At 36.9% G+C, this 144,179-nt stretch overlaps 1 protein-coding gene and 3 long non-coding RNA genes across 9 annotated transcripts in view; 3 read left to right on the top strand and 1 right to left on the bottom strand.

The window, feature by feature from the left end:
* Positions 1-5,852: 5,852 nt before the first annotated feature.
* LOC129895912 (uncharacterized) lies at positions 5,853-7,773 on the top strand. Its single transcript, XR_008767879.1, has 3 exons — positions 5,853-5,942; positions 6,728-6,778; positions 7,748-7,773. It is a non-coding gene; the product is annotated as an uncharacterized LOC129895912 (long non-coding RNA).
* A 1,984-nt stretch (positions 7,774-9,757) lies between these two features.
* LOC129894704 (uncharacterized) lies at positions 9,758-13,302 on the top strand. The gene is made up of 7 exons (XM_055970364.1): positions 9,758-9,881; positions 9,996-10,253; positions 11,068-11,492; positions 11,602-11,940; positions 12,139-12,468; positions 12,640-12,732; positions 12,790-13,302. The coding sequence occupies exons 1-7, from the start codon at positions 9,758-9,760 to the stop codon at positions 13,300-13,302; spliced, it is 2,082 nt and encodes a 693-aa protein (XP_055826339.1).
* An 11,928-nt stretch (positions 13,303-25,230) lies between these two features.
* On the bottom strand, positions 25,231-71,451 carry LOC129895939 (uncharacterized). 6 transcript variants are annotated; one of them, XR_008767883.1, is made up of 3 exons: positions 71,209-71,451; positions 70,792-70,876; positions 25,231-25,264 (listed from the first exon to the last, which is right to left on the bottom strand). It is a non-coding gene; the product is annotated as an uncharacterized LOC129895939 (long non-coding RNA). The 6 variants fall into 6 exon arrangements; XR_008767888.1 differs by lacking the exon at positions 25,231-25,264 and adding an exon at positions 26,748-26,760; XR_008767887.1 differs by lacking the exon at positions 25,231-25,264 and adding an exon at positions 31,595-31,780.
* Positions 71,452-138,856: 67,405 nt separating this feature from the next.
* LOC129895857 (uncharacterized) overlaps positions 138,857-144,179 on the top strand; it is a 12,324-nt gene continuing 7,001 nt past the window's right edge. Inside the window, exons 1-2 of the long non-coding RNA XR_008767868.1 lie at positions 138,857-139,027; positions 142,728-142,789. This is a non-coding gene — a long non-coding RNA (uncharacterized LOC129895857). The remainder of the gene's footprint in view (positions 139,028-142,727; positions 142,790-144,179) is intronic.

Here is a 144,179-nt window from a genome sequence, read left to right on the forward strand (position 1 = left end):
TGGTTCGAGTCTTGGTGAAAATATTTTTTGGAGTGTTACAACTTCTTCACATAGATGCAATTTTATTTATTGATCAAGGTGAAAGTAACTAAAATCACGTCCTTATGAAATCTCAGGTACCATTGCCTTGAAGACTGCTGATCTTTTCAATTTACAGGGGTTTTTTTCTTGGCCTTTAATAATGAAACCTACCGGTTTCTCCATGTAAATTTCTTCATTCAGTTCTCCACTGAGAAAATGGATCTTCATGTTCATTGGCTATGATTCTGGATTCTAATGTGCAACAATATCCAAAATTAATCGTATAGACGTAAACTTCATAACTACTGAAAAAGTTTTTTCATAATCTATTCCAGTATCTTGAGTAGAACATTTGGCACCCAATTGTGCTTTGTGTCCTTCTATTGCTCATGTGATTTGCATTTAACTTGAAGAATATATTTGTCCCCAATAGCTTTATATCCCTGAGGAAGGTCAACTAGATTTCAAGCTTTATTGATTTTCATGGACTCTAATTCTTCTTTCATGGCTTTTATCCATTCATCTTTTTCAGAATTAGATAAATCCTCAATCATAGAATTACGTTCATCCAATTCTTTGAAAGATATCAAGAAAAGATATTTTTCAATCTCATAAGATCGTTTAGGTACATCTATTCTGATACTCATGTAATTTAAGTTTAGATTCCTCCATAGATTTTTGGGATTCAAAACTTTCACTTGGATGAGGGATCATTTCTGGATCTATTGGATTATCAAGTATGTCTGACGATATTATCTAATCATTTAAATTCAATATTTCATAAAGAAGTTCACTATCCTTTATTTCACAATTTTTTGAAAATATTATTTTCCATAAACGTGATGCCGTGTGATTCAATTACAATAGTATTTTCATTCTCTAATTCACCAACAAGCACATATCCTTTGTAGTATTTTGAGTATCTTATAAAAATATATTCATTTCTTTTGGACTTAGTTCACCAAACTCATCAAAATGATCTTTAATATATGCAGCACAACCTCAAGGTCGTTGATTATTAAGATTTGATTAGTAACCCCATAATTCAAAAGAAGTAGAAGATATTGATTTAGAAGGCACTTGAAATCGTCAATAAATATAATGAAGTATAAAGCACAAGACGTTTCCCTCATATTTATCAGACTACAAATATCAAAATGGAGTAATTATCGTGGAAACTTGCCTCGTTTAGCTTTTCAAATCATTAACGTATAATCCAGTGTATTTTGTCAAAATATATCATGTCTTTCCACCTTAGCAGTCCTATGTATATGAACGTCCAGGAAGTTGCAAAGAGATTTTTGAACAACCCTGCTTACAGAACGTCAGGGCGGAAAGGTGAAAAGCACAAAATCTTTCTTCTTGGTTGGTGTACTAGGGCTAGGAGAATCTCAACCCTTTCATTAGCAAACTTAGCTTTCCCTCTTTTCAATCTATATTAGATCCTCCATAACTTCTTCGTCAATACCTTTTAGCTTTCCTTTAGATGCTACTTTTTGCTAGTCCACGCCCAATCAGAGTAGTTAGTGTGCTTGCTCCGTCCTTCTTTGACTAAATGAATGTTGTAGGAGATGTTGGGAAGGAGGGACTTCGCTAAAGATGGTTTGTCTATACGCGAGAAAGCCCTTTTTCCTTTCTCCTTCCATTGCTTGACTAGGTTTGCTTTTAAAGAAAGGGAAGGCATCCGTGCAAGTAGAAAAATATGGAGGTCAAGCTATGGGCAAAATGAGGTAAGGTATAGTAAGTTAGTTCCTTTTGGCACAACAAAACAAGGTAGTAATACGGGAGAAGGTGGTCCAGTAATCTTCTCCAGCAGGGTGTCCATAGTGAAAGAGAGTGGTGAAACTGGGTTTTGATTAAAAACAGAGCTAGCAAGGAAGGCAAAAGCTATGACAATGTAATCCGATTCAAAGTAAGCCCCAATACACTAAATTGGAGAATTTCACAACACATATCAAAGAGTGCTCCAATGATAGTGGGGGCATAATTGAGAGAATTTCGATGATTAGAAAAAGAAAGAAGAAATTTAGTGTTCAATGAGCTCGATGTCCTAGGATGGTATAAAAGATGAATAATGAAATATGAGGAAGAGTATATTCTGTAGTGAGATAGCAGTTCTCCTAATCGACTACTTATTATGTTAATGAATATTCTACTTAAAAATGAAAAAATGACTTTCCAGGCGGTTAACTTTTTTTCATATTTATATTTATATCCTCCGCAATAATTGTTGGGAAGGGATTTTTGGAAAATGAAAAAACCATTTATCGGATTGGAAGCGATGACTTAAACCTCTTTCTTCTTCTTATAGTGCATTTAAAGAGCGTGACTCTTTAGTTTAATGAAGTTTCAATTTGGAAAATGAAAAGGCCCCCTTTGATTCAATTCATGAATTCGCCCACTTTGAGTCTACTATAGTTTTTTCATAATAATTATAAATAATTAGAGTATAATAATAATAAAGTATATCATTCGTCTCTCTCTTACAACACAGCTAAACTAAATGGTTCGAATCTAAATTGATTTTAGTCTATACACCTAATTTTCTTGGGATTGTAGTTCAATCGGTCAGAGCACCACCCTGTCAAGGCGGAAGCTGCGGGTTTGAGCCCCATCAGTCCCGATGGATTCATAAATATATCAATTTATCTCTTTATTTTCTGTGAAAGGGGGACAGGGAGCATAATTTCATTTCCAACGAGGGATCATTTTTTTTCTTTCTTCTTTTGCATTTCTCATCAAAGCAGTTGAAAGCCACTTGACTGTAAGGAAAAGAGATTTTTTTCATTACTTCAACTAGTACCGATTGATGGGAGAGATACATGTGGATTATTACAATTTATTATTTACTGGCATTTTAGAATTCTAAGAGAGACTGGGTCTGGTTTTTCAACCCGATTCATCTATGTAATGGAATAGAGTACCTTATTTCTTTTTATCGAGAGAAAATACACATGTAATTCCTTTGTTGTACGATACAAAATGAATTTAGCTTAATTACATTACCCTTAGAGAATACTTTTCCAAATTCCACTTTTTCCTTTCCTGGTTTTGATTTTTTGTAACCTCAATTATGAATATTTTGAATTAGAAAAAAGAAAGATATATTTCATTCAAATTTCACATTGAGCTTTTGATATATTCATCCCTATACTAATCAAAGAAAGGAGGATATTCAAAAAAAGAAAATGGGAATGCAAAATTTGCGATTTTTCTAGTTAGAATGGATTGGTTGTACCCATCCAATCATTAATTATTTATGACTTACTCGCTTTTCACTCTGTTTTTGGGTCATAATCATTATGTAGGAGATATGGCCGAGTGGTTTAAGGCTTAGCATTGGAGTTTCTATGTAGGCTTTTGTTTATCCACGATTCGAATCCCTCTCTTTCCGCACTTTCACCTAATTCACTAATGTTAATGACCGAAATATATAAAATAGCAATAGAAAAAATGATTCCAATAGCTAGACCTTTCTTTGATATATATTCTCTATTCCTAATTATTATTTTTTGGAATATACTGGAATGAGTGGACAAGGAATTCGAATATCCCTGCCGATGTATTTTGACATCCCACAACTTCAGCAGATCGCTTAGCCCCGTTCATCTTTGGCGCAAGAGTGCTCGATCAGAAGCTATTACACACTCTTTCAAGAGTGGATGCTTCTAGGAAAACCTCCTGACTGTCTCTGCACCCCTACCTCCTTTATCACTGAGCGGTCATTTAGGGGCCTTAACTTGTGATCCGGGCTATTTTCCTCTCGATGATGAAGCTTATCCTCCATCATCTCACTAGCCGACCTTGCCTTCTGTTATTTTGAGGTCATATCTAGTATTCAGAGTTTGTCTCAATTTGGTACCGCTCTCGCGTCCCATATCAAAACCATGCTTTACCCCTAGATGTTCAGTCAACTACTGCGCTTGAAAGAATTTCGGGGAGAACCAACTTGCTCTGGTGCGAGTGGCATTTTACACCTCTAACCAAAATTCACCCGCTGATTCTTCAACATCAGTCGGTTGGACCTCCACTTAGTTTCACCTAAGCTTCATCCTAGTCATAGATTGATCACCCAGGTTCGGGTCCATAAGTAGTGACAATTGCCCTATAAAGACTCGCTTTCGTTATGGCTCCAGTGGGTTCCCTTAACCAAACCAGTGCCTATGAGTTGCAGCTCATTCTTCAATAGGTACGTGGTTAGATACCTGGATCCTCCCATTTCTTGGGAGCTTACTCTTTCATGTTATTTCACTCTCGGGGGTTCTTTACCCTCACAGTACTACTTCACTATCGGTCACTAAGGAGTATTTAGCCTTGTAAGTTGGTCTTTGCTGATTCACACGGAATTCCATGTGCCCTATGTTACTCGGGTCAGAGCCTGGTTCTAAACCCTCCCACTGGATAAAGAAATAAAATTTCAAGTACAAGTAGTCGCTACCCTTAAAATCTTTCTTGTCTTCACTGATCAACATTTAATTTTTCCTAAGATTTTCTAATTCCGACTCATCACTTACCTTTCGTCATCTTGGATCCATAACCATTTTACTATATATTTATGTAGTTAATATCTTGATCACTAGCATAATCACTCATCCTTTGAGGATGCAGCTTCTATAGATTGAGGTTATTCCCCGCTAGAATGGGCCAGGAGGGATGGGGGAGCGGTCGAGCGTGCTAAGGCGCAAGTCGAGCAACGTATCTGAACTAAAATGTAAGAAAGCATGGAAAAGAAAAGGTCGACTTTTCTTTTTCTTTTATACCTTCATTTGACGAAACTACATGAAAGTCTGACGATACTCCATGGAATCTAAGTAGCTAAACCTATCAAGTCTTCGGCCCCTCCCAGCCGGAGTTTGATCTGGAGCCTTGACAGAACTATACCTAAAAGAACAGTGCTAAGGAGGAACTCCACCCTGCCCTAACCTAATATTTAGAATTCAACCTTTTAGCAATGTAGATAAACTAAAAGTAGTTATAGATGCAAACGATAAGTTATCATCTTATTTCATTTTATTTAAAGACCTTGTAGGGGTGGAAATAAAAATTTAGATAAGCTATGACTCCAGCATAAAAAAGAGCACATTAATCCCGGAGGTTTGGATGATTAAGACAGCTAGCTCTAAGATCTTTTTCATAGTTTTTGAGAAGTGATTGGGAGAAGGATAGTGCATTATCCATCAATCCAATCATACTATATTTGTCTATCCCATCTTGCCAAGTAAGAAGGTAGCCTTCATTCAATAGAATACCATCCGCTTAGCCTGGTTCCTGTAGGTCGTGGTCAATGAGAACTTATAATCGGGGAACAACAAACTAAAAAAATAGCTATTGTTATCGATACAATATTAAACCAAAAGCAACTGAACTTCCTTTGTTACATCTCGCACCTTTGCGCATTCGGAAAGAGGAAAAAAAATATTTTTGGCTTGCAAAGAATGAGGTTGTGAATTATTTTATTTATTTCAATTATTAACGGTATGATGTTCATGAAAAAAAATGATGTGGAAATACGGAAGAAGACCGAGGGCAAAAAAAATTGGAAATTTTGGAAACTAATTTTGTGAATTACTTGTAAGACTTATAGTTGGGCTTTAAAAAAAAAGGAATAAGAGAAATTAGGGCCCAATACATGATATGGCCCAAACCTTGAAAATTTAGTTCATTAATTATATTGTCTCATCATCTATTTAGTATATGTGTCTCTAGAAGTTTCAAGACTTCCAAAGAGAGCTAAGTCATCTTCCAAAGAGAAGAACAGACCGATGCTAGAGGAAGAAAAGGGGAAAAATTCCAAGTTTTTCAACTTTGATCCAAAAACCTTATCTTCTTGAATTCTTGTCAAGTTCGAGGCCCTCTTCAACGTGGTATAATTAATTGAGCGAGAAAGTTTCATTTGTGGCAAGTCAAAAATTGAAGAAAAGGTAAGAATTCTATCTTTTTATGTTATGGAAGAAGTCTATGTGTTGTAGCTAGTGGAATTAAGTGGAAATTATGTAATTATGATGTATGTGGGTGTGTGACCATGTGGGTGTGCAAGTGGGTGGGTGTGGTCATGTGGTGTGATGGTTGGGAGAAGAGGAATTGAACTTTATTTAGCTTGTTAGTGGTGTCGTTATGGCGATTATGGTGTAACTACAAGTTTAATGATTCGAGACGGCATTGAAATTGGTTCTAAGTTGTTATAGAGAATTATGTGATTTTAGTATAGTTTTTGTGTAATTATGGAAATAGAATTCTAGTATATGGATTATTGTTATTCTTAATGAATTTGGAAGGAGACAATGCAATTTGGTAGTTTCGTTACATTCGTAGAAGTTTTGGGTGGATTATGGTTTTGGTGGAATTCTTACATATTGTATGGCATAATGTTAACTTCTTTAGAATTATGATTACGTGGTCTTGAGCTAGTAAATGAATATGAAATGTTGATATTAGTTTGAAGGTGAGGTGGAATAGAACTTGTGGCCTTATGTGACAAAAGAGAAGAAGAAGAAAGATTTTTAGTGTAAATTGTGCTTTGTAGTAATTGTTGATATTCTTGGTATGCTTGTGGGTGTTGTTGTTGATATTCTAGACGAGTTAAATTCTCGGGGATGTTGAATTTATAGGGGAGGTGCTGCCCAAATTTTTGTAGGCAAGTAAAGGAAAAAAAAATTGAACTCTTAAAGGCTTATAATTTATAATTGGTAATTGTGACCATTTGTAGATTTTGGAAGAAACGGGATTTGAATTTGAGTGAGCGTAAGAAGCGGATAAGGTATGTAAAGCTCCTCTTTTTCTTGTTTTGGCATATCCTAAGTGTAGTAGGTTGTAATTTGAGACTCGGGAAAAACTCTACTCATGAGAATCCAAGCTTAAATTTCCTAGAAATCCATTCAGTGAAATTGAATTAAAAATTCATGTATATTGAAAAGAAACATGCAAATATCCGTAACTTCTACTTATATGACCGCATCATCCTACAACCTTGATAGATGACTCCGTAGGGCCAAATGTTTGAAATTTATGTACGCCACCTCGGCTTGGCCAAAGGTGGGCCCACTAGCTCCGAAATTCACCTAGTTGTCGTATCTAGTTTATTCTGATAAAACATAAAGGGATAACTTTTGCCCATGAGTTTTCCTACAAAAACTAAGAATAAAATAATAATATCCTGATCGTCCCCTTATGTTCTAATACCCGTTTTGGGACTGTAAACATAATTTCAGAAATGTTTGATATATATATGTGCTGCATTAGTTTCTCACTACTCCGCTCGTGCATATTACTATGATATCGTTCGCCGGAACCTGGGCCGGCTTTGTAATCGTGCGCCCTATAATATACTCGGTAGTATGATGTGTTACGGGTCTCGAGACCTCGCCATAGGTCCGGGTACCGTCTATGGTGACATGATGTGATATGGCATATGATATGTTCTGATGATATGACATGCTGTGATGATACGATATGTTTGGGGTTGGTACGGAGATTTGAAACCTTCTGGAGTATGATGTGTTGTGGCACCAGCGTCAGGGTGGTGACCACGTTCTTATGCCTTATGCATGATTTTACTTGCATTATGTACATATGTTTTCAGTACAGATTTTGATGTTCTGGTTTGGTATGTGCTCCGTGTACCCTCCCTTTCAGTTACGATTTATATTCCTTACACGTGTACTTTACATATTCAGTACATATTTCGTACTGACCCCCTTTATTCGGGGGCTGCGTTACATGCCCGCAGGTATAGATGTTCTGGATCCATCAGCGTAGGTTGCATACCTTCTTCTACTACAGAGTGCTCTATTGACTCGGAGCCGCATTTTGGTATATGCCTTTCTGATGTACACACTCTTATGTATTTGAATATTTGGGTATGACGGGGCCCTGTCCCGTCATATGTTTTCGTTATGCTTTGGTAGAGGCCTGTAGACATAGGTGTGGGTCATGGGTCGTGTACGTTCGTTCGCATATGATTTGTATCTTAATGTGGCCCCTTTTGTTATAACGGCCAAAACGGCCCATATGTTTGTATATATGTACGTATCCAGTGACGCGCCCTCCGTTTCCCCTTTTTGGTTTGATAAATTATTTTTCTGCATATGCGGCTACTGAAATTAAGGATAGCCTGCTATTCTGATTGAGACTAATATTAAATTAGAATTATTTTGTAATATGATGATTTGGTATGTAAGTTCGTTTAGGTGTCCTAATAGGGCACTAGTCGCGGCCTACGGAGCTGGGTCGTGACAAAAGTGGTATCAGAGCGGTTTGTCCTCGGAGTGTCTACAACCCGTGTCTCGTAGAGTCCTTGTTTTCGGTGTGTTGTGCACCACATCTATAAACAGAAGGCTGCAGGACATTTAGGGTGTTACTTTTCTTTGAATCTTAGATCGTGCGCGAGAGCTGTGCTATTAGGATGAATTCCTTTTCTAATCGGCTATTGTATTTTTCAGTGATGCCTCCAAAGAAGGCGATGGCGGCCCAGAAGGGCAAAGCAGTGGTCGGATGGACTAGTCGAAGGCCGAGAGCTACCCGAGCTCGTGCTCAGACTATGCCAGATGTTATGCCCCAATCAGAAGGGTCTGCTACACCACCACTGGAGGAGCCTGGAGCAGCTCCCCCATTAGCTCCAGAGGCTCTAGCGCCCGAGCCTCCAGCTCCTCAGCCTGGGGCAGAGGATAGGGTGCTGAAGGAGGCTGTGCAGTTGCTGACGACGATAGTAGCGGGTCAGGCTCGCGGATGTGGGCAGAGAGGTGATGATGATGACAGATGTGATAGTTTGAGGGTCCGCGATTTCCTGACATGTAATCCTTCAGAGTTTTTTGGGTCTAAGCCCGAGGAGGACCCCCAGGATTTTATTCGGCAGATGCAGCGCTCATTGAGACTAGTCAGGGCTTCTGAGACCGAGTCTGTTGAATTAGCTTCACACAGGTTACGGCATGTTGCGATTAACTGGTATGAGTCCTGGGAGCTGTCCAGGGGCGAGGGTGCTCCCCCAGCGGTATGGGATGAGTTTGCAGCTGCCTTCCTCAGCCACTTCTTACCCCCAGAGCTGCGGCGGGCGAGAGTTGATAGATTTTTACAGCTGAAGCAACGAGGCAGGAGTGTTCGAGAGTACAGCTTGGAGTTTGATTCTCTGGCCCGATATGCACCTACTATTGTAGCTGATATGGAGGACAGGATACATCGGTACGTGATAGGGTTAGATCGTTATTTGGTTGACAGCTGTATGATGATGGCATCTCAGGTCGGCATGGATATTGGCCGACTGCAGGCCTATGCGTAGGGAATGGAGGACCGGCATAGGGGAGATTATTCTGGTATAGATCGTGACAGGAGGCCGCCCAAGAGGTCTAGATTAGAGGGGTATTCTGGAGATTTCCGAGGCGGGCAGCCTCAGCAGCAGTCTGATAGATATCTTCCTCTGTTAAGCCGGAGTACGCAGTCCGCCGTCAGACGACTTGATAGTGCAGGACCATCTGGGGCCGGTCAAAGTTCCAGAGCATCAGGTCCACAGACGAGCAGAGGTTCTGGTCAGTCCAGGCCCCCTATGCCTCGGTATTCTTATTATGGGAGATCACATCCCGAGAAGTGCTACCGAGCTACAGGAGCTTGCTTTTCTTGCGGCCGTCAAGGCCATATCATGCGAGATTGTCCGTTGGCGAGTGGTGCAGCTGGCGCAGTTCAGCCGACAGGATTAGTTGCTGGTTCATCGTCTACTCCTCTAGGTGCACGTTCTGCGGGATGAGGTATGCCATCACTGGCGGGCAGTGGTCGAAGTCGTGGCGGGGTTTCTGATTCTAGCGGTCCTTCGAACTGCATATATGCATTGGCTAGCCGCCAGGATCAGGAGGCGTCGCCAAATGTTGTCACAGGTACAGTATTGGTTTTCTCTCGATCTGTATATGCATTGATTGATCCCGGATCTACTTTATAATATATTTCTCCGCTCGTTTCTAGTAAAATCGGAATAACTCCCAAACCTATAGAGCCATTTGAGGTAGCTACACCAGTTGGGGATTTTATTATAGCTAGGCAGACATATAAGGATTGTTCTGTGATTATATGTGATCGTTGTACTAAAGCTGATTTGGTGGAATTAGATATGATCGAATTTGATGTTATTATGGGGATGGACTGGTTAGCTTCCTGTTATGCTAATGTCGACTGCCGGAAAAAGGTAGTTCGGTTTCAATTTCCAGGAGAACCAGTGGTAGAATGGGCAGGAAGTACAGCATCGCCGAGGGGTAAGTTTATTTCATACCTCAAGGCTAAAAAGATGATTCAAAAAGGCTATATTTATCATTTGGTTCGGGTATATGATACTAAGGCCGAGACACATATTCTCCTATCAGTTTCGGTAGTTAATGAATTCCCAGATGTATTTCCGGAAGAGCTTCCAGGCCTTCCTCCTGAACGGGAGGTAGAGTTCACGATAGATTTGTTGTCGGATACTCAACCTATATCCATCCCTCCGTATAGAATGGCGCCGAGGGAATTAAAAGAATTGAAAGAGCAACTGAAAGACTTATTAGACAAAGGCTTCATTAGGCCCAGCACATCGCCCTGGGGAGCGCCGGTATTATTTGTAAGGAAGAAAGATGGGTCACTGCGGATGTGTATTGACTACAGACAATTAAATAAGGTGACCATAAAAAATAAATACCCCCTCCCCCGGATTGACGATTTATTTGATCAGTTGCAGGGTTCCAAATATTTTTTCAAAGATTAATTTACGTTCGGGCTACCATCAGGTACGGGTACGAGAGGCAGATATTCCAAAGACTGCTTTCAGGACCCGATACGGGCATTATGAATTCAGGGTGATGTCTTTTGGGCTAACTAATGCTCCAGCGGTGTTTATGGACTTGATGAATCGGGTATTTCCTCCGTACCTTAATATGTTCGTGATTGTATTTATTGATGATATTTTAGTTTACTCACGATCAGCAGAAGCACATTTTGATCATCTGAGAACAGTACTCAGCATACTTCGACAACAAAAATTATATGCTAAATTCTCTAAATGTAAATTCTGGTTAACCTCCGTGGCATTCCTAGGGCATATTGTTGGAGCAGATGACATTCGGGTCGATACACAAAAGATTGAGGCTATACAAAATTGGCCCAGGCCTACCACACCGACAGAGGTACGCAGCTTTCTGGGGTTAGCTGGGTATTACAAAAGATTTGTAGAAAATTTTGCTTCTATTGCGACACCCTTAACAAAGCTAACTCAGAAGGCAGCAAAATTTCATTGGACTGATGCTTGTGAATGCAGTTTTCGATTGCTGAAGGAAAGGTTGATTACAGCTCCAGTTTTAGCTCTTCTAGAGGGGTTAGAGGGGTATGTCATTTATTGTGATGCTTCGGGTATTGGGATAGGTTGTGTGTTAATGCAGCATGGTCGAGTCATAGCTTATGCTTCCCGACAGCTTAGACCGCACGAGAGCAATTATCCCACTCATGATTTAGAATTAGCCGCGGTGATTCATGCCTTGAAGATGTGGCAGCATTATTTATAACGTTGATATTTATACGGACCACAAGAGCCTCCAATATATTTTTAAGCAAAAAGAGCTAAATTTGCGGCAGAGAAGATGGCTTGAATTATTGAAAGATTATGATGTCGATATTTTGTATCATCCGGGGAAAGCCAATATAGTAGTTGATGCACTTAGCCGCAAGTCCATGAGCAGTTTAACCGACGTGCCACCAGAAAAGAAAGAATTGGTTCATGAGATTCATCAGTTAGCCAGCCTTGGAGTTCGTTTGGCCAATTCTGAAGATACCGGGATTTCTATCCGAGATGTTGCTGAATCATCACTTATGGAAGAGGTAAAACGGCGGCAGTTCGAGGATCCCAATTTGTTACAGTACAAAAATGTGGCTTTTAACAAAGAAAGGACTCAGTTTAAAATTTTGTCTGATGGGGTATTATTATGTGAAGGCAGGATATGTGTACCTGACATTGCAGGGCTGCGGCAACAAATTATGGGCGAGGCACATAATGCCCGATATTCTATTCATCTTGGATCCACAAAAATGTATCATGATCTCAAATGTTTATATTGGTGGGACGGGATGAAAAGAGACATTGCAGAGTTTGTTGGTTAGTGTTCTAACTGTCAGCAAGTCAAGATCGAGCATCAAAAGCCCGCTGGATTACTACAGCAAATGGAAATTCCTGCTTGGAAGTGGGAAAGAATTAATATGGATTTTGTTACAGGATTACCATGCACTCTACGCAGGTATGATTCTATTTGGGTTATTGTTGACAGATTAACAAAATCAGCCCATTTTCTTCCTGTCAGGACTACGTATTCGGCTGGGGATTATGCTAGATTATATATTAAGGAGATAGTAAGGCTCCATGGAGTTCCTGTATCTATTATAACCGACAGAGGTGCCCAATTTACGGCTAACTTCTGGAGATCCTTCCAGGAAGGATTAGGGACTCAGGTGAGTCTTAGCACCGCATTTCATCCTCAATCCGATGGACAGGCCGAGTGCACTATTCAGACGCTGGAAGATATGTTGCGGGCCTGTGTAATTGATTTCAAAGGTAGCTGGGACGATCATTTGCCACTTATTGAATTTGCTTATAATAATAACTACCATTCCAGCATTCAGATGGCGCCGTATGAAGCCCTATATGGTAGGAAGTGCAGATCCCCGATTGGTTGGTTTGATGTGGGCGAGACTAAATTAATTGGGCCAGATGTGGTACAGTAAGCAGTTGATAAAGTAAAGCTTATTCGGGAGCGATTATTGGCTACCCAGAGTCGACAAAAATCATATGCAGATAAGCGATGTCGACCACTAGAGTTTCAGATTGGCGATTGGGTATTTCTGAAGGTGTCGCCCATGAAAGGTGTGATGAGGTTTGGCAAAAAGGGTAAGCTTAGTCCGCGGTATATCGGACCTTATCAGATTACCCGGAGGATAGGCGAAGTCGCCTATGAGCTAGACTTACCGTCCGATCTGGAGGCAGTGCACCCGGTATTTCATGTATCTATGCTTCGTAAATGTGTTGGTGATCCTTCCAGAATATTTCCTATAGAAGATGTACAGATAACGGATGAGCTATCTTACGAAGAACATCCCGTAGCCATTTTAGATCGGCAGGTGCGAAGATTGCGCACCAAGGATGTACCCTCTGTCAAGGTTCTGTGGCGGAAAAATAACCGAGAGGAAATGACCTGGGAGGCTGAAAGCGAGATGAAGAAGAAATATCCGTACCTGTTTCCTATGCCGTCAGGTAACTTAAATTTCTTAATTAATTACATTAATTAGTAATTAATTATGTGTGCCGCCCATATAAAGAATCCAACCCATAAGGCTAATTTAACATTCGGGGACGAATGTTCTAAAGGAGGGGAGGATGTTACATCTCGCACCTTTGCGCATTCGGAAAGAGGAAAAAAAATATTTTTGGCTTGCAAAGAATGAGGTTGTGAATTATTTTATTTATTTCAATTATTACCGGTATGATGTTCATGAAAAAAAATGGTGTGGAAATACGGAAGAAGACCGAGGGCAAAAAAAATTGGAAATTTTGGAAACTAATTTTGTGAATTACTTGTAAGACTTATAGTTGGGCTTTAAAAAAAAGGAATAAGAGAAATTAGGGCCCAATACATGATATGGCCCAAGCCTTGAAAATTTAGTTCATTAATTATATTGGCCCATCATCTATTTAGTATATGTGTCTCTAGAAGTTTCAAGACTTCCAAAGAGAGCTAAGTCATCTTCCAAAGAGAAGAAGAGACCGATACTAGAGGAAGAAAAGGGGGAAAATTCCAAGTTTTTCAACTTTGATCCAAAAACCTTGTCTTCTTGAATTCTTGTCAAGTTCGAGGCCCTCTTCAACGTGGTATAATTAATTGAGCGAGAAAGTTTCATTTGTGGCAAGTCAAAAATTGAAGAAAAGGTAAGAATTCTATCTTTTTTATGTTATGGAAGAAGTCTATGTGTTGTAGCTAGTGGAATTAAGTGGAAATTATGTAATTATGATGTATGTGGGTGTGTGACCATGTGGGTGTGCAAGTGGGTGGGTGTGGTCATGTGGTGTGATGGTTGGGAGAAGAGGAATTGAACTTTATTTAGCTTGTTAGTGGTGTCGTTATGGCGATTATGGTGTAACTACAAGTTTAATGATTCGAGACGGCATTGAAATTGGTTCTAAGTTGTTATAGAGAATTATGTGATTTTAGTATAGTTTTTGTGTAATTATGGAAATAGAATTCTAGTATATGGATTATTGTTATTCTTAATGAATTTGGAAGGAGACAATGCAATTTGGTAGTTTCGTTACATTCGTAGAAGGTTTGGGTGGATTATGGTTTCGGTGGAATTCTTACATATTGTATGGCATAATGTTAACTTCTTTAGAATTATGATTACGTGGTCTTGAGCTAGTAAATGAATATGAAATGTTGATATTAGTTTGAAGGTGAGGTGGAATAGAACTTGTGGCCTTATGTGGCAAAAGAGAAGAAGAAGAAAGATTTTTAGTGTAAATTGTGCTTTGTAGTAATTGTTGATATTCTTGGTATGCTTGTGGGTGTTGTTGTTGATATTCTAGCCGAGTTAAATTCTCGGGGATGTTGAATTTATAGGGGAGGTGCTGCCCAAATTTTTGTAGGCAAGTAAAGGAAAAAAAAATTGAACTCTTAAAGGCTTATAATTTACAATTGGTAATTGTGACCATTTGTAGATTTTGGAAGAAACGGGATTTGAATTTGAGTGAGCGTAAGAAGCGGATAAGGTATGTAAAGCTCCTCTTTTTCTTGTTTTGGCATATCCTAAGTGTAGTAGGTTGTAATTTGAGACTCGGGAAAAACTCTACTCATGAGAATCCAAGCTTAAATTTCCTAGAAATCCATTCAGTGAAATTGAATTAAAAATTCATGTATGTTGAAAAGAAACATGCAAATATCCGTAACTTCTACTTATATGACCGCATCATCCTACAACCTTGATAGATGACTCCGTAGGGCCAAATGTTTGAAATTTATGTACGCCACCTCGGCTTGGCCAAAGGTGGGCCCACTAGCTCCGAAATTCACCTAGTTGTCGTATCTAGTTTATTCTGATAAAACATAAAGGGATAACTTTTGCCCATGAGTTTTCCTACAAAAACTAAGAATAAAATAATAATATCCTGATCGTCCCCTTATGTTCTAATACCCATTTTGGGACTGTAAACATAATTTCAGAAATGTTTGATATATATATGTGCTGCATTAGTTTCTCACTACTCCGCTCGTGCATATTACTATGATATCGTTCGCCGGAACCCGGACCGACTTTGTAATCGTGCGCCCTATAATATACTCGGTAGTATGATGTGTTACGGGTCCCGAGACCTCGCCATAGGTCCGGGTACCGTCTATGGTGACATGATGTGATATGGCATATGATATGTTCTGATGATATGACATGCTGTGATGATACGATATGTTTGGGGTTGGTACGGAGATTTGAAACCTTCTGGAGTATGATGTGTTGTGGCACCAGCGTCAGGGTGGTGACCACGTTCTTATGCCTTATGCATGATTTTACTTGCATTATGTACATATGTTTTCAGTACAGATTTTGATGTTCTGGTTTGGTATGTGCTCCGTGTACCCTCACTTTCAGTTACGATTTATATTCCTTACACGTGTGCTTTACATATTCAATACATATTTCGTACTGACCCCCTTTCTTCGGGGGCTGCGTTACATGCCCGCAGGTATAGACATTCTGGATCCATCGGCGTAGGTTGCATACCTTCTTCTACTACAGAGTGCTCTATTGACTCGGAGCCACATTTTGGTATATGCCTTTCTGATGTACACACTCTTATGTATTTGAATATTTGGGTATGGCGGGGCTCTGTCCCGTCATATGTTTTCGTTATGCTTTGGTAGAGGCCTGTAGACATAGGTGTGGGTCATGGGTCGTGTATGTTCGTTCGCGTATGATTTGTATCTTAATGTGGCCCCTTTTGTTATAACGGCCAAAATGGCCCATATGTTTGTATATATGTACGTATCCGATGACGCGCCCTCCGTTGCCCCTTTTTGGTTTGATAAATTATTTTTCTGCATACGCGGCTACTGAAATTAAGGATAGCCTGCTATTCTGATTGAGACTAATATTAAATTGGAATTATTTTGTAATATGATGATTTGGTATGTAAGTTCGTTTAGGTGTCCTAATAGGGCACTAGTCGCGGCCCACGGGGCTGGGTCGTGACATCCTTGGATGGATCATAACTTATACAAAGGATAGTGTATATAAGAAGTACCAAAGTGCACTGAAAGAACCTACTAATTCTTGCCAGTCATAACTACTAGAACAAAACTGAACCAAGAATTTTCTTTCTTCATCCTCAATTGAATTACTGTTCGCGATGCAAGATACTATTTTATCATCAATCAAATACGGCAAGTTGTTGTGTGGAGCATGAATAAGGTAGATTTTTCCATGGGTCCTCGCCATTTGAATCAACTCTGAACTAAGACAACACTTTATGGGAATTGAGGAGTAGTAAGGAATGATAAAGAGTGAAACTCAGTCACCCTCTCTGCTTTCTTTTCTTGAGAAAAATTCTCTAGTCTGGCATAAATGCCACTGAGTCATTTATATCAATCCTTCGATAAAGCACTCAAAACAATGAGTAAAGAAAAAGAGGCCTTGAGTTGATATTTAAAAGAAGGAGTTTGTCCTGGTGTACTGCTTCTATTCTAGTAGTAGTAGTTTGCGTGAGTGACTATTCTTTCTATCGCTTGCCCTCGCCTTTCACTCTTATTAAGGTTCAACGGAATTCGAACTGCCAAGGCACGAAGACCTTTGGGACATGAAACAGTAGCATATCAATTTTGGAGAAAAAATCTAAATATCCTTTCTTTGTTAATCTATTCATTTGGTCATGCCCAATGTGACTTAACCTCACATGTCATGTAATAACATTAAAATCATTATTACTAGAATAATATGTCATTATACAACAGTCAATATAATAGTCATAAATTGAAGGATTATAATCTAAAACAATAATTGAGCTATCATGATTTCAAATTTGGGAAGAGATCGGATCACTGTCAGCACTTTTAATTGAGCTATCATGTTTGACATAACCCTAAGGTGTTGTTTGATATTTTGATCATGACAATGCTTATAAGTGTCAAACTTGATAGTCAACTATTTAAGGTGGCTCACACATATGCCCCTATATGTTTTGTGCAAGTGCGCCCATAGAACATGAGCCGTAGGAAATTCCACAGAACTTATTGTGATTCCACATGCAGCAAAATCTGTCTTCTCAGAACTTCTTAAGCTTCAAGATCTCTTCTGTGTCATGCAGTGTTACCTTCTTATGGTTGAGCCAACACATGGCTTATGCCTTCAAGAGCGCTTTGCTCTTCTAGGACATATCATATTTTATGACTCTAAATATCGTAATTGTAACCATTCAATTTTTTTTACATTTGTTTGAGTCGGAAATTATATTTTTTGATGCCATAATGTCTCTTAATAGGAGACAATTTAAGTAAGTTTTACTCATCAATATTAACTTTAATCATTTAAGCATGGAACACTCATATAATTCACTCAAGTAAATCAATTTTCATAATGACTTTCATATATAGTGTAGAATTGAAATGGTTAGTTAATTTCCAATCATCATCTATAGGATAAATATTTAACCAAAATGAAAATAATTCTTAGGGAGTATTTAATAACTTTCTATTAAGTCTCAGTCCATTTACATAAAATAAATTGAATTAAAATAAAGAGAGACAAACAACACAATTGATATATTAAAAAATAAATTAACAATTATATATCACAAGTCAATCAAAGAAAAGAACCCCCCACGTGGCTTCAAGAAGACGTATGCATACATCAAAAGGTTGACTAGATCAAATCTAGTTGTGAATATTTATTAACCTTTTACCCAAAGATTTTTAAAAATAGTCTACTAAAATAACCAAAGCTTCTCAATCCGAGACTTTAACATAGTTTTTCGGTTCAACACGTTTCAATTAAAAAAGATGAATAAACTCAACAACTGAATTATTAGGGACATCTTAAAAGATTTGAACTTTCTAACTTTCTTCTCTCTCTCTCTTCGTATAGCATTTTAATTCCTCAATAGATTTTGCGTCGTCCTTGGGATATCATCTTTTATGACGTCCTCAAAAATATATCCTTGACGACGTGCTCTTGTACATGTCTCTTTACTCGATTTTCAGAACTCCCACTTGGAGTCAGTGGCGGACTCAGGAATTTTATGAAGGGGGTTCAAAAAAAATTAAACACGCTAATCAGAAAAAAAAGTGCTTATTCGGATTCAAACCCGCAAACTGAGACAAGCTAAGGCAAAATATTGAACCCCATTTGCCACTGAGCTAGTCCTTTAACTTATGCTCAGAGGGTTCAATGTTAAATATATACACATAAATTAAAAATTTTATCTTATATATGCAATATAATTTTTTAACGAAGAGTGAACCCCCTCAACTACACATGGGTCCACCCCTACTTGAGTTATTCAAGTTTGCCCATGTTTGGCCATGTCTGAAATGGGAAAAAGGAAACAATCAAATGGATATATTATTCAATGTGACATATTATGCTACAATATCTTGTAGAAGACGTAAATATGTTTAAGTAAACATACGAACCAAATTAATTTACCAAAATAATTATTTATAAAACTTCAAAAAATCATATCTTACTCATTTTTACTCCATTTTGCATTCATAATATACCAAAAAAAAGTCCTAAATGAGTAAATTATGAAAAAAAAAATAGATTTCATAATTATCAGATTTCATGTTACAACAACAGTTTTTTTTTTTTAAAAAATGAAACTGTCAAAACAAAAAATTAAGCATCAGCTTTAAAAAAATTGATATCTCACTCAATTATAATGGATAATATATCAGCGGAAGCTATAAATGTGTAGATTATGAAAATATAAGTTTCATATCAAAATTTTGAATGAGTAATTCTTAGAATTCGAAATACAGAACACAAATTTTTATAAAATTGTTTAAAAATTTCAGCCTAACTTTAAAAAATTATATCACAATCATTTTTAATTCTATTTTTGTTCATAATATATCTATGGAAATCCCTAAATAAGTAGATTATAAAAAATTGAGTTTCAAGTCATAAATTAAAATATATAATATTCAAAAAATAATATACCAAATGGTAGTTTTTAAAAATAAATTGGAACAATAATTTTCAGTACCCTTTGTTGTTGTTTAAAAAATGTTTTTTTATAATAACATTAGCAACAAAAATAAATTATTGATCGTATCAGAACCATTAAATAAATTAGAGCTTTAAATTCTTATACATGACAGAGATCATTCATTTCCCAAAATTTCAACAGAGTGATACGCAATATTAACACAACAACAACGTATAAATTAAGTTTTGTTTCTTTGTTCACTACTATATGTATATCATCTGCATAATAATGAAGTATATACTTTTCAAGAGGAGGAGTGTTTTATACTTTTGTTGTATCTTTTTTGTTTTCAAATCTTTGAGGGCAGAAAGACATTCACTTTAGAGAAGATGAAAGAATAGTTACGAACAAAGATCAATTTATTTTGACATTTGAAAAAAGATTGCAACAAATAATAATTTGAGACAACTTCTTCCAACAGAGTTTATTAATCTTCTCAAAATAATTTTCATGCAGAATTCAATATAAAGAACAAATAACGCAGGCTCTGATATTATTATTGATTAAATAAAGGAGCAAGAACAGCAGATTGTGTACGTTGTAGTTGCAGAGAAAATTGTTGATCTTACTATCAAAAGAATCGGCCCAAAGTCTCTTCGAATCACTAAAAAATAAAATTTTAATTCACAAATTAGATGCCTTTCTATTTTTCACAGTGTAGGGAGAAATCTTTTTCATGCGTATTCTTTCTTTGTTGAAAGATTGATTTTATATGCGAAAAATAGCAAAGAAGAAAAAACTTTCATTCCTTAACTGATGCACTTTTCCATCACGTGTGGTAATTTTGAATAGGTTTTATTATTTCTCTAGAAAACCTCATCCTAACTTATCTCATCAAATGGGTCAGGTCAGTCCACATGAACGGCCCACGATTCAAATACATAATCTAATGTAGAGTAACACCTTCATCAAAGAAGATGGCTGATTTTTCGAAAGCATATATTTTCTAATAAGAAAAATCTAAAAGGTCATCAAGCTTTGAATGATTTGGGAAGAGAGCAACTTTCTGTCAGTTTTTGTACACAAGAATTATACTTGAATTTCTCCTGTAGTTCAGTGTTATAGATAAAGGCATTGGTCCTGATGTTGAACACACTTTTATTATTGATAGTTTTATTCTTTGAACTTGTTTCCTAAAATTGCATGTTCGTATGGTTATGTAAAATTCTATTTATTTAAATAATGATAAATTTGAAGAAAAACATAATATTTTTTTATTTTGTGAAGTATCACTTAACTTGAATCAAAATGAAAAAATAAAATTACCACTTATAAAATAGAGGGAGTACCAAGTATTTTAAACTAATTAGAAAAGCTTATTTATCTAACTTGTTGCTTTTTAATTTGCCAAAAGAGAAAGATAATGAATATTATTTTTATATTAATAATCTAATGACTATTGACGAAGAAGAATATGCTTTTTTGGATTATTGGAGATATATGATGGATGAGCAATGTTTTAATGAAGAATAGTGATGGAACCTATCAGATTCTCATAACCTAGTCACCTATTCGGTTGTGATGAATGAAAGGTTAGTCTCAAGATGGACTTAGGTAAAAGCACACATCTTACCAAGCCATGATGTTGATCAAAATTGGTACTTAAAAGAAAGGTTGTACCTAAGTGCATTTGTGATTATGATAGTGTCATGATCCAAATTAGGTCCTAGAAGTGATATGACGCTTAGGATCCCGAGAGCCTCCAAATTAGCCTCTTAACATAGCATACATAAAGTAGGTAAGAAATATTGAAAAAAAATCATAAATGCGAAAGATAAGTCTTAACATAGCAATCTCGATAGAAGGAAAAACTCAAAACATAACATCCGAATAGACGAAACTACATGATCATAATCTAACAATGCTTCTACTGCTACAACGGGGGTGGGGGGTGGGGTGCGAAAGATAAGTCTTAACATAGCAATCTCGATAGAAGGAAAAAATCAAAACATAACATTCGAATAGACAAAACTACATGACCTTAATCTAACAATGCTTCTACTGCTACAACAGGGGGGGGGTAGGACAAGTCCTGGCTCATCCACACATAGAAACTAAAAGTCATGAAAGGAAATCATAAAAGTCATAAGGGTTGTGTCCTCGAAACATGAGGATTCACCAACAATGTACTCAAGAGTAATCCGAAACTAGCCATTAGGCCGAGTATCTCTCCATGTGGTGCTCTGTCTCTCTTTGAAAGAAAGAAAAATGGTTCTCTCCATATATGTATTGACTATTGGTAATTGAACAAAGCCAATCAAGAATAAGTATCCCATTTCAAGGATTGATGACTTGTTCGATCAACTTCAAGGAGCAATTTACTTTTCAAAGTTTGATCTTCGATCGGGTTACTATCAACTTTGATTAATAGAATGTGACATTCCAAAGAGGGCATTTAGAACACGGTATGATCACTTCGATTTTTTAGTTATGTCTTTTGGACTAACAAATGCTCCTGCAGCTTTTATGGATGATGAGCAATACTTACATATGTTCGTTATTATGTTCATTAATGATTTATTGATCTATTATCGAAGTGAGGATAATTATGTCGCTCATTTGAGAATTGTTTTGCAAATTCTCAAGGATAGTCAATTATTTGCTATGTTTAGCAAGTGTGAGTTTTTGTTTAGGCCAGTTTCTTTCCTTGGCCATAGTGCGTCCGATGAAGGTATTATGGTGGAACTAAAGAAAACCAAAGCAGTTAAGAATTGTCCTAGACCTTTGTCTTCTTTTGATATTCAAAGTTTCTTAGGCTTAGGCGGTTATTATAGATGGTTTATGGAAGGATTATCTTCTATTGCATTGCCCTTGACTTCTTTAACTAAAAATATGGTTAAATTTCAATGGTTACAAGCATGTGAGAAGATCTTTCAAGAGTTGAAAGATAGTCTTATTACCGCTTTGATGTTGACCTTACCGAAGGGTACGATGGGTTTTGTTGCAAATTGTGATGCTTCAATGGTTGGTCTTGGTTGTGTTTTGATGCAAAATGTCAAGGACATAGCCTATGATTCTACGCAACTTAAGGTGCACAAAAAGAACTATCTAACTCATGACTTCAAGTTAGCAGCATTTGTGTTTACTTTGAAGATTTGGAGGTACTATCTTTCTGGTGTCCATGTTGGGGTATTCACCAACTATAAGAGTTTGCAATATGTGTTCAACCAAAAGGAATTGAATCTTCGATAAAGGAGATGACTTGAATTGTTGAAGGATTATGATATGAGTTTGTTGTACCAATCGGGTAAAGCAAATATGGTTTTCGATGCTCTTATAGATTCTCCATGAATAGTGTTGTCCATATTGAAGAACAAAATATGCAGTTAGTTCTTGATGTTCATAGACTAGCTCATTTGGGTGTTCGCTTGGTTGATTTGGAGGATTGTGGTATTGTTGTTCAAAATAGTTCCGAATCATCTCTTGCGATGGATGTGAAGGAAATCCAAGATAATGATCCTACATTGGTTGAGTTGAAGAAAGTGGTTGCTGAAAAAGCCATTGAGGCTTTCTTTCAAGAGGGAGATGGTGTGCATAGATATCAAGGTCCGTTGTATGTTCTCGATGTTGATGGCTTGAGGGAAATGATATTGACTGAAGCTCCTAGTTCACGATATTCCAATCATCCAACTTCCACAAAAATATATCAAGATTTGAGGGAAGTGTATTGGTAGAATGGCATAAAGAGGGATATTGTGGAGTTTGTGGCCAAATGTCCTAAATGTCAATAAGTGAAGGTTGAACATAAAAAAACAGAGATGTCTAGCTCAAGATATTGATATTCTTACTTGGAAGTGGGAAGACTTAAATATGGAATTTATTACTAGTTTGTCCCATACCCGTAGGCAACATGGTTTGATTTGGGTTATTGTTGACCGAATAACTAAGTCGACACATGTTCTTCCTGTTAAGACTTCCTATTCAGTTGAGGAATATGCTAGAATTTACATTCAAGAGTTGGTTAAACTTTATAGTGTTGAGTTATCTATCATTTTGGATGGAGGTACTCAATTCATATCTCAATTTTGGAGCTCATTCCAGAAGGGTCATGGTACTCAAGTTAAGCTTAGAACAACTATTCACCCTTAGATCGATGGTCAATCCTGGCATACGATTCAGACCTTGGAGGACATATTGAGATCTTGACTTCAGAGTTAGTGATCGAGTTTGCCTATAACAATAGCTACCATTCGAGCATTCAAATTGCTCCGTTTGAGGCTATATATTATAGGAGATGTAGGTCTCCTATTGGTTGGTTTTAAGTTGGTGAAATTGCCTTGATAGGACCCATGAGTCTATGGAAAAAATTTAGACTCATTCGAGAAAGATTAAAGCCAGTCCAAAGTCCACAAAAGTCCTATTCGGATGTGAGGAGAAGGGAACTTGAATTCGTGGTGGATGATTGGGTTTACTTGAAAATATCACTCATGAAAGGTGTGATGCATTTTTGCAAAAAAGAGAATCTTAGTCCCCGTTATATAGACCCATATCAGATTTTAAGGCATTATAGAAAGGTGGCATATGAGTTGGATTTGCCTTCAGAATTGGCATCGATGCATACGGTGTTCTATGTTTTATTATTGAAGAAGTGTGTTGACGATCCTAGCTCCATTATTCCTTTGGACAATGTTGCTATAAAGGAGAGTTTATCCTATAAGGAGATTATGGTTGAAATTCTAGACCAGCAAGTTAGAAGGTTGAGGAAGAAGGAAGTGGCATCTGTTAAGGTGTTATGGAGGAACCAAGAGGCTGAAGCTTCTGAATGGGAGGCCGAGGCCTATATGATGATACGATATCCTCCTCTCTTTCCTTCCATTCTAACTTTAGGTATTAAGTTCCTTCATGATCACTCCTTTGAATTCATGTGTGTCGGTCATTCTCATGTTTTTCTATGTGTTCATGAAGTGAGTTTCTAAGTCATGTTTTGCTTGGGATTGAATATTCCTTGGTTTTATGCATTTTGATGTATTTTGCATTCATGTTGGGTTGCTATGTCTCTCTTCCTACTCCTTTCATGCTAGATTGAGTCTCATTCAAGAACGAATGTTCCCAAGGGGGAATATTGTAAGACCCCAGAAGTTGGAAAGCCAAGGCAAGAAGAAAATTGCAGAAATTAGACTGGTGTAGACTTCTACGAGCCGACCTACGGTCCATACGAAGTCATAGGATCCTAGTATATAGTCATAAAAGGCCCAGACACTTGGAAAACAATTGGGTTCTAAGACGAGCAAAGTTAATGGATCATAGAAAGTTTGACGAGCCATAACGAAGGCTTGTAGGGAGGTTCGTAAGAAGTGACAATTCCACGAAGTTGAACTCTCTCTACAAAGGGTTCCTACGAACCGTAGGATGAGTTCAGAAACTAAGTATTTGGGTTTTGGAAAAAGTTGGTAGGATGAGAGGGTACGAGACCCATAGAAACTCTAAGGGACCGTAAATAATGTTCGTAAGGTGGATCCTGAGGTTTGGAGATTTAGGTAAGTGTTGAGGTATTTTACAAACCATTTCTACGACTTGTAAAGCCATCGACGACCCATACTGTCATGACCTAACCCCAGAGGCCGCGATTGGGGTCCGACCTGGACCCTCGTATATGTAACTGTCAAATATAGCCAAATTGAACTATGCGTAATGTGATACTACACCCAAAAACCCCAATGTGTCAAAACTTTTTCATGTACATGTATCCTCTTTCATTCGTACCATATCATGAAAGGGCACACAATCCAACAAGGTTGCCATAACATAAAAACATTTACAACACATCGTATAGGCATAATTGAGACAACTTACCTTTAATCCATATACACGTGACTATAGACCTCTAAGAATAGTAACAGCAACATATGGAAGGACAGGGCCCCCGCCGTACCCCTGAATAAACAAACATATACATCGTAGGTTCAGTACTCCCAAACTCAGCTCCGATATAATGGAGCTTCTTCCAAACTGGCTGAGCGTAATCCTAAGCTGGCAGATCTCCGAAATATGCGTCCATACCTGCAGGCATGAAATGCATCCCCCCAAAGAAAGGGGGGTCAGTACGATAAATGTACTGAGTATGTAAAGTACAAAACATCATAACTGAGACAAAAAGCTAAAATAGGGATGCAAGGGGCAAGTATAACATTTAGCCATCTATCGTACCTGCATCTTATAAAATAAAGGCATACAGACTATCATCACGTACTGTATCCATCCCGTTCAGGGACTCAGTGTAACAACTATATTATTTTGTCATCATAAGCACATATGTACCATTAGCGATGTGGAACGTACATCCCGATCCATGTATATAGCAAGTACACGCCGAGGAACGATGGCCCAATCCACATATCATATAATAATGCTGAAGAACGATGGCCTGATCTATATATCATATAATAATGCTGAGGTATGATGGCCCGATCCTTATATCATATATTAATGCCGAGGAACAATGGACCGATCCGTATATCATATAATAATGCCAAGAAATGATGGCCCAATCCGTATATCATATAAAAATGCCGAGGAACAATGGCCCGATCCGTATACATATAATACGCCAAGGGACATTCAGCCCGATCCTTATATAATATAATGCATATACGTGCACATAAAAATTGACAACATATCAAACATCTCTCAATATATTATCATAAAGTATGTACAAGAGCTTCTACGTATAGGAGCTTACACATCCAATCATTATTCAGTATGTAGAAGGCTCGAGGGTAGTAGCTTAACTACTTTAAGACTTCTAGCATTCAAGAGTGAACACGAGTCATGAGTTATGTCCGAAACTTATGAATGGAACTTTCTCCAAACTCGTATCATATATCAATACTTATATTTAAGACATTCCAAAATAAAAGAGAGGTAGGCTTTACATATATTACTTTTCATCAGATAGAAGCCTCACAATGTACTAACTCAGTTATCGCAGGAGTTCTAACATCGAGAAGTGAATAAGAATTATAAACCATACTCGGGGTTCTATGAATGGAATTATCCCCACATTACATATACCATCCACTTATGGCTAAGACATGCCAAGAGAAAAGAAGAGTTAAGCCTTACATACCCTCTACTTTTCATCATCTAGGAGACAGTGAGAGACACTAACTCAATTAGCATAGGAGATCTCACTTCCAGAAGTAGGTAGGAGTTGTGAATCATATTTGGAGCTTCATGAGTAGATTTTTACCCATATTTCATATGCACATCATACTTAATACTAAGACATGCCAAGAAAAAGGAAGGATAGCTTTACATACTCCTCACTTCCTAGGGTATGAAAGGCTTGAGGAGCCCTAGTTCTGTTACTGTAAGAGTGCTTTCATTAAGAAGTAAATGAGGACCATAAATTGCACTTGGAATTTATGATTAGATTTACCCTCAATATCATATCATTCATTACTTAACTTGAAGACATGCCAAAAGTAAGGAGAGACAGGCTTTACATACCTCTTACAGGTTACTCGTAACCACATTTGCGTCATCGTCCTATGAACCTATTTAACACAAAAATAATACTTATATTAATAACCTTTAACTTTACAGCTTCTAAATCCACAACCAAGCACCCATAGGCATCAATTCCTTATTTGCCTTTCTCGACTAGTCTTAACTAGTCTATTAGTTAGCTAAGAAGTTAATGGAATTAGGGCAACATCTCCTCTAAAACTCACCCTATCCGAACTTCCAATTACATCTTCAATTAGTAAAGCCAACCATAACAATAATCAGCAGCCAATACGCAATTATACCACTTCAACATTACATAAAACAAGTCCCAAATAGCCCGTTCAAAACTACAACTCCAAAATACGGTTTTCAATTTTTATTTCGTAAAATCTTCACCACATGAAATGGGGTGTCATGTGGATGCAACCAGCAACACTTATACCCATATTTAGACATGTTTCCATCCCTGAAACACTACAAAAAAAATTCCCAATACGATACTACAATAACAACGATACTAGTTATATTTTAAGCCACTAGAATACGTCAAAACAGTCCCTATACGACCTGCACCTTCCTTCAGCCGTAACGTCCATATTTTTACATCTCCAACTCACTTTTACACACCCATAACATTCTTAAACCTTTACCAAAATGTGGGAGAAGGAAATCAAGCCATACCTTAACAAATGGCTTCCCAAACTTGTTGAAAATTAACTTCGGAAAATCCTTGACGCGGCTGAACTTTGGTTGCTGTTTGCAGCCCTACCTTGCTGCCCAAACTATCAATTTCCGTTGTTAAACCCCCCACTTAGTTGAGGAATACCTTATATAATTAATTTACAAAGAAAAATTGGAGGGCTTACCTTAAAGTAGCCATGGCCGACGCCCCTCTTTCTTGCTCCCTAGGTTTTCTCTTTTTTTTTTGTTCAATTTTGCTGAAGTTTAAGGTGTATACAGAATGTAACACCTATATATATGCATACTTAGGAGGTTCCATGTGGAAGCCCCCTAGGAGTGACACGTGGCAGCCCCCTAGGGCACCACCTCAATCATGCCTCCAATCCTTGGCTGCCACATGGTAGTGTGGGGTCCACCCAAGCTACTGCATCACCTACTTGACCCTAAGTGGTGCATCACCTACTTGTACAAGTAGGTGCATCACCTACTTGCTTCGAGTAGGCGCATCGTCTCCTTATTTCTCTTCCGTGGGTTCGTAATCTTGTCTCACTCTAAGAGCCTATGTATTCTTTGCTACTTAAGATCGATGTGTACTAAAGTAGATTAGTTATGTAAGAAATCCAAGTAGGTATCTTACGCAAGCAAGTCGAGTCCTATGACCTATTATTTGGCCTCCAACTCCTTCTGGATTCTTATAACCCTATTTCCAATCTTTCCTATTATGGGGTATCTCATTCTCCTTTCCTTAGAGTTATTTGATACGTGGTGGATAATCTAGATCACACGGAACTCTTCAAGAGACTTAAGACAGTGTCCCAAGGTGCGAAAGTATGGGGCATAACATCCTTCCCCCTTTTAGAACATTCGTCCTCGAATGTTAACTCTCATAAGGTCTAAAAGGATTTCCGGAAATTTTTGTAATAGTTGTCATATACAAGCCTTTATTACCCAAGTTAGGAGCTAAGATTACCTACAGACATGGGGACCAAGTACGGATATTTATTCTTCATCTTCTCCACAGCTTCCCAAGTCACCTCTTCTCTATTCTTATTTCACCACAACACCTTGATGGAGGCCACGTATTTGGTGTGCAACCTTCTGACTTGGCAATCAAGGATGGCTATAGGGTGTTCCTCATATGAGAGTTCCTCTGTCTTATATAATCGATGTGGGGACCCCGTAAAGTCTTATCATTTCCTTGATATACAACCTCGCATAGTCCTCAGTTGAGTATGTCATCCTGACCGAAAAGAAATGGGCTGATTTGATCAGTCTACTCATGATAACCCATATGGAATCAGTCTTCCGTAGAGTGCAAAGTAAGCCTATAATATAATCCATATTAATTTCTTCCCATTTCTAAGTTGGGATTTCCATCTCCCGTAATAGTCACTAGGGTTCTGATGCAGGATCTTGTTTAAGTTATTTCACAGGTTTTCTTATCCCAACTTGTAATACTCTAGGCATATTCTACTGTGCCTTTACTCAGATTTTCTTTCTAGTTCTCTTACCTCACATCATATTGAAATTACTAACTTCTTATTATTTTTTTCAAGCAGTCACTTGATCTCATCCTTAGCATACTAATATTCGTAGGTTGCATAACTCTTCTTGTACACTTTTGTACAAAGTGAGTTCAATTCTATTCATAGCCTTTTCTTATCTTGACTTATTCTGCTCCACATATTTCATTGTACTGACATGCAGTTGCAGTCTATTTTGTCATATTTGTTTCACTTTCTTTACTTACTCTTAAGTTCTCTTATATTCTACTTTATGAGAGACTTCATATCCTTCCTTTTGTGCTACTTATATGTCGCAATATCAGTAGTCAATAACTCTGTTGCCAACATCTTGAACTTTAGTCAGGTATAGCCTTGCTATCCTTTAAATTACCTTTAAGTTACTCAGTGTTATTCTTTTGTCGTATTCATCTATTTGGATACACCCATTCTATGATGTCATACTGTGCGAGGTCTTTACTAGTAATTTCCCCGCACTGTCTCAGATATCATCTTGTCTTCTATCCATTTATTGTTGGCTTTTAGATCTCGTTGGGTCATGCCAGTATGGGGTCTCACTTGAAGTTTAAGTATTCATATTAACATCCTGTAATGTCAATTGATTTCATCTGAAGCTTGTATTTCTCATATCCATTTCCCTTCTTTAGGGTGTATCTATGACATTGCCTATTTATTTTCAACTTTTCAAATACATATGCTTCTTTTACAACATATTTGGTATACTGTACCATATCCATATCTTCCTTTGGATCATCTACACTTATTGTGTACCCAACACAAGCTTCCAATTTGTTCAACAACATACCAAGTCTGCCTTAATAATGGTTTTACCTCACCATCCTGTTGTCATACTACGCCTTTAAGTTTATACCCATATATTCTCCTTTCGTTCCACTGTCGTATTCAATTAGTTATGTATATCTTGGGTGCTTCTGGTAAAATCTCCTTATCATCTCTCTCATCTGTCTCTATCTTATGTTCTATACACGGGGGATCTTATACTACTTTTGTATTATTTGGAGCATATTATTTTCGCATAAGCCTTTTTCTCATTTCCACAGTGTATTGTGTTCATCCATCTTTATTTGTGTTATACCAGTCCTCTCCTAGAACCCATTCTACTTCCTTGCTCAGCTTTCTACCGCTTGGTCTTCCATAGTTCCATCACTTTTAGCATTCATATCCTCATCTCCACATGTCATGTCTTATTGCTCCACTGTTTTCTCACTTTCTTTTTGTTTACTCCTTTCAGTCATTCTCTCTTTCCTTGTGCTCGTCATCATCTCCGTTATTATATAACCTTGCTTAAAACTTTCCTTTAGCACTTGATAAGTCTCTCTTATGGGTCCTATAGTTCGCTTTGCCATCATATCTTTGGCCACTTTTCCACTTTACTTATTTTCATAAATATCCTCATTATCTTCCACTGTATATCCTATTTGTATTCTACCTCACCGTACAATATTTCTTAACCTCTTTCACGATTCTTACTATGGGTTAATTACACTCTGTGAAATAAGCGCGGTTACCTTTTTTTCCTTCTTAGTCAATTTTATCCTTCATATCTGACAAGCTGTCTTATTGAGACTTCATATCCATCATAATTCTCCTCCCGTTGTACTCTTGTCTTACTCACACCGTTACTTTTTTTAACCATAACTCATCACAATTTATCCTTGTGTATTAATTCAGCAATTAACTTATTTCTTGAGGTCAGCCATACTCGTAGGTTAGTCTAATCTTATCGTTACGATGGACACGACCTTTCAAGATATATTATAACCCTGTAGCTCATTCTCTTTTTATTTCTCAAAAAATTTTGGGCAGAGTTTCCTCTGTATTTTTTACTATATCAAAACCTGCACGCAGAAAATACCAATAATACCTCACAGGACAAACATATATATTCATATCACATCATATCACAGCCACACAGGGCGCCCAATATCAATAGTAGTATGAAATGATGTACTTACCTTGTATGTCCACTCGAACTGCACCTGTTAAACTTTCCTGTTTACCTTTCCTTTTACTTTTTAGCTTTATATGTCAATTGTCTTTCAACACCTTACCTGACATATGTCATTAGTGCCTTTGCTTACCTGCGTGCTTTGTAACTTCCAATATCGTAAATCCATTTCTTCCATAAGTGTCATTTTTCTGCTGCAGTTAGAGGTTAGTATAAGGAATCTCATTGCCTATAACTTGGCTCTACTGCATGATCTTAGATATGAAAGAAAGTAACATCCTAAATGTACTATAGCCTCCTGTGTATAGATGTGGTGCACAATATACCGATAAACAAGACTCTACTAGACACGGTCTGTAGACAAGATTCTACTAGACACGGTCTGTAGACAAGATTCTACTAGACACTCTAAGGATGAACTGCTTTGATACCACTTTTGTCACGACCCAACTCCGTAGGCCGCGACTGGGGTCTAACCTGGACCCTCGTATATGTAACTGTCAAATATAGCCAAATTGAACTATGCGTAATGTGATACTACACCCAAAAACCCCAATGGGTCAAAACAATTTCATGTACATATAACCTCTTTCATTCGTACCATATCATGAAAGGGCACACACGAGCCAACAAGGCTGCTATAACATAAAAACATTTACAACACATCATATAGGAATAATTAAGACAACTTAACCCACATACACATGACTACAGACCTCTAAGAATAGTAACAACAACATAAGGCGGGACAGGGCCCCCGCCGTACCCAAGAATAAACAAACATATACATCATAGGTTCAGTACTCCCAAACTTAGCTCTGATATAATGGAGCTTCTTCCAAACTGGCTGAGTGGAATTCTAAGCTAGCAGATCTCCAAAATGTGCGTCTATACCTGCAGGCATGAAATGTAGCCCCCCGAAGAAAAGGGGGTCAGTACGGTATATGTACTGAGTATGTAAAGTACAAAACATCATAACTAAGACAAAATCTAAAATAGGTATGCAAGGGGCAAGTATAAAATTTAGCCATCTACCGTACCTCCATCTTATAAAATAAAGTCATACAGACTATCATCACGTACTGAATTTAGTCCGTTCGAGGACTCAGTGTAACAACTACATCATTTTGTCATTATAAGCACATATGTACCATTGGCACTGTGGAACGTATAACCCAATCCAAGTATATAGTAAGTACACGGCGAGGAATGATGGCTCGATCTGTATATCATATAGTAATGCTGAGGTACGATGACTCAATCCATATATCGTATAATAATGCCGAGGAACAATGACCCGATCCGAATATCATATAATAATGTAGAGGAATGACGGCCCGATCCGTATATCATATAATAATACCGAGGAACAATGGCCCGATCCATATACATATAATACGCCGAGAGACGTTCAGCCTGATCCTTATATAATATAATGCATATATGTGCACATAAAACTTGACAACATATCAAACATCTCTCAAAATATTATCATAAAGTATGTTCAAGAGCCTCTAGGTATAGGAGCTTACACATCCAATCATTATTCAGTATGTAGAAGGCTCGAGGGTAGTAACATAACTACTTTAAGACTTCTAGCATTCAGGAGTGAACACGAGTCATGAGTTATGTCCGACACTTGTGAATGGAATTGCCTCCAAACTCGTATCATATATTAATACTTATATTTCATTCCAAAAGAAAGGAGAGTTAGGCTTTACGTATATTACTTTTCATCAGATAGGAGCCTCACAAGGTACTAACTCAGTTATTGCAGGAGTTCTAACATCGGGAAGTGAATAAGATTTATGAACCATACTCGGGGTTCTATGAATGGAATTATCCCCATATTACATATACCATCCACTTATGGCTAATACATGCCAAGAGAAATGAAGAGTTAAGCCTTACATACCCTCTACTTTTCATCATCTAGGAGACAGTGAGAGACATAACTCAATTAGCATAGGAGCTTTCACTTCCAGATGTAGGTAGGAGTTGTGAATAATATTTGGAGCTTCATGAGTATATTTGTCCCCACATTTCATATGCACATCATACTTAATACTAAGACATGCCAAGAGAAAGGAAGGATAACTTTACATACTCATAACTTTCTAGCGTGTGTAAGGCTTGAGGAGCCCTAGTTCACTTACTGTAAAAGTTCTTTTATTAAGAAGTATATGAGGACCGTAAATTACGCTTGTCATTTATGATTAGATTTACCCTCAAGCTCATATCATTCATTACTTAACTTGAAGACATGCCAAAAGAAAGGAGAGATAGGCTTTACATACCTCTTACGGGTTACTCATAACCACGTTCGCGTCGTCATCCTATGAACCTATTTAACACAAAAATAATACTTATATTAATAACCTTTAACTTTCCATCTTCTAAATCCACAACCAAGCATCCGTAGGCATCAATTTGTTATTTGCCTTTCTCAACTAGTCTATTAGTTAGTTAAGAAGTTAATGGAATTCGGGCAGCATCTCCTCTATAACTCGCCCGATCCAAACTAAAAATTACATCTTCAATTATTAAATCCAACCAACAACAATAATCATCCTCCAATACGCAATTATACCACTTCAACATTACACAAAATAAGTACCAAACAGCCCGTTTAAAACTACGACTCCAAATTATAGTTTTCAATCTTTATTTCGTAAATTCTTTACCACACGAAATGGGGTTTCATGTGGGTGAAACCAGCAGCAATTATACTCATATTTAGACATGTTTCCATCCCTGCAACACTACAAAACAATTCTCAATACGACACTACAATAACAACGACACTAGTTATATTTTAAGCCACTAGAATATGTCAAAACAGTCCCTATACAACCTGCACCTTCATTCAGCCATAATGTCCATATTTTCATGTCTCCAACTCATGTTTAGACACCCATAACATTATTAAACCTTTACCAAAACATGGGAGAAGGGAATCAAGCCACACCTTAACAAATGGCTTCCCAAACTTGCTGAAAATTAACTTCGAAAACTCCTTGATGCGGCTTAACTTTGGTTGCTGTTTGAAGCCCTACCTTGCTTCCCCAAATATCAATTTCCATTGTTAAACACCCCCACTTAGTTGAGGAATACCTTATATAATTAATTAACAGAGAAAAATCGGAGGGCTTACTGTTACACCCCACACTCTTGAGCTCAAAATGTCTCTTAAGCTTGTTAGAAGTTACTATGTGAGCCGGATAGTCTACAATGCTATTAAAAAACTCCAAGGAAGGGAGAATGTGATACCTCATAGTAGGGAAGATTGGAAATAGGGTTATGAGAAGTTGGAAGGAGTTGGAGGCCAAGTAAGGAGTCATAGGACTCGACTTACCTACGTAAGCTACTAACTTAGAAGTCCTACATACTTAAGTTACTTGAGTACATGTCGAGCTTAAGTAGCAAGGAGTGCATAGGCTCTTGAAGTAAGACGAGATTATGAGCTTACGAAAGAGAAATAACAAAATGGTGCGCCTACTCGAAGCAAGTAGGTGATGCACCTACTTGGACAAGAAGGTGATGCACCTACTTAGGGTCAAGTAGGTGATGTAGCATCTTGGGGTGGACCCACTGCCACATGGCCGCATGTGATTGGCCGAATAAGTTGTGGTGTCACCCTAGGAGGCTGCCACGTGTCACCCTAGGGTGCTGCCACGTGGAACCTTCTAAAGAGGTGTATATATGTGTATTTGGATGACTACTAAGTCATTCTTATTCTATTTGGAGCTGAAACTCCAGCAAACAAAAGAAGAGGGAAAACGTGAGGAACAAAGAACAAGGCAGCCATGGTTTTTAAGAATTAAAGGTAGCTTAAATTTTCTTTGTGAATTAATTATCTACGGTGTTCCTTAACCAAATGGAGATTTATATATGTATCTTACGATGTCTACAGAATTATTTCTTCATCTTTACACCTAGAAGGGTGTGAAAGAAGAAGAGGAAAATGCTAGGGGTACAAGCTAGAGGGGCTACGGGTTGGGGCTGCCAAGGTAAGCCTTCGAGTTTCATTCCGTAAATTAATTATTTGAGGTGTACCACAGTTATATAATAGTGTTTGATAACCAAAAATTCTAATTTGGGGCAGCGGAGAAGGGACATAAACAGCCCGCTCAATTTCAGCACATTTGGAGAAGTTCCGAGTTGCAATTTGGTGGTTTTGGCCAATTTCGGGTAAGGTAAGGTTTCTCCTTTTAATTTGGAATTTATGGTGATGTTATGGAGTGTATTATACGCCTTTTTATGGCTGTAAACATAAAAATGGTATAGGAATGCTTGACGTTGGACACAATCCAAATTGTAGTCGCTAGAGTTGAATTGTCGTCGAAATAAAGTGTTGTGCTTGTGGTGAGCTGCTGCAGGTGTGTGGAGGTGTTTTGGAGGGACTAAATGTATTATAAAAGGGGTTTGGGTTCTGTTGGTTTCAGACACACAACCCATCGTTTCGTATAATTAAAGGTGCTACAAAATAAAGGCTAGACACCCTATTTTGATATCGTAATTTTGAGCGAGTCGTTTGAAGTTTATGTTGTATATTGTTGTGTGAATTGCTTAAAAATATGTTGCAGGTTGTTTTTGTTGGTTGGATGTAGTGTTTAGGGATCTAATTGGAAATTTAGATAGGGCACGTTATAGGGGAGGTGCTGCCCAATTTTCGTTAACGCCTTAACTAATTAAAGAACTAGTCGAGGAGACGAACAAGGAAATAGATTCCATGAATACTAAGGTGCAATCTAAGATGCTGAAAAGTTAAGAGTGGTTGATATTCATATTAATTTAATGTTGAATAGGTTCAAAGGACGACGAGGCGAACGGGATAAAGAGTAACTCATAAGAGGTATGTGAAGCTCTCTCTTGGCATGTTTTTGATATAGGTATGTAAAGCCTATTCTTTCTCTTCCTTTTGGCATGTCTTAGATGTAGGCTATGGATGATGAAAGATTCGGGGAAACTTCACTCTTAGGTTCTGAATATGACTTCAGGACTCTTGATCAATTCTGGATGTTAAGACTTTTAAAGTAGTTAAACTCCTACTCCTCGAGTATTCTATATGACTGTATAACAATTGATTCGACTAAGCTCTTTTTTGTAAAAAAAGAAAGGCTCTGAGATAACCAACGCTTGGACTGCTATAAGATATTTCATACTGGTATATGTATAAGATTTCCAAAACTCCTTTTTACATAGTCCTTAGTGATATTTAGAGGGTATACGTCAGATACTTTCTGCCCTAATCTCTAGGGATGATTCACCTGATGACTTTATTGAGTCTCCGTTAATGATTTAAACTATGTTTTGTTTCTCACTACTCTACTCGTGTATACTATAATACTTCTTTCATCGCGCTCGGGCCAGGAATAGTAATCGTGCATAATTAACTGCATTTTTCACTGCTCCCTCACTAGAGGGCCGGGTACATATGTATATATATGATGATGTGTTGTAATAAGGTGGTGATGGCACTGGGGCCATGATAGTTTTACAGATATGATTCACCGGACCCTTGAAAGGGCCGGCTATATGGTATGATATGAGCATGCATGCTTTTGTAATTCACAGAGTACAAGTACAAGCTTCTAATTTGATAATTTATTCCCCTGCTTCTTTATTTCGGATATACCTCCAGTTGTATTATGTTACATTTTACATACTCAGTACATATGTCGTACTGACCCCCTTTTCTTAGGGGGCTGCATTTCATGCCGCAGGTACATATACAGGTTTTGGGAGTCCGTCAGCTTAGAATTCAGCTCAGCTGGAAGAAGCTCTATTGTATCAGAGCCTAGTTGTTGGCACTGGCCATTGATGTGTAGTATTGTTTTGTTATTCAGGGGTACGACGGGGGCCCTGTCCCACTATATGTTGTCATTAATATTGTTAGAGGTCTGCAGACATGTATATGTGGGTTGTATATGTCAGTTTGGTTCAGTTGGGTCTATATGATATATTGTATGTGTTGTTATGTTATGGCAGCTTGGTCGGCTTGCGTTTCCTTTCATGGGATGATACAATTAAAAGAGGCTACAGATATACAGAAGGTTATGACCTATGGGGGTTATCATGTATGTATCATGTTGTTGTAGTCCGGTTTGACTATACTTGATTTATATGCATTGCATGTTTATAATTCTATGTGACCACAGCTGATAGATATATATACAGGGGGTCTAGGTCACACCCCAGTCGTGGCCTATGGGGTTGGGTCGTGACACTTACCTTAAAGTAGCCATGGCCGATGCCCCTCTTTCTTTCTCCCTAGGTTTTCTTTTTTTTTGTTCAATTTTGCTGAAGTTTAAGGTGTATACAGAATGTAACACCTATATATATGGATCCTTAGGAGGTTCCACATGGCATCCCCCTAGGAGTGACACGTGGAAGCCCCTAGGGCGCCACCTCAATCATGCCTCCAATCCTTGGATTCCACATGGAAGTGTGGGGTCCATCCAAGCTGCTGTATCACCTACTTGACCCTAAGTAGGTGCATCACCTACTTACTTCGAGTAGGCGCGTCGTCTCCTTATTTCTCTTTCTTGGATTCGTAATCTCATCTCACTACAAGAGCCTATGTATTCCTTGCTACTTTAGCTCGACGTGTACTCAAGTAGCTTAGTTATGTAAGACGTCCAAGTAGGTAGCTTACACAAGCAAGTCGAGTCCTACGACCCATTACTTGGCCTCCAACTCCTTCCAGATTCTTATAACCCTATTTCCAATCTTTCCTATTATGGGGTATCGCATTCTCCTTTCCTTAGAGTTATTTGATATGTGGTGGATAATCTAGATCACACGGCACTTTTCAAGAGACTTAAGACTGTGTCCCAAGGTGCGAAAGTATGAGGCATAACACATACACTCGAGTCAATGAGTGAATATGCAATTTCTAGTAGCTCCAGTTTTGGTGCACTAGTTCTACGTGTCATCCATATGTCCCATCGGAGGACCTACGATCCGTAGGTACCTATCAGAGGTCCCATCTTGCAGTTTTTAATGAGGGTTATTTTTGGTATTCTCTATCACGTATACACCAAAGCTCTGTTATTTTGGGATATTAAACTAAGTCTATAACTAACCAATTTCTTTAAAATCACCCCACTTCCTCTGAAATTGCTTCATGCAATAATTCTCTCGCTAGAACTCTCTCCTAAGGATCCATCTTCTTAACCGAGCTAGGGTTTCAAGATCAAGTCTATTATCCATCACTTAGGGTTCGCTTTTTGGCTTTAATTATCAAGGTATGCTGGAATTTCATCTATGGAGTTCCAAAGATTTCTCCCTTTTTTTATCAATTTCAATTCAATGGTTCTAGGGTTTTGATCAATTTTCATTGAGTTGATTCAATTATGCTTTTACTTAATTCCAATAGCCTATTGATGCATGATTTAATTTCAATTAGATGTTTTCAATAAGATTTTCAATGACCCATGCATTTATGTTATGAATTTTAAGTTTAAACTATGAATTTATGATCAAGAATTGATGAATGCTTTATGAAAGTTATAAACTATGATTCAAGTATGTTTTCAAGCAAGAAATCATAAATTTTGAAAGATTTTCTCACAATATGCAAGAATCTATGATTTAGATGCCTAGAAAGGTAAGTATCTAAATGTTATATTACGATCATGGTTTTCACTAAGCTATTCCTATTATGTTATTTTATGAATGTGGATTGGTATTTAATTGTCCTTCCTAATAATTTTATTTTTCATGTATTCCTTTGGAATTGACTTATCACCAAGCAAAATTTGTGGTGGGGAATCCACGAGAGAACCCTAGTAGCAACCCTTAGTTCCAAAACTACATGCCATTGTAGGTGCCTTTATGACTTAGCTAGTGGATCCACTTATAACTTATGTTCATGTTATACAGAGTCTACCTTGTCAAGTAGCCTCACTTTTCTCGATGTGGGAGTTACATCGGATTTCATGCTATAGGTCACATGGTCTTAAATCATGGTTAAGGATGATATCCTGCATATGTATATGTTATACCTATAAAGCTCTTTAATGGTGTTTTATGATGCATTGACCTTATTAAATATTTTCAAGTGTTTTAAGTTTTATTTCATGTTTTTATTTATTTGGACATGCATCAGATGTTCATATTGATTATGTTAGATTATTCTTGTTCATTCATGTTTCTCATATACTTAGTACATTTTATGTACCAACTCATACTTTTGGCTATATTGAATCATAATGTAGGGTCCAACGATCATCACTACCATCCCACTCGTGGCTAGATATTGAGTTGCTACTTTGTTAGTGAGTCCTTATGTTTCGAGGACGCACGACTTATGATTTCTTTTATGCTTTATGACTTTCATTCCTTATGTTGTTGAGCTAGGAAATTATCCAACGCCCCATTAGGCTTACTTACGTCTGCCTTCCTATGGCCCGAGGTGCTCCTATGGATCATAGATTTACTCATACAAGCCTGCATCAAATCAGTTTTCTGCATCATTTTCCTCAAAATGTTTTTTCAATTTTCGGGGTCTTATAAGTAATTTTACTATAAATTTATTATCATCAAAAACGAGAACTTGTTGAGCTAGGAGCTAGGATACATACACATGATTAATGCCACAAATGGTCTTCTCTTTGCCTTTTCAGCCCCTTTTGGAGAAGGCACAAACAACCAATCTAAGATACTAGCAGCCATCTTTGGTTTGACTTGGTGTCTCCAATTAGGATATACAAGAGTGATCCTAGAAGTAGACTCTAACCTCCTAATCAAATGGATAAAACACTTAGCCCAACCACCATGGAATGTCAAGGCACAGCTTCAACAACTGTAGGAAATCAGCCATCCGTTCCAGGTTTTCAAATACAGCCACACCTATAGAGAAACCAATTTTGTAGCTGATGTCTTGTCCAAACATAGTCACAAATACACTGCCCCACAACTATATCTCACTAAGCATGAGCTTCCTAAAAAGGCAAGAGCATACCTTGAACTTGACAAGCTGGAAATGGCCAACTTCAGAAGAAGAAGGCTTAAGAGAATCAAGAAACCTCCATGACCTTTCCAGCCTTGTTAGTCCAGCTTAATCTTCAATTTGGCTTTTACTATGCATAGATATAGTTATTTTGAAGGTTTTACAGTTAGGACCACTATAAAAGGGAACATCTCCCTTGATCCTTGCATTCATAGAATAACCATACTAACTCTACAGGTTAGGAGTAGATTAGAACTTTTCTTCCTTTTCTTGTTCTTTTTTGATTGTGTAGGCACCTATAGACATGCACCATGTCATCCAACTAGTGGAGGGCTAGTCAAGTTTAATTCCTGGTTCAGCAATGGTAAGATGCAACAGTTTATAACTTGGACTAAGCTTGGGATAGATAAGTATGATGCTGAGCTAAAACAATGGAACCAACCTACTGATATGCAGACTGAGGAGGAGCATACACAAAAGCTGATTCAATTTAGCAATGACAAGTTCCACCTTGTAGATTGGACCACCAAGAGACCTTCACAATTGCAACATGACCTGCAATATGGAAAGAAAAACATGCACAACCTTGCTTGTGTTTGGTACAACAAATGCAATATGCAACATTTGACACCTAGGAGTTTGGTTGGAGATGCAAGACTATTGCAAAGACTTTTTTTAGCCTGCAAGATACAAATCCCCCCACCAACATTTTCCAACACACTCTTGGAGAACCTATAATGCTTCATCATCAATAAGAACAAGAGGAATTACAGTCACAACAATTGGTCCAATACACAGCAAATCTTCATTAGCCATAGCAACCTGGGAAGTCCTTTTCTGTTTGTATTTGTTTGTGTTTGGTTTTGTTAGATTGTCCTTATGAATTTGCAGGTACCTAGAGTTATAATACAACATACACCATTTGTGAGCTTGGGAAGAATCAGCAGCAGCCAACACCACAGCTGCTTTAGTTAAATTTCCAAATAAACACAACCAATAACACACATCTCTATATAACTTCAACCTCTTCTAGTGGAAGTACAACAGTTGAACTTGTAGCTTTCCAGTTATACATCAACAACTTCAACAACAATTGGATATGGAAACTCATGAATCAGGAACTATCAACAACATTAAGAACTACTCCATTGCTTTTCTTGTGTGTTTCCTTATTTGTTTGTGCAGGTTTCCAGAGATGTAGGCCTCAACAAAGCAACAAGTGGAGCTATAGCCCTCATCAGAAACAACACACAACTACAACAAAAACTACCAGCAACCACAACAAACAAAATAGAATTGAAGCTTGGAGAAGGCAGGCTGTTTGGAAGCCAACAACAAGTAACAACCAACAACAATAACTCCAGATGTTTTGGAAGCCATCAACAAGCAACAACTCCAGATTCCTTGGTTTATGCAGCAAATGTGGAACTACCCTCTGCCAAACAGTGGAATTCTTCCATGCAACCAAACCATTTACTAGGGAGGGCAAGAGTACAAACTCAAAGCCACAACAGCCTAGAAGCTATAATTTCCAATAACATCATCCTCCAATAATAACCTCAGCAGCCTGCAACACACACAAAACTACAAGTTTTTGCTTGTTTGTTTGGTTGTTTGGTTGTGCAGATACATGATATGGCAGGAGCCTTTTTTTTGTTTGCTTGCTTGATATATAGGCTTGCAATAACTCCACCACTACCATCTGTGCTTGTTCTTCTTTACATGTGCAGCTGCAAGTTGATGGCCCATCCAACAGCAGCTGAATTCATAACACCTTGGCACACATTGAGAAGACAAAAAGATGCAACTCCAACAACTCCAGAAATTTTAGAAATTCAGGAGGCTTGTTTGGATGTTTGTTTTGTTGTTTCTTGTTACGTTAGTCCTGCAGATTTCAGGGAGCTACAAAGACATATACAGCATCTGTGGAGAGCCATAAATACTAAGCAGCTGCAACAACAATTTGCAACAGCTTCAAGAGAGAACATACAGGGCTGCAGTAGCACATCCAGGAGCAGTTCACAACCTCAACATCTTTCAATAACATTCAACAACATGAACCATACCATACCAAAATGGCTCTTGGGGTTACAGGATTACAGTAACTCACAAAATAACAGAGCTCAAGAAGTTACAGCGCGAACGGATGATCAGAGACCTTAGTCGAGCGACCGTGAAAAAGCCAGTCTTTTCAATAAGGTACTCTTCTACATTCCCAAACTAGCAGCAGCACAATGTAACCCTTTTGATTGTCGCAGTCGCATCATATGGACAAATTCATTACGATAAGCCTAAGAAGGACAATGATGACAAGATCGATCTCAATCCATGGAAATTGGAAGGTTCATATACTTGACCTACTTTGATTTAGCTATGTTTTCTAATATAACTTATTTGAATAGGACTAGTGTAAGTTTCTTTCTTATATTTACATGGAAGGGGAGAGTCTCCCTCATTTATATTTTTTCTTAGTCGCGTTGTATCGAGAGGAGTCCTCTTATAGGTTTATCGCTTTCAATCTATTATTGGGGATGAGTTGGCCGACCTTAGTAGGTTAGCCGACTTATGAACCAACTTAAGGTCGGAGGTAAGGTTTATTTCTCCCTTCGTGTATTTTTATAATTTTATTTATGTTAAGGCTTGGGGGTGCAGCTCAACCCCTGACTGTGCACGAGAGGTGGGAGCCTCGTGTAGGGTCTGTTCCCGGAAAAAAAAGATTAACAAACACAACAAATATGTGTAAGAATAAAAAATTAAACATATCTCAAATAAGGTCTAATAGTATTTATGATTAAAAAAACTTACTGAAGAATTAATTCCTTAATATCTCTACTGAGCTGACTATAAAAGTACACCGCAAAAAATGACAGAACAAAGACCCGTTCACAAATAGATAATTAAAGACTGTTTAATTAGGTGCAAGGTGAATTCTATTGCATGAATAATTTCTTGAGGAATTGGAATTACGACGGCTAATCATATGGATTAAGCAACGAAAAAACATTAAGATGAATATTTTACCATATTTACACACATAAAAGAGATTTGAAAATAGGAAAAGACAAGCAAAAATTACCAAATTACAAACCTTATATTCCTATATTTTTAATTATTCTCTACCATTTGTAAAAAAATTTAAAATACCTCTTTTGATACATAGAAATGATGCTGATACATCGTGATTTGATACATAAGTCATTTTTATGATACATCGCTAGTTGATACAAACCAAACAAAAAATATATCAGTAAAACATAAGTTTTACTGCTATTTTTGTTGTGTTCATGATATATTAGGTGTTATAAGCTGATTCATAAATTTTATTGATATTACAATGTTTGGTTTGTATAAACTAGCGATGTATCATGAAAAATACTTATGTATTAAATCGCGATGTATCAGTGTCATTCGTATGTATTAGAAATCTAAAAAAAGAGAGAATTCGGGTAATTACCAAAAAAGTCAGGATAAATTATATTTGGGCGTTTTCACTATGAGATTTAAGTAAAATACCCAAAAAACAAAGGAGACAGATACATGAAATGTAAACCAAGTCAAATTTTAATTAGGTTCTTCAACTAATTCTTTCTTGACTTGGAGACGAAGAAGTGTTTATTCTTAGTCATATATAAAAGATATAAGCAAGTAATTCAAAAAGCGAAAGATAAGTCTCAACATTATCTAATATAGCATAATAAGAAAAATAAAATACAAATCAACATACACGAAATCATCTAATGTCTGAAAGTCTTTATCATAGACATGATGCTAGAACATGTCTCTAGCTATCTCTGACATAAGGAAAATTGAATAAAAGTTTGAATAGAGTCTAATATTAATATCCTCGGAACATGAGGATTCACCAATACTATAAAAGCTAATAGGATTTGTACTAACTACGGGCCTAATGAGAAGCGTTATGACCTATATTATAAAATAGTACAAGTAAAAGTATGCGGTCAGTGCTTGAAATATACTAAGTATGAGGAAAAATGCATGAACATGAGAAACATAGCATCATGAATCTTAAAATATGATAATTCAATGACCAAGCTAAAACATGACATAATCTGATGAATCTGAGTTCAAAGTATAATACATAGTCAATGCAATAACCATAAGAGAAATCATAAGTCTTTGTGATAGATACCGTTAAGCGACAAAAATTATGTGAGGTATAACATGAAGTCCAGTGTCGTTCTACCCCGAAAAGAGATTGTCTAACTTGCCAGGTAAGGATCATGAACATGAGCTATTTGTGGATCCACTAACTTAAGTTGATTGTCCAACTGGGCATCTTATGGGAGTACGTAGTTGTAGGACAAGGAGATCGCTTCTAAAGAACTCCACATCTACTAATGAGTGAGCCTTCTTCCCAAAGTTCTCTCGATGCTAATTAGTAAACTCTCAACGGTACATCATACATAAATATATCATAGTATTTGAAAATAATAAGAATCTAATAATATCAACTTCATCATAACATACCTGAATCATAAGAATAGATCATTTAATATCAACATATCATGATTTCATAATATATTCTTAAAAGCCACTTTCCAAAAGCATATAGATCATGATAAGCTTTTTATAGAAAATCACACTTCAATTGGAAGTAGCTAAATTATGGAAATATTTCATAAGGAGAATATTTCAATTCAAAGTAACCTTGTTTTCCTAAAAACGTATTTGATTTTTATCTAAAAGCATCCTTAAATTATGGTTTCTTTAATTCATGATGCATGCTTAAAGTCTCAAAACTTGATTTAAAAATCAACATATGCATGTAGAATGGGTTCATCTAAAAATCCTTAAAAATATCAAATAATGCATAATGAGATCAAATAAATTGAATTTAGTCATAAACAATTTAAACCATAAGAAACTTGCAAAACCCTAGAAAATTTAGATTGAAAATCATGGAAGAAGTAGATAAATCTTTGGGACTCAATGGACAAATTGGATCCATTGATGAATTCGCACATACCTTGACTTAAAGCCCTAAGATAGCTCTTCAATGGAGATTGGGACATTGAGGAACCCTAGCTTGGTTTGGAAGAGAACATTAGAGAAGAATAAATTGGGTTTAGAGTGAATGAGTGTGAATAAGGAGGGTTTGGTGTCTTAGAAACGGTTATAGGACTTAGGAATTAAAATGGCATAGTTTAAGAATTAAGAGGGTAGAAAAAAAATCCAAATAGCCCAAAAAATAACTATATGAGGGACTTTGCAGATAGATCTACGGATCGTAGGTCCTCCTATGGACCGTCCTGGTCCTATGTAGATTACTTACTCAGACCCAAATTTCCAAGCCAAACCATGAACCCACTTTGCGTTTGTAGACCTCTCTACGGGCCATATACCCTCTTGTCCTATTGAACACTGAAAACCCAACTCTCTGAATCTCTTCTACAACCTCTACTATAGGCCGTATAACTCATCTACAGACTCCCTTCTATGGGATCAAGGAACCTTGTATGATCCATAGGTAGGCTCGTACAAAACCCTCAGACGCTCAACATTTTTCCAATTTCCAACCGTCATCCTACAACTTGTTCCTACAGCTCGTAAAACTTTTTAAGGTTCGTACATGGTCTCGTAGAATCAGTGTACCAGAAGATTTTTTGAACTTTTCCTTTCCAAATCAACTTTTCAACTTTCGGGATGTTATAATTTTTCTTTTATTTATTATTTTTAAAACATTTATTTTTCTTATTCTTTTTCATTTTTTTGTTTTTCATTTTTTCAACTTTTTTTTTCATTTTTCTCTCTTTATTTTTCTTTCATTTTTTTTCTTTTCTCTATTTTTTTTAAAAATTATTCTCTTTTTTTTCTTTTTGCCCGTGGGACTTAACTTGTTGTTTGGAAGTCCTTGGTCTAATAAATCTTACTTCAAAAGAAAAAATTATAAAGTATCTCATAAATTAAGACCTCTCCGCCATGGGATGTATGACCCCGAAAGTAGAAAAGTTGAAATGAAAGAAAATTTCAAGAAAAGGGACTGTCCTAGAGTTTATGACTTGTCCTACAAGTTGTAGGGACTCCTATGGGTCATAGGAGGGGCTTGTAGAATGACATTGACATTGGAAAATCGGCTAAGTTTGGAACTGAGTTTACGAGTCAAGTTGATGACTCGTGAGAATGGTGACGACTCGTAGAGTGAGTCATAGACTTGATCTCTAATTTTGTTAAATTGACAAGCCTCAGTACTTTCGAAACAAATCAACAAGATGAGTCATAAGATGAGTTACAAGTCGTAGAATTGACAAGTAGGATTGGATCTTGATTTCTGATTTTTGACTAAATGAAGGGGAAAATTGATGAGTCATTTGTTTGACTCATAAGGATGAGTTGTACGAACCAAGTTTTATTCCATTAGCCTATGATTTTGGAGCACTACTTTGATGACTCATATTGGCGACCCATAGAGTAAATGACGAGTAGTAGAAGCAATTCGTAGTATCGTAAAGTGTGATTCTTAATTGTACATGGATGTTAAGGTCAATTCTTAAGTGTGAGATAGATTTGGAGATGTTTTAAGGTCACAAGAATTCTCTAGCACAAAATCGAATTGAAAGCTTCCTTACCAATTGAGTTTCAGTGAAAGATTTTACTTGGGTCAATTTCAAACGATCATATCTCTTAGGATATAAATAATTTGGTAGACCACTATCAAATTAAAGGTATTTGAGTTCTCTTTCCAATGCCACCAAATTTTTCTTGTTGGGAGTTTGGAGTAAAAGGTTATGACTATTTTACTAGAGGCTGTCAGATCATAAAAAGATTACGACTTAACTCTACGACCCATAGAGTCTTCTACGAGTCGTAGTAGTCAAATTCTCAGAAAAATCCTACACGAATTCTAGGGCTAATTTGGTCCTTTCCAAAGACTTTTTACCCTATCCTGTCATTTTTGGGTGTTTTGAAGGAATATATCATTCCTCTAACTAGTTTTGCCCTCATAATATCCTCTCAAGACTCTCCTCTTCTCCTACAAGACTCCATTGAAGGATCAACTAGGGTTTGCAATTCTTCCATAAAATTTCAAGCTTCAATCAAAGAATCCACCCAAGGTATGTGGGATTGATCCATGATTTTCTTTCACCCATGGAATCCCAAGATGTTCCTCAAAATCTCCTTAGATTTCATTGCTTTCTAACCCTAGTTTTGATAAATTGTATTGGACTGTCTCAATTACATTTTTAATTATTATCAATGATCATTATAATCATGATTCTATATTTATTAAATGATTTCAAGTTGGATTATTAATAACATGCATAATGCTATTTTCAAATGGAGATTTTCATGAATTATAATTAGTTTCAAAGTGTTTTTCAATATAGGCTTTATAAATAATGTTTGAGACTTATGGAATATTGTTGAAGAGTATAAATCATGATTTCAATAATTTTCTATAAATTTCATACATGGATATTTAGGGTTATGTTATGGATTATTGGTACATCCAATTATGTTTCAAATTAATGTCATCTTTATGAAATATATGTCTGGATTGGTATGATGTATATGGTCATGTGTGTTTCCAATCAAACTCCATTATTTTCAAGCTAATTGATCATGCTTGCATGTTACCCATATTTACAAGTATAAGTTATGATCTTGAATGTCAAGTTATATCTAACAAAAGCTCACCGTAGGATAAAGGATCACCCGTAGAAGAGGCTTGATTCCTTTGAGGGTCACCTATAGTTGAGGCTCGATACTTAGTGTAGCTTAGTGGATCAACTTAGTCTTGATGTAGTCTAACTTGGCAAGTAGTCTCCTCCTTTCTTCCATTGTAGGGATAACATCGGGACTCCATGTTATAGCTCACATGGTTTATGTCAGTTAGCTGTCACTCTCACAAAGGTTCAAGGTCCCTCTCTTAATATTTAAGGTATTTCTTACTATAGCTAATATATCTCTCATAAATTAAAGGATGTTTTCTCACCCATGGTTTTATGACTTTCAATATGATTTAAGGTCCTTACTACTACTTATAAACTTGCAAGCTCTTTTATGATTGCTTATTATAACTCAAGACTATCCATGCATTATATGAGTTCTCTTCATAAGGTTGCGTTATGGTTTAAAATGACATTAGACTTACTCATGATTCACTATTATGTGTAAATGGTCTACTTATTATATTTTCTAGCCTTGATCATACGTCATTGCTTTTATTTCATGTATTGCATTTCTCACATACTTGGTACATTCAAAGCACTAACGCATACTTCTATTTGCCTATTGTGTTATAATATAGGGCTTGACGATCACCCTATACACTCTCGTGGCTAGGTAGATGACTTATTCACTTGATTTGGTAAGTCGTCATGCTTCGGGGACTACCTATCAAGCTTTTATATTCTTGTTTCCTTCTAGACTATGTTGTTATTTTGAGGCATTTCCTTTTGGAGGGGGGGGGGGGGGCGTGTGGCTTATTTTATGCCCCTACCTATGTTAGTATGATAGAGACATGTTTATACATAGAGTTGATGTAGTCCGTTTGGACATCTGAATTGAGACTTCGTTTCATCTCTAGATTTCCATCATTGAAATTATTCTTTCGCTTGTTTTTATTATATTTTCCCTTACCTTATGAATGCGATGTATGCTAAGAGGCCTGGTTGGGATCCTTTGAGTTCCCGATTACCGTGTCACGGCTAGGCCCTAGTTTGGGTTATGACATCGGATGTATCCTATTCTTTGAAAGTCATTTGACTAAGTCTTGCCTATAAGACATGAGTTATAGAGAATCTGAAAATTAAGTTACAAGGTGGTGGTGTCAAGTATTTCCCGGGGGTGTGACTTATTCTTTGGAAGACTAGATCTGTCTTGCCTCTAAGGCAAGAGCAATAGAGCATCTGATAAATTGAGATATATAGTAGTGTCAAGTCTTTTCCATGGAGCGTAACTTATTTTTTTGAAGTTATTTCTCTAAGTAATGCATCTAAGGTAAGAGTTATAGAGTATCTCATAAGTTAAACATAGTGAAATGGTGCAAATTGTTGCCCATGAGACAAACATTTTTTTAAAACCCGTGAGTAATGTTTTGCTTCTAATACAAAAGTTATTGTGTTCTCCAAAAGTTTACTTAGTGAAAATGGTATAAATTGTTTCCCATGATGTGCAACTTGTTCTTTGAAACTCCTTGGGCTAAGTCTTGTCTCTAAAACAAGAGTTATAGAGCATTTCATAAATCAAGACACAATTTGGTAGTGTCAAGCTTTTTCCATAGGGAATAATTTGTTATTTTGAAGTTCATGGTCTAATTCTTGTCTCTAAGGCAGGAGTTGTAGACCATCTCATAAGTTAGACATAGTGAAATAGTGTAAACTATTATCCATGAGGAATATGCTATTTTTTTAATCCTTGAGCTATGATTTGCCTCTAAGGCAAAAGTTATCGCGATATATATATTACATTGATACATTTGAAGTTGACCACACAAAAAGAATAAAGAAATTAATGAGAGAACTACTTAGAGTGTCTTCATGTGAGTTTTTGTGCGAGAAAGATCCAACTATCAACGTAAAGACAAATGTAGTTCTATATATCTAGATTTATTATTATAGTTTATATTGTTAGGCTTGATTCTTTGAGCTTAAATTGCAACCTTTTATATTCATAGAAAATTTGTATTAGGAATTGTAAGAGCTCTTTTAATTGGGTAAAGTCTAGAAAGAAATAGCTACAATAAGAGAGAATTGTAGGGAAAAAAGTACTATGAAGTAGTCTTTGGGTTAGAGAATTGTAACAAATAAGTTGCTCAAATTTAATGAAAATTTGAGAAAAAAGCTTACAACGATAAGTCAATTTTTTTGAGTAGTTTTAAGAGTGAAAAGCTTTACATGTAAGAATTCTTATGTTTATTTGTTATTCTGTAATTACTTCTTGATTAGTTACTGAAGAACCTGATTTTTTATTACATAGGTTACAACGTGAACTAAAATAATATGATAGGATGATGTTCTCCTAGCTTTTCATGAAAAATTACTCCTAACATAATATGATAGGATGATGCTCTCCTTCAGGTCATTTCCTCCAGGTAAGAAAAAATGCTCTTGTGCCAATTTAGATAGACACATCTACAGTCCATAAAGGGGAGTCATACGAAAGGCTCTTAGTTGGGAAATTTTACAAGTCTCAGAAGTTATTGGACGAGCCCCACTACGATTCGTACAAGGATCTACAGACCATATAAAGCAATTGTAGGAGAGGTTAGAGACACTGTATGTCGTGGTATGCAGGTCGATTGGTTCCCACATACCGTATGAAGAGCTATGGGCCGTAGGAGGACCTGTAGTTAAAGAATTAAAAAGTTGGATTTTGGGTTGTGTAGAACGAACAAGGTCTACGGACCGTTGAATCACCTACGACCCGTAGGGTGGAGTCATAGGGTGAACTCTAGAAATATGGATTTTGACCCTGATTTAATGATTCCATTTGATAACTGTAGAGTGACCTATAACTCATAGGTAGGGGCCCTAGGCCACCTCTGGCAGATTAATTCCAGGGATGTTTTGGACATTTTCCATTCTTTTAATATCAAATCCATTCATTTTGGGATTTTTTTCATGAATTATAAATACCCAAACCCTTGAAGTTTCTCCCATTACTTCTCATTCACTTAAAAATATCTAAGGCTCTCAAGGAACTTGTCACAACCCAACCCCATAGGCCACGACTGGAGTTCGACCTGGACCTCCTTATGCATATCTATCAGCTATACTCAAGTTGAATCGTGTGTAAGGTGATACTATACAAAAAACCCCAATGGGTCAAAACTTTTTCATTTATACTTAAGACCTTCCGAAAAGAAGAAGCAACAATTTTACATATACTATTGTGAAATCTTACTATTTCCTTGCTATGTCATCTCGTGTAACCCTTAACTAAATATGTCTTCCTAACTGGAAAAAAATGAGTTGATTCTGTCAGCCTATCTACCATAACCCATATAAACTCATATTTCCGTAGAATGCGAGGTTAGTCTATACTATACCCCACATCAACTGCTTTCCATTTCCGAGTCAGGATTTCCATCTCCTGCAATAGGCTATCAAGATTTTGATGCTCAATTTTGTTTAAGCAATTTTACCACTCCTCTTAATCCAACTTGTAACACTTTAGGCATGCTATCCTGTGCTTTTACTTAGATCTTCTCTTCATTTCTCTTACCACACATCATATTTTAATCCTTACACCAATATGTGTAGGTACTTAAAGCAGTCTAGAAAATGCCTTAGCATCGCTATACTAGTGTCCTACCTCAAACCATCTCACACTTTTATTTAATAGATTCTAAATATGGCAGTCACATTGCTATTATCGACTTCTTTTTATCGAGTAACCACTTGATCTTACTCTTAGTATGTCAATGTTCATAAGCTGCACAACTATTCTTGTGCCATTTGCACAAAGTGCATTCAATTTTTGTCACAACCTTTCCTGCTCTTGGCTTACTCTACTCTACATGTGTCATTGTACTAACACTTACAGTCTCTTTTGTCATACTTGTTTTGCTTCCTTCATTTACTCTTAAGTTTTCTAATATTCCCATATAGGAGAGATTTCTTATCCTTTTTCTTTTTCTACTTATATATCACAATGCCAATAGCCAATAACTCTGTTACCAACATCCTAACCTTTAGTCTAGTGTAGCCTGGCTATGCCTTATAATATCTTTAAGTTCTCATTGTGATTCTCTTGTCGTATTCATCCCCTTTGTATGCACCCATTCTTTGATGTCATATTATTCCAGGTCCTTACTAATAATTCTCAATACTATCTCCGATATCATGGCTTCTATCCATTTATTGCTGGCTTTTAGAACTTGTTAACTCTACTAGTACGGAATCTCACTTGAAGCCACTTCCCCCCCCTTAGGGTGTACTCATGTCACTATCTGTTGGTGTTCTACCTTACGCCCTTATTTCAAATTTTCGAATGCGTATGATTCTTCTCCAACAAATTTGGTATACTTCACCATATCTACGCCTTTCTTTATATCATCCATACATTTGGTTGCCCATGTACGGCATCTTAACATAATTGTGAGGTGCTGATCCAATATAAATGTTGGTACTCGAGTCACTTATACATAATACTTCTTTATGCTTTATGAGATTTCATCCTTGTCATGCACCCGATGCTCAATTGCTTAATAACATATCGAGCTTTCCCCAATAAGAGGTGTACCTTAACACCATGTTGTTGTACTACCCCTTTAACTCATAACTATACATTCTCCTCTCGGTCCGTCCTCGTATTCAGTTACACATGTCTATCTTGGGTCCCTCTATTAGAACTTCCTTATTATTCCTCCACCTCATGTCCATTTTTGGTTGCGCTCAAGGAATTCCATATTACTCTTTATTTCCTTGCACTAGCTATCATTTTCATCGTCATATAACCTTTATTTGAAACTTTCCTTTTAGAACTTGATAAGTCTTCCTTATTTGTTCCATAGCTTCCTTTTTCCGTTTCGCACCTATCTTTATATTCCAATCACATGGACCACGTCATACCTTTTAGTTACTTCCTTACTAAGCTTTCCTTATTCTCATAAAGATCTTCGTTCTATTTACATGGTATCCTATGTGCAGTCAATCCCATAGTATACAGTACTTAACCTTCTTCACGATTCTTACTATGGGTTACTTACCCTTCTTAGTTAATCTTATCCTTAATATCTCACAAGCTGTGTTATTAACACTTCATATCTGTCATAATTCTTTTTCCCTTGTACTCTTGTCTTAATCATCCTGTTACTTCTTTTAACTATAACTCGTCATAGTCTATCCCTGTGTATCAATTCAGTCGGTGTCTTAATATATCATTCTATCCATATCTATCAGTCTTCTCTAAATCATCTTTTTTGGATTATAAGTCTTTTCCAACTTTGTTTTACCATACCAGTATCGACCTTCTAGTTTCTATTACCATCAATTCAATAATTAACTCATTTCTCAAGGTCAGCCACACTCGTAATTTAATTAGATCCCATCATTGTTATGGGCACACCCTTTCAAGACATACTACAGCCCTGTATCTCATTCTCTTCTTATTTCTAGGAAAATTTGGGCAGAGTTTCCTTTGTATTTCTTACTATCTCAATACCTGTACGCAGAAAATGCCAACAGTGCCTCATAGGGTACACATGTATATATTCAGATCATATCATATAGCAGCCACACAGGGCGCCCACAATTAACAGTATGAAAATGGACTTACCTCGTACGTCCACTCGAATTGTACCTTTTGTACTTTCCTGTATATTTTTTCTTTCACTTTTCAACTTTATATGTTAATCGTATTTCAACACCCTACCTGACATATCACCTTTGTTCCTTTCCATATCTACGTGCATCATAACTTCCAATATCGTCAGTTTCTTTCTTCTATCGATGTTTCCCTTCTGCTGAAAGCACAGGTTAGTATGAGGAATTTCACTCCCTATGACTCGACTTTATCACACGATCTTAGATCTGAAAGAAAGTAACATCCTAAATGTCTTGTAGCCTCTTATTTATAAATGTGGTGCACAACACACCGATAGATAAGACTCTACTAGACACAGTCTGTAGACATTCCAAGGACGAACTGCTCTAATACCACTTCTGTCATGACTTAACCCCGTAGGCCACGACTGGGGTCCGACCTGGACCCCCTTATGCGTATCTATCAGCTATACTCAAGTTGAACCGTGTGTGAGGTGATACTATACACAAAACTCCAATGGGTCAAAACCTTTTTCATTTATACTTAAAACCTTCCGAAAAGAAGAAGCAACAGGCTTTACATATACTACTGTTCATGATCTAAGAGCCTTAACATGCAATGTTTCAACTACTACAGGAGTCTAAAAATCACAAAGTGAATAAAGTCTATGAATTACACTTGGAATTTCATGAGTGGAATTATCCCCACATTTTATATACAAATCATTCATAACTTATACCTAAGACATGCCAAAAGAAATGAAGAATACCTCTACATACCTCTTATGGGTTACTCTTTATCCCATTCGCCTCGTCGTTCTTTAAACCTAGGTAACATGAAAGCAATACAAGTATCAACAACCCTAGACTTTTTAGCGTCTTAGATTACCTAGGAGTATTAACAAAACTTATTTCCTCACTCACCTTCTCAACTAGTTCCCTAGTTAGTTAAGGGGTTAATTGAAATCGGGCAGCACCTCCCCTATAACATGCCTATCCGAATTTCCAATTACATCCCTAATCACTACATCCAACTAATAATAACAACATGCAGCTCATATACAAATAAAACATGGTAACATTACACAATACAAACTCCAAACAACTCTTTTAAACTATGATACCAAAACAGGGTCTTTAATCTTTATTTCGTAAAACCTTTAACTATACGAAACGGAGGGTCGTGTGGCTGCAAAAAGCAGCACCCACGCCCCATTTAGAACATGTTCCATCCCTTCAACACACCATCCCACACCTGCATCTGCAAACCAGAAGCACAAAAAGCAGCACCCATGCCCTATTTAGAACATGTTCCATCCCTTCAACACACCACCCCACACCGGCAGCCGCACACCACAAGCACAACACCTTGCTTCGACTATAATTTAACTATAGCGACTCCAATTTAACTTGTTTCGAATGTCAAGCATCCCTATGAAATATTTATACTTCCAGCCACATAAAAGGCATATAATACACCCCATAACCTCAAAATTTAAAGGAAGACCTTACCTCACCCGAAATTGGCCAAAGCTTGCCAAAATTCACCTCGGAAGTTCTCTAGTTGCGACAGAAATATTGTGTCTGTTTGCTATCCATTTGGTTCTGCTAAAAACCATAAATTTACTTCATTAATACACTCATAACATGTCCAAACTCTTACCAAAACGTGGGAGAAGAGAACCAAGCCATACCTTGCTAAAATTTACTAAAACTTATCTCGAAAGTTCTCTTAATATGCTAAACATTTGCGGACTATTTGTAACTCTTCCTTGCTTACCCAAAATGAAATTTTACGTTATTAAACAAATCTATATCACCATAGGATACCTTAAATAGTTAATTCACAAAACTAAAGTCGGGACTTACCTTTTTTCTAGCCAAACCTGTGGCTTCTCTCTTTTGCTCCTTAGCTTTTTTCTCTTAGTTCTCTCTCACTTTCTAACTTGGAAAATTTTAATATGATGACTTAGTCATCAAATGGAATAGATGTACTTTCCCTTAGGAGGTTACACGTGTCATCCCCTAAGGGTGATACATGTCAAGCCCACATTGGGCCACCTCAATCATGCAACCACCCCTAGGCTGCCACATAGCAGTGGGGTCCCCCCCAAGTAGGTAGGTGGGTCACCTCCTTGCTTCAGATAATACCACATGGAACTTCCTCCTTCTGCCATATGGCACCCTCTTCTTGCTTCCATGTGTTATCCTCTTCTTTCCCTCATGGATTCGTAATCTCATCTTACTTTAAGAACCTGTGTAATCCCTGCTATGCAAGCTTGGTATAGCTCAAGTGTGTAAAACTTTTAAGGTGGTAGATTATGTAGGTAAGTCGAGTCCTATGACTCATTACTTGGCCTCCAACTCCTTCCGACTTCTCATGACCCTATTTCCAACCTTCCCTACTATGGGGTATCACATTCTCCCTTCCTTCAAGTTGTTTGATAGTGTCGTAGGTTATCCGGCTCACACGATGACTTCTAAGAAGCTTAAGAGACATTCTGAGCTCAAGAGTGTGGGGTGTAATAGAACTCTCCCAAGGTCCTTTTCTAAAAGTAAAGCTAGGGTTTAAGAATTCAAGTCTTTTCTTCAAGGTATAAAGCTAGGGCTTGTCCTGTGCACCATCTTTGTCATTATATGTTATGTCAGACTAGTATGGTTTATTTCTACTTTTCAAGAGTTATTCCTAGATCCTTTTATCTTCAGTTTTCTATGAGATTTTAAGACTTGTCTTCTATATTTTATTCTTATGTTGATTTTCATGTTATCCTAAGTCATTCTTAATTCGTTGTGCCATATCTAGGAGCTTGGGTCATGAAAAACTTTGTATCAGAGCATCATGTTCAAGTGTCCTTGGGTGTATGACAAATTCATGTTGAGTAGAGTCTTGTTCATTAATGTAAAGCGCGCCACATCTATGAATAAATTGATACAGGGCATTTAAGAAATTTCACTTCTTTCATCACTCTTAATTTGTATGACAGAGTTGAACTTTATAAGGTTTCCTTCTAACTTATGTTCTATGTGTTTCAAAATCATACCTCCAAAAAAATCTCCATTGAGAAGGAACGTGGATAAAGATGAGGAGCGACAAGCACCTTAAGATCTGGTTGATCCAGTGACTGAGCAAGTCTCTCATGCTAATTTTAGGACTGCATGTGCTTGTCCAAGCCATGATGGTGCAAGCCAATTATGAGGTTATAGGCCTTGTGAACTCAATGATGGTACGATGGCAAGAAAGGTTTGAGACTTCACAAAAATAAATCCTCTGAAATTATATAGTTCTAAGGCAGAAAAAGATCCATAAGAGTTTATTGAGAGGATCCAAAAGATTGTTGATATCATGTTTGTGATTCCAGCGGAGAAGCTGGGTTTGGCCTCTTATCAATTGAAGGGAGTTGCTTAATTTTTGTTGAACTATTGGAAGGAGGAAAGGGTTATTAATGTGGGTCCTTTGGATTGGGAAAGGTTTAAGGGTGTTTTCCTTGATCTCTTCTTTCCCCTAGAGTTGAGAGAGGCTAAGGTTCAACATTTCATTAAATTGAAGGAAGGAAACATGAGTGTGAGGGAATATGTTTTGAAGTTCACTCAATTGTCTAAATATACTCTGACTATGGTTGTCGACTCTAGAGCCCATATGAGCAAGTTTATTTTTGGTTTTTTGGACATGATGATCAAAGAATGTAGAACTGCAATTTTTATAAGAAAATGGATATCTCGAGTTTGATGACCAATGCCATTCAAATTAAGGAGGAAAATCTTAAGGAGAATGCCAGAGAGTCCAGGATGGCAAGAACTGATAGTGGTGACTTTTCACATTTGAGGTCCAATAATGGTGGTCGTTCTCAGTTTCAACAAAAGTACTTTGGTCATAATTCATCTAGTACTCCAGTTCAAAAGTCCTACAAAGATAGGGTGTCTAACCCTAATACTCAAGGAGAAACTTTTAGTGGTCAAACCATCCCCGCATATCAGAGGTATGGGAAGAACCATCAAGGAGATTGCTTAGCTGATTCTGCTGCATGTTATGGTTGTGTTAAGACAATTCATAAGGTGAGAGATTTCCCTTCGCTTGCTAATAAAGGTAGAGATGGTCTTCCTTAGACTCAGACTGCTTCTTCAGGTCGTTCGTCTTAGTAGGGTGCTTCAATTGGTTCTGGTGGTCAGCATCAGAACAAATTTTATTCTCTTCAAACTCGATAGGATTTGGAGGATTTTCTTGATGTGGTCACTAGTATGTTACAATTCTTTTAGTTTGATGTTTATGTTTTTCTAAATCATGGAGAAAATCCTTTTTTCCTTACTCCTTAGGTTGATACAAAGTTTGATGTTGGTCCTAAAATCTTGTTAGGACCCTTATAAATAATACTCCTATCAGTAACTAAATTTTAGCTAAGTGGGTTTATAGAAATTGCTTAGTCTCAATTTCACAGAAAATCATCTCAGGTGATCATGTAAAGCTACATATGACTGAATTTGATGTTATTTTTAGTATAGATTGGCTTCATTCTTATTATGCCTTTATTGACTATAGAATCCAAGTGGTTAAGTTTCGATTCCCTAATGAACCATTCATAGAGTGGAAGGATAGTAATTCGGCATTTAAGGGTCAATTTATCTCGTCTTAAATCTCGAAACATAATTTCTAAGGGTAACGTCTATTATCTAGTATGGGTCATGGGTACAAATTCTGAAACCCCTACTCTTGAGTCAGTTCCTTTTGAGGATGAGTTTCAGAATTGTTTCCCGATGATCTTTCTAGTATTCCTCCAAAAAGGGAAATTGACATTGGAATTGACCTTTTCCCATATACCCAGTCTATCTATATTCCTCCGTATAGAATGGCTCTAGCAGAACTGGAGGAGTTAAGGGACTTTTTGGATAAAGATTTTATTAGACCGAGTATTTCTCCATGGGGTGCTTAGTTCTCTTTATTTGAAAGAAGGATAGTTCTCTCTATATATGCATTTATTATTGACATTTGAACAAAATCACCATCAGGAATAAGTATCATATCCCAATGATTGATGACTTATTTGATCAGTTTCAAGGTGCTAGCTAATTTTTAAAGATTTATCTATGATTAGGCTATCATCAGCTTAGAGTGAGAAAATATGACATTCCGAAGACGGCCTTCATAAATTCGTATGGCCACTATGAATTTTAGGTTATGTCTTTTGGACTAACTAATGCTCGGGCAGGTTTTTTATGGATTTGATAAATAGGGTGTTTAATCAATATTTTGATATGTTTTTCATTGTGTTTATTGATAATATTTTGATATATTCTCGGAGTGAGGATGAGCATACCGAGCATTTGAGAATTATCTTGCAAGTTCACAAAGATCGTTAATTATTTGCTAAGTTTAGCAAGTATGAGTTTTGGTTGAGGTCAATTGCATTCCTTGGCCATATTGTTTCTGGTGATGGTATTTGAGTTGATCATAAAAAGACCGAGGCGGTTAAGAATTTGCCTAGATCTCTTTCTGCCCTAGATATTTAGAGTTTTTTTGGTTTAGCCGATTACTACAGATGGTTTGTGGAAGTATTTTTCTCTATTGCTTCGCCTTTGACTACTTTGACTCAAAAGAAGGTAAAGTTTCAATGGTCCGATGCATGTGAGAAGAATTTTCAGGAGTTGAAAGATCGACTTACTTCCGCCCATTTTTCTCTCTGTGGAAAGGATCTGATGGTTTTGTTATTTATTGTGATGTCTCAAGAATTGGTCTTTTTTGTTTTTTGATGCAAAATGGCAAAGTGATAGCTTGTGCTTATAGGCAACTTAAAGCTCATGAGAATAATTACCCAACACAATATTTGGAGTTAGTGGCGATGGTGTTTGCTTTGAAGATATAGAGAAACTATTTATATGGTGTTCATGTGGATGTGTTCACCTATTATAAGACTTTGCAATATGTATTTAAGGAAAAGGATTTGGATATTCGCCAAAGAAGGTGGCTCGAATTATTGGAAGACTATGACATGAGTGTTCTCTATCATTTGCTAAAGGCAAATATGGTTGTCGATGCTCTGAGTAGATTGTCCATGAATAGCGTTTCTCACATTGAGGATGAGAAAAAAAAGTTGATTTATTATGTGCATAGACTAGCTCGTTTGGGTGTTCATTTGGATGATTTCGAGAATGGTGGTGTTATTATACAAAATGGATCAAAATCATTTCCTATGTCGAATATCAAGGCAAAATAAGATAGTGATCCAACTTTTATCGAATTAAAATAAGCAGTTTCTAAAAAAGTCATTGAAGCTTTCTACTAAGGGGGGGATGTTGTGCTTCATTACTAAGATCACTTATGTGTTTCTGGTTTTAATGGTTTGACGGAAATGATATTGTTCTAGGCTCATAATATTTGGTAGTCTATTCACTTAGGATCTAGTAAGATGTATCGTGATTTGAAGGAGGTTTATTGGTGGAATGGCAAAAATAAGGATATTGTGGAGTTTGTGGCTAAGAGTCTGAATAGCCGATAAGTGAAAGTTGAGTATCAAAAATTGAGAGGTTTAGCTCAAGATATTGATATTCCTACTTGGAAGTGGGAGTATTTGAATATGGACTTTATTATGGTTTTACCTTGTACGCATCATCAATATGACTAGATTTGGGTTGTTATACACCGAATGACTAAGTCAACGCATTTTCTTCCAGTTAAGACTTATTATTCAACCATGAATTATTCTAGGCTTTACTTTCGAGAGATGGTTAGGTTGAATGGTGTTTTCGAACTGAGGACTTCTTTGGTTTGGAGATCATTTCAGAAGTGTTTTGGTACTCAAGTTAAGCTTAGTACAACTTTTCACCCTCGGGCCGATGGTCAAGACGAGTGGACTATTTAGACTTTAGAGGATATGTTGAAAGCCTTGTGATTGACTTTAAAGGTAATTGGAATGACCATTTTCCTTTGATTGAGTTTGCATATAATAATAGCTATCATTTGAGTATTCAAATGGCTCCATTTGAAGCTCTCTATGGTAGGAGGTGTAGATCTCTTTTTGGATGACTTGAGGTTGGCATGGTCTCTTTGATAGGGTCCAAATATGATCATGAAGCTATGGAGAAGGGGATAAGAATCGGGTTGCTTGAATAAATAAGAAAATAATGTGGAAGCAAAATTACATAGATTAAAGACAGAAATTGAAAGATATGTGAAATTCAAAAATAAAATCCCCAAATTTCAAGAAAAGTGCTAAGAAACCTAATTGATCTTAGTTTTCAAACTTATTATGGTACCAATAGAGTCAATTCAAGAACTTAGATCAAAAGTGATCTAGACCACTATTTCAAAGAAATTAGAGATAACAATTAGTATAAGAGTAATCACCTTCTTTAATCTATGAATAAGAACCAAATATATCAAGTTAAGAATTAATCTTACCTCTTAAAGAATCATTCTTATAAGGTCTTAAAATAAATCCATAGTCACCACACACAAATGTGTAAAGAAGAGAAACCTCTCAAATAATATTAATCTTCATGTTTTTTAAAAATAATAAAACCTACCCCTATACATAGGGAAAACCAATCCCAAATAGAATGGGATTGAAATCCTACTTTATGGAAATAATAACTAGGAACTTTAAATTAAATTAGGAAACTTTCAAACTATAAAACTTTAAAATAGAAAAGCATATAAAAATAATACCAAAAAATCTTCCCTAAGGAAATAAGGAAGAGTTTCCAACTTGACCAAAATATGTGGATTCTTCCCAAGTTACTTGCACGTGACTTTTTCCTCCTTTTTGGGTGAGGATTTTAAGCTTCTTTTTTGGGTAGAAATTCATCCCCATGTGGTCCCTAATCTTCTTCCATTTGGGGTTGTTGTCCATTCTTCACCATAATGCTTGGACTCGTTCTTGGGGTTTTCTTCCAAGATAAGTATCTTCTTGAGTTCCTAGTGAATCCCAACAATATTAATTAATGTAGGACAACACGGATGATATTAGAAAGTTAGACTCATTAGATATAGGTTGAAGACTGCCCAAAGCTGACAAAAATCCTATTCGGATGTGAGAAGAAGAGACCTTGAATTTGAAGTTAATGATTGTGTTTACCTGAAAATCTCACCTATGAAGGGTGTGATGCCTTTTAGTAAGAAATGGAAGTTTAGTCCTTGTTATATAGGCCTATATCAGTTTTGAGGCATTTCGATAAGGTGGCTTATAAGTTGGATTTGCCTTCGGAGTTGGCATCGGTGCACCTGGTGTTTCATGTTTCCTTGTTAAAGAAGTGTATTTGTGATCCTACTTCAATCGCGTGAAAGAAAGCCTATCCTATGAAGAAGTTCTAGTTGAGATTCTTGATTTTCAAGTTCGAAAATTGAGAAATAAAGAAGTTGCTTCCACTAAAGTTGGAGGAATCAATTAGTTGAGGGTTCTACTTGGGAGGCCAAAGCTGATGTGATATCTCATTATCCTCATATTTTTCCTTCACTTCAATTTAGCTTGAGGTATCAGTCCCTCATGTTTACTCTTTCGGATTCATGTGTCTCTGTTATTTTCATGTTTCCATACGCATGCATGTTCATAAAGAGGGTTTTAAAAGTAATGTTTTAGCTTGGGGTTTATTAGTCCATGTTTTTATGCATTTAGATATGTTTTGCATTCATGTTGGTTTGTTAGATCTCTTTTCCTAATTTATTCATGCTAGCTTGAGTCCCATACAAGGACAAATTTTCCCAAAGGGGAGATATTGTAATACCCCAGAAGTTGGAAAGGAAGATTAAAAAAAAGGTTACAAAAAAATGCTTTTGGTGCCTGTGCAAATAGACCCATCTACAAACCGTAAAAGGTCCGACGGTCCATAGAAGGGTATCGTAGGAAGGACTCTGAGTTGGGAAATTTTACAAGTCTTAGAAGTGTTTGGACAAGCCCCCACTCACAATCCATACAAGGACCTACAGACCGTAGGATGCACTCATAAGAGAGTTTCAAAGACACTATATGTTGAGGTATGCAGGACGAGGGATTCCTACTGACCATAGGAAGAGCTATGGGCTGTAGGAGGACCTGTAGTTAGAGAATCAGATAGTTGTAGTTTAGGTTGTGAAGGACGAACGAAGTCTTCAGACTATAGACCTACCTACGACCTATAGGGTGGATTCTTAGGGTGAACTTCAAAAACATGGATTTTGACCGTGATTCCATGAGCCCATTCGACAACTCGTAGAGTCACCTACAACCTATAGGTAGGGCCCGTAGGTCACCACTAGCATATTTATTCTAGGGATATTTTGGACATTTTTCATTCTTTTAATATCAAAGTCATATTGTTTTGGGATTTTTCCCACAAACAATAAATATCCAAATCCTCCAAATATTCCCCATTCCCTCTCATTCATCTAAAAATGTCTAAGGCTCTTAACGAACTCTCCCAAAGTCTTCTTGTACAAGTCAACCTAGGTTTCAAGGATTCAAGTCTTCTCTTCAAGGTTTAAGGCTAGGAATCTTTGAGGTATGTGTGAATTTCATCCATGGAGTCCCAAAGTATTTTCAAATTCCTCTTATGATTTCTTCCTAAACATTATATTTTGATGATCTTACATTGGATTAAATAAATTATGATCGATTTTACTTTAACTGATCTTATTATGCATAAATTAATCTTAATTAAACATTTTTGATGATTTCTACATGAGCCCATGCATTAAGCCTATTTTGTTATTATGATCTATGTTTGAAAAATTATGCACGCCTCATGAATTTATGAACTATGATTTTAATGATTCTTTAGATGAAGTATCAACATGAACTTTAGGAAACCAAGGTTTGATTCAAAAGGGAAGTAATCTCATTATGATGGTTTTCATGATTTAGCTACTTTGATTTAAGTGTGATTTCCTATGAAAAGCTTATAATGATGTAGATGCTTTTGATTAAGTATCTCTTATGACTTTTATTGGGTTGAGGTTCATGATATGTTTTAAGGAGCTATTCTTATGGTTTTATATATTTTATGAAGAACTTGGTAATATTAGATTCTTATTTTTCTTCTCAAAGACTATGATTTTTTATTTATGATATTTGTGTTGAGAGTTTACCTAACACCAAGTGGGCTAGGAGAAATAACCTTGGTCCCATAATTATGAGCCTCGATATGATGTCCCAACTTGAACAATCAAAGCTTAATCTAGTAGATCCATAAATAGCTCATGTAAATGGTTCTTACCTTGGCAAGTAGTACAATCTCTTTTTGGTGTGGGAGGTATGACACCGAACTCCATATCTTAGCTAACATGACTTATGTCGATTAATTATTTCTCTCACTATGCTACGTTTTGATTATATTTCCTTATGGATTTTGCATTGACCATGTTTATATTTCTAAAGACGTTTTAGATGATGATATCATGTTTTAGGTTAGTCATTGCAATATCATATTTTATGTCATGCATTGCACATTCTTCATACTCAGTACATTCATAGTAATGACTGACAAGTGCTCTCCGAACCAAGATAGATAGTCTCCTATCACTAGGCTCACCAACCAACCTGGACTTACTGCATACTTCTTATGCCTATATTATTTTATAATATAGGTCACAATGCTCCCACTCAAGCTCATGGTTAGTACAGACTCCGCTTAGCTTTAAAGTTTGATGAGTCCTCATGTTCCGTGGATGTTTATGTGATACTTTCATTTAAGCAATATTTCTTTTAGATTGTTAGAGAGCTAGGGCTTGTCCTATGCCCCATCTATGTCATTAGTGGCTATGTCAGACTAGTATGGTTTATTTTTGCTTAATGTTATTCTTTGATCATTTTATATTGAGTTTTCTATGAGAAGATTGTTTTTATGACTTATTTTCCTCTTTTAACTCTTATGTTGATTTTTATGTTATCTTAAAAGCTTTTGGATCCTATTTGATGTATCATATCTAGGGTTTAACTTGGATCATGATACTTTATTTTTTATCTTCTCAGAATTTAGAGCATTCTAGTAGCGACCCCGAGTTATTTATGATTAGCTGGGACATAAAGTTTAGTCACTGAGTCATTCATATGAGATTTGTGCAAGTTTTAGTGTTTTGCAGCTTTTGGAGTTTCTATGGCCAATTTCAATCAAAACTCTAGAAAGACAGCCTCAGAATACAATTTTGATCGTTTTAATAGCTCCAGAATATCAAGTTTGGTCTACAAAGACCTTTCATGTAGAACTCAAGGCTTTCGGGTTCATTCCGAGCTACCTTATGGATTTTGGCAAAATATGGAGCTTAGGTGTAGGAATCACTTTCCGTCAAGATGAGATCGATTGGAAGTTTTGACATCTCCTTTGATCCCGTAATGCTAAATTTAGTGGGTGTTATACCCTATTTTAACTCGAGGTCAAACGGTGTACAATATATTAGTGATTCCTAATTAATTATTTTAAGAAGTCGTCACCTAATTATTTTAAAGGTAAATTAGGATACCTAAATAATTAACTAATGTAATGTTAGAGTTAACTTCAAATGATGGTCTACTTAACTTATATGATTTTAGGTAAGGATTCTAGTTATCCTAAAGGGAAGAGTTTAAGCATCCTTTAAGATTCGTTAAAAACAATTACAGGCCAAACTTAGATTAATTAATTAAAGCTACAAATGTTAAGGAATTTAAAAGAGTCAAAGAGATAAGTAGGGAATACATTAATTGATGGTACACTTAAAACTTGAAAACAAAAAAGCATTTGTTGTAGCTAAAGTTAGACTTGCTTTGAAAAATATGATATAAGTATAAATATAATTGGAAAGACGTATTATAAATATTTTAAGGATTTGTTTAACACAAGATTTGCTACCCACACAACCCAAAGGTCGTTGTGAACATCACCTTGGAAACCAGGTTCATTTCAACTAGAGTTGGTACCTCCGGTTCCCATATCTTCCCCTATTTATTCCTTAATCATACAATTATAGTTATATTTTGCTGACTTTAAACCTTTGAATAATTTATTAGTTTATACACGTTTTCATGGCTTTTGATAGTGATGGTAGACTAGGGTCATGTACTCACTCGAGGACGGGGATGGGGACGGGGACGAAGGTTAGGAGGAGTAAGTGGGTTAAAGGAGCGTCTAGAATGAGAGTAGATTCTTGGAACATTGGAACGTTAATGGAAAAACTCATAGAGCTAGTTAAGATTCTAAAGAAGAGGAAGATTAATATAGCTTTGTGTACAAGAGACCAAATGGGTAGGTTTTAAACCTAAGGAGGTAGACGGGTATAAGCTTTGCTTCTCTGGTAGATCGAAGAATAGGAATGGGGTAGGCATTTTAGTAGACAATAACTTAAGGGATTAGGTGGTGGAGGTTAGGAGAGTCACTGATAGGATGATGTCGATTAAGGTGGTCGTTGAAGAGACCACGTTGAACATTATTAGTGCTTATGCGCTGCAAGCAGGTTTAAATGAGGAGGATAAGAGGCGGTTTTGGGAGGATTTGGACAAGTTAGTGGAAGGCATACCATCTACTGAGAAGCTTTTCATGGGAGGGGATTTCAATAGGCACATCGGATCTATTTTGGGAGGGTATGATGATGTGCATGGAGGCTTCGACTTCGGGGTCAGAAATCGAGGAGGAGTCTCACTATTGGATTTTGCAACAGCTTTTGGGTTGGTGATAGCCAATTTGAGTTTTCCAAAAAAGGAGGACCACTTGGGAACCTTTCGGAGTATGGTGGCTAAGACCCAAATAGATTTTTTACTCCTTAGGAAGGATGATAAAGGTCTGTGCAAAGACTATAAGGTCATTCCGATCGACAACCTTACAACCCGACACAAGCTCTTGGTGATGGATTTAGGGATCAAGATGACGAGAAAGAAGAGGGTCGGGGATGACCGACCTAGGATCAGATAGGGGAGTTTGACCACGACTAGCGCCCTGGAGATGGGAGAGAAATTGAAGGATATGGAGGCCTGGGATAGTAGTGGGGATGTGAATACTATGTAAGATAGGACGGCTAGTTGTATTAGAGTTGTAGCAAGGGAAGTGTTGGGAGTATCAACAGGTAGCCGTGGCCGGTACCGAGGGGATTGGTGGTGGAATGAAGAAGTGCAAGGAAAGGTGAAAGCAAAGAAGATAGCGTATGCGAAGCTGATAGAAAGCAAGGATGAGGTGGAAAAGTGGATGAATAGGGAACTTTATAAGATACCGAGGAAGGAGGTGAAGTCGACAGTTTTGACGGCAAAAACGGTAGCTTTTGAATGCCTTTACGCTGAACTAGAATAGAAAGGCAGGGATAGGAAATTATTCAAGATAGCTAGGGTACGGGAGCGAAGGGCACGCGATGTGGATAAAGTGAAGTGCATGAAGGACGAGCATGGAAAAGTATTGGTAGAAGAGACCCTCATTAAATAGAGATGGCAGTCGTACTTCCATAAACTCTTGAACGAAGAAGGAGACAAAGAGATTGTGTTGGGAGATTTGGAATATACATGGAGGCTTCACGATGGTGAGTGTTGCAGGATTATTTCGGTCAAAGAGGTTAAGGATGTTGTGCATAGGATGCACTGGGGAAGAGCGACCGAACCTGACGAGATTCCTGGTGAGTTTTGGAAGAGCACGAGCCCGGTAGGTTTGGAGTGGCTGACTAGGTATTTAATGTCATCTTTAGAAAAGCAACGATGACCGAAGAATGGAGGTCGAGCGTAATGATCCCTCTATACAAAAACAAGGGGGATATCCAGAGTTGCAACAACTATAGAGGTATCAAGCTTCTAAGCCATACTATGAAAATGTAGGAAAGAGTGGTGGAGATGAGGGTTAGGAGAGACGTGTCTATTTCAGAGAACCAATTCGAATTTATGCCGGGACGCTCAACTACTGAAGCCATCCATCTTATGAGGAGACTGGTGGAGTAGTATAGGGAGAGAAAGAGGGACTTGCATATGGTATTCATCGATCTAGAAAAGGCTTACGATAAAGTTCCATGAGAAATGCTATAGAGATGTTTGAATGCTAAAGGTGTACCGGGGGCGTATATTAGAGTGGTCAAGGATATGTATGAAGATGCCAAAACCAGGGTAAGGACAGTAGGAGGAGACTCAGAGCACTTCCCAATTGTGATCTGGTTACATCAAGGATCAGTCCTTAGTCCGTTTTTTATTTTCCTTGGTGATGGATGGATTGACGCAACAAATTCAAGGTGAGGTGTCATGGTGTATACTTTTTGCGGACGATATAGTCCTGATCGATAAGACTCGTAGCGGAGTTAACGCTAAGCTAGAGGATTGGAGACACACCTTGGAGTCTAAAGGTTTAAGCTGAGTAGAATCAAGACAGAGTACTTAGAGTGCAAGTTTAGTGAGATACCTCAGGAGGTTGGCGCGGGAGTTAGGCTTGGTGGCCAGGCCATCCAAAAGAAAAGTAGTTTCAAGTACCTTAGGTATATCATGCAAGGTAGTGGGGAGATTGACGACGGTGTCACACATCGTATTGGGGCAGGGTGGATAAAATAGAGGCTCGCTTCCGATGTGCTATGTAACAAGAAGGTGCCACTACAACTTAAGGGCAAGTTTTACAAAATGGTGGTTAGACCGGCTATGTTATATGGGGCGGAGTATTGGCAAGTTAAGGTCTCTCATTTTTAAAAGATGAAAGTTGTTTAGATGAGAATGTTGAGATGGATGCGTGGGCGTACCACGAGCAACAGGATTAGAAATGAGGCTATTCAGGATAAGGTAGGAGTGGCCTCGGTGGAAGACAAGATGCGGGAAATGCGACTGAAATGGTTTGGGCATGTGAAGAAGAGAGACATAGATGCCCCAGTGCGAAGGTGTGAGAGTTTGACCATGGATGGTTTCAGAAGAAGTAGGGGTAGGACGAAGAAATATTGAGGAGAGGTGATTAGACAGAACATGGCGCAGTTACAGCTTACCGAGGACATGAACTTAGATAGGAGGGTGTGGATGACCCATATTAGGGTAGAAGGCTAGTACATACTCTCATTATTCTTCCGTATTAGTAGGTGCATTAGCGCACTATAATTTCCTTTGTGGAGGACTCAAATTAGGATAAAAGGCTAGGTGATTCATCTTTTGCACCATAGCAATTGTAGTTCTGCTCATTGTTTATTGTCATTTGATTTATGCATTATATTGTTGTTTATAGTTGTGTCTCCGTTGCACTTTGACTATCTTATTTATCTTATCTTATCTTATTTATTTATAGTAGTTAATGCATCTTTCTTTCCGTACCACTCTACCATGACTTTCTCATTTTTTTGCTATTCCTTGTTTTTATCTTGTTTTCGATATGCTTGTCCTTATCTGACTTTTTATCTTGCTTTCCTCTCTTAAAGCCGATGGTCTTCCGAAAACAGCCGCCCCACCTTTCAAGGTGGGGGTTAGGTCTGCATACATTCTACCCTCCTCAGACCCCACATTGTGGGATTATACTGGGTTTGTTGTTGTTGTTACCATATAGTAAAGTGATTTAAGCTTCACGAAGTAGATAAATAATATATATAATAATACTTGTAATGTAAATTAATGAAAGAAGAAATTTGGACCTTCAATTGTAAAATAAAATGGTTTTTCATAAGTTTGGAAAATATAAAGCCTTATGTTAAACCCATTTAGCATTGAACTAAAACCAATTCAAGTCATTTCTTTTGAAGTACCAAAACATAGATTTAAAAGGTGTCTTTTGTGCATCCTAACCAAAATACAATATATTTAAATTAGATATAATAACGTACTTAACCAAGTACCTCCATGATTAGATCAAAAATAATTTAGATTTGCCTAAAATAGGAATATTTAAATATAGGAGTAAATAATAAGTTCCTTTTTTTAAAAAGAAAATAAACTCTCAAGATTAAGAAAATGTATGAGAAATCAAATTTAGGTTTCTAACTCATATATTTAGCTAAACGAGATGTTCTATGATCAACTAATATTTTATTATTAGCTCTAAATCACTAGCGGGTATAACCTTGAATATGATATATACATCTATAAAAATTAAAAAATAACAAAAAAAAGGGTAAGTGAAATATTTGACGAAGAAAGTAACATGATTAACCAACTTAACATTAATAAGAAAATGTAAAATTTCAAAGCAAAACAATAGATGAGTCAAACTTAAAAGAATGGATTAAAAGAAAGTTCGCAAATTTAAGACGTTGATTCCATTTTATTTGAAAACTAAAGGAAAATCTAGTTGCTCATATTTTGAAGACTAGTTAAAAATGTCAAATAATCTCAATTTTTAGTAAAAGGAAATAAAACCTCAGTTGGTTTTAGAATTCTCTGAGAATCATGAAAACCTAAGTTGGAAGATATATACATGAACTAGGTTAGTGTTTATGGAAAAATTAGTTCGTTGGAATTCCCTCAAAAAAATATTCAATAGTCTCCCTGTAAGTGATAAGGTATTCTGAAGTAGTTAAACTAAAATCACATACAAACAGTCACACATAAGATGCAAAATAACCGAAGAAGCATAAGATATTTCAATAATGCAATAATCATTCAAATCTTCTTCCCTCCCCTTTCTTTTTTTTGGGGGCGATATTTTGGAGTGGGGAAGGGTGAAGTAAAAAATTGCTATAAGACTCCAGCTATTCTTTTGTTCTAACTTCCGTTTTCGTTCGGAAGCGTTATAAGGGAACAATATAAATAAATGAGTGATAAGGAAGAGGATGCCATCCACTGATGTAGTGGCATCTAGGTCGAGTCTCAAAATGAGACTCCTTGTTGCTCCATGTGCCATGAAAAGAAAGAAAGAAAATTACAGAGGATTAGAAAAAGGAAGGAATCTAATAGGCGAGAAATAACAAAGATAATATAGATTCCTTAGCATGACATATAATGGGTTCAACTAGTTGCAAAGAGAAAACACAAAATGAAAAACTTGATTTAACTAACAAATTGAAATCTATAAAGAGTTAAACGAATCATTGTACAACTAATTCTTTAGGAACTTGATTCTTAAAATAACTCATAATTTTTAAAGTATTGCTTAGAAGTAGAACCATATGCCATGATTTTAGCCAAGGCAAAATGACACCTTCATACAGTATTAGCTTTCTGTATAGAGTCAACACACATTTCAGAGCATGCTGTCTGCATTACATATTTAGACTTAATAAAACGATATCCAAATTGACGAAGAAAATTCATGAACATGAAACGCAGCTAAATGTTTGTATCTTTGGAAAGTTCCTGAGGATATAGTTTGCCAAGTATTTTTTTTTTAAAAAAAATGTATTCAACAGACAAAACAGAGGCTAAAAAAAATACTTAACAAGCCAATATTGAAAGTGCTTGATGCACTATATCGTAGATTCTTAGTTTCCATTAGAAAGAAAGGAATAGGTGATGCAAAACAGATATTTAAAGGGCAATTAACGTGCAAAATAGCCAGAGTTTAATAGTAGAAAACACGCAGCCCACATGTGATTCTTGGTTAAATTAATTTGGACAGGAGCATAACTTTATAGGACAAAACATATTTTTAAAGCACTATTTATCAAGTAGCTTAAACAACTAACAGGATACCATTTCTAAGTTACATTCACAAACAAACTATAACACTTGTTACCAAAACGATGTTTGGACACATGATTATGGTCTTAGGAGACAGAATATGAATAGCGACTCAAAGCAAAATCAAAAGATTCATTAGCCGTGAATAACAAAAAATCAGCATATTACCAAAGATGGGCTAAATCATTCAATCCAATAACTGAAAAACTAAAAATAAGATAAAAGCAAAATATTACTGACCTATTTACGAGCAATGAACTAGAGCCTTGAAGGTTTCAGATCTACTTTCAAACGTCAGCAACTATGGATTCGATCGCCTTTAAATCTACAATCTCGGAAGAAAGATGATAACAAATTTTGGCCGGTTAAGATTAGAATATGGCTGCTATGATGGTTCGAAAATAGTAGCTTTAATGTGAGGTTTTTGACTAAAAAAGAATAGATTCCAGAACGTCCAAAACGAATGCAAAATGATGGTATTTGTAGGGACTAAGTTGAGGTTATGAGATCTCTTTTAGGCGGGATTTGAGTCCCATTTTGAATTCAAAATGACTCACTGGACTCCAACAGAGACAACTCGAAAAAGAAACAGAGAGAGACAGGGATCTCGGTCCCAAAAATGGCTAGAAGAACGAAAGAAACAAGTAAACTTTTTACCTTGCTCTGTCGGATTGCGAAAAAAGAGAGAATAAAATTCAAAATCTTTGGTCAAAACCTTGGGATTTCTCAACCATTCTCCATAAATGTTTACTCTAAATGACCTTACAAGACCATGCTCGCAAAAATGGTGATCGAAGCGATCCTCAAAATGGAGAAAAGGAAAAAACTCGTCCTCTGCCATTGCAGAGCAAAAGGGAGAGAAAATATTTTGGGGGAAAACAAAAGCAACCTTCTTTTGTTGGTTGATGAAAAACCTACAAAACTTTAGGGCTTTCAAGGGTATTTGGGACAATTTGGATAGATTAAATGAGGATAAAATAAGTAGTACAAGGTATTTGGAAACTTAGGGTTTTTAATTTAGTTTGACCAACCAATAGGCCAATGACAAGTGGATGGGCGTGTGTTGGTCATGAGAGAATATGTTACGGTGTGTGATAGGCGTGTTTTTTATAACGTTGGCACCTTATGTGGCACTGACAAGTATGCTCGTTTCGCGCTGATGTGGACGAATGGGTGCTATGGATTGGGCTTCTTCTTGGGCCAATATTGGATGAATCAAAAGACCAACTACAAAAAATTCGGCCAGCAAAACTTTTTTTCTTAAATTTCTTTTTGGCTTTCGAAATGAATAAATATAACTTTAATAAAATTTATATTAATACATACTTAAGTAAATGAATATTATGTTAAAAGGTAATTATCAATACTCAAAAAAGTTACATAACATCATAAAAATTAAGTGATAATACTTATAAAAATACTTTTTTAGATACAACAACTATGATATCTTTTTTCTTTTTCTTTTCCAAAATTATAATAAATTGAATAAAAGATAGTGATATAACATATAATAAACATGTTTATAATTTGTTTAATAAAAATTAAGGACAAGTATAATAGCTACTATGCTCTTAAGTTCTTAAAATCATTAGACCTGTAAAGAAAATAGTTTGGAAGAAAGTTGGGACAAACTTGGGTATCAACAATGGGATAGCATATTCTGTTTGCAAGCAAAACGTTCTAAATGAATCTCGATCCCTCATCGGTGCATTTTGCATATTCCCTACTTGGGCCGGTGCAACACTTTTACTCTTCGTGTTTGCGCCCTAGGCACTGGTTTGAAAAAGCTTAAGATCATGGCCTTTGTATTCACGAGTTTGGCGCCGCGTTCAAAGAGACCATGCTCCTTGCTTATCGCAATCGTGGACCAAGATCCCCAGTTTGAAGGGTTGTGGCTCTGACTCTCTGCATTTATAGAGGTCCTGCATTCGCGAAGAAGGCTTGATTGGTCTTTTAAGATCAGTTGCGAATTAAGTTCAGTCCTCCAACTTCTAAATTCAATATCTCGAGCTAGGAAGCTCCAATTAAGGAAATTTCAGTTATGTTGGTTTATGCTTTGGCGTGGCTACGAATAAAAGATTGGGAAGTTTGGAAGTTGTTGTGTTTAGGTAATTTCCATCCCAAAGGGGGTCTTTCTTTGCTTGATTGTAAGCTTTAATGGTGAATTTTCTTGCATGTTGTCGTTTGGACTGTTTGGGCATAGAATTGTGTACCATTTTGGGACACAAGCTAGGTAAGTTATTAGGACTTTTTGACAGAGTCAATCTCGGAATTCTCAGTGTGGGTCCCACATTTTCATTTTTATTCTATTTTTTGGTCTGTCTCCAATTATTGTAATTTTGGTGTCTAAATATCCATATTGATGTTGTGATCAATATTTTATTAGCATGGTGATGATTAGAGTTGTTTTGAGAAGGAGGAGATTTTCTGTAATGCATTTGGAGTACGCGTAATTGTCTTTGAGGCAGGCTACAATCTAGTTTCTTGATTGAGCTTTATTAGATAGTGATTAATATGAATTGCATGTGATATAGGATTGTACATTTCAAGTTTTAGATTTCCTTCCATTCTATTCTATTTTCTTGATTGAGCCTTAGATGAATTTAGTCGTGAAATTCTTAGTTTAGGCTTGTGACCTTGTTTATATTATATTTAGTGTGAATATCCTTCTTAGGAGCGATACTTGAGACCTTAGGCTAAGATTGAGTCGTAGATGACTTAGAGTGTGTTATATAACCCTTATAGATGTGCGTTTCTCCCTGTAGGGCTTGTTTCAGATTACATTTCTCCTATTGGTGATTGAGATCTTAGTGGAACGTCGTAGCCATAGGTTGTCTTTAGTTGTACTCGGTCGTAAGCTACATAATATGCTTTGGTTAAGGTATCGATCCTTGAGTATCTCTCCCCTATTGATTATAGAACTCTTCTTGATTCCTTCGCTTTCGAATAACGTTTAGCACTTTTGACTAGTATTGATCAGGCTAATATATTGTTGGGACTAAGGCCATGGTTGAGAAAAAATTGGAATCTAGGTTAGTTCTCTTTGTCTTAGCTTTGTGGTAGTATTGGTAGCGTATTTCTAGTTGTGTAGGCTCTTGTTTAGATGTTGCTGATGGTATGCATTGCATTAGCTATTCATTCTCAAGTTTTCTGTGTAGTGCAATCCCAGTTCATGCATTGATTCACTATTACTATTTTGAGAAAGTCTGTTTGACAATATTACTATTTTAAACTAGTTTTAAAGGGAGTCGTACTACTTGGATCACTTGATAAACTGATTTTTGAGATAAACAAGGTGTAGAGGAAGTGCTTCGTTTCTAATTTGAAAGATTAGAGGCATCTGGGATGTGCTTAATTTTTACTTGACTAGTCGGCATGTCGTTTCCATTTTATACAATGGTTTGACTATGTAACTCTAGTGCCTAGATGAAGCAGATCCATGATGATTGATATAAGTCATGTTTCTAGCACAGTCAAGCTATACAGACTTCTCGTATCTCCTATGGGTCCCTCCAATCGTGTGACACACTTAACCAAATGAGGGAGTTGCATAGGGTCCTACCTTGTGAGTTAAGGGCTGAGGTTGGGCAATATATTTTGTTATATTTGAAACTTGTTATAGATGATACTGTGGAGTTTATGCATATCTTTCATTCATATACATCACCCATTATTAGTATAATTGGTTGCTACTTGCACCTGCCAGTTTTATGGAGAACTATTGGGTTACGTTTGTTGCTTTGTACCTTTCGAGATTATGGGGGTTTGTCTAGGTTATTGTTTGACTATATTTGTACATTCTTGTGTTGATTTAATATTTGCGCATATGTATATGTGGGCCTCAGACTTGTCTTGTAGTTGGCATCCCCTGATTTGGTAGATTTGGTTTGGTCCTAAGTCTATAATGGTAAATAATGGTGGTTACCATCAGTATACTTATGATTAGTTGACCTCTGTAGTAGGGTCCTGTAATATCTCAAAAATTTCTATGCCAAGACTCGAACCATTCTTTTTAGGCATATATAATTGAACTCAGAGACTTTTAGTTGTATATATAAGTTAGGATCAATTCCTAAGTATTTTAAGAGTATTAAATGTGTTTTAGGGTCATAAGGGATCTCTAACACCAAGCCGATTCCAAATAAGTTTTATCGGCTAAGTTTCCGAATGAATTTATATAAGGGTCAACTTCAAATGACCATATCTCCTAGAATATATTGAATTTGGTGGACCATAATCTATCAAATTAAAGGTCTTTGAGTCTTCTTTCTAACGCTACCAATATTGAGTTTTTCTGAGTTTGGAGTCAAAAGTTATGCTTGGTTGACCAGAGAGGTCCGCGACAAGTCCACGTCGCGGACCTGCAGCGAACTTTGACAATTTTTCCAGATTTCATTTTTTGTCGAACAGAAAGGTGCGTGACACGTCCGCATAGAGAAACTGTCACAGACTTGTCCAGTTTTCTAGATTTTGTAGAGGCATTTTGGTAAAATTACCTAATATCCATATATACGAACTTGGACGCATTTTGGGTCATTTATTTTCAGTCTTTCACCTCCAAAAAACCCTAATATTCATCCTCTTCTCTCTCAAATCATCCTCTCCAATTTTTCTATCAAACTCAAAGAATTCAAGTCTCCTCATTGAATACCAAGAATCAAGTTTTTTTAAAGTTTCACTCTAAGGTATGTGGGTTTTCATCCATGGGTTCTTCCACCCATGGAGCCCAAATATTTTTTCAACTTGATGTTTCAAATTCTAAATGGTGAATTCTTATGGGATTTTTCATGATGATTTAGAATGCATATATTATGGTATATTTGAAGCTTTTTGTGTTTAAATTGATATATTGACTCTTATTTATGAAATGAAATACTTTTTGTTAGTGATCATATATGAAGGCTTGGAAGGTAGTTTTAAAGTGTATATGGTGGGTTGTTTTAAGATTTTTGATGCAATGCATTTATATCACTCTCATGCATACACGTATTCTTTAAATATATTTGAAGGTCTTTATGAATTGAACCCACCTAGTCTTCCTATGTATTCATGAAGTTGAATTGAAAGTTTATGAGCAAACTTATGTTTAAGGGAGTCTTGTGAAATGATTGAATGATGATGAAAGGGCTTTTAGACAAACAAAGGATTCAATATAAAAGGAAAATTCTCACATATTTGCATCAAATGAAATATTTTAATGAGCTACTCCACCGATGATGATTTGATATCGAAAGTTATACAATGCTTATGTTATTATGATATTTAAATGTTATTCCATGGGATTGACCTAAAACCGAATGTAGCATGTAGATGGGGACTCGACCTAAGGGGTCTTTAAGTAAAGTCTCATGTTGCATTAACTATGCACCAACATAGGAGCCCTTGTAGGCTATTTAGGCTAGTGGATCCACAATTAGCCAATAAAGTTAAAGTTAAAGAATGTTAAAGTTGACGGAGTCCTACCCGGCAAGTAGACTCCCCGTGCCAACGTAGGGGTTATGTTGGATTCCATGTAATAGCTCACATGATTTTAAATGTCGGTTAAGGTCACTTCCCCACAAAATGAAGGTTTTAAGGTTTCTTATGATGATGTTTAATGTATGCACTCATTATGCACATTGCTTATTTATGTTCCTCTTATGTTCTTCATTTCGTAGCATACTCACATACTTAGTACATTCAAAGTACTAACGCATACTTTTGCCTACATGATATTATCATGTAGGAACCGACGTCTCTCCTCGACCTCCTCTACGTGGCTAGCTTGAATTAGTTTGAAGATTGCTTATGGTGAGTTCCCATGTTCCGGGAATAACCTCATTTATATTCTAAGCTCATATTTTGTAAAATATTAAAACTTCTATAAAGATATTTCTTGACATATATTTTGAGGGTGAGCTAGGGACATGTCTTAGCCCCCGCCAAGTCTAATAGTAGAGGTATGTTTGGACATAAATGGAAAATATTTTGAAGTTGCTAAGAACTATTGTTCCACGATATTTACCTTAGTCCCAGTTCCCTTTTTATATTTTTACTTTCCGCTTGTTATCGTATACCATTACTAATGAAATGCTTAACAAATGCTAAGAGGCTTGGGTGAGGCACCTCTGGGTGTCTCATTCGTCGTGTCACATCTAGGACCTAGGCCCGAGTCATGACAAACGTGGTATTAGAGAATGAGGTTTTAAAATGGTCCTCGGAGTCCCACAATTATGAATGGGAAACTATGAGACATTTAGGAAAGTTTTTCACTTGTTTCAAATTCATGTCATGCCTCAGAGTGTACTAAGCCTTCCTCTAACTAACGACTTGTTTTGTGTTTCCTTAGATGATGCCTCATGAAAGACCACCTCAAAGGGCAAGGGTACTACCTCGAAGGGCAAGGGTTGATGATGAGGACCAACCTCCTCTAGTTCGGGATATCCCACATCATGAGGAAGGGATAACCCATGCCGAGTTCCAAAACATCATCACATTATTGGCTCAAGCTGTGGCCAACCAAGGGCGTCAATATGTTCCCCCTCCCCAAGTACAAAATTTGGACACTAGGATTCAGGAGTTTCAAAGGATGAATCCGCCGGATTTCGATGGTTCTAAACTATATGAGGACCCTATAGAGTTCATTGAGGAGGTGTATCGGATTATGGCAATATTGGGTGTTCCATCAAATGAAAAGGCAAAACTAGTGGCCTATTAACTCAAAGGTGTGGCTCGAGTGTGGCATGAGCAATGGGTTGTGGAAAGGGGTGAGGATGTGGGGCCGATTGAATGGGAAGTGTTCAAAGGGAGGCCAAAGTCCAAGAGTTCATCAACCTCCGACAAGGAAGCACGAGTGTGAGGGAATATGCCCTCAAATTTACAAGGTTATCCAAGTATGCTCCCTCATGGTCTCCGACTCCCGGGCAAGGATGAGTAAGTTTGTTTTCAGTAGTTCAAGCTTGGTGTCCAAAGAGTGCAAAACGGCCATGTTGGTTAAGGAGATGGACATCTCCCGGTTAATGACTTATGCCAAATAAATCGAAAAAGAGAAGTTGAGGGAAAGGTATAGAGGGTTCAAAAAGGTTAGAGTAGATGGTGGAAGGTTCAACCCTCAAAGGTTCGATTATGGTGGCATTAGTATCACGCCCCGGGAGGGTACCCTAGACGTAATCGGCACTTGAAAGCCATTTCTGACCTTCAAGCGAATCACCTAACTCAATCATTCTGTCATTCAGTCATATACGCTCAAAGGAAGGCTCAATTATAATATGCTATTTACAATATGGGGGCCGAAGGCCAAATATGTTTAACTCAACAAAATAAGTATAATAGGACTCCTCAAAATAATAGTTCAACCTCCCCACACTCTAGTCTATGAAGCCTCTACCAAAGTCTGGAAGGTGCCAATGACAAGCCCATAGGTACCAACAATGAAAATACAAAGACAAAACGAAACTATACAAGGAGCTCAAGATCCTCCGAAAACTAGAAGGACTCACCAACTAGCTGGGAGTGTATGTGGATCTTCAACGGAGCTCCGGTTGATGATCTCTAGTACCTGTCTATGCATCATGAAACGATGCAGGACAAATAGCGTCAGTACATGGAATGTACGAGTATGTAAAATGGCCGGATGAAACAAACATCAAGAAAACATCAACATCAACTCAAGGTCTCAACTCATACATACATGACAACTCACTCAAGTGTCCTAAGTCTAACAAGAATAGTTTAGCCGGGACTAACTCATAAGCCACTCAACTTAACTGACTCGGAGAACTATCAAGACCTAAATGGGAGTTTCTCTTATCCGACAACCATCACCTATGAGACGGTGATAGTACAACAATCAGACATTGTTGCCACATCCGTCCATACTTTTCCAGGGCACGAACGCCTCCCTAATCATGGATACCATCGATTAGTCAAGTCCTATCATTTCAGGATAATAAAATAGGAAACATCCGACTTTAATAGTTCAATCCCATGGGAAGCATCCGACTTTAATAGTTCCATCCCTACCTACGTTGGCGGCGTAGTTTCTGGGGTTCGAGTATGGACTATACTCTTACTCGCTTCGGTGCTCGATACTCCTCCTATGAATCTATGCTCATAATACTCCCTCTAATCATCTCAAACAAGCTCTCATGGATAGTTTCATGTGGGATATTGCCAACTCATTAACTCTATTCTCATTTCAACTCAATTAAGTCATAATGGCAAGTTCCATTTAGGACCTCGTCCACTCGTCAATTCTATCCTCCAATTAACTCAATCAAGCTTCATTTAGATAAGCATTTATGACATCTCCTCAAGACTCATCACAACTCTATGACTTTAGCTCAACAATTCAAGTAGAATAACACATTTAAAGAAATTGACTTGAGCAACATAATCACATGGATAAAGAGATCAACAAAATATAATAACAAGTCATCTCCATCAACTCATACTAACATGAAGGTTTTAGAAACTTCTTAGCGCAACAACATCAACACACATAGCATCAAATAAATAGGGGAAAAAACTCATTCAAACATAAACCATACCAAGAAACTCCATTTTTATGGACATCTAACCTCAAAGCAAGAGTAGGGAACATGGGTGGACTCAACCCATGTTTTGGATAGCCTTACATACCTTAGTGAAGACTTGAAGAAAACCTTGATGTTGGATCTTCAATGGAGGACTCAAATCTTGAAGCTCTTGGAACTCTTCTTGTTGGAAATGGAGAAGAAGAAGAAGAAAGAGGGAGGAAAACTCCTAAGGCTTTTTAGAGAGAGAGAGAGGCTGCAAAATATGATCTCAAAATGGTCTAGGGTGATACATATATAATTTGGGTAAGTTCCCAAATTGCCCCTTCTCAAAAGTTCTGAAAATAGGCAAAAATATTCCTGGCGCGATAGTGGCGCGTAGCGCCATTGCAGCGCCAGGCTTGTTATGCCTAAAACCTGCACATCTCGTAGTGGCACGCCGCGCCATGGACCAAACTACTGAGGCACATTCTAGGTGTGATAGTGGCGCATCGCGCCCTTACAGCGCTAAGGCCAATATTTTCTGGGTTCTGGAAATTAGCTTGAAAAACCCTGCACACCTTTTAGTGGCGCGCCGCGCCAGAGCCCAAACTACTGAGGCATGTTTCTGGCGCGATAGTGGCGCCTTGCGCCACTGCGGCGCTAAGCCCAGTTTTCCAGCAATTGCAACCCAGGCCTGGAAATCTCTGTTGTGCTAGTTCATCTTAGGATCGTCATATATTTTGACTCTGAACTCCAAAAATTACATTCTTAGTGGCATTGGAAAGAAGACTCGACGACCGTTAATTTAATAGGTCGTGGGCCACCCAGATCATCATATTTCAAAAGATAAGGTCGTTAGAAGTCAACCTCTCATGCGAACTCCTCCTCAAACTTAGCCACGACGAATATTTTGGATTGATTTGGTCCTAGGGGTCCTTCATAACCCCACATCACCTCTAACGCTGCTCAATTTCTCAAGGTCTCCTCTTACTCATGCAAATGCTCTACAATACTCGAGTTCGACCCTACCCGAATACAAGAAAGGTCCGAATCTTAGGGAAAATGTTTGAGGGGTATTATATTATCTCCCCTTTGGGATCATTCATCCTCGAATGACGAGTAACCAAGAATGAACTCTGGGTGCAAATCACAATCAAGAATTCAGTCATTCAATCAATCAAATTCTTAAACAATTATCAATCAAGACTCAAAATGCACAAATGAATTCAAGTCAAGGAAATGGGCATTACCTTCAACATGCTCGTCGGTAGGCACGAATAGATATGGATATTTAGATTTCATAGATTCCTTCACTTCCCATGTGGCTTCCTCAATAAATTGGTTTCTCCAAAGGACCTTGACTGAGGCAACCTCTTTGTTCCTCAATTTACGAATTTGGCGATCAAAAATTTAGACTGGAACCTCTTCATAGGATAAGCTATCCTTAACTCCAATACAATCAATGGGGACTACCAACGAGGGATCTCTTAAGGACTTTTTCAACATCAAAACGTGGAATACCGGATGAATAGAGGATAGCTCTAAGGGTAACTCCAATTCGTAGGCAACACTCCCGATCCACCTCAAAATTAGGTACAGATCGATATATCGGGGACTAAGCTTCCCTTTCCTCCCGAACCTCATGACTCCCTTCATGGGTGACACTTTCAAGTATACCCAGTCACCCACCTCAAATTCTAAGTCTCTCTTCCTCATATCGGCGGCTTTGGGCTGTCTTTAGCCTATCTTGGATAACTCTCACCTTTTCCATGGCTTGGTGAACAAAGTCAGGCCCAATCAACTCAACCTTACCAACTTCAAACCATCCAATTGGTGATCTACACCTTCTCCCATACAAAGCTTCATAAGGAGCTATTTGAATACTGTAATTATAGCTATTATTATATGCAAACTCTATGAGAGGTAAGTGATCGTCCTAATTTCCTTTAAAGTTCAGCACACAAGCTCTCAACATATCCTCTAATATCTGAATGGTGCGCTCCACTTGGCCATCTGTCTGGGAAAGAAAGGCCATACTAAGGTTCACCTTTGAACCCAGTCCCTTCTGAAAGGATTTCCAGAATTGGGAAGTGAATTGAGCACCTCTGTCTGAGATGATAGACAAGGGAACCCCATGTAGTCTGACGATCTCTTGAATGTATAACTTTATATAATCTTCTGCGGTTTCAGTAGTATTAACCGCCAAGAAGTGAGTAGATTTTGTCATTCTATCCACAATCACCCAGATCGAATCATATTGCTTCCGGGACTTCGGCAACCCTGTAACAAAGTCTATGTTGATCATCTCCCACTTCCATTCTGGAATTTCTATGTTTTGGGCTAAACCACATGGCCTTTGATGCTCAACTTTCACCTGTTGGTAATTTGGGCACTTGGAAACAAATTCCGCAATATCCCTCTTCATCCCACTCCACCAATAGATTTCCCTCAAGTCATAGTACATTTTTGTAGAGCCCGGATGAATAAAGTATCTAGAACTATGCGTTTCGTCCATAATACTCTCTCAAACATCATCGACATTAGGCGCACACAATCTATTTTGGTACCTCAACACACCATCTCCCCCTTTGGTAAAAACCATCACCCCTTGTTTGTGAACAACTTCCTTCAACCGAAGAAGGATGTAATCTCAGTCTTGTTTCTCCTTTACCTCTGCCACAAGTGAGGATGTAGACCCATCCTGAACAGTAACTCCGCCTTCGTTGTTCTTTTCTAGACAAACTCCCAATCGGGCTAATCTATGTACCTCCTTCACCAATTTCCTCCTTCCTTCCTCTACATGGGTAGTACTACCCATAGACAACCTGCTAAGAGTATCAGCAACAACATTAGCTTTACCTGGATGGTAGAGGATGCTTATGTCGTAGTCCTTGAGTAGCTCGAGCTATCTCCTTTGCCTCAGATTGAGTTCCTTCTGGTTGAAAACATATTGTAAGCTCTTGTGATCGGTGAATACATCAATATGCACTCCATACAAGTAGTGGCGCCAGATTTTAAGCGCGAATACCACAACTGCCAATTTAAGGTCATGAGTTGGGTAATTCCTCTCATGAATCTTAAGCTATCTTAAAGCATAGGCTATCACCTTCCCCCTTTGCATCAACACACAACCCAAACTAATTCTGGATGCATCACAGTAGACCACAAAGCCCTCTCTTCCATCGGGTAAAGTTAGAACAGGAGCAGTGGTTACCTTAGCCTTTAGTTTCTAGAAACTCTCCTCACAAGCATCAGACCATTGGAACTTAGCCTTCTTTTGGGTCATCTTAGTCATTGGTGATGATATGGATGAGAATCCCTCTACAAACCTTCGATAGTAGCCGGCCAAACCCAAGAAGCTTCTTATCTCTGTCGAGGATGTGGTTCTAGGCCAATTCTTCACGGCCTCAATTTTCTGAGCGTCAACCTGAATACCATCTCCAGATACGTGTGGCCTAAGAAAGCCACTGATGCAAGCCAAAATTCACATTTGGAGAACTTTGCATACAATACCTGCTCTCTCAAAGTTTGTAAGACGACTCTAAGATGATGGGCGTGCTTCTCCTCATTCTTGAAGTAGACCAGAATATCATCTATGAATACAATAACAAATATATCAAGATATGGTTTAAATACCCGATTCATGAGATCCATAAAAGCTGCGGGGGCATTAGTTAATCCAAAGGACATGACCAAAAATTCAAAATAGCCATAACGGGTCCGGAATGCTGTCTTTGGAATATTACACTCCCTTACTTTCAACTGGTGATAGCCCGATCTTAGGTCTATCTTTGAGAAGTAAGTGGCACCCTAAAGTTGGTCGAATAAGTCATCTATTCTGGGGAGAGGGTACTTATTCTTTATGGTAACCTTGTTTAGCTGTCTGTAATCAATGCACATTCTAAGGGACCCATCTTTCTTCCGTACAAATAGGACAGGAGCACCCCATGATGAGACACTCGGCCTAATGAATCCCTTATCTAACAAGTCCTTCAACTGCTTTTTCAACTCTTTCAACTCAGTAGGAGCCATTCTATATGGAGGGATTGAGATAGGCTGGGTATCAGGAAGAACATCAATCCCAAAGTCAATCTCCCTATTAGGAGGGACTCCAAGCAGATCCTCGGGAAAGACATCAGGAAACTCATTGACAATTGGGACCGACTTAATAGATAGGGGCTCAATATTGTTATCTTTCACTCGGACAATGTGATAGATACACCCTTTTGAGATTAGCTTTCTGGCCTTAAGGTAAGAAATAAACTTACCCTTAGGCATAACCGGACTACCCTTCCACTCTATGACAGCTTCATTTAGGAATGTGAACTTAACAATTCGAGTCCTACAATCAATGGAGGCATAACAAACATAAAGCCAGTCCATGCCAAGGATCACATCAAAATCGACCATGTCCAACTCAATTAAGTCGGCCAAGGTGTCCCTGTGATAGATTGACACAGTGCAATCTCTATAGACTATCTCAACTAAAATAGAATCACCGATAGGAGTAGCTACGCAAAAAGGCTCACGAAGATATTTAAGAACTTTATTGAATTTACTAGCCACATAAGGAGTCACAAAAGATAGGGTGGACCCGGATCCATCAACACATAACAATCAAGAGAAGAGACTTGAATCATACCCGTCACGACATTTGGAGAGTTCTCTTAATCTTGGCGACTACCCATGGCATATAGGCGGTTTGTACCTCTACTCATACCAAAAGTAGTGCCCCTCTGGTTATCTCTAGCCGGTAGTGCAGTGGCAGAATGCTGGACTCTGTTTCCCCCTATCGGGCACTCCCTCTAAAAATGGTCCATTTGGCCGTATTTATAACAACCAACCCTTCCTGCTCTGCATTCTCCCAAGTGGAGACTACCACACTTGCCGCATAATGGCTTCCCTCTCGAGCCTTGACTTACGCTAGCCTAGGATTGAGAACCCTGGGGTCTGAGATTCTGGCGACTCTGTCCCTGCCGATCATACCTGTTCTGCAGCATAAAAGCACTGGCGGTAGATAAGGCATAGGTGGAAGACCTCTTCTAGAAGAAGGACCTGTTGCCCTTGTTCTGCCTCTGTTCATCCTCATTGCCAGCTGACTTTACCTTCTTGCTCAAATGCTCCTCTCTATCTTTTCTCTTCTCATCCTCTACCATTTGAGCATACACCATTAATCTGGAACTGTCCATATCCAAGATCAACAATGCTGCCTTGCATTCTTTTTTCACATGCCTCCCTAATCCGGAGACGAACTTTCTCATCTTTGACCTCACATCTGGGATCATTTCTGGAGCATACCTGGACAACTGGATAAACTTCAGGCCATATTTCTTAACTTTCATACCCTCTTGTTTCATATTCACAAATTCCTCCACTTTCGCTTCCCTCAATTCCTGGAGAAAGAAGTGGTTAAGAAAGGCTCCCTCAAATTCATCCCACCTAGCAGGTTCAACATCCTCACCCTACCTTGCTCCCATTGATTATACCAGATGTTTGCCACATCCTTGAGTTGATAAGACACCAACTCAACCCCCTTAATTTATGTAGCATGCATAGCTTTCAAAATTTTCCACATCTCATCGATAAAATTTTGGGGGTCTTCATCAATCTTAGAACCCGTGAATGCAGGCGGATTCATCCTCAAAAAGTCTTTAATTCTAGTGGAAGTAGATGGCTCTTGGGAACTAGAGCTAAGAGTCGGCGAACTCTGGTTACCATTTCGGGCAGCCATTAATTGAGTGAGCATTGCAATTGCCCCACAAAATTCTGCCTCTGATGTGGGTGCAGGCGGGGTAGTAGGCACTTGAGGTGCCTCCGCATATCTCGCAGGTCAGCCTCTAGCCCTTACTAGACGTACCTCTGATTGGGCCATCTCGGCGTTATTAACGTTTCTATGGCTAGCCGTACGTTTAGGAGGCATCATCTGTAACGTATAAACACACAAATTAGAAAGGAGTTTTATAGAGTTTAACTCTATCGCACGAATTCAGAGTATGAAAGAAGTGATAGAATTCCTAATGTCTTATAGCCTCCTTCTTATAAGTATGGTGCATAACACACCCATAAGCAAGACTCTAATAGACATAGCTTCATAGACTCTTTAGGACTCTTGAACTCTATGCTCTGATACTATATTTGTCACATCCCGGAAGGGTATCCTAGACGTGATTGGCACTTGAAAGCCATTTCTGACCTTCAAGCGAACCACCTAACTCAATCATTCTGTCATTCAATCATATACGCTCAAAGAAAGGCTCAATTATAACATGCTATTTACAATTTGGGGGCCGAAGGCCAAACATGTTTAACTCAACAAAATAAGTATAATAGAACTCCTCAAAATAACAGTTCAACCTCCCCACACTCTTGTCTATGAAGCCTCTAACAAAGTCTGGAAGGTGCCAATGACAAGCCCATGGCTACCAATAATCAAAATACAAAGACAAAACAAAACTATGCAAGGAGCTCAAGATCCTTCGAAAACTAGGAGGACTCACCAATTAGCTGAGAGTGTATGTAGATCTTCAACGGAGTGCCGGTTGATTATCTCTAGTACCTATCTCTGCATCATGAAACGATGCAGGCCAAATAGCATCAGTATATGGAATGTACAAGTATGTAAAATGGCCGGATGAAACAAACATCAAGAAAACATCAACATCAACTCAGGGTCTCAACTCATACATACATGACAACTCACTCAAGTGTCCTAAGTCTAACAAGAATAGTTTAGCCGGGACTAACTCATAAGCCACTCAACTTAACTGACTCGGAGAACTATCAAGACCTAAATGGGAGTTTCTCTTATCCGACAACCATCACCTATGAGACGGTGATAGTACAACAATCAGACGTTGTTGCCACATCCGTCCATACCTTTCCAGGGCACGAACGCCTCCCTAATCATGGATACCATCGATTAGTCAAGTCCTATCATTTCAGGATAATAAAATAGGAAACATCCGACTTTAATAGTTCAATCCCATGGGAAGCATCCGACTTTAATAGTTCCATCCCTACCTACGTTGGCGGCATAGTTTCTGGGGTTCGAGTATGGACTATACTCTTACTCGCTTCGGTGCTCGATACTCCTCCTATGAATCTATGCTCATAATACTCCCTCTAATCATCTCAAACAAGCTCTCATGGATAGTTTCATGTGGGATATTGCCAACTCATTAACTCTATTCTCATTTCAACTCAATTAAGTCATAATGGCAAGTTCCATTTAGGAGCTCGTCCACTCGTCAATTCTATCTTCCAATTAACTCAATCAAGCTTCATTTAGATAAGCATTTATGACATCTCCTCAAGACTCATCACAACTCTATGACTTTAGCTCAACAATTCAAGTAGAATAACACATTTAAGGAAATTGACTTGAGCAACATAATCACATGGATAAAGAGATCAACAAAATATAATAACAAGTCATCTCCATCAACTCATACTAACATGAAGGTTTTAGGAACTTCTTAGCTCAACAACATCAACACATATAGCATCAAATAAATAGGGGACAAAACTCATTCAAACATAAACCATACCAAGAAACTCCATTTTTATGGACATCTAACCTCAAAGCAAGAGTAGGGAACATGGGTGGACTTAACCCATGTTTTGGATAGCCTTACATACCTTAGTGAAAACTTGAAGAACACCTTGATGTTGGGTCTTCAATGGAGGACTCAAATCTTGAAGCTCTTGGAACTCTTCTTGTTGGAAATGGAGAAGAAGAAGAAGAGAGAGAGAGGAAAACTCCTAGGGATTTTTAAAGAGAGAGAGAGGCTGCAAGATATGATCTCAAACAGGTCTAGGGTGATACATATATAATTTGGGTAAGTTCCCAAATTGCCCCTTCTCAAAAGTTCTGAAAATAGGCAAAAATACTCCTGGCGCGATAGTGGCGCGTCGTGCCATTGCAGCGCCAGGCTGATAACGCCTAAAACCTGCACATCTCATAGCAATGCGCCGCGCCAAGGACCAAACTACTGAGGCACATTCGTGGCGCGATAGTTGCGCATCGCGCCCTTATAACGCTAAGGCCAATATTTTCTGGGTTTTGGAAATTGGCTTGAAAAACCCTACACACCTTTTAGTGGCGCGCCGCGCCAGAGCCCAAACTACTGAGGCATGTTTTTGGAGAGATAGTGGCGCGTCGCGCCACTGCGGCGCCAAGCCCAGTTTTCCAGCAATTGCAACCCAGGCCTGGAAATCTCTACTGTGCTAGTTTATCTTAGGATCGTCATATATTTCCACTCCGAACTCCAAAAATTACATTCTTGGTGGTGTTGGAAAGAAGACTCGACCACCTTTAATTTAATAGGTCGTGGGCCACCCAAATCATCATATTTCAAAAGATAGGGTCGTTAGAAGTCAACCTCTCATGCGAACTCCTCCTCAAACTTAGCCACGATGAATCTTTTGGATTGATTTGGTCCTAGGGGTCCTTCATGACCCCACATCACCTCTAACACTGCTCAATTTCTCAAGGGCTCCTCTTACTCATGTAAATTCTCTATAATACTCGAGTTTGACCCTACCCGAATACAAGAAAGGTCCGAATCTTAGGGAAAATTTTTGAGGGGTGTTATAATTAGCAAGGGCCAAAGTGGTCAAAGGTTCGTGGGGCAAGGTTCCACAAATGCTCCCACTCCCAAATTCAACAAAGACAAGGGTCTTAAATTAATGGTCCCAAGAGATAACATTGGTACCCAAGCTTTTCCATCATATAGAAAGTATGGGAAGACCCACAAAGGGGAGTGGTTGGCGGGATCAAATGCATGCTTTAAATGCGGCAAGCCGGGTTATCATGCTCGGGATTGTAAAAGTGGTGGTGGTGGTAGGCCTCAAGTCTAAGTTGCTCATGGCCAACAAGCTCATAGGGGTAGCCAATGCACTAACAGTTTATATGCATTGCATAGGAGACAAGAGGTTGAGAAAGCACCAAATGTTGTTACCGATATGTTAAAGTCTTTAATTTTGATGTATATGCATGGTTGGATCCCGGTGCAAACTTGTCATTTGTTACCCCATTCTTAGAAAATAGGTTTGATGTGTCACCCGACATGTTATTAGAGCCTTATTTGGTGTCTACCCCTGTGGGTGAATCGTTTATTGCTAGAAAGGTCTATAGGGGTTGTCCCGTGTCTATCTTACATAAAGTTATTCCTTGTGATCTCATTGAGCTTGACATGGTAGATTTTGATGTCATTCTTGGTATGGATTGGTTACACGCATCTTATGCTTTCATAGATTGTAGAACTCATCGAGTCAAGTTCCAATTTCCAAATGCGCCTGTTATTGAATAGGAGGGTCGTGATTAGGTGGTGAAGGGTAAGTTTATTTCTTATCTTAAGGCCTAAAAATTGATTTCTAAGGGTTGTATTTACCACATTATGAGGATTAGGGATGTCGACTCTAAAAGTCCTCCTCTTGAGTCGGTTCCCATAGTCAATGAGTTCCCTGATGTCTTTCCCGATGAACTTCTTGGTGTCCCTCCTGAAAGGGAAGTTGATTTTGGTATGATCTTCTCCCCAATACCCAACCTATATCTATTCCTCCATATTGGATGACCCCAAAAGAATTGAAAGAGTTGAAAGAACAATTAGAAGACTTGTTAGAAAAGGGGTTCATAAGATCAAGTACTTCGCCATGGGGTACTACTGTGTTATTTGTGAGAAAGAAGGATGGGTCGTTTCGTATGTGCATAGACTACCGGTAATTAAATAAGATGACCATTAAGAACAAAGACCCACTCCCTAGAATAGATAATTTGTTTGATCAATTATAGAGGGCAAGTCACTTCTCCAAGATCGACCTTTAGTCCGACTATCACCAACTATGGGTGAGGGAGTGTGACATCTCCAAAACGGCTCTCTGAACAAGGTATGGTCACTTTGAGTTTGTGGTGATGAGTTTTGGGTCGATGAATACGCCGGCGGCATTCATGGACTTGATGAATAGGGTGTTCAAACCTTACCTTGATAGTTTTATGGTGGTCTTCATTGATGATATTTTGGTTTACTCTAGGGGTGAGGAGGAACATAAAAATCACTTAAGAGTTGTGCTTCAAATATTGAGGGATAGACAATTGTTTGCAAAATTTAGTAAGTGTGAATTTTGATTGAAGGAGGTGGCATTTCTTGGCCACATAGTATCCGGTGATAGTATCAAGGTTGATCCTAAAAAAATGGAGCTAGTCAAGAATTGTCCTAGACCATTGTCTCCTTCAGACATTAAGAGCTTCTTAGGTCTAGCCGGGTACTATAGAAGGATCATCAAAGGGTTTTCTTCCATCTCATATCCTATGACGAAACTGACCTAAAAGAAAGCAAAATTCATATGGATGGATAAGTGTGAAAAGAGTTTCCAAACCTTGAAAGATCGACTTACCTCCACTCCTATTTTGACTCTACCGAAAGGATTAGGAGGGTTTGTGGTTTATTTTGATGCTTTAAAAATTGGTTTGGGTAGTGTCTAATGCAAAATGGCAAGGTCATAGACTATGCTTCTAGACAATTAAAGGTGCATGAGCGTAACTACCCTACCCATGATCTTGAATTAGAGGCCATTGTTTTTGCTTTGAAGATTTGGCGGCATTACCTCTATGGGGTGCATGTGGATGTGTATACCAATCATAAAAGTCTTCAATATGTGTTCACCCAAAAGGACCTTAATCTAAGACAAAGGAGGTGGCTAGAACTCCTGAAGGACTATGACATGAGTGTGCATTATCATCCGGGTAAAGCCAATATGGTTGCCGATGCACTTAGTAGAGTGCCTATGGGGAGTGTGGCCCATGTTGATGAAGGAAAGAGGGAGTTGGTGAAAGATGTTCACTGGTTGGATAGATTAGGGGTGAAGTTGTGTGGTACTGATAATGGTGGCATGGTTATTCAAAATGGGTCCGAATCCTCTTTGGTGGTAGATATTAAGTCAACCCAAGATCTTGACTCGACGTTTGTTGAATTAAAGAAGTTGGTGAAGGAAAATAAGGTAGGGGACTTTTCCCATGGGGGGGATAGGGTGCTATACTACCAAGGTCGATTATGTGTTCCGAATATGGATGGCATAAGGAGTTTGATTTTGAAGAAAGCTCACAATTCTTCATACTCCATTCATCCCGGTTCGATGAAAATATACCGAGACTTAAAAGAGTTCTATTGGTGGGGTGGCATGAAAAAGGACATAACGAGGTTCGTGTTCGACTGTCCGAATTGCCAATAAGTGAAGGCCGAACATCAAAGGTCGGGTGGCCAAGCCCAAGACATTGAAATCCCTACTTGGAAGTGGGAAGATGTGAATATGGATTTTATAGTGGGTTTGCCTCATACCCGGAAGCATCACGATTTGATGTGATTGCTGATAGAATGACTAAGTAAGCTCACTTCCTACCCGTCAAGACTTCCTATAGTGCCAAAAACTATGCCAAGTTGTATATTCGGTAATTGGTAAGGTTGCATAGTGTGCCGTTGTCTATTATTTTGGATCGTGGTACCCAAATCACTTCTCACTTTTGGAGATCATTACAAAAGGGCCACAGTACTAAGGTAAATTTGAGCACTACATTCCATCCTCAAACCGATGGACAAGATGAAAAGACAATTCAAACACTGTAGGATATGTTAAGGGCTTGTGTGTTGGAATTTAAAGGGAATTGAGATGATCATCTACCTCTCATCGAGTTTTCCTATAATAATAGTTACCACTCAAGTATTGAGATGGAGCCATTTCAGGCTTTATATGAGAGACGATATAGATCCCGAATTGGTTTGTTTGAAGTAGACCTTGTTGGGGCCCGATTTGGTACTTGATGCTTTAGAGAAGGTGAAGATCATTAGAGAAAGGTTGAAGACGGCTCAAAGTTATCAAAAATCATATTCCGACACTAGATGAAGGGATCTTGAGTTTAAGGTGGATGATTGGGTGTATTTGAAGGTTTCACCCATGAAGGAGGTGGTTTGGTTTGGTAAGAAAGGGAAATTAAGCCCTAGGTATGTAGGCCTTACAGAGTCTTAAAGTTGGTTGGCAAAGTTGCTTATGAGTAGGAATTACCTTTAGAAATGGCCATGGTTCATTCGGTGTTTCATGTTTCTATGTTGAGGAAATGTGTGGGAGATCCTAGTTCCATAGTGCCTTTGGAAGTAGTGAATGTTGAAGAGAATTTGACCTATAAAGATATTCCAATTAAGATTTTGGATCGGCAAGTCAAGAGATTGAGGAATAAAGGAGTTGCCACCATTAAAGTCCTTTGGAGGAATTAACAAGTCAAAGTGCTACATGGAAAGCAGAAGTGGATATGATGAAACATTATCCTCATGTCTTTCATTCTACTCAAGCCTAAGGTAATAAGTCATTTATGCTCAAATGTTTAATGCTTTTATGTTTCAGTTTTTCGAAGTCCTCATGTGCATGCATATTCATGAAGTTGAATTTTAAAGTTATTATTTATGCTAAAGTATAGATATTTCATGTTTGATGCATTTCAAGTGTCATTGTATATATGTTAGGTTGCTAGTCCTCGTGCCATGTCCTTTTTATGCTAGTGATTTTCATTTGAGGACGAATGTTCCCAAGGGGGAGATATTGTAATATCTCGAAAATTTCTATGCCAAGACTCGAACCATTCTTTTTAGGTGTATAGGATTGAACTCGGTGACATTTAGTTGTATATATGAGTTAGGATCAATTCCTCAGTATTTTAAGAGTATTAGATGTGTTTTAGGGTCATAAGGGGTCTTTAACACCAAGCCGATTCCAAATAATTTTTATCATCTAAGTTTCCGAATGAATTTATATAAGGGTCAACTTCAAATGACCATATCTCCTAGAATATAATGAATTAGGTGGACCATAACCTATCAAATTAAAGGACATTGAGTCTTCTTTCCAACGCCACTAATATTGAAATTTTTTGAGTTTGGAGTCAAAAGTTATGCTTGGTTGACCAGAGAGGTCCGCAACAAGTCCATGTCGCGGACCTACAGCGAACTTTGACAATTTTTCCAGATTTCAGTTTTTGTCAAACAGAAAGGTGCATGACACATCTGAGTTGAGAAACTGTCGCGGACTTGTGCAGTTTTCCAGATTATGTAGAGACATTTTGGTAAAATTACCTAATATTCATATATAAGAATTTGGACGCGTTTTGGGTCATTTATTTTCAGTCTTTCACCTCCAAAGAACCCTAATCTTTATCCTCCTCTCTCTCAAATCATCCCCTTCAATTTTTCTATCAAACTCAAAGGATTCAAGGTTTCTCATTGAAGACCAAGAATCAAGTTTTCTTAAAGTTTCACTCTAAGGTATGTGGGTTTTCATCCATGGGTTCTTCTACCCATGGAGCTCAAACATTTTTTCAACTTGATGTTTCAAATTCCAAATGGTGAATTCTTATGAGATTTTCCATGATGATTCAAAATGCATATATTATGGTATATTTGAAGCTTTTTATATTTAAATTGATATATTGACTCTCATTTATGAAATAATTTTTTTTGTTTAGTGATCCTATATGAAGGCTTAAAAGGTAGTTTTAAAGTGTATATGGTGGGTTGTTTTAAGATGTTTGATGCGATGCATTTATATCACTCTCATGCACACAAGTATTCTTTAAATGTATTTGAAGGTCTTTATGAATTGAACCCACCTAGTCTTCGTATGTATTCATGAAGTTGAATTGAAAGTTTATGAACAAATGCCTATGTTTAAGGGAGTCTTGTGAAATGATTGAATGATGATGAAAGGACTTTTAGACAAAGAAAGGATTCAATATGAAAGGACAATTCTCAGATATTTGCATCAAATGAAATATTTTAATGAGGTATTCCACCGATGATGATTTGATGTCGAAAGTTATACAATGCTTATGTTATTATGATATTTAAATATTATTTCATGGGATTGACCTAGCACCGAATATAGCATGTAGATGGGGACTCGACCTAAGGGGTCCTTAAGTAAAGTGTCATGTTGCATTAACTATGCGCCAATATAGGAGTCCTTGTAGGCTATTTAGGCTAGTTGATCCACAATTAGCCAATAAAGTTAAAGTTAAAGAACGTTAAAGTTAACGGAGTCTTACCTGGCAAGTAGACTCCTCATGCCAACGTAGGGGTTATGTTAGATTCCAAGTAATAGCTCCCATGGTCTTAAATATCGGTTAAGGTCACTTCCCCACAAAATGAATATTTTAAGGTTTCTTATGATGATGTTTAATGTATGCACTCATTATGCACATTGCTTGTTCATGTTCCTCTTATGTTCTTCATTTCGTAGCATACTCACATACTTAGTACATTCAAAGTACTAACACATACTTTTGCCTACATGCTATCATTATGTAAGAACCGACATCGCTCCTCGACCTCCTCCACGTGGCTTGCTCGAATTTGTTTGAAGATTTATTGTGGTGAGTTCCCATGTTCCAGAAATAACGTCGTTTATATTCTAAGCTCATGTTTTGTAAAATATTAAAACTTTTATGAAGATATTTCTTGACTCTTATTTTGAGGGTGTGCTAGGGACATGTATTAGCCCCCTCCAAATCTATTAGTAGAGGTATGTTGGGACATAAATGGAAAATGTTTTGAAGTTGCTAAGTATTGTTGTTCCATGATATTTCCCTTAGTTTCGGTTCCCTTTTTATTTATTTACTTTCTTCTTGTTATCGTATGCCATTACCAATGAAATGCTTAACGAATTCTAAGAGGCTTGGGTGAGGCACCTCCGGGTGTCTCATTCACCATGTAACGTCTATGCCCTAGGCCCAGGTAGTGATAGATCCAATTGAGATTACATTGTTGAACTTGCACTTTCACGTACGTTCTTTGACTCAGTCTCTTGTTATATGTATCATATTCCTTTATTCTTATTGCATGTTCTATCAAGTTATATATCATGTTTATATACTTGTACTATGCTTTTCCAATTTACCTATGGTGTGTATTTGCATTATCTTTGGAGCTTAGTTGTAGTACCCCCTTTGGGAGGATGCCACTTATGAAACAAAAGGTAGTTTTTTTTAAATCACAAATAATCAACACCATTACGGGTTCCTAAAATACATAAAACTCGAACTAGTAGTTATTACAAAACTATTATCTTTCTTTGTGCAAAATAACAAGCCAACATATAAACGCAGTACAAGCATGGCTTGAGTTAAAAGTGTACTCCAAAATAGCAAAACTAGTCACCCTATTCAAGTTACAAGCATATAGTTTTATTTTCAGAAGCCTTCAAAATTTCATACATAAGTGCCATATGTATCATGTACAAGTCCCCCAAAATATTTACAAAAACTAGATGCATATATAGATGTGATCTTCACAAAGGCTCCAAAAAGTCTACTCCAAATGGCCATCTTCATACCTCATCCCGCACATTACCTACGATAGAAAACAACTATCACTAAGCATAAAGTTTAGTGGTGTAAAAACTTTGGGCTTAGAGCCATTAAATTCTTCAATTCCCTTATTCGTCGCAGGTGGCTCAATAAGGTAAAAGAAAGACCAAGTGAACAAGAATATCAAAGTATCGAATACAAACCTAGAAGAGTTTCAAAATATCAATATCAATATTCGAACGCTCAAGTATCAAAAAACTTATAATTCAATATCGAAAGAGTTATCAAATAATCAATTTCGCATATTAGGCATGTCATGCCTTCACACTAAGCACAATAAATATCAATACGGACCGAAGCCCCAAAATTAAGAAGGGTCTTCACCTAATATCAAAAGAATCAAGAACCATGTTGAAAGTGGCTTTCCACTCGTACTCAAGAATGGACGAAACCCCATCGTCAAGACGAAATATAAATCCAAAGTCAAGATGGGCAAGATACGAATCAAGAGGCATGCCAATATCGATGACAAGTCACCGTAACAAGAAGGAAAAAGTCCCAATAAGAATACAAAATGATCAAGTAATTCATAAACGTGGGCTATTTAGCGAAAGTTTTGCAATACTTGAGATAATAGTCATACCATAATACAAGATAGAGAGTAAGGAAATAACCCATCAAAATACTTTAAATTTTAGAAAAATAAAATATTCCAAGTTCAAGTTTATATACAAACCTTGATGTTTTAGCATACAACAGGTTCTACCACAACTCGAAGAGCTCAATTCCTCTCCATCATAGACCAACCAAAATCCACTTCTTCAAACAGTTCCTCTTATCTTGTATAAGCACATTTACAGCTTAAATACACAATTAAATATCTACTTAAGTTTAAGAGTCTCATCATATCAAAACTAAACATAAAATTAATAAAAATTAGCCCTAACTCTTCAAACCAAAATTCTGGACAGCCTACTTTCTTGTATTGTTGATCAGTTTTGAAGGGGTAAATAGAGGAAGTAGGCTTTGTGGCCTTAATGAAAGTTATATACATGTTTATTAAGGTTGCATACAATTTTGAATCACCCCTACAGAAATTCTGTACAAAGAGATATGCCTAAAATACCAACAGCAGTCCATGTAAAATTTTCAAAACAAAATCTGGGCAGCACCTCCCCTATACTTCATCACCCTTTTTCGAGCAGATAAAAGCAAAATAGGTTTTAGAGACTAAATGAAAGTTATATTCCTATGAACTATATTTCCAAAATATCTTGAATCACTCAAAATGAAACTTTACACAAGAAGTTATACTAATATTACTAACGGCAGTCCCATCCAAAAATGGGTTTGCTAACAAAACAAAGAACCTCAATCTTACCTTAACAAGTGGGTCTCTCAAGTTGGCTAAAATATGTGGTGTGCACGTTAATCTCTTCTTGTTCTTGCTTTCTCTCAAATTTTCTCTAAGTTTTTAAGTGTAAAAGATGAACAAATGAGAACCCTTAGTCATTAGTTGCCTTATATACTTCTCCCTTGAGAGTGACATGTGTCATCCCCTAGGGGTGACACGTATCTGGCTCTTAGGCCGCCATCTCATACCATGCATCCACCCCATGGCTTCCACGTGGCTGGGTGGGGTGCACCCAAGAAGGTGCATCACCTACTTAGTCCAAGTAGATATATCACCTACTCATTCCAAGTAGGTGCGTCATCTCCTTATTCCTCTTTTGTGGGTTTAAAATATCATCTCACTTTAAGAACCTATGTAATCCTTGCTACTTAAGATCGACGTGTACTTAAGTAGTTTTGTTATGTAAGACATTCCAATCAATTTCTTACATAGAACTTCATAGATAACTTGGATTACCTGACAATCCTTTAGAAAAACCATAAAAAGAAAATTTGGGTGTTACATTAGTCAACCTATGCCTAGTGAGTACCATTTGTTTGGTACTCATACTATACTTTTACACCCTGCAGATCATAGTACGAGTTCTTACTATTAATTTAGATCTCGTGTGGAGCAGTTTCAGGGATTTGGAGACTATGGTGAGCTCCTACCATCTATAGTTACTTATCTCCCTCTGTTTTGAGCTAAGAATAGTCTAATTTTTCTTTCAGAGATAGTAAGTATTTATTTATATTGTAAAGCCTTGAACTCCTATTTGAACTAAATGCTCGAGTAAGGTTGATACCAAGTCTTTGGGATTTTTTTATGTTTAATTAACTCTATATATTTATTTTATTTGATTATTTTTTAGTTATTCTATATAATTCTCTTCCACTTAATAGACCATATCTTCTAATTTTAGGCTATGAGTTAGGGTTATCTACTAGTGGGATGTTAGTAGGTGCCATCTTGACCTGAGATTTTAGGTTATGATAGTTGATATCAGAGCTCTAGGTTGACCAGTATCATTGGTATGAGGGAAAGTTCTAAGTAGAGTCCTAGAGATAAGTGTAGAGACATATGTATCCTATCTTCAGGAGACAATAGGGAATACATAGGAAATTCCATTCTTGACTATTATCATGTTCCTTTTCTTTAATTAATCTGTAAGTTCTTCTTTGAATCCAATCTTTCTTAGATGGATAGCACAAGGTTTCCACTTGTTGCTGAACTAAAGGTCGAGGATGTTAGTGAACAGATAGGAAATCTGGGAGAGGCCCAGGCCTTGAGATTCAGTGTTGCAAGTCTCAAGTACCATCGAGGGTATACCACAGACAAGTGTGGTTCTTGGTTCAGCGAGTATTTCTCAGGCCATAGTTCAGTTGGTTGTTCCCTAATAGGGTTCATCATCTATTTCTTAGTACGTGATTAGGTTTCTTGAGTGGGCCAAGCATACTCCCACATTCTTCCTTACTAAATGGGATATGTGTTAGGGGTTCATCAGAGTATTGACTTTACCACTTTGTGGCATCAAAGCACTTAATAGCAGTGGGGTCTACCTTTCCTAAGGTTGTTAGCCATACAAAGGTCGTAGAGCAATCGTGCCTTGAGGCTTATATATATAGAGGTAAGAGGTCTCACTATTAGTATAGTCATGATGATATCTCACCCAAGATGGGTATCAGTTTATCATTTTAGTAGAAACTATCTTCTTTATCAACCTATCAGACCTAAAGTAGCAGCACCTTAAGTTCCAAGAAGTTTTGAGGTAGATTGTGGTGCCTATGATGGACAAGGTTCAAGTTTAGCTTCTCAAGGTCTATATTTTGGGTATATTTTGGGTATTTAGTTTGGGTATTTCAGCTAGCTATGTTTGGTCATTCATGTTTCAGTGTGATGAGATGGGACACTTTACTGGGGATTTTCATAGGGCTATGGTGATGTCAGTTAGGGGTGGTCCCCATAGTGTCAGAGATAGTCTTCCACCTAGCATAGGTAGTCAGTGTAGATCCTCATGGCCTTTAGATAAGACTTTGGGCCATATGAACTACTTTGATTGCAGTGAGATTGGATACTTGTTTAAGGAGTGCCTCGGGCATAATTTGATCATACATACATTGCCAGTGTCGATTAATCCCTATGCTAAGGTTGTTAGAGCATATTGTACTTTGGTGAGCTTGGGTATCGGTCTAGAGTATTTCCCCGATGTAGGACCATGTGGTTTATTCAGTCAGGTCAGTCACATAGGTTTATGATAGCTCCAATCACAGATGGTGCCCAGAGTATTGTAGGTAGTAGTTCAGGTGTTCAGGCCGAGGTCGGATACGATCCCTATTAAGATTATATAGGAAGGTTGGAGGTCGAGACTCCAGGTGTCCTTAGTAATTGTGCGATTTCATTATTATATCCTTTATTTCGATTGTTGTATGGATTTAGGGTATGCATACCCTTCCTAATTAGCTTTTGTTCATATTTGATTGTTGTGGTAGCTTTATTTGAGATTGTATATGTGTATATAACCCATAGCTTATTTTTCTTTATAGTGGATCGACTAGGTCATGTTTCTATGACTATGAGTATAGGTTGAGTAACTCTCTATACCTTTGTATTTGGTTCCTTGGTTATAATATTTTGGGTGGACCAGTTGGATTTCCCCTTTTTGCAACCCTTGTTGTATGCTTTGCTGTGATATTGATCCTTCCTTGAGAGGTAGCTAAACCAGCCTTCCCCAATTCGAAATATTTTATGATGTTGGACTTTGTTGGCTTAGAGGGTTTCTTTCATTGTGTGCCGCCCTTTTGTATTGGTAGTTTGGAAATTATTGGCTATAGGAGTTATGTGAGGGATGTTATGTCCTTTTATAGTGCTTACCGTGGTTGCCTAAAAAGGTTGGCCATTTTATTCCTTTGTCTTAGTCTTATTCTTAGTTCCTGAGGTTATGGAGTTTATGTTTGTTCAACTAATCTATTTGGTTCTCTTTATGGTGGTTTTAGTGCTTGGTTATGGCTATTAGGGAATTGGAGATGTGACCTCTTATAGAACTTTTTTATTGTCGTTGTTCCTCAACAGCTATATAAGGTTTGGTTGTGATTCGGTGTCGTAGTGGTGGTGTTCTTTAGTGGCTTCACACTTAGCCTTCGTTGGAGGCTGGAAATTTTCTTAGAGTCTCATCAATAGGAAGGGGTCAAAGTAATCCGTGGGATCATTAATTATTTACTTATTTAGGAAGCAACGTTAGCTTTTACCTTTGTAGCTAGCTTTCATTATTTGTTTTTGGCAGTTGGTGCCTTTTGGATCTTTATCAACATATTGGAGGTGCTTATTCTCTACCTAGAAGATCAATGTATCTTTTCCCCGTGGTATGATTATCCTTTGGAGTAGAATATTCCATTCAGGATATTGTGTTTCAACTTGGAGTTTTGGATTTAGAAATTCAGGGGATGATATTTGGACTTTTCCCCTGGTTGAGTTGCTTAAAAACTATTGTCAGACCTCAGTATTCAGGTTGAGCATGTCGTTCTTTCGAGGTTTGTATAAGGTGGTCAGGTGAGAAGGATACAAATGATGCTGGAGGTGTTTTTTATGGCTAAAGACATGTAGGACGCTCCTAATAACTAGAAAATGTTGAACTTGGAGCATAAAGTAGGTATTTTGTTTCTGAGTTCTGTAGCATCTTTTCTTGTTGTATGTTTTCTTAATTTGGTTGTTTCAATGTGTTATTGGTGTATCACAATTGATTTTGGTTCTTTGGATATATTTTGTTCTACTAAGTGGAAGCTAGAGTCAAAGGAAAGAATTGGAAGATATTTGGAAATTTGAGGTGGATTTTAGAATTTTCTTAGCCTAAATTATATGATTGGGTTGTCCGCTCCGAGAGAGTGTATAGAGGTCTGGGGAAGCATATGGGCCCAATCCCTCATCTATTTTTGCCTTTCTTTTTAGTCCATTGACTTTTGAGGAGAAAATCCTTTTTAGTAATGCATGTTGTAATGAACTCCATGTCATTTCCTCTGTTTTCGATCTTTTCAGTGTTTAGAGCTTTTTTATAGCGACCTCAAGTCATTTATGATTGGCTGGGACTGACAGTTTGGCTACCAGATCGTTCATTTAAAATTTTTGCAAGTTTTTGTGTTTTTGAGCTTCTGGAGTTCATATGGTTGATTTTGATCAAAACTGGATGAAGATGGCCTCAGAATGCAATTTTGACAATTATGTTAGCTCTAGAACAAAGAGTTTGGTCTAGAATGACCTTTCATTCGAAACTCGAGGCTTCCAGACTCATTCTGACATACCTTGTGGATTTTGACCTAAAATAGAGCTTGGGTATAGGACCAATTTTTCATCAAGATGACCTCGGTTGGAAGTTTTGACATATCCAGTAAGTCTGCAATGTCAAATGTAGTGGGTTAGCAGATCTCAGTTGTGAGAACTGGGTTATGAATGAATCTTGAGCCCTAGGTGCCGCTTTCGCAGAGGCCTAGATCTTAGCCTCCCTATTTGCGAGCCAGACGCTGTGTTCGCAAAGTTCATGCTCCTTGTTCATTACAATCGCGGACTATCACAACCCAAGACTACCACCTAGACGTGACATGGTGAATAGAATCCCAAAAGACTCTAAACGAACCACTTGATATAGCATGAATCTAAGGTAACAACATAAATAATATAAAAAGACAAAAGAAATAAAAAATTCAAATTGACAATGTCAAAATGAAACCAAAATCACAGTACAAGACCATAAAATAGAAATATATGTTTGACATAAGCCTCTACAGCATAGGTGTGGCTAGGACAAACTCTAGCTTGCAAAATAATCAGGAAACTGAAAAGTAAGTCTGAATGACATAAAGCATAAAGTGGCCATGTCCCCAAAACTTGAGGACTCACCAAGTGTGGATAAGGGGATCAGAAATGATGCTAACTGCAAGCTACATGTGAAAATTCCGAACTTATATTATAAAATAATATAGGCAAGTAAGAAACATGTATATATATAATATGGGAATATGATAAGTATGGAAACATGATAATGCATGACCAAGTAAGAACATGACATAATATGATGCCTGAGTTCATAAAACATAATACAAGGTCAATACAATATTCAAAAAATTCATAAACTATTGTGAGAGATACCATTAACCGACATAAACCATGTGACCTATAACATGGAGTTTTGTGTATTGCTCTAACACCAAAAAGGGAGTGTTCTACTTGCCAAGCTAAGGGCCATAATCTTAAGCTTAGGTGGATCCACTAGATAATGTCCATTCGGGACATATCTACGGGGGCATGTAGTTCTAAGAGCTAGGTAGTCACCAGTAGTCCAACTCGGTGCTAAGTAAACTCCCAACAGAAAACATGCATAATATTATCATTTTCATATTTTTAGTCTTAAAAATGGTAAGAATCTAGTAATACAAAATCATTTATGAAGACTCATAATCATAAGAATAGCTCCTTTAAATATATCAAGACTTCATAACATAATCAATTTATAAGAGACACTTAATCGAAAGCATCTAAATTATGATAATCTGTCATAATAAGAATACTTCAATCAGAAGCAACCTAATATCATAAATTCATGTTGACACTTTATTCAAAATTATCCTTGAATCATAATCTCTTTTAACTTATAATTATAAGACACTGGAAATTTAGAAAGTCATAAAAAAAGGAACAAAGGATGAAAACTCAGAAAAATGTAGTCTTTAGCACCAGGTGATGTCCACGAAAGGACATCATGTGCCTTGGTATGCATCACGGCCCGTGGTGAGCCACCATGGTAGTGATTCAGGAAATCAGTCCTGAAGGGTGAGGTCCACAAAAAGAGAACATGAACCGTGGTGAGCACCACGGGACATAAAGACATCCATGGTGACCCCACCCCTAAGGCCTTAAAAACCTTTCCAAGGCAAGGACCACGAGTTATGACCATAAGACATGGAGTTATTCAAGGACTGTGGTGTGTTCTGTGGTAGTCATTACTGTAGGTTCTGCACCATGACTATGTTTCACGGGCCATAATTCCCTCCATAGACTATGAAGGTTTCCGTGGAGGAAGTAAAGATACTCTCCTGCAACCCCAAGATTTTATCCTCCAATTTATTTTCCCAGGGACACCACTAGGAACCATGACAGGCACCACATACCGTGAAAGGTCCCGGTGAAGCCTTAGTCTGGCCAATTTTAAAAGGGGTATTTATGTCTTCTCTCGTATTTTAATATTAAAGTGTGGTCATTTTGGACTCAATTCACCTACCTAAAGATCCTAAACCTTCCAAAGCCTTCATTCTTCACATTAACTCTTTCAAACAAAAGCCCTAACCTCTTAACTACTCTCAAGGTCTACTCCTCCCCTCTTAAGCAAGGTTCTAGGATTTCCTCAAGGAAGGTCAAGTCTCCAATATTGTCAAGCTTGCATTGAGAGTTATTACCCAAGGTATGTGGGTCTCATTCGTAGGTTCTTTCACCCATGGAGCTCAAATATTTTCTAAACTCCGTAGTTCAATTTTAAATGGTGAAATCGTATGGGTTTCTATATTATGAATCCAAATGCATAGATTATTGAATATTTGTAGGTTGTTTACCTATCTTAACTTCTATTGACTCTAAATTTCATGAAATGATTGATTTATCAAATGTCCTCATATGAAAACATGGAAAGGTTTTGAAGTTCATTGGTGGGTTACTTTAAGGATATCTTTATTGATGCATAAATTACTCTCATGCATGCTATTATTGATTTTAAATGATTTGAAAGTTGAATGAATAGAATCCACCTACTTTAATTATATTACAATGAAGTTGAATTGAAAGCTTGACTCCTAAATAAAAGTTTATGAAAGCCAATGTTTATGATTAAAGGGAGTCTTATGAAGTTAAATAAGGATAAAATGATTATAAAATGATGTATTCCACTTATGAAAGACCACTTCTCACTTGTGTGAATCAAATAAAAGGTTTTAATGAGCTATTCTACCAAATGATATTTTGATGATCTAAAGATATGTAAATGATCATATTTTATGATATATGACTATTCCATGGGATATGACTAAGCCCGAATGGGGCATTAAGGTCGGATTCGGTATAGAAATTCTAGTAGCAACCCTTTGCCTCATTAACTATGTGCCAACATAGGAGCCCTTATAGGCTTAGGCTAGTAGATCCACAAAATCCCTTAAAGTCAAAGTTAAAGTTAAAGAAATGAATGAAGTTAACGGAGTTCTACCCGATAGTAGTCTCCTCATGCCAACGTAGGGGGGTTATGTTGCATTCCATGTAATATCTCTCATGGTCTTAAATATCGGTTCTGGTCATCTTCCCACAAAATAAATATTTTAAATGTTATTTATATGATGGATTATGCATGCATTGCATGATGCTTCATACTACATTAACGTTATAATGTTTCTTAAATGTCCATGCATACCTGCATACTTAGTAAATTCAAAGTACTAACGCGTACTCTTTTGCCTAGATGATATCACTATGTAGGGACCAATATTACTCCACACTCATCTCCATGTGGCTAGTTGATTATGTTAAAGGCTACTACATTGGTGAGTTATCATATTTTGGGAATAATATCCCTACCTTTGAATGTCATTACCTATGAAAAGTTAAATGAATGCTAAGAGGCTTAGGTGATGGACCTCCGGGTGTCTCATTAGTTGTGTCACGTCTAGGCTGTAGGCTTGGATTATGGAAAACTTGGTATTAGAGCTTGAGGTTTTGAATGGTCTTTGGAGTCTAACATACCACATCAAATAGGGTCTTATTCATGGTTGTGAAGCACGCCACGATTTTGAATAGGGGACTATGAGATATTTAGGAAAGTTTTCACTTCTTTCAAATTCATTTTGTTCCCTAGAGTGTCCTAAGACTTCCTCTAACTAACACATCATTTTATGTCCTCTAGATCATGCCTCCAAGAAGAGTGCCTCTACCTTGATTATGAGGAACAAACTCCTCTATTTCTCGAGGATCCATATCATGAGGAAGGAGTGACACATATGGAATTCCGTAACATCATCACTTATTTGGCTCAAGCCATAGCCAACCAAAATAACCAAGGCATTATTCCTCCTTCTCAAGTGCCTATCCGGCTTCTAGGATTCGAGACTTTAAGAAAATGAATATGCATGAGTTTGATAGTTCTAACATAGATTATGACCCTATAGAGTTTATTGAGGATGTCTATAGGATCGTGGTTATCATGGGAGTTCCTCAAAATGAGAAGACTGAGATAGTGGCCTATCAACTCAAAGGCGCGACAAGGGTTTGGTATGAGCAATAGGTTATTGAGAAGGGTGAAGACATGGGTCCAATAGAATTGGAAGAGTTCAAGAGTGCTTCCTAGATCATTTTTTCCTTTGGAGCTAAGAGAGGCAAGGATCCAAGAGTTTATCAACCTTCACCAAAGGAGTATGAGTGTGAGGGAATATACCCTCAAATTCACTAAGTTGTCTAAGTATGCTCCTTTCATGGTCTCCGACCCAAGGGTGAGGATGAGCAAGTTCATTTCTGGTTTGTCTAGTTTGGTGTCCAAGGAATGCAAGACGACCATGTTGGTCAAAGAGCTGGACATGTCTTGGCTAATGACATATGTGGAACAAATTGAGGAATAAAAGTTGAGGAAAAGGTCAAAAGGGTTCAAGAAGGCTAGAGTTGACGGTGGAGGGTTCAATCCTCAAAGGTTCGGTTATGGTGGTAATAGAAAGGGTCAAGGTGGGCAACAATTTATGAGACAAGTTCCACCAATATTCTTCCTCCAAGGTCTAATAAGGACAAGGCCCCCAATACGATGGTTCAAAGGGAGAATGTTGGTACCCAAGCTTTCTCCGCTTGTAAGAAGTGTGGAAAGAATCACAAAGGGGAATGCTTAGTCAGTTCTAATTCATGCTTCAAATATGGTAAGTTGGGTCACCATGATAGAGATTGTAGAGGTTATGGTGGTAGGCCTCAAGGCCAAATTGCTCATAGGAAACAAGTTCAAGGAAGTGGCTAATACACCAACCTCTTTTATGCCTTGCATGGAAGACAAGAGGTTGACAAAGCACCCAATGTTGTCACCGGTATGTTAAAGGTCTTTGCTTTTGATGTGTATGGATTATTATATCTGGTGCAAATTTGCCGTTCGTTACTCCATTCCTTGCTAATAGGTTTGAGGTGTCACCCAAAATGTTAATAGATCCATATATGTTATCTACCTCCGTTGGTGAGTCAGTTGTTTCTAGAAAGGTTTATAAGGGTTGTACCATGTCTATCTTACATAAAGTTGTTACTTGTGATCTCATAGAGCTTTACATGGTAGATTTTGATGTTATCCTTGGGATGGATTGGTTGTATGAATCTTATGCTTTTACAAATTGTAGAACTCATAGATTCAAGTTTCAATTCCTAAATTAGTCTATTCTAGAATGAAAGTGTCATGATTCGGTAATGTGGTTGCTGATGCACTTAGTAGGGTGTCTATGGGGAGTGTGGCTTATGTTAATAAAGGGAAAAGAGAGTTGGTGAAATATGTCTATCAATTGGCTAGATTAGGCTAAAGTTGAGTGGTTCCGATGATGGTGGTATGTTTGTTCACAAATGGTCCAAATCATATTTGATGGTGGATGTTACGTCAAAACAAGACCTTGACCCGATATTTGTGGAGTTAAAGAAGTTGGTGAAATAAAAAAAGGTAGAGGTATTTTCGCAAGGAGGAGATGGAGAACTTCACTACCTAGGTCAGTTATGTGTTTTAGATATAGATGGCATAAGGAGTTTTATCTAGAAGGAGGCTTGTAATTCATCACACTCTATTCATCTCGGTTCAACTAAAATTTACCAAGACTTAAAAGATATTTGTTGGTTGGGTGGCACGAAAAAGGATATAGCAAGGTTCAATATCGAATGTCCGAATTGCCAATAGGTTAAGGCCGAACATCAAAGGCTAAGCTACATAGCCCAAGACATTGAAATCCCTACTTGGAAGTGGAAAGAGGTGAACATAGACTTTGTAGTGGGTTTGCCTCATAGTCATAAACGTCATGATTCGATTTGGGTGATTGTCATATCACTTTATATCGGTCAAGACTTCTTATAGAATGACTAAGTTGGCTCACTTTCTATCGGTCAAGTCTTCTTATAGTGCGAAGGAATATGCTAAGTTTTATATTCGAGAATTAGTAAGGTTGCATGGTGTGTCTTTGTCAATTATTTTGGATTGTGGTACCCAATTCACTTCTCACTTTTGGAGATTTTTTCAAAGGGGTCTTGGTACCAAAGTGAAGCTAAGCACCGCATTCCATCCTCAAACCGATGGGCAAGCCGAGCGAATAATCCAACACTAAAGGATACATTAAGGGCTTGTGTGTTGGAGTTCAAAGGTTGTTGGGATGACCATTTAACGCTCATTGAGTTCGCCTACAATAATAGCTACCATTCAAGTATTAAGATGGCACCGTTTGAGGCTTTGTATGGGAGATGATGTGGATCCCAAGTTGGTTGGTTCGAAGTTAGTGAGATGACCTTCTTAGGTCCTGATCTGGTGGTTGATGATTTGGAAAAGGTGAGAGTCATTAGAAAAAGGTAGAAGATGACTCAAAGTTGCCAAAAGTCATATTCTGATACAAGGAGAAGAGATCTTAAGTTTAATATGGATGATTGGGTATATTTGAAGGTTTCACCCATTAAGGGTGTAGTCCGTTTTAGTAAGAAAGAGAAATTGAGCCCTAGGCATGTAGGGACATATAAAGTCTTGAGACGTGTTGACAAGGTTGCTTATGAGTTGGAGTTTCCATTGGAAATGGCCATGGTTCATTCGGTGTTCCCTATGTCTATGTTGAGGAAATGTGTGGGTGATCCTAGTTCAATTGTTCCTTTGGAAGTAGTGACTATTGATGAATACTTGACTTATGAGGAGGTTTCGGTTGAAATTTTGGACCGGCAAGTCAAGAGATTGAGGAATAAGAAAGTTGTATCCATCAAAGTCCTTTAGAGGAATCAACAAGTTGAAGGTGCTATATGAGAAGCGGAAGCGGATATGATGAGGTGATACCCTCATATCTTTCACTCTACTCAAGCCTAAAGTACTAAGTCATTCAAGCACAAATGTTTACAACTCCTACATTTCAGATTTTCCTTTAGTCTTCATATACATGCATAATCATGAATTGAATTTTAAAGTCATCTTTTATGCTAAGTTTAAAGATCTTATGTTATTAATTTTTCAAGTATCATTTTATTTATATTGGGTTGCTAGTCCTTGTGCCGAGTCCATTCTATGCTAATGATTGGCATTTGAGGATGAACGTTCCCAAGGGAGATATAATATAAGACCCCAGAAATTTAGAAAGTCATAAAACGAGGAAAAAAGGATGAAAACTCATAAACATGCAGTCCTTAGCACTAGGTGATGACCATGAAAGGACATCAAGGGCTGTTGTCCACACCATGCCTCGTGGTGAGCCACCATGGTGGTGATTCAAGAATTTAGTACTATAGGGTGAGGTACACGACAATAGACCACGGATCATGGTGAGAACCATGGGACGTGAAGCCCTCTATGGTGACCCCTCCCCTAAGGCCTCAGAAAACTTTCCAAGGAAAGGACCATGAGTGACCACCAGGAGCCATGGAGCTCTTTACGGGCCATGATGTGTTATGTGGTGGTCACTCATGCAGGTCCTGCACCACGACCACATTTCACGAGCCGTAATGCCCTCCATAGACCATGAAGGTCTCCGTGGAGGAAGTGAAGAGACTCTCCTGCAACCCCAAGATTTTCTCCTTACCAAGGTACACCACCACGGGCCATTGTGGGTACCACAGACAATGAAGCGTCCCCATAAATCCCTGATCTGACTAGTTTTAAAAGGTGTATTTTAGTCTTTTCCAGTGTTTTAATACTAAAGTATGGTCGTTTTGAGGACTGAATTCACCTATCTAAACACCCTAAACCTTCCAAAGCCCTCATTCTTCACATTAACTCTTTCAAAGAAAAACCTGAACCTCTTCTGCTCCTCTCAAGGTTTTCTCCTCCATTCTCAAGCAAAGTTCTAGGATTTCCTCAAGGAAGGTCAAGTCTCCATTATTTTGAAGCATGCATTGAGATTTATTCTCTAAGGTATGAGGGTCTCATTCATAGGTTCTTACACCCATGAGCCCAAGTATTTTCTAAACTCCATAGTTCAATTTTAAATGGTGAAATCTTATGGGTTTGTATATTATGATTCCAAATGCATAGATTATTGAATATTTGAAGGCTATTTACCTATCTTAACTTCTATTGACTATTAATTTCATGAAATGATTGATTTATCAAGTGTCCTCATATGAAAACATGAATGGGTTTTGAAGTGCATTGGTCGGTTTCTTTAAAGATGTCTTTAATTGATGCATATGTTACTATCATGCATGTTATTATGGATTTCAAATAAATTGAAAGTTGAATGAATAGAACCCACCTACTTTTATTATGTTACAATGAAGTTGAGTTGAAAGCTTGACTCCAAAATGAAAGTTTATGAAAGCAAATGTTTATTATTAAAGGGAGTCTTATGAAGTGAAAGAAGGATGAAATGATTATGGAATTCCGTATTCCACTTGTGAAATACGAATTCTCACTAGTGTGAATCAAATGAAAGATTTCAATCGGCTATTCTATCGAATGATGTTTTGATGATATAAAGCTATGTAAATGATCTTATTTTATGATATATGACTATTATGTGGGATATGACTTAGCACTGAATGGGGCATTGAGGTGGGATTTTGTAAGGAAATCCTAGTAGAAACCCTTTGTCTCATTAACTATGCGCCAACATAGGAGCCCTTGTAGGTTTAGGCTAATAGGTCCACTAAATCCCTTAAAATTAAAGTTAAAGTTAAAAAAATGAATGAATCTGATGGAGTTCTACTCGGCAAGTAGACTCCCTATGCCAACATAGGGGGTTTTGTTGGATTTTATGTAATAGCTCGCATGGTCTTAAATGTTGTTTATGGTCATCTTCCCACAAAATGAATGTTTTAAATGTTATTTATATGATGGATTATTCATCCATTGCATTATGCTTCATACTACATTAAGGTTCTAATGTTTCTTAAATGCCCATGCATGCCTGGATACTTAATAAATTCAAAGTACTAATGCATACTATTTTATCTACATGATATCACCATGCAGAGACCGACGTTGCTCCACACTCACCTTAACGTGGCTAGTTGATTACATTGAAGACTACTAGTTTGATGAGTTCCCATGATTCGGGATCAATATCCCTACCTTTTTTATCTTATGGTATGTATAGACTTTTTGTTATCTTTTGGTGCTTTTGGATCTATAATTGAGGGTGAGCTGGGGACATTTCTTAGCCCCTGCCAAGTCTATTAGTAGAGGTATGTTTGGATGATAATGTACAATGATCTAAAATTGTTGTTGGATTTTATTCTATGACGTTTCCCTTAGCCCCATTGTCCCTTTTATTTCCATTTACTATTGAATGTCATTACCTATGAAAAGTTAAATGAATACTAAGAAACTTGGGTGAGAGACCTCCGGGTGTCTCATTTGATGTATCACGTCTAGGCTCTAGGCTTGGGTCATGACAACAATGCATGCATATCATTAAAACTTGATTTTATATAAAAATCACTTGTATAGCATGTGTTCATGTAAAAATTATTGAAAACATGTAAATTTGATCAAATCATGCATAGTTAGATCAATAATGATGAAAAAACTTGATACTAGTTGAACCCATACAAAACCCTAGAATTAGGGTAATAATCATGTAAGAGAATGTGAGGTTTCTTTGGGACTCAATGAGTGAATAAGAAACCATTGATGATTTTTCCACATACCTTGATCAAATCCCTAGTAAAACGATTGTAGAAGCAGACTTCAAGCTTGAGAACTTGTTATTTCCTTGAGAGAGAAGAAATCTAGTTTGGGGTGGGAGTTGAGAGAATGAGGTATTAGGTTGATAGAAACCCCTAAATCCCACTTAAAACAATCCAATAAGACATAGTAAAGGAGTTAAAAAAAGGGAAACGACCAAAATACCCATAAAAATAACCGTCAAACGGTTTCTACGACCTCATCTATGGCCCGTACATCACTCTATGGACCGTACTATCTGTTCATAGAAACTTGGGTGAATTTCCTAAGTTTCTGATCTTGAACCACGAAATTCATTTTACGATCTTTAGACCATTGTACAACCTATACAATCCCCTCATAGAAATCAAAGTATTGAAATTAGAGCTTTCTTAAGTTCAATGTACGAGGCCCATTAACAAATCGTAAACAAAAGTATGACCCACACTAACCATCCGTAGAATCCAAGTATTTAACAATGACAAAGCTCAAAAGTTGATTCACGATCCCTAACTATGAGATGTAAAACCTTCTATGATCCGTAAACCATTTCGTCCTATACAAGCCCAACTTTTTCCCAACTTTCTAAATCACCATCCGCGATTGGTGTCTATGAATCGTAGACTAAACTATAACCCGTAAACCTAAGTTATGAATTGTCAAGTCAAATTTTTGATTTTCTAAAGTTTGTCCATGGGACACATCTAGGGCTCGTCGTTCCTTCTACTAATGGTAGAACATGTCCTTAAAACCGATCTGGTGCAAAAGCCTTAAAAAAATTGAACTCTTTCTGGACTGATCTAAACTAGGAATATTTTGGGTATTACAATATTAGCCCCTTGGGAACATTCATCCTTAAATGGAGTCTAATAAGGCATGAATAGAGTAGGGAAGAGATCTAACAGCCTAACATGATAGCAAAGTACATAAAATGCATAAAACCGAGGGTTAATCGATTCAAAGCTAAAACATGAACTTTAAAATTGATTTCTTGAACATACATTCATATGGAAACATTAAAATAGTTAAAATGCTTGAATTTGAAAGAGTACACATAATTACTCAAGATGAACTGAAGCGGAGGGTAAGAGATGGGGGTACTCACACATCATATTAGCTTTGTCCTCCCAAATACCACCCTCAACTAACTAGTTCCTCTAAAGGACTTTTATAGAAATAACTTCTTTATTTTTTAACTTCCGAACTTGACGATCCAGAATCTCAACCAGAACCTCTTTGTGCGAGAGACTTTCTTTAACACTAACACTGTCAATTAGTATGAATGATATTGGATCACCAATGCACTTTTTCATCAAGAAAACATGAAACAGCGGATGTACTAGTACCAACTCTATGGGCAAATCCAACACATAGGCCACCTTGTAAAAATGCCTCAAAATCTAATAAGGGCCAACATATCTAAGACTGAGCTTCCCTTTCTTACCAAACCTCATCACACCCTTCATATGTAAGATTTTCAAATAAACTAAATCATCAACTTCAAATTCAAGCTCTCTTCTTCTCACATCATGTCACGGCCCAAGCTAGACCCTAGGTGCAACACGATGATTGAAATCCCAAAAGGACCCCAACCAAGCCTCTTAGTATATCATACATGAGCATTCACAAGTTAAGTAAAGAAAATAAATGACAACATAAACGTGGAAGTAAAGTCTCAACATGAATGTCTCGATAAAGGAGTGTCTATTTGACCTATTGGTCAATAAAAGAAAATTATGCTTATGTGTTTACTTGAAGGATGTATATGTTATTTTTAAACAAATCAATTATCCAATGACGGTGGGGGTAACTTATTTTCTTTCTTGTAGGATGGACCCACTAGTCAAACCCTTGAAAACCCGGATGGTTACTCTACCTCATTCTTGCCTCCGAGTGTGGTGGAAATTTATGAACAACGAAGACAAGAAAAAAGTTCAAAGTCACATAGGCCATATCCCATAAATTATAGAAATGGAAGCTTGGCCTGATTTATTTGGAACAATGATGAAATTTTGGGATAGTGATAACACGGTGTTTAGATTTGGGGAATTAGAAATGACCCCAACTATCAAGGAAATCCTTGGTAGTTACGAGAGTATAGTCATGTGTAACAAATGGAAGCATAAGCCTGATAGTGACCTCCTTATTCCAAAAATATGGGATTTTGATAAGATCAAGGAAGAACTTTCACTTTTCAAAGATAAATGGATGGGCAGTCTTCCCGGACTGAACATTCCACTTCAAAAACATTACACTTGATTTGGATGAGCAAGAGCTCTCGAAAAGTATCAAGACAAATTTATCTCAAAGGAAAAATGAAAGGAAACACGTCCCCTTGCATTTGCAATATGCCTACTTGGGACAATGGTGTTTCCCCAAGGCCCAAACTATACTATCCATCCAAATGTAATTATGGTCACTCATGCCATCTTTAATGGGGTAAAGTAAGGGTCCGCAATCAAGTACTATACTTTGGCGCCCATGATTATTATGAACATTTATCGAGATTTGGATAAGTGTAAAAATGGTGGACGATTCTTTCAGGGATGTAATGTTATACTTCAATGGTGGATGATGAGACACTCACTCAGAGATCATGACCCAAAACGTCCAGATCCTTTGAGACGACCATACAATCTTGAAGGTCACAGTTGGTTGTTATATTGTAATCATTTTCACAGAAATAGAGGTCAAAACTTCTGGTATCCAAGGCTTCTGGGATTAAGAGAAGAAAACATACAATGGTCAATCGAGATTATGGTGCTACCAGAGAAAATAACGACTCGAGGGGAAAAGGTCCCTTACTTTATATTAACCGAATTAAGGGGAACCCGACCATATTCCCCCCGCTCGAGTCCTTAGACAACTAGGAGGAAAACAGGAACTTCAACAAACCACAAACATGAGAAAGTTTGCAACAGACCACAAAAGTGGTCAAGTCTCTTTTACTGAATAGATGCTTAGAACATGGAAAACTCGAAGGGTATTGGGTGAGTCATTGCCAAATAGATTTCAACCTGAGTGTTCAGAAAAGTACAGAGAATGGGTAAAGAAGAACCTTACCGGAATTATCGAACCAGGGCTGAATGTCGCTCATTATGTTATAGATGTTCGTGCTAAACATCAAATTCTACTCTATTAGCTCTAAGAGAAGTATGAGAAGAATGAGTTAGATCATCAACGCCGGCATTCAAAAGATACCAAATTAATACCCCAGCAAAATCAAGATCTACAAAAAGTAAGATAGTGCATGTATGAGTTAGATGATAACATAGAGCAACAAATCCAGTCCGTAGAAAGGTTCAGGCATCAAGAAGGGGATCAGTTAGCAAAAGATCATCTGTGGACAAATAGATATGCCATATGGGAAGAAGTCAACATCGCCAAGAGAACCAAACTTAGTGAAGGGTTAGAAGAAGCTTAACGTTCATTATCATACACTACGTGTGATTGCTTTTATTTGTACTTTGTTTTGTTATTTCCATTCTGAGCCTATGCATCCATTTTGAGGTTTGTTAAACATTTTGAATGTTTTTGAAGTTCTTTAGGGATAATGAATTGGCTTAAAAAACATATACATTATTTAATTCGCTAGGACTACCCTTGGCACAAAAGGACCACACATCTGTATAGAATGCGCAATAACTGTTTATTTGTCTTATGTGTTTATTTGTCTCATTATATATGATATTTTGCATTACATGAATTGTCACGACCCAAGCCTAGGGCCTAGACGTGACATGGCGAATGAAGAACCCGAAAGTACCTCAAACAAGCCTCTTAGCATTCTTTTAGCCTTTCATAGGTAATGATGATAAATAAACAAGCGGAAATCATAATAAATCTTCAACTTACATATGTCCAACAATACCTCTAACTATTAGATTTAACGGGGCTAAGACAAGTCCCTAGCTCACCCTCAATCATAATAGAAGAAATTCCATAGTAAAATATCTTAACATATCATAAACTAGAAAGATAAAAGAGTATTGTTCCCGGAACATGGGAACTCACCAAAAGTAGTCTTCAATGGAATATCAACTAGCCACGTGGAGGAGAATGAGGAGGAGCACTAATCCCTACATGGTGATATCATGTAGGCAAAAGAGTATGCGTTAGTACTTTGAATGTACTAAGTATGTAAGGATGCATGAACATTGAGAAAACATTAAAACATTTAAGTAATATGGAACATAATTTAATGTATGCATAATAAATCATATATATATATATATCATTTAAAACATTCATTTTGTGGGAAATTAACCATAACCGACATTTAAGACCATGTGAGCTATTACATGGAATCCAACATAACCCCCTACGTTGGTCGGGGAGACTACTTGCCAGGTAGAACTCCGTCAACTTCATTCATTTCTTTAACTTTAACTTTAAGGGCTATTTATGGATCCATTAGCCTAAGCCTACAAGGGCTCCTATGATGGCACATAGTTAATGAGACAAGGGGTTGCTACTAGGATTCCCTTACCGAATCCCACCTCAATGCCTCATTCGGTGCTAAGTCAATCCCACGGAATAGTTTAATACTTCAAAATATTCATAGCATATAACTTGAGAATTCAAACATCAGATTCGGTAGAATAGCTCATTAAAACATTTGATAATTCAAATATGCAAGAATTGTCCTTATTGCATAAAGAATCCATCATTCATATCATTTCATCATTCTTTCATTTCATAAGACTCCCTTTTTGATCATAGATATTGCTTTCATAAACATTTATTTGGAGTCAAAGCTTTCAAGTCAAACTTTATTAAAAACATAGTAAAACTAGGTGGGTTCAAATTACTTCAACTTGCAAATATATATGTAAATAAATATTCATAAATACTTTGAAATCCATTAATTAAAAATCATGCTTTAAACAACCCACCATGAATTTCAAGAACCTTTAAATAGATAAATAAAAGAATTACTTGTAACCATCAATTCATACATATAAAATTATGTTGTATCAAAATAGAGCAATAATCATTAGTTTAACCATGATTCATACTATTAAGTAAAATTAAGAATTAACATAAGAAAATATTACTTGAAATCAAGATATTTAATTGAAAGAGTTTTTGGACTACATGGGTGGAAGAACCCATGGATAAACACCCACATAACTTAGAGTAAAGCTTAAAGAAAATAAACATAATTTATCATATAATCAAAATAATTTAGACATGAGAGTGGAAGGAATACTCTCATTGAAACCTTACATACCTGGAAACCGAAGCTTTAGTTGGTACCGGAAGACTTAATGAACACTCTTGAGTCCTAGCTTCTCTCCTTGCCGGAATGTTTTGTGTACTACCCGGAATATATGAATCACCGGAATAGTATTTCTTCACTACTAAGAACTAAAACTATATTTGAGAATGTGTATAGAGAGAAGATTTGCTTGAGAAAGCTTGATGAATAAAATGAGGAAATAAGGTGGGTATTTATAGGTGGGAAAGATGACCTAACAATAAATAAAATAATTATAAATAAAAATCTGAAAATTTAGTGGAATATATTGATGTCATAGATGATGTTAAATGGAGGACAATTTATGTCATGAGTGATGTCAAATGTATCTAGATCTTTCTATGGTAGGTGAAATTAGTTATCTTTGACAGAATACTCTTTTTGGGAGCTGCGTTTGAATAAGATAAATTCCTTATTAGGATTTGGTGTCTTCATAAGAATTGTAGATATGGAAGTCTAGTTTCATATCGTTCAAGAATCAACCAATTTGGATAAACCTACAGTGAGATATGATTTTTCTTCTATAAACACTCATTTCCGTAACAGCATCCTACCTTACAAAGATTAATTTATTTGACCTACTTAACCTCCGAATCTTAAAATATGGTCTTCATAAAAGTTGTAGGTAATGATCTTGTGGTTACTCAAAAATTTGAATCACTCAATTTGGATATTTCTATGAAAAGTTATGACCAAAATACAGAGGCTATATCATGTTTAGGCAAAAATTGAAACATCGTATACAACGTTTTTAGGGGATATTACATGAATAAAGACTAACATATTTGTTTTTGAGTTGTTTTTCTTTTATCAGGTAAATAGAATTGATCTGTGTTGAATTTAAACTAGCCGAACATCCTTACTTCACGAGATCTCAAGCAATCATACCAACCTTCCTTGACCAATTTTCAAAAAAAGGCAAAGGTAAAATGACTGGTACCCCTGAAGAAATAGGAATAGTGGATGTTACCATCAGAAGTTCTGAACCTATCAATCAGAGTGAATTAATCACTCAATTGATGTAATGGATCGTAGATATGCAAGAAGATCTACAACAGACCAAGGATCTGGCCAAATTAGCTATTGCAACGAATGCACCTCCTCTCAATACCAGAAGACCTCCACCTCTTTTTCCATCACTCATCTCCCCACCCAACTACTTCCCTACCCATACCACATGACCCATCACTTCCAACACTCACACCATTGATTTAACCATCTCCAATGCTCCCTATGCCAGCACTTTTTACCAAACACCACCCCCACAAAATTAGAACCAAATACCCAACACTAGTAAGTCTCAAATCTTCACACCAATATACCAAATACCACCATGAGTTTTCCATAACTCACATATTTTTCCTAGCCAACCTACACACCATTTGGTAACATTTCAAATTTACCGGCTTATGCAATCCCTGAACCATATCCTAGACTTCTTGTGCTACTAGAACTAGATCATTATGAAGAAACAAAAATAGAGTGGAGAAGAAAAGAGCGAGCAAGAAATGAGCAATATGAAAGATTCCATCTCCCAAGCAGTAAAGAGGGTTCAATCTTTCAAGAAAATCACAGGAATTGAGTATGAGGACCTTTGCATGCACCCTATAGAGATACCCAAAGGTTACAAAATTCCAAAGTTTGACACCTTCAATGGAGTTAGGAATCCCAAGGACCACCTCTAAGCTTATTATGACAAACTTGTAGGTATTGGGAAAAATGATGTATTTGTGATGAGGTTTTTCAGCAAGAGCCTAAGTTGAGAGGCGTTAGAATGGTTCACTTCTCAGAAATTGCATCAGTGGTCAACATGGGGGGCTTTGGCAAAAGATTTCTTAGAAAGATTCGAATTTAATGTCAAATCTGTCCGTGATAGATATTATTTGGAAAAGATAAAGCAAAAAACTATGGAGAAAAAGAAGGAGGATGTGTCTGTTGTATCTTTTAGCCCAATACCAAGACCACAAAGATATTTTAGGTCTAGTTCTACCATTGAAAACTCCAATCAATTCTTTTCCGCAAACAACTACCCACCATCTCCATAAATTCCAATCCTAGTCTACTACGCTCAACCAAACTATCAAAAATCCCCACCTATCTACCAATATCATCCACCAGCATACCAAAATGTAGGACAAAATCACCAAGTCAATGCACCAGCCTACCAAAATCCTGGAAAAATAACCAAAATAGCAGCAACCTACCTCGCGCTAACCTAGAAAGAAAGCCTCTTTGAGTTTTTACTCCTTTGGAAAAAACACGTACCCAACTCTTTGAGAGACTAAGAGCAATAAAAATGATTCAGCTAATAGAATCAAAGCTGATAAATCCTACATCGAGGTTCTTACGAGAAGACCAATGATATTCCTACCATTCTGGAGGGGTGGGATATAATATGGAAGTACGAATCAACTTGAAACACAAGATTCAAGACTTGATCGACCTCATATTTATCACTCTCCAAGCTTCTTCCCCCAATGTGAACCATAACCTATTGCCTAAACACAGGGGAGAAACCATAAACATGACCGAAAAAGTAGAAGATTGGCTCACCAATAAGACTAGAAGTAAAGAAGATATCAATTCACTCATTCCAATAGTGGCCTCATTAACCATAAAGGCTCATCTAGAGTTTGTGGTGATGACCATGCCTTATCAGGCATTTTCTTTGCCAGCAGAAGAAAGACATGTCCAACCCAAAGAAAAGTTTGTTCTGTAGACGGCTATAGTGCAAGGAATGACACATTCCGAAAGATGTTATATTTTGGAGGAGAGGACTCAGGTAACACAAAGAAAAGAAACCAAAAGAGGTCAATCATAGAAGGTAAAGCTGAAGATTTTTGGCGAAGAATGCAATCCAAGGAATACTCCATTGGCAAGCATTTGGAAAAGAGCCCAGCTTAAATTTCTGTTTGGGATCTATTAATGAGTTGTGAGTAACATCGACAAGCATTATTGAATGTACTTGATTAGGCATATGTACCAATGGGAACAAGTGGTGAGAATTTAGCCGCCATGGTAAGACGTGTCATTGGAAGTCACCAAATCTCTTTTCGAGGAGAAGAGTTGCCACTTGATGAAGTGATGCACAACCGTTCCCTATATATGATTGTCAAATGTTAGGGCAAGTTTGTGGCTCGAGTGTTAATTGATAATGGCTCGGGACTTAATATTCGCCTATTATCAACACTCACTCAGCTGGATTATGACGTAGGGAAAATTCATCAAAATTGGATGAATGTAAGAGCATTTGATGGTGCCCAAAAAGAGACCATGGGGGAAGTAGACTTGTGTATCCAAATAGGGCCTGCAGAATTTTCTACTGAGTTTCAGGTAATAGGTATAGCCACAAGCTTTAATTTATTGCTAGGAAGACCATAGATACATACGGTCAGGGCAGTTCCCTCCATATTGCATCAGCTGTTGAAATTTATTTGGGAGGACCAAGAGATTGTCATTCAGGGTGAAGGAAGTGACTTTAGTTACCCTGGCTCCTCGATTCCCTTTATAGAAGAATTTCCTAAATCTATAAATTTTCACATGGTGGAGATAATGAACGCTGATGATAAAGGTACATCACCTCAAATACCAATGCCACCAGTGTAAAAAATGCTTGTCATAATTATGTTAAGAAGCAGGTTTGAACCTGGGCGTGGGTTAAGGAAGAACTTGGATGGGATATCTGAACCTTTTTCTATCCCATCTAAAAATTTCCACTTTGGCATCAGTTATATCCCAACAGAGAAAGAATTGTTTGAAGCTGATACAAGGAAAAAGCATGATCATGATATACCAAAGCCTATTCAAAGTCTATACCAGTCAGTTTCTACCAAAGCTTTAGAGTCTCAAATTGATGATCTAGTTGAAGGGATGGGAAGATTGTTTGACGAAGAAGATTGCGTCATGATATTGGAGGAGTATACCATGACATACACCATTCGAGATGCTGAACCTGAAGAGAAGCTACAAAATTGGATAGCCACCCCACTTATTGTCCATCGAATGGCTCGGTAGACAAAAAAGATTTAGAACTTTTATTTTTTAAAACAGGTGTTGTTTGGACAAGGCCGAAACCACTGTTTATATCACTTCATTTTTATTGTAATTCTTAAAAAAGGAAATGACTCACATTGACTTGAATCATGACCAAATTTTGTATGACCTTTGAAATCCAATAAAGCCTCGTTTATTTTCAATTGATGAATCTTATCTTTCTTAATGTATTATTATCTTTTATATATATATATATATATATATATATATATTCAAACTCTTTCTATCTAATATGATTGTTGTTTCTTATTTTCAGTAAAAATAAATCTAAATCTGTCAATATCATGTCATGTCATAAGCTAAATGAACAACATGAGATAGATGGTGATGAGTTTGTGGATTATGATGAAGAGGCTATAATACCCAAACACCTCATCAAGGAATTGAAATAATTTGAAGAAAAATATAAGCCAAATTAAGAGGAAACCAAGGCTGTGAATCTAGGAGATGATGAGTGTATTAAGGAAGTCAGAATCTGTTTCCATTTAACAAAAGCTCAGAGGAAGAAACTTATCAGCTTGCTTAGAGAGTACATCGATCTATTTTCTTGGTCTTGTGATGATGTGTCTGGTTTAAGTATAGACATTATTTCTTATAAATGGCCGATCAATCCAAATTGTAGTCCGGTAAAACAAAAGACTCTGAAGTTCAAGCCAGATTTGAGTTTGAGGATCAAGAAGAGGTTACCAATAAAATTCAATCCAGAGTTGTGGAAGTGACACAACATCCGACTTGGTTAGCCAACATTGTTTCAGTGCCTAAGAAAGATTGCAAGATCAGAATCTTTGTTGATTATAGAGATTTGAACAAACCTAGCCCTAGATATAACTTCCCATTGCCAAATATACACATTCTCATTGATAATTGTACCAACCATGATATGCATTCGTTCGTGGATTGCTACACAGATTATCACCAAACTCTAATGGATGAAGAAGATGCAAAAAATACAGCTTTTATCACACTGTAAGGTGTGTATCATTATCAAGTAATGCCATTTAGTTTAAAGAATGCTGGGGCCACTTACATGAGAGCCATGATGACCATTATTCATGATATGATTCATAAGGAAATTAAAGTGTACATGGATGATGTCATTATCAAATCCCATAAGAGTGCCAATCATTTGACTCACTTGAAGAAGTTCTTTGATCATCTGCATAAATATAAGTTGAAATTAAATCCCACTAAATGTGTTTTTGGAGTGCCAGCCATCAAATTATTGGGGTTTATAGTCAGTAGAAGGTGTATCGAGATTGATCTTGCTAAAATCAAGGCGATTCAAGAATTACCTCCACCAAAGACCAAGAGGGAAGTGATGAGCTTCATGGGAAGATTGAACTATATTAGTTGATTCATAGCTCAGTCCACATTGATTTGTGAGCCTATTTTTAAGCTACTAAAAAAAGATACTTTCACAAAATGGACTGAAGAGTGTCAGATAGCTTTCGATGCTATCAAAAGTTACTTGTCTAATCCACCAATGTTATTTTCTCTGAGGGGAGGAATTCGGTTGTTACTATATTTTTCTTTCTCGTATAACATATTTGGATGCATACTAGGTCAACATGATGAGACTAGAAAGAAGGAAAGATCAATCTACTACTTATGCAATAAGTTTACTCCATATGAGGCTCGTTATACTCTTTTGGAGAAAACTTGTTGTGCTTTAACCTAGATTGTTCAAAAGTTGAGACATTACTTGTCTTCCTATACTACATATCTCATTTCCAAGATGAATCCATTGAAGTATATCTTTCATAAAGTGATGTCGATCGGGAAGTTGGTAAAATAGAAAATGTTTTTAAGTGATTTTAATATTGTGTATGTGACCCAAAAGGCGATAAAAGCACAAGCCTTAGCTGATCATCTCGCAGAAAATCCAGTAGATGAAGCATATGAACTAATCAAAACTTATTTTCCTGATGAAGAGGTATCATTTGCGGGAGAATATATCTCTGAGGCATACCCTGGTTGGAAGGTATTTTTTGATGGGGCAGTGAATCCTCAAGGAAATGGAATTAGAGCAGTCCTAATATCAGAATCTATCCAACATTATCCTATGGCGGCCAAACTCCAATTTTGTTGCACGAACAACATGGATGAGTATGAAGCATGAATCATGGGTCTAAAGATGGCTATCGATAAGGGCATTCAAGAGTTTCTCGTAATCGGAGATTCAGATTTGCTGATTTATCATGTTCAAGGTGAATGGGCCATGAAAAATTAAAAGATTGCACCATACGTGAAGTTAGTGTAAAGGTTGTGTAGAAGGTTCCATAAGGTCGAATTTAGGCATACTCCAAGGTTCTAGAATTAATTTGCTGATGCTCTTGCTACTATTTTCTCAATGATGAAACATCCGGATAATAGTTACATTGACCCTCTAGAGATATATTTGAAAGAACAACCCTTTCGTTGTTCGCATGTCGAATCAGAACCAGATGGAAGGACTTGGTATTTTGACATAAAAAAGTATCTAGAAATCGGAACTTATCCAGATAATGTGACTTTCAAAGCCCGTTTGAATTGGCTTTAAGTTGGTCAAAACCAACTTAAAGCCCCTTTTCAGCTTTTGGATGTGTTTGCCTAATGCTAACTTTAAGCCAGAAAGTTCTTAAAGTCAGTCAAAAATGAAAAGTTAGGATTCCTAACTTTTTTTTCTAAGTGCTTAAAGTCATTTTCTTTGACCATGGCAATTACTTTTATATCCCTTATATTTTAACTAAATTCCCAAACTACCCTTTTTATTCTTTTAACCCTAAAATTCACATAATTTTCCTCATTTAAGCACGTTTATCCAAACACTCAACTGCTTATTTATAAAAATAACTTCCAGCACTTTAAAGTTCTAAAAGCACTTCATACATAAAAGTTACTTTTTTAAGCCCATCCAAACGGGCTCTCAATAAGAAGAAAGCAATACGTCGAATGGCTAACAATTTCTTTCCAAGTGGAGAAACCCTTTATAGGAGGACTCCAGATATGGGACTTCTTAGATGTGTCGATGCCATTAAAGCTATGAAACTTCTCGAACAGATTCACGCAGGAGTTTGTGGAACTCATATGATTATTGTAAGTATGTGCAAAAATATCTTCAATGTCAAGTGCACAGTGATTTAATTCGAGTACCTCCTCATGAACTCAATGCTATGAGTTCTCCTTAGCCATTTGTAGCTTGAGGTATGGATGTCATTGGACCAATAGAGATAGACGCCTCTAATGGACATAGGTTCTCTATTTTTTATTGATTACTTCACCAAGTGGGTAGAAGCAACCTCGTATAAATCAGTTACGAAGAAGGTATAGCAAACTTCATCCATAACAATTTGATATGTAGGTTTGGAATACCAGATTCCATCAGTACCGATAATGGAGCAAATTTCAATAGTCATTTGATGAAAGAGATATGTGAGCAATTCAAGACTAACCACCGAAACTCAACTGCGTATCGTCCTTAAATGAATGGAGCCGTAGAAGCTGCCAACAAAAACATCAAGAAGATCTTGAGGAAAATTATTGACAATCACAGAGGTTGGAATGAGAGGTTGCCATATGCTTTGTTAGGTTACCGAATGACTGTCAGAACATCAATTGGAGCAACCTCATACTTGTTAGTATATGGGATGGACGCCATAATCCCTGCGGAAGTGGAAATACCTTCGTTGAGAATTATTCAAGAAGCTGAATTGAGCAATGCTGATTGGGTTCATAATCGAATTGAACATTTGTATTTGATTGATGAAAAGAGAATTATCATTGTTTGTCATGGTCAATTGTATCAACAAAGAATGATTCGTGCTTTTAACAAGCGATTGAGACCAAGAATGGTTGAAGTTGGTTAGTTGGTTCTCAAACGCATTTTTCCAAATCAAGATGAGTATAAAGGAAAGTTCACACCAAATTGGCAAGGACCATATGTGGTTCTCAAAGTATTATCTAGAGGTGCCTTTGTATTGTCCGAAATGGATGGCCAAGAGTGGCCGAAACCAATTAACTCAGATGCTATCAAGAGATACTACGTTTGAAGATTCAGAGTTTTCTTTTATCATTTTACCTATAGTTGTGTCATTTGTTTGTAATTATTTCTATGCTTGTTTACTTTAAATTAGCCTTTCTCTTTGTAATGAACTATGTCTGACCTGAATTCTCAAGAATGAGATAAGTAGGCAGTCTATGTCAGCTTCGGTCACCGAACCTTTGCTTTTGGTTTAGGGATCATGGGTGGGTGTTGATGATCCACCATATCCCTTTATCTATTTTCAATATCCCCTTTTGGTAGCTGAACTACGTCTGACCTAAATTCTTAAAAATGAGATACGTAGGCGGCCTATGTCGGCCTCGGTTATTTTTCTATTAAAATCTCCCATTTCTCATTTATGTCCCGAGAGGGGAACTATGTTTGACCTGATTCCTACCTCAATGGGATATGTAGGCGCCACAGCGGTTCGTTCATGTCTCTCATAAGTTCTCTATCTATAATAGAAATTGGAACAAATTTTTTTAGAGGGACTCAAAAATTTCAAAGAAGATCTTTCTACAGGAGAGTCAATACTGAGGTGCATCAAAAAAAGCAACTAGGACAGAATTTTTGATATTCACCAAGACATCTAATGGGAGAGAAATTTTTGAGGATAACCTCAAAAAATTATAAAACAGTATCACACATTTAAAGGCAGTTTTGAATATTTTCAACATGATCAAAAATTTAAAGACTAGCTTCAAATGATCCCCAGCATTATTAGAAATTTAATGTCAACCTCAAAAATCTCCAGCACCATCGGAGTTAAGAGTCAACTACAAATTGTTTTTAGCTATGTCAGAGCTTTCCAACTTAAACCCTAAAGGACTCTCAGAATTCTTCTAACGAGCTATCAGACATTCTTAAAACTTTGAACTAAGGTCGTTCATCTAAGCTATACGTGACATGACATCTGACAATGACCCTTTCCAAATTGCTTTTCAAAAACTCATCTTTCTTAAAAGTTTTTAATATATCAAATAGTTTTTGCATAAATATATTTTCGTCTTATATCTATCGAGAAATGGAAAATCAGAGCAAGCAATCGAAGATAGCAAGACAAGGAGGAAACGAAGGGAGAATTCAACATAGATCAATTCATTCAAAACTAACAAATTTTCTGTGGATGCAGATTTATAAAGGATCATCATATCCCTCCGTTAAGCAAGTACAAAGAAGTCAAAAGAACAAAGAGTTTTCAAATGTGATAATTTTTTTTGAAAAAAGGAAAGTCATTAGGAATAATAAGATGAAAAGAAGATGTCCAAAATACGAGCAATAATACCTCATTCAAATCTCCAGCAAACTATGAGCCACAACAAATATAAAGTGTTTGAAAATGAGCATGATATTCGCGCACTAATGTCGAAGTGATCAGGCACTTTGTACATATTCTCAAGAATTTTCCTTAAATGTTTTGCTCAGTCATTACTTAGAACGACAATGTGTATATTACTTGTTTCCTTTTGAGTACAGGAACATGCGAAAGAGATACTTTCAAAGCATGCAAGCGCCTATAATGACGTCAAATTATATTTTCCAGCATCAAAAACGTATAATGGGCATACATAATTTGCATTACCGAAGAGGGTTTGAAGTGCAACTAGCCAAAATATCCGATATCATACAAAAAATAGATAAAATATCAACATCTGAAGGATATCGGTCATCATCCTATCCATGGAGCAACATCATCCTATCAATAGGACATCATCATCATTATCATATCATTGTCAAGAGGGTCATTCACATTATATTACTAAAAGTGATAATATTAATTCCAAGTGGGTCATTCATATTATATTATCGAAAGTGGTAATATTATTGTCAAGAGGGTCATTCATATTATATTACCGGAAGTGATAACTGCCTAGAGGGCCATTCATATTTTATTATCGGAAGTGACAATATTATTGCCAAGAGGGTCATTCATATTATATTATCGAAAATGGTAATATTATTGCCAAGAGGGTCATTCATATTATATTATTGGAAGTGGTAATTGTCAAGAAGGTTATTCATATTATATTACTGGAAGTGGTAGTAGTATTACCAAGAGGACCATTCATATTATACTACCGGAAGTGGTAATTGCCAAGAATGTCATTCTTATTATATTACAGGAAGTGGTAATATTATTGTCAAGAGGGCCATCAATATTATATTACCGGAAGTGGTAATATTATTGCTAAGAGGGTCATTCATATTATATTACCGGAAGTGGTAATTGTCAAGTGGGTCATTCATATTATATTACCGAAAGTGGTAATACTAGTGCCAAGAGGGTCATTCATATTATATTATAGAAAGTGGTAATTGCCAAGAGAGTCATTCATATTATATTACTGAAAGAGAAAATTGCCAAGAAGGTCATTCTTATTATATTATCGGAAGTGGTAATATCATTGCCGAGAGGGCCATCATCATTATCATATCATTGCCGAGAGGGCCATCATTATTATCATATCATTTTCGAGAGGGCCATCATTATTATCACATCATTTCCGAGAGGGCCATCATCATTATCATATCATTTCCGAGAAGGCCATCTTCATTATCATATCATTTCCGATAAGGCCATCTTTATTAACATATCATTATCGAGAGGGTCATCATCATATCATTGCTGAAAGGTCCATTATCATATTTGTAACATCCCATAAAATCGTTGTATACGATGTTTCAATTTTCGCCTAAACATGATATAACCTCTGTATTTTGGGCATAAATTTTCATAGGAATATCCACATTGAGTGGTTAAAATTTCTGAATAACCAAAAGATCATTACCTACAACTTTTATGAAGACCATATTTTAAGATTCGGATGTTAGGTAGGTCAAATAAATTAATATTTGTAAGGTAGGATGCTATGAAGAAAATGAGTGTTTATAGAAGAAAAATCATATCTCACTGTAGGTTTATCCAAATTGGTTGATTCGTGAACGATATGAAACTAGACTTCCATATCTACAATTCTTATAAAGACACCAAATCCTACTAAGGAATTTATCTTATTCAAACGCAGCTCCCAAAAAGAGTATTCTGTCAAAGATAACTCATTTCACCTACCATAGAAAGATCTAGATACATTTGACATCACTCATGACATAAATTGTCCTCCATTTAACATCATCCATGACATCAATATATTCCACTAAATTTTTAGATTTTTCTTTATAATTATTTTATTTATTGTTAGGTCCTCTTTCCCACCTATAAATACCCACCTTATTTCCTCATTTTATTCATCAAGCTTTCTCAAGCAAATCTTCTCTCTATACACTTCTTTACACATTCTCAAATATAGTTTTAGTTCTTAGTAGTGAAGAAATACTATTCCGGTGATTCATATACTCCGGGTAGTACACAAAACGTTCCGGCGAGGAGAGAAGCTAGGACTCAAGAGTGTTCATTAAGTCTTTCGGTACCAACTAAATCTTCGGTCTCAAGGTATGTAAGGCTTTAATGAGAGTATTCCTTCCACTCTCATGTCTAAATTATTTTGATTATATGATAAATTATATTTATTTTCTTTAAGCTCTACTCTAAGTTATGTGTGTATTTATCCATGGGTTCTTCCACCCATGTAGTCCAAAAACTCTTTCAAGTAAGTCTCTTGATTTCAAGTAATATTTTCTTATGGTAAATTCTTATTTTTACTTAATAATATGAATCATGATTAAACTAATGATTATTGCTCTATTTTGATGCAACATAATTTCATATATATGAATTGATGGTTTACAAGTAATTCCTCTATTTATCTATTTAAAGGCTCTTGAAATTCATGGTGGGTTGTTTAAAGCATGATTTTTAATTTATGGATTTTAAAGTATTTATGTATATTTATTTACATACATATTTGCAAGTTGAAGTGATTTGAACCCACCTAGTTTTACTATGTTTTTAATAAAGTTTGACTTGAAAGCTTTGACCCCAAATAAATGTTTATGAAAGCAATATCTATGATCAAAAAGGAAGTCTTATGAAATGAAAAAATGATGAAATGATATGAATGATGGATTCTTTATGCAATAAGGACAATTCTTGCATATTTGAATTATCAAATGTTTTAATGAGCTATTCTACCGAATATGATGTTTGAATTCTCAAGTTATATGCTATGAATATTTTGAAGTATTAAACTATTCTGTGGGATTGACTTAGCACCGAATGAGGCATTGAGGTGGGATTCGGTAAGGGAATCCTAGTAGCAACCCCTTGTCTCATTAACTATGTGCCAACATAGGAGCCCTTGTAGGCTTAGGCTAATGGATCCATAAATAGCCCTTAAAGTTAAAGTTAAAGAAATGAATGAAGTTGACGGAGTTCTACCCGACAAGTAGTCTCCCCGGCCAACGTAGGGGGTTATGTTGGATTCCATGTAATAGCTCGCATGGTCTTAAATGTCAGTTATGGTTAATTTCCCACAAAATGAATGTTTTAAAGGATATCTATATAATTTATTATGCATACATTAAATTATGTTCCATATTACATAAACTTTTAATGTTTCCTCAATGTTCATGCATCCTTACATACTTAGTACATTCAAAATACTAACGCATACTCTTTTGCCTACATGATATCACCATGTAGGGATCAGTGCTCCTCCTCATTCTCCTCTACGTGGCTAGTTGATATTCCATTGAAGACTACTTTTGGTGAGTTCCTATGTTCCGGGAATAATACTCCTTTATCTTTCTAGCTTATGATATGTTAAGATATTTTACTATGGCATTTCTTCTATTATGATTGAGGGTGAGCTAGGGACTTGTCTTAGCCCCGTTAAATCTAATAGTTAGAGGTATTGTTGGACATATATAAGTTGAAGATTTACTAATATGATTTCCGCTTGTTTATTTATCATCATTACCAATGAAAGGCTAAAAGAATGCTAAGAGGCTTGATTGAGGTACTTTCGGGTTTCTCATTTGCCATGTCACATCTAGGCCCTAGGCTTGGGTTGTGACAAACTTGGTATTAGATCCTGAGGTTTTGAATGATCCTTGGAAGTCCAACATACCGCGTCAAATAGGTTCTTGTTCATGGTTGTGAAGCGCGCCACAATTATGAATAAGAGACTATGAGGCATTTAGGAAAATTTTCACTTCTTTGAAATTCATGTCGTGCCTTAGAGTGTCCTAAGCTTTCCTTTAACTAATGACCCATTTTGTGTTCTCTAGATAATGACTCGTGGAAGACCATCTCAAAGAGCAAGGGTTGACGATGAGGACCAAACACCTCCGATTCCTAATGCCCAACATCATGAGGATGGGGTAACCCATGCCGAGTTTCGCAGTGTTATTACTTTATTAGCCCAAGTCGTAGCTAACCAAGGGAATTTAGGTGTTCCACCTCCCTAAATGCAAAATACAGCCTCTAGGATTCGGGATTTCCAAAGGATGAATCCGCCCGAGTTCGATGATTCTAAACTAGATGAGGACCCAATGGAGTTCATTAATGAAGTGTACCGGATTGTGGCCATCATGGGTGTGCCACCAAATAAGAAGGCTGAGCTAGTAGCCTATCAACTCAAAGGTATGGCTCGAGTGTGGTACGAACAATGGATTGTTGAGAAGGATGAAGAAATAGGGTCGATAGGATGGGAAGAGTTCAAAGGTGCCTTCCTAGACCGCTTCTTTCCATTGGAGCTAAGGGAGGCCAAAATCCAAGAGTTCATCAACCTCCGTCAAGGAAGTATGAGCGTGAGGGAGTATGCTCTCAAATTCACTAAGTTGTCAAAGTATGCTCCCTTCATGGTCTCTGACCCAAGAGCTAGGATGAGCAAGTTTATTTCCGGTGTCTCAAGCTTGGTGTCCAAGGAGTGCAAAACAGCCATGTTGGTCAAGGAGATGGATATCTCTCGGTTAATGACTTATGCAGAACAAATCGAAGAAGAGAAGCTTAGAGAGAGATCAAGGGGGTTTAAAAAGGCTAGAATAGATGGTGGAGGGTTTAACCCTCAAAGGTCCGATCATGGTAACAATGGCAAAGGCCAAGGTGGGCAACGATTTGTGGGACAAGGTTCCACCAATACTCCTCCTCCAAATTTCAACAAGGACAAGAGTGGTAAACTAATGATTCCAAGAGAGAATGTTGCTACTCAAACTTTTCCCACTTGCAAGAAGTATGGAAGGACTCACAAAGGGGAATGCTTAGCTGGCTCCAATGCATGCTTTAAGTGTGGCAAGCTGGGCCACCATGCTAAGGATTGTAGAGATGGTGGTGGTAGGACTCAGGGCCAAATTACTTATGGTCAACAAGTCCAAGGAGGTGTCCAACGCACCAACCGCTTTTACGCCTTGCATGGGAGACAAGAGGTTGAGGATGCACCCAATGTCATTACCGGTATGTTAAAGGTCTTTTCTTTTGATGTGTATGCACTATTAGATCCGGGTACAAATTTATCTTTTGTTACTTCATTCCTTGCTAATAGATTTGATGTTTTACCTGAAATGTTATTAGAGCCTTATTTGGTGTCTACCCCCGTTGGTAAGTCAATTATTGCTAGAAAGGTCTATAGGGGTTGCCTTGTGTCTATCTTGCATAAAGTTATTCCTTGTGATCTCATTGAGCTTGACATGATAAATTTCGATGTCATTCTTGGGATGGATTGGTTACATGCATCTTATGCTTCCATAGATTGTAGGAATCGTCGAGTCAAATTCCAATTTCCAAACGAGCCTGTTATTGAATGGCAGGGTCATAATTCGGTGGTGAAGGGTCAGTTTATTTCTTATCTTAAGGCCCGCAAAATGATTTCTAATGGATGTATTTACGACATTGTGAGGGTTAGGGATGTCAACTCCAAAAGTCCTCCTCTTGAGTCGGTTCCTATAGTCAATGAATTCCTCGATGTCTTTCCCGAAAACCTTCCTGGTGTCCCTCCCGAAAAGGAAGTTGATTTTGGTATCGATCTTCTCTCTCATACCTAACCTATCTCTATTCCTCCTTACCGTATGGCCCCGGCAGAATTAAAAGAGTTGAAGGAATAGTTAAAGGACTTGTTAGAGAAGGGGTTCATAAGACCAAGTATTTCGCCATGGAGTGCTCCTGTGTTATTTGTGAGAAAGAAGGATGGATCGCTTCGAATGTGCATAGACTACCATTAATTAAATAATATGAGCATTAAGAACAAGTACCCACTCCCTAGAATAGATGACTTGTTTGATCAATTGCAAGGGGCAAGTCACTTCTCCAAGATCGACCTTCGGCCTGGCTATCACCAACTACGAGTAAGGGAATGTGACATTCCCAAAATGGCCTTCCGAACAAGGTATGGTCACTATGAGTTTGTGGTGATGAGTTTGGGTTAACGAATGCACCAGCGATGTTCATGGACTTGATGAATAGGGTGTTCAAACCTTACCTTGATACTTTTGTGGTGGTTTTTATTGATGATATTTTGATTTACTCTCGGGGTGAGGAAGAACATAAAAATCACTTAAGAGTTGTGCTTCAAACTTTGAGGGATAGACAATTATTTGTAAAATTTAGTAAGTGTGAATTTTGGTTAAAGGAGGTAGCATTTCTTGGTCACGTAGTGTCTGGTGATGGGATCAAGGTTGATCCTAAGAAAATAGAGGCAGTCAAAAATTGGCCTAGACCATTATCTCCTTCAGACATTAGGAGCTTCTTAGGTCTAGCTGGGTACTATAGAAGGTTCGTCAAAGGCTTTTCTTCCATATCATCTCCTATGACAAAATTGACCCAAAAGAAATCTAAATTCATATGGACAGATGAGTGTGAGAAGAGTTTCCATACCTTAAAAGATCGACTTACCTCTGCTCCTATTTTGACTCTCCTAGAAGGATTAGAGGGGTTTGTAGTTTATTGTGATGCTTCAAAGATTGGTTTAGGTTGTGTCTTAATGAAAAATGGCAAGGTCATAGCCTATGCTTCTAGGAAATTAAAGGTGCATGAGCGTAACTACCCTACCCATGACCTTGAATTGGCGGCCGTTGTTTTTGCTCTAAAGATTTGGAGGCATTACCTCTATGGGGTGCATGTAGATGTGTATACTGATCATAAGAGTCTTCAATATGTGTTCACCCAAATGGACCTTAATCTAAGGCAAAGGAGGTGTCTAGAACTCCTTAAGGACTATGACATGAGTGTGCACTATCATCCGGGTAAAGTTAATGTGGTTTCTGATGCACTTAGTAGAGTGTCTATGGGGAGTGTGGCCCATGTGGATGAAAGTAAGAGGGAGTTGGTGAAAGATGTTCACTGATTGGCTAGATTAGGGGTGAAGTTGTGTGGTACTAATGATGGGGGTATGGTTGTTCAAAATAGGTCTGAATCCTCTTTGGTGGTGGATGTTAAATCCAAGCAAGATCTTGACCCAAAGTTTATCGCATTAAAGAAGTTAGTAAAGGAAAAGAAGATAGAGGTCTTTTCCCAAGGGGGAGATGGGGTACTATACTATCAAGGTCGAATATATGTTCCAAATGTTGATGGCCTAAGGAGTTTGATCATGATGGAGGCTCATAATTCTACATACTCCATTCATCCCGGTTCAATCAAAAATGTACCGAGACTTAAAGGAGTTGTATTGGTGGGGTGGCATGAAGAAGGACATAGCAAGGTTTGTGTCCGAATGTACGAATTACCAACAAGTGAAGGCCGAACATCAAAGGCCGGGTGGCCTAGCCCAAGACATTGAAATCCCAACTTGGAAGTGGGAAGATGTGAATATGGATTTTGTAGTGGGTTTGCCTCATACCCGGAAGCGTCATGACTCGATTTGGGTAATTGTTGATAGAATGACTAAGTCAGCTCACTTCCTACCGGTTAAAACTTCCTATAGTGCCAAAGACTATGCCAAGTTATATATTCGGGAGTTGGTGAGGTTGCATGGTGTGCCATTATCCATTATTTCGGATCGTTGTACCCAATTCACTTCTCACTTCTGGAGATCATTTCAAAAAGGCCTCGGTACTAAGGTAAAGTTGAGCACAGCATTCCATCCTCAAACGGATGGGCAAGCCGAAAGGACGATTCAAACACTAGAAGATATGTTAAGGGCTTATGTGTTGGAGTTTAAAGGGAATTGGGATGATCATCTACCTCTCATCGAGTTTGCCTATAATAATAGTTACCACTCAAGTATTGAGATGGCGCCGTTTGAGGCTTTGTATGGGAGATGATGTAGATCACCGGTTGGTTGGTTTGAAGTAAGTGAGATGACCTTGTTGGGCCTCGATTTGGTACTTGATGCTTTAGAGAAGGTGAAGATCATTAGAGAAAGGTTGAAGACGGCTGAAAGTCGTCAAAAGTCCTATTCTGACACTAGAAGAAGGGATCTTGAGTTTAATGTGGATGATTGGGTGTATCTGAAGGTTTCACCCATGAAAGGTGTGGTTCGATTTGGTAAGAAAGGGAAATTAAGCCCTAGGTATGTAGGGCCTTATAGAATCGTGAGATGTGTTGGTAAGGTTGCATATGAGTTGGAATTACCATTGGAAATGGCCATGGTTCATCCGGTGTTTCACGTGTCTATGTTGAAAAAAAGTGTGGGTGATCCTAGTTCCATTGTACCTATGGGAGTAGTGAATATTGAAGAAAACTTGACCTATGAAAAAGTTCCTGTGGAAATTTTGGATCGGCAAGTTAAGAGATTGAGGAATAAAGAAGTTGCATCTGTTAAAGTCCTTTGGAGGAATCAACAAATAGAAAGTGCAACATGGGAAGCGGAAGCGGATATGATTAAGAGATACCCTCATCTTTTCCCCTTTACCCAAACCTAAGGTATTAAGTTGTCCTTGCTCAATTACTTGAAATCTTTACATCTCAACTTTTCTTGTCATATGCTTGCAAAATTATGAAATATATTTTTTAAATGATATTTTAAATTACATTGTTGCATTAAAGATAAGTTGTTTGTTAACACTCTATTCTACTCAAGCTAAGTCTTTTATCATTCGAGGACGAATGTTCCCAAGGGGGAGATAATGTAACATCCCCTAAAAACGTTGTATACGATGTTTCAATTTTCGCCTAAACATGATACAGCCTCTGTATTTTGGGCATAACTTTTCATAGGTATATCCACATTGAGTGGTTAAAATTTCTGAGTAACCAAAAGATCATTACCTACAACTTTTATGAAGACCATATTTTAAGATTCGGAGGTTAGGTAGGTCAAATAAATTAATTTTTGTAAGGTAGGATGCTATGACGGAAATGAGTGTTTATAGAAGAAAAATTATATCTCATTGTAGGTTTATCCAAATTGGTTGATTCGTGAACGATATGAAACTAGACTTCCATATCTACAATTCTTATAAAGACACCAAATCCTACTAAGGAATTTAGCTTATTCAAACGCAGCTCCCAAAAAGAGTATTCTGTCAAAGATAACTCATTTCACCTACCATAGAAAGATCTAGATACATTTGACATCACTCATGACATAAATTGTCCTCCATTTAACATCATCCATGACATCAATATATTCCACTAAATTTTCAGATTTTTCTTTATAATTATTTTATTTATTGTTAGGTCCTCTTTCCCACCTATAAATACCCACCTTATTTCCTCATTTTATTCATCAAGCTTTCTCAAGCAAATCTTCTCTCTATACACTTCTTTACACATTCTCAAATATAGTTTTAGTTCTTAGTAGTGAAGAAATACTATTTCGGTGATTCATATACTTCGGGTAGTACATAAAACGTTCCGGCGAGGAGAGAAGCTAGGACTCAAGAGTGTTCATTAAGTCTTTCGGTACCAACTAAATCTTCGGTCTCAAGGTATGTAAGGCTTTAATGAGAGTATTCCTTTCACTCTCATGTCTAAATTATTTTGATTATATGATAAATTATATTTATTTTCTTTAAGCTCTACTCTAAGTTATGTGTGTATTTATCCATGGGTTCTTCCACCCATGTAGTCCAAAAACTCTTTCAAGTAAGTCTCTTGATTTCAAGTAATATTTTCTTATGGTAAATTCTTATTTTTACTTAATAATATGAATCATGATTAAACTAATGATTATTGCTCTATTTTGATGCAACATAATTTCATATATATGAATTGATGGTTTACAAGTAATTCCTCTATTTATCTATTTAAAGGCTCTTGAAATTCATGGTGGGTTGTTTAAAGCATGATTTTTAATTTATGGATTTTAAAGTATTTATGTATATTTATTTACATACATATTTGCAAGTTGAAGTGATTTGAACCCACCTAGTTTTACTATGTTTTTAATAAAGTTTGACTTGAAAGCTTTGACCCCAAATAAATGTTTATGAAAGCAATATCTATGATCAAAAAGGAAGTCTTATGAAATGAAAAAATGATGAAATGATATGAATGATGGATTCTTTATGCAATAAGGACAATTCTTGCATATTTGAATTATCAAATGTTTTAATGAGCTATTCTACCGAATATGATGTTTGAATTCTCAAGTTATATGCTATGAATATTTTGAAGTATTAAACTATTCCGTGGGATTGACTTAGCACCGAATGAGGCATTGAGGTGGGATTCGGTAAGGGAATCCTAGTAGCAACCCCTTGTCTCATTAACTATGTGCAAACATAGGAGCCCTTGTAGGCTTAGGCTAATGGATCCATAAATAGCCCTTAAAGTTAAAGTTAAAGAAATGAATGAAGTTGACGGAGTTCTACCCGACAAGTAGTCTCCCCGGCCAACGTAGGGGGTTATGTTGGATTCCATGTAATAGCTCGCATGGTCTTAAATGTCGGTTATGGTTAATTTCCCACAAAATGAGTGTTTTAAAGGATATCTATATGATTTATTATGCATACATTAAATTATGTTCCATATTACATAAACTTTTAATGTTTCCTCAATGTTCATGCATCCTTACATACTTAGTACATTCAAAGTATTAACGCATACTCTTTTGCCTACTTGATATCACCATGTAGGGATCAGTGCTCCTCCTCATTCTCCTCCACGTGGCTAGTTGATATTCCATTGAAGACTACTTTTGGTGAGTTCCCATGTTCCGGGAACAATACTCCTTTATCTTTCTAGCTTATGATATGTTAAGATATTTTACTATGGCATTTCTTCTATTTTGATTGAGGGTGAGCTAGGGACTTGTCTTAGCCCCGTTAAATCTAATAGTTAGAGTTATTATTGGACATATATAAGTTGAAGATTTACTATTATGATTTCCGCTTATTTATTTATCATCATTACCTATGAAAGGCTAAAAGAATGTTAAGAGGCTTGATTGAGGTACTTTCGGGTTCCTCATTCGCCATGTCACATCTAGGCCCTAGGCTTGGGTTGTGACAATATTGCATCATATCAATTCATCATCATATTGCATTATATCAACTCATCGCATATTGCATCAAAATTAAAAGAAACTAGCATTCGAGAAACATATTATAAATCACATCAACTTAGAAAGTATGTTTTGTTTTTCTATGACAAAATTAGAGGAGGTTTACATGCCAACATAGTAACAACGCTACTCTTTTATTTGAGTTATATTTTTCTACTTATGAGTTTTATCTTAGTCTTTGTTGAGAGCATCTAAGAGGATGAATTCTCAATTAAACCACAGGTGTGCACGACATCAAAAAAATGCAGCGCAATGTTGAAATTTTCTTAGCCATAAATTGGGACACGAGTTGAAGAAAAACTTCCACCACAATCAAACCACACCCCTATCAGAAGGCATGTGGTATCTCTTTGAGTTTGTTAGCTTCAATTTCGCTCCGGAAAACGTCAACTTGTCACCGGAAGCAACTTTTCAATCTAAGTGACAATACACCAAGAGCTTTGGAAATTATGTCCGTGTTAGTTCTTAATTATGTGTATGAAACGCGCCACAATCATAGCTAAGAGGTTGCAAGCCTCTTTTCATACTTCATTCATTTGTAACTCCTCCCAACTGAAGGTTATCTTAGCATAAGAGATTTCCTTTTCAATCGATTAAGTCGAACTACAAGCAATTTGATTTCTAAATTTAGGGATATGTAGGCAGGGCCGATGTTGAAAACTCGACTGTACTCCAACAAACTTCCTCATCTCATTCTCGAGAATTTTAGTTTATCCATAATTGGACACCATGATAAATTTTGTATTATTTCAAAATCATGTGCCAAATCAAGCGTCTTTAACTACAAGTGACCTAAGTTCTCATGTAACCTGAGATATGTAGGAAACCCAATACAAGGGTTAGACCATATTTTCCAAAGTCCATACTAAACCTCATTTCAGAAAGAGGAATATATGGTCGGTCAAAATTCGATTTGTCAATTTTCTTTGCCGAGGATCACTTTCATCGACCCTACTCAAAGAAAGAGACAGTTGTTGACACTCAATTTTGACCAACCTATAACTACTTTTCGGATCTCTATCTTAATAGATAGAAATTTCTCAAAAAATATTTCTTTATTAATTAAATGAGTTTATATTTAGTTTAACAAATAAATCGTATATTTTGACATTCACAATTTACAATATTTTTGCTATTTATTTATTACTTTATCTTTATTATTTTATTTTTTAAATAACAAGCTTCATACGTTCAATAATTTCCACATGACTATTTGTATATATTATGTATATCTATGTATTTTCTTTATGTAAAAAATAAAATAAAAAATATATTATTTAACTAGGTTTATTTTATAATTTACTTTATATATATATATATATATATATATATATATATATATATATATATATATATATATAGTGACAAGGTATGTACATAGGTGTTTATTTTATATATAAAGTTATTATTTGATAAAGTTTATGATCTACCTATATATATTGGTTATTAATTAGATATCAATTTAATTAATTATCTTTTAAATTATTTAAATAATAGTCTTCTCTATCCAATTTATTTAATTCTAGCCAATCCGCTTTCAATTCATTTTAATTCTAACATAATTAAATTTAATGTAATCTAATTTTGAATCTAAACTTTCAATCACAACCGTCTGTTACATCTCGATCGATGGCCATGATTAATCCTATTATTCTTTCACCCCAAAAATCTCTAATTGGGGGTTATTCTTCATCTTCTCAAAAGTGAAGAGGCGAACCAACACACTCTCTCCTCTCGATCTCCCTCATTCTCTCCTCTCTTTCCCTGTCAATCTTCCTCGACGGAAACCACTAAAGACCACCACCATACGTCCACTGTCCAACCACCACCATACGTCCACTGTCCATTTCCACTGGCGAACAGCAACACCAACAAAAAACATCTGTCACCCTCTCTGTCTCTCCCCACCTTACCATCTTTTCCGGTGAAGTGGAGCAGCAATAATGGAGCCGGCAACCTCTATAAACCGCTGGACCATCTCCACTGTACAGCAGCCCATGTCTCTCTACCGGCGAAAACCCCTCTCCCACACTCGCCCATCTCTAATCGCCACACAGCGACCACTAAATCTTTTATCCTGACCCCGCAAAAACCATAGAGAACAACAACAGCCACGACGCATCAATGAGATAAACGCATAGAAAGAAGTTTGCTCAGAGCAAAGTTGAGATTGTGGACCTACCAAGGCAGATCTTGAAAGATCCATTCTGGTATTGTCTTTTAAAATTAATTATTATCCGTCTCTTCAACTTTATGTTAAGCTGTAGATTTAAGGATTAATAGATTCGGTTTGTTAATTATGTATTTTTGTGTAAACTTTGATATGTTGAGCATTTTTGTATGTTCTACGTTGGTTGATTCTATTTTGTTCAAATAGATTCCAATAATCCATTAAGTATGCTTGTGTTATTGTTTAGGATTTTTTTTCCTCTTGAACTCGAGTTTGATACAACTCTACATGCTCAGTTTTCGCTTAAGAATAGTTCATGGTATTCTTCAAATTATTTGAGATCTATTCTTCTACAAATTTGGTTTCGACATTGTTAGTCCGAAAGTTTTGACTGGGCAAGTTGATCTTAACTGAATGAGAGTCATTTATTATTCACTGATTTTAACATATCTCATTCCCTTGAATTATTCTTGAAACCTATTAAAATGTTATGTAATTATGGTACAAATTGACTCATTGATTAATTTCATAATCCCACAAAATAATTATGTTAAGATGTGATATTCCTTAATCAATTTTCTTTTTTATATTATGTATAATTGATATTCTTAAAATTTGAATAACTCTAAATCTAATTTCTTTGGATTCTCACTTGTTCCTATTATGGTAAATATTACTTTATTTTTGCCTATAATTAATTATTTTTCCTAAATTGAGTTGCATAATTTTTTACAATTATTTATAGTGGGTCCCTCTTAGCATGATTTTTGAGATATTTTTGAGAAACACTAGTTGTTTTTCATGACTTTGTCACCAATTTTTGAAATGATACTTAATTAAATTTGACCAAATCATAAAAATTGATTCGGTTGTTGAAAATCTTGACAGATTTTGTTGTTGAAATGTTGTTTGATTTTGCTGTTGAAATTTAGTAGCTTTGTTGAAATAGTGGCTCCTTTTATGGACTTATTGGAAAAAAAGTTTGATAAAGAATGAAGCTATTTTTGTTTATTTTTCTTGTTTTTTGATTGTCTTTGATGATTATAAAATGAGACTACATCTTTATTTTTTAAGGGGGAGAAGAAATGGGAAACAAAAAAAAACACATGGAAGAGGGGGATACACAGACAGAAAACGAAGAACACACAAACACATAGAGTAAAGAAAGAAAAGAAAAAAGAAAAACATCTTTACTTTTATTTCTGAAAACATCTCAAACAAAAAAAGAGAGTTTCTAGCATACTTTAATATTCTATTTCTAGCTTGGCATCACGATTTGAATTTTTATTTACTTATTCTTCTTAACTAAAGTATCCAGGTTACTCACAACCTTTCTTTATATGTTATTTTATTATTTTAAAAAAAAATATTTTTGACTTGCTTGTTTGCTTTGTTGAAGTAAAATTATATAATCATGTTATACCTCTATATTATTTGTATATTGCTTGTATTTTCTTTATGGTTTAGCAGGGTTTGAGCTTCAAAGTTCAGGACATAAAGGGTTCATTTGGAAGAGGATTCAGATAGGTTTAGTTCTTGTTTTATTATTTCTATTTATCTATTATTCCTTCTTAATTACTTGGCCTATAATAATAAATTTTGTATATAATAAAAAGGGGAAAATACATGGGGAGGGAATATAATTGTTACTTGCTTATTTTATTTATTTTTTTAGTTTATCATAAATTTATGTGTTTTTGGGATATATGTTTACCTGATCTAGTTATAATATTCATATCTACATGTTTAGGATCATTTATTCGCGATATAAGTATTTCATTTTTTACAAGATGTTTGCTTTAATAAAAAATAAAACTAAAATGATCTAAGGTTAATTTATTAAATATCATTTATCATCATATACGTTTCTAAATAATTTGTCTATTTTATATGTGCTATCTTTGTTTATTTTTTTAAATTTAAAACTCATTAGAGTAATTTTTTTGATGATTATCCTTCATTATACTTTGTCTTTTTAATTTGAAACCATTCTTATAGTTTCAAACAATAACTTTGTCATATTAACTGTTTAGACATTATATATGTAGGATCTACTAACTAATTTTGAATATGATGATTTAATCATATTTAGATTTGAATATCATTCATATAGACATCATGCCCATAGGATTTTATAATTTTAATATATCATGTCTATATATATTTTAATTAATATTTTTCAACATGCTAATCAGGTAGAAATCATATTCATAGGATTTTATGTTAATATCATATAGCAAATCATGTCCATAGGATTTGATGAATATATTACTAATAATAAATCATATTTAAATTTTAGCATGCTATTAATATGTAATGAATATTTTTCAGAAGGTTACTTTAAGCAAAAAATCATGTCTATAGGTTAAAATTGATCTCGTCAATAATGATGACCAAATATTGGTGACATTTATTCTTGTCAATTTAGACATCATGTTATAGGATTTAATTTTATATTTTCAGCATTTTAATATGTATAAAAATTATGTTCATAGGATTTTAATAAATATTTATCATGTTAATATATACAGAAATCATGTCCATAGAATGTTAATAAGTTTTTATATAGAGACTATGCCTATAAGATTTTAATAATTTTTAGCATATTATAAATTAGAAATCATGGTCATTGGATTCTATATTTTCAATATATTGCGTCTCTATGTTTTAGTCAATAACATTTCCAACATGTCATTTAGAAATCACGTTTATAAGATTAATGATAATTTTCAGCACATTTAATAATGGATGTCATGCCTTATAATTTCAACCAAATTTTAGCATATTAGTTTATATGAAATCACGTCCATATATTTTAAACAATTTTCAATTTTTTTTACAAACCATGCGTTTAAAAAATTAAAATAATTTTCAGCATCATATCATGTCATAAAATCATGCTTATAAAGTTTCGTTCATTTTCAACATAACAATGCACATAAAAAAGTATGCTAGGATTTAATAAATATTTAATACATTATTTGTGTAAGATCAATCTAGTGAGCACACACATATTATGTCAAGACTTTTCGCTATTTATCTGTGTTTTCAAGCATGCAAATTAATTAATTTAGAGGCTTACTTGAGATGCTATGTGTTAACTGCTCGTCCTATCTAAGTTTGACGATGTGTCTAGTTATGATGCCTATATTGTTTTAGTCTAAAATCTATCCTAGTAGTACGTCCAATGCCTCTTGGACGTTAAGTTGGGCGTTAGACACCTTTTAGTTCATTAGTTTTTTAGTAATTTTTTTAGATCATTTTAGGATCATAATAATAAATAAACCTAGGAGGGGTAGGGGTAGATAGGCCCTTCGAAAATGATAGAAGTTGACCTGAGCAGAAAAATAATAAAACACTATATTTTTGTCTTCCGATTAATAAGTCAGCACCGATCAAAAGAATATGAGTACATAAATATTTTTGTCCCGATTACTTTTAAATATTTTCATTTGTATATATTCGGGGTAGCTTAATGTTTTAAAAAACTGAAATGATTCATTTTAGGCATCACTAATTTCTATTATTTCACTTGCCTTTACTCTTATTTAATTAGTTGATGATCTTTATTTATCCTGTATTAATTCTCAAATTGATTATTTAGTTTAACTTAATTAAATACCTTGAAGAGAGACTATTTTTATGATCGTTTGTTTCATTTAAATAATTTATTTAAATTATCTCTCCTTTATTTAATCATTTTCATACCAAGTCTATTTCTCTTATAAATTATCCTAAATGTTTTAAGGTTTATATTCGTTTTAAATTATGTAATGCCTCGATTATTGTTAAATATATTTTTCCAAAGTTAGTTAAAATCAGAGTTTTTAAATCGCCAGATAACCACGCGTTAGCGGCCACTTTGAATGCTAACACATTTTCAAAGTGGAAATAAGAACCTCGTACCTTTTTCTCTGAATTTTTAAGACTTAAATCTGTTAGGGTTTTTAAAATTAAGTTTCCTTAATTTCTTTAAAAAAATAAGTGTCAGCTCTTCTTTTCTAAAATTAATTTTTTTCTTTATAAAGTTGAAATTAATTTTAAACCGTCTATTTTCGACATAATATCCAAACGAAAACCATGACATTTTGGGACTATTTTGAGTCCCTTATCAGTACCCTATATGCTTAAACTCTCATAACACTTAGAATTATTTAAGAGCAAGGATTGGAGAGGAGAAAGATCTAGGTTTGAAGGTTTTCAAGCGAGGTTTTCAAGTTTAGAGTTCCTCCACGTACCCTACATATTCCTTTCAACAGAATTGACAATATAGTTTGAGTTCTAATCCCGTTTAACATGAGCTCTTTAGTTATTATGTAATTCCTTATCAAATTCTATACATTTATACATACATACATATATATATATATATGTATGTATGTATATATATTTCATTCCCATGAACCCCTGCTGAGTTGTGATCTTTTTGCAATATATGCATTTATTTTGAGATGAGTAGAATGCTTTTTATGCATTTAACATATGATGACTTTTAAACAAAGTGTATGCATATTTTATTGAGGATTGAAAGAGCATTAGCATCGAGTCTAAATGACTTGATCATTGAGTTACATGATTGATTTGAGATAGAGTCTTGAGAAGCTATGAATGAGTAGAATGAATGTTTTACATATAAGAGTTTGATTATTGAGATGAGTTGAGATGGATAAGAGTCCAATGATACTAAACAAGTTGATTTGATTATAATGAGTTGATTGAGTATGTGAGCATATTGTCTCTTTTTGGGAGTAGTATTGAGTACCGATTTTGGTAAGAGTAAATAACAACTCAAACTCCACAAACTACATAGCCAGCATAGGATAGAGGCCATGCCTCTCAAGTCCCAAAATGGTAGACTTTGATTGATTATGGATCCAATGAGGTTGATCGTCTCGTACCCTGTATAGGTATTAGATTGCTGCGGCAATGGCAGTGCAAAGCATTGTATTATCACTAGCTCATAAGTGATGGTTTTCAATTAGATAAAATCCCTAAAATAAATGGTTTGATTTGTTTGAGTCGCAATCATGGAGTCTACTTTCAAAGCAATGTTTACTATAAACTTACATATTTTTTTAATTGATTTGGGTTACCTTGACGAGTCCTTTGAGTTGAGTTTCTTGAGTTGAGCCTGTTGAGTTGTTGAATTGTGTTTCCTTCAACTATTTTACATACTCGTACATTTCATGTACTGACTCCATTTGGTCTGCATTATTTCATGATGCAGATACAGGTGCTAGAGATCATCAACAGGCGCTCTATTGAAGATCTATTTCTTTCCTTATAGTGGTGAGACCTCCTTGCTTTTCGGAGGAATCATACTTACTTTTATCTTTACTTTTGAGTAGTTCTTTTTAGGTAGTCGCAGACTTGACTTGATACCTTTTTGACAGTTGATAGAGGCTTCTTAGACATAGATAAAGTCGACTGGAGTTGATGTCTTTTATGAGTCTGTTTTCTAAAACTACTTTGATGATATTTGATTGATTTGATATGGTCCTTTGAACGCATTACTTTGCAAAAATATTGATCATTATCCCACTTGAGCGTCATTAATTACTTTATTTGAGTATTTCACTGAATGAATGATTATATGATCGGACCAAGTGGTTCGGTAGGGGACCACCAGTAATAGTCTTTGAGTGTCGGTCATGCCTAGGGTACCCTTTTGGGAATGAAAAATTTAGTATCAGAGCATAGAGTTTAAGAGTCCTAGGGTGTCTATGAAGTCGTGTCTAGTAGAGTTTTGATTATGGGTATGTTGTGCAACACACTTATAATCAAGAGGTTATAGGACATTAGGAATTGATTCACCTCTTCACATTCTGAGTTCATGCGTAAGAGTTTAACTTTGAAAAGTTCTTTCCTAATTCATGCATTACACATTTGTAAATAATTCCTCCTAAACGTACTGCCAGTCAGTGGAACGCTGCTAGAACCGAGGTTCTGTAGTCTGAGATACCCCCACCTTCTAGAGTGAGAACTAGGGGTCGACCTTCCAGATCTACGAAGGAAACCCAAATGCCTATTCTTCAGTCCGCTCTGACTTTCATGGCTGAATTCAGAGGAGCTATTGACATGCTCACTCAGCTGGTAGCAACCTAGAATGGTAACTAGAGTTCACCGGTTGATCCGATATTTCTTGACGATGAACCCACTAATCTTCACACATTTAAAAGTATATAAGGAAACCCAAAACTTCATGTATAAGACGGGGAAAATTCTAAAAGAGAAGCATATTACTGAAGTTGAGGGAGTTGAGTTAGTTTTTTATTAGCTCAAGAATGTGGCAAATGTTTGGTACAACTAGTTGGAGGAAGGTAGAGGTGAGGATGCTGAGCCAAATATTTAGGACAAGTTTGAGGGTTCTTTACTTGATCATTTCTTTCTCAGGGAATTGAGGGAAGCCATGGTTTAAGATATTGTGAAACTAAAACAAGAGGGAATGACGGTGAAGGAGTAAGGTCTTAAGTTTATCTAACTGTCCAGATATGCTCTGGAGATGATCAAGACATGATATCTAAGATGAAAAAGTTTGTCTCCGGCTTGGGCAAATATGTGAAGAAAGAGTGTAAGGCGTCACTATTGATTTCAGACATGGATAGTTCCATGATCATGGTGTATGCTCAGCAGGTAGAGGATGATAAGAAGAAAGATAGAGAAGAGAACTTGAGCAAGA

The sequence above is a fragment of the Solanum dulcamara genome, chromosome 7, assembly GCF_947179165.1.
Source record: "Solanum dulcamara chromosome 7, daSolDulc1.2, whole genome shotgun sequence".
NCBI lineage: Eukaryota > Viridiplantae > Streptophyta > Magnoliopsida > Solanales > Solanaceae > Solanum > Solanum dulcamara.

Bases quoted from the DNA above. Each gene is read 5' to 3' on its own strand.
- LOC129894704 (XM_055970364.1), top strand. From the start codon at position 9,758: ATGCCATCACTGGCGGGCAGTGGTCGAAGTCGTGGCGGGGTTTCTGAT. The intron at 9,882-9,995 runs GTACAGTATTGG...CCAAACCTATAG, and splicing joins GTCGCCAAATGTTGTCACAG to AGCCATTTGAGGTAGCTACA. The intron at 12,733-12,789 runs GTACAGTAAGCA...TTGGCTACCCAG, and splicing joins AATTAATTGGGCCAGATGTG to AGTCGACAAAAATCATATGC.